The 144,179-nt window shown below is 44.9% G+C and overlaps 2 protein-coding genes across 13 annotated transcripts; both read right to left on the reverse strand.

The window, feature by feature from the left end:
• Positions 1-461: 461 nt before the first annotated feature.
• LOC141059895 (ectonucleoside triphosphate diphosphohydrolase 8-like) lies at positions 462-38,627 on the reverse strand. 8 transcript variants are annotated; one of them, XM_073556091.1, is made up of 12 exons: positions 38,610-38,627; positions 34,615-34,905; positions 34,107-34,244; positions 30,345-30,462; positions 12,456-12,606; positions 9,549-9,708; positions 9,237-9,467; positions 5,894-6,151; positions 5,695-5,805; positions 2,304-2,465; positions 1,928-2,065; positions 462-1,029 (listed from the first exon to the last, which is right to left on the reverse strand). In XM_073556091.1, the coding sequence occupies exons 3-12, from the start codon at positions 34,230-34,232 to the stop codon at positions 814-816; spliced, it is 1,671 nt and encodes a 556-aa protein (XP_073412192.1). In that variant the 5' UTR covers positions 34,233-34,244; positions 34,615-34,905; positions 38,610-38,627; the 3' UTR covers positions 462-813. The 8 variants fall into 8 exon arrangements, with proteins under 8 accessions (XP_073412192.1, XP_073412190.1, XP_073412191.1 ...); XM_073556089.1 differs by having other exon boundaries at positions 2,304-2,489; XM_073556090.1 differs by lacking the exon at positions 38,610-38,627 and adding an exon at positions 38,562-38,579 and having other exon boundaries at positions 2,304-2,489.
• An 18,946-nt stretch (positions 38,628-57,573) lies between these two features.
• LOC141059897 (ectonucleoside triphosphate diphosphohydrolase 8-like) lies at positions 57,574-114,986 on the reverse strand. Of its 5 annotated transcripts, none has more exons than XM_073556099.1 (10): positions 114,938-114,986; positions 89,241-89,367; positions 86,476-86,593; positions 85,040-85,190; positions 81,218-81,377; positions 80,643-80,873; positions 72,759-73,028; positions 65,991-66,101; positions 65,772-65,909; positions 57,574-59,627 (listed from the first exon to the last, which is right to left on the reverse strand). In XM_073556099.1, the coding sequence occupies exons 2-10, from the start codon at positions 89,364-89,366 to the stop codon at positions 59,448-59,450; spliced, it is 1,485 nt and encodes a 494-aa protein (XP_073412200.1). In that variant the 5' UTR covers position 89,367; positions 114,938-114,986; the 3' UTR covers positions 57,574-59,447. The 5 variants fall into 5 exon arrangements, with proteins under 5 accessions (XP_073412200.1, XP_073412199.1, XP_073412201.1 ...); XM_073556098.1 differs by lacking the exon at positions 114,938-114,986 and adding an exon at positions 95,606-95,741; XM_073556100.1 differs by lacking the exon at positions 114,938-114,986 and adding an exon at positions 95,592-95,719.
• Between the last annotated feature and the right edge of the window lie 29,193 nt (positions 114,987-144,179).

Below are 144,179 nucleotides of genomic sequence, written 5' to 3' on the forward strand. Positions count from 1 at the left end.
TTTAATATACTATAATTTCATTGTCTTTAATGCACATCTTTTTATGGGATCTTATGTCAGTAATGTGCTTGTCTTTATAAGAAAGTATTTATAAATCGTTGTATTATCTTGGTTAGCCACTAGGGAGAAACATTGCTCTTCATCTCCACAGATCACCCCTACACTGCTCAGATATTTTATAGTGGCGCTAAATGTTTGTTGTTTTTTTTGGTGTTTTTTAGTTTTATTTTTGAGCTTGGAAAGGGGATTATTTTTTTTTTTTTTTTTTTTCTCAATTTGTTTAAAACTTCTTTTAGTCCACTTAGGGGATCATTTGATCACTTATACTGCATAGTGCAATGGACTAGGCTTTATTGGAGGACTCATGTGATGATATTGGGGCCATTAGGGGTGGGGCACAATAACAAGGGCGCTATATAAATTATTCCTATTACATTGCCATATGGAATATAAACCATTCATTGTATTTAGAGTCCAGTTTTATTGCAGAACACCTGTCATAAAACACATATATACAGTATATACCTTCCATGTGATAAGTGCATTACATTTGTACTCTTGCCCAGGTCTTATAGCACTTGCTGGTGTCGTCTGAGCCTCTTGAATGCAGCACTGTATCCTTTACTATTGAGGCCTCAGGTGAAAGCTTGTATACAATGTATTGTAATATCCCTAATTGCACCATCTGTACACAGTACGAAGAACTGGACAACTATTTCCCATATAGCGTTTCCCTGTTTCCATATGAGGTCATATAAATTATTTATTGAACGTCTCTGGGGTCAGTAATGGTCACACCGGCCACATGCCATCTCAAGTCCACCAGGCCTGTTCTGCACACGCGTTCCGGCAGAAGCAATGTAGCGGAGCGGCCACCAGAGCCGCTGCCAGGCTCAGCACGATGAAGAAGATTGCTGCCACCCACATGTTGTATTCATGAGCCTTAAATAGAGAAGGTTCCTCCGAGGGGATCATATTGGTCAGGTTCAGCATGTATCCCAAAGTCCAGCCCACGTCTGCATTGCCAGCCTGAATGAACGAAAAACATAAAAGCCTGTATCAGACAAGACATTACGACTGGTCCTCTCTGGATCCCCCACACATGCACAAGGCAGTCCTGTTAGTGCTCAAGTAGGGGGTCTAGGCATAATATATACTGTATATTATGCATACATATATACTGTAATATGCAACACATAATACATATCACCAGTGAATAAACTGCATACACATTAAAAAAAAGTGTATGTACATCTACATATATACTGCTTATTCACTGCTGGTCTATGTTATTTCATTGCTGGTATAAATTTATATATACATACATGTAAATGGATTATTGAGGTCAAGTTATAGAAATACAATTTCAGATTTTATTTACTGACAATGGTGAAATGACCCATGGGCCCTAACAATTTGATTGCACAGGGCCCAGAAATTCCTGAACATGCATGCCAGGGTTGGACGAGTGTGTGTGTATGTGGTCTTACGAAGAAAAGTGGGATAAGCTGTTGCTAGATAGATGCAGCTTTTCCCTGACATTTGCCATCAGGAGAAGGACAAGCCCGCCTCACTCACATTGTGTGGTCGACTGGACCTTATGAAGTCAGCAGGTCCGGCTCATATTCATCCTAAGGGCTCATACTCACTTGCGAGAGACTCACATAATTCTCGTGCGAGTCTCTCGCATGAAAACCTGGCACTGCCGCCGGCACTCGGACCAGTGCGTGCGGCTACATAGAAATACATGTAGCCACATGCTCTGGTCTGAGTGGCGGCGGCTGTGCCAGGTTTCCATGCGAGAGACTCACACGAATCTCTCGCAAGTGAGTATGAGCCCTAATGGTTAGAATAGGTGCAGACACATAACAGGCTGGGGATACCTTATTGTAAGGCAGATATGGCTGTATACGGTCACAGTACATACCTGCTTAGCAAAATGAATGTTGTTCCATGTTTCACTGGTGAATTTGTACCCATTCAGGAGCAGCGTCAGGATATACATGGCGGAGCTGCAGTAATTCACCAGACGGCGCTGGTTTTCTAAAGGAAAGCTGCTGCTGAGCTACAGTCAGAGGATAGATAGGCGAATCAGGACATTCATGGTATCTACTGGTTAAGGCAAGTACTAACAATGGTAGATATGGAATAATAAAGCATAACTTAAAGGGAATCTGTCACCTATTTTTTCGACTATCAGCTGCTGGCACCGCCGTCGGGCTTATCTACAGCATTCTGTAATGCTGTAGATAAGCCCCCCATGTAACCTGAAAGAGAATAAAGACGTGTTAGATTATACTCACCCAGGGGCGGTCCGGGTCTGGTTTTGGTCCGATGGGTGTCACAGTCCAGTCCGGCGCCTCCCATCTTCTAGCAGTGATGTCCTCTTCTTTGCTTCCTGTCGTGGCTCTGGTGCACTGCTCTGCCCTGTTGAGGGCAGAGTAGAGTACTTGAGTGCGTAGGCGCTGGGAAAGGTCAGAGAGATCCGGCTCCCGCGACGGGAAGAAAAGAACAAGACGTCATCGTTAGAAGATGGGCGGCGCCGGACCGCGACACCCATCGGACCAAAACCGGACCCGGACCGCCCCTGGGCGAGTATAATCTAACTAGTTTTTATTATCTGTCAGGTTACATCGGGGGCTTATCTACAGCATTACAGAATGCTGTAGATAAGCCCCTGATGGCGGTGCTGGCAGCTGATAGTCGAAAAAATAGATGACAGTTTCCCTTTAATAAATCACACTCTAAAAAAGCCTCCTGGCTATGAAAAAACAAACACAATAATTGAAAGGCCAAAGTATGCTACAAAAGAACGTCAGTAATATAATAGGAAAACTGCTGCCACAAAGGAAGGAGCTTACAGTGTTACAGCATGAAAATGGTTGAGGATCATTAGTGGATAGAACCTGGACCCTGGATGAGATGGTTCCACTTTTCCTATGTACTATTGCTTAATATGTTTACTTTGCTTGTTTACCTACTATATTACTAAAGGTGTTTTTGTGGCATATTTTGACCTTATAATTGTCTTTGTTGTGTTTGTCTTTTCATGGAGGCATTTTTAGAGTGCACTTTATTAAGCTATGTTTTATTATTCCATATCTACTAACAGTATAAGCTACAATCAACAGGACGGCAGGTTACGATATAGAAAGGGAATGCAGACCTAGGACTAAAGACATTGTATCTAAGTGTGAGACTGTATTCTGAGCCATGTATGTAATCCTATCCTGTGTGATACTGCCTGCTGAGCTGTATATCTAATCCTATCCTGTGTGATACTGCCTGCTGAGCTGTGTATCTAATCCTATCCTGTGTGATACTGCCTGCTGAGCTGTGTATCTAATCCTATCCTGTGTGATACTGCCTGCTGAGCTGTGTATCTAATCCTATCCTGTGTGATACTGTCTGCTGAGCCGTGTATCTAATCCTATCCTGTGTGATACTGTCTGCTGAGCTGTGTATCTAATCCTATCCTGTGTGATACTGCCTGCTGAGCTGTGTATCTAATCCTATCCTGTGTGATACTGTCTGCTGAGCTGTGTATCTAATCCTATCCTGTGTGATACTGAGTGCTGAGCTGTGTATCTAATCCTATCCTGTGTGATACTGCCTGCTGAGCTGTGTATCTAATCCTATCCTGTGTGATACTGACTGCTGAGCTGTGTATCTAATCCTATCCTGTGTGATACTGACTGCTGAGCTGTGTATCTAATCCTATCCTGTGTGATACTGACTGCTGAGCCGTGTATCTAATCCTATCCTGTGTGATACTGTCTGCTGAGCTGTGTATCTAATCCAATCCTGTGTGATACTGTCTGCTGAGCCGTGTATCTAATCCAATCCTGTGTGATACTGTCTGCTGAGCTGTATATCTAATCCTATCCTGTGTGATACTGTCTGCTGAGCTGTGTATCTAAACCAATCCTGTGTGATACTGTCTGCTGAGCCGTGTATCTAATCCAATCCTGTGTGATACTGTCTGCTGAGCCGTGTATCTAATCCAATCCTGTGTGATACTGTCTGCTGAGCCGTGTATCTAATCCTATCCTGTGTGATACTGTATTCTGAGCCGTGTATCTAATCCTATCCTGTGTGATACTGTCTGCTGAGCTGTGTATCTAATCCTATCCTGTGTGATACTCACTGCTGAGCCATGTATCAAATCCTATCCTGTGTGATACTGACTGCTGAGCTGTGTATCTAATCCCATCTTGTGTGATACTGACTGCTGAGCCGTGTATCTAATCCTATCCTGTGTGATACTGACTGCTGAGCCGTTTATCTAGTCCCATCCTGTGTGATACTGTCTGCTGAGCTGTGCATCTAATCCCATCTTGTGTGATACTGACTGCTGAGCCGTGTATCTAATCCTATCCTGTGTGATACTGAATGCTGAGCCGTGTATCTAGTCCCATCCTGTGTGATACTGTCTGCTGAGCTGTGTATCTAATCCTATCCTGTGTGATACTGCCTGCTGAGCTGTGTATCTAATCCTATCCTGTGTGATACTGCCTGCTGAGCTGTGTATCTAATCCTATCCTGTGTGATACTGCCTGCTGAGCTGTGTATCTAATCCTATCCTGTGTGATACTGCCTGCTGAGCTGTGTATCTAATCCTATCCTGTGTGATACTGTCTGCTGAGCCGTGTATCTAATCCTATCCTGTGTGATACTGTCTGCTGAGCTGTGTATCTAATCCTATCCTGTGTGATACTGCCTGCTGAGCTGTGTATCTAATCCTATCCTGTGTGATACTGAGTGCTGAGCTGTGTATCTAATCCTATCCTGTGTGATACTGCCTGCTGAGCTGTGTATCTAATCCTATCCTGTGTGATACTGACTGCTGAGCTGTGTATCTAATCCTATCCTGTGTGATACTGTCTGCTGAGCCGTGTATCTAATCCTATCCTGTGTGATACTGTCTGCTGAGCTGTGTATCTAATCCAATCCTGTGTGATACTGTCTGCTGAGCCGTGTATCTAGTATCTAATCCAATCCTGTGTGATACTGTCTGCTGAGCTGTATATCTAATCCTATCCTGTGTGATACTGTCTGCTGAGCTGTGTATCTAAACCAATCCTGTGTGATACTGTCTGCTGAGCCGTGTATCTAATCCAATCCTGTGTGATACTGTCTGCTGAGCCGTGTATCTAATCCAATCCTGTGTGATACTGTCTGCTGAGCCGTGTATCTAATCCTATCCTGTGTGATACTGTATTCTGAGCCGTGTATCTAATCCTATCCTGTGTGATACTGTCTGCTGAGCTGTGTATCTAATCCTATCCTGTGTGATACTGACTGCTGAGCCGTGTATCTAGTCCCATCCTGTGTGATACTGTCTGCTGAGCTGTGTATCTATTCCTATCCTCTGTGATACTGTCTGCTGAGCTTTGTATCTAATACTATCCTTAGTGATACTGTCTCCTGAGCCATGTATCTAATCCCATCCTGTGTGATACTGTCTGCTGAGCTTTGTATCTTATACTATCCTTAGTGATACTGTCTCCTGAGCCATGTATCTAATCCTATCCTGTGTGATACTGACTGCTGAGCCGTGTATCTAATCCCATCCTGTGTGATACCGTCTGCTGAGCTTTGTATCTAATACTATCCTTAGTGATACTGTCTCCTGAGCTGTGTATCTAATCCTATCCTGTGTGATATTGTCAGAGGAGCTCTGTTCCTCCATACCTCGGTCCATTCCCGGGAGCAGTATCCCCAGATGGAGCTGTTGGTTTCGCTCAGGGATTGTCCACATGTCAGATTGAGGAAGTTGAATGTGTAGTAAAAGGCGGAGAATGCCTGCAATGAGAGGGCATAGCGGCATTAGACCCACGGTTTCTGCGGATCATGTGACTTTCATATAATGTCCTGTATCACATATACTCACGTAGAACTCGCCATACACTGGCGGCTGGTAGATGCCATTAAAGGAGCAGGAGCTATTACCGCAGACTGAAAAATTGAAGATCTGTGAGACTGACAGCAGGCACTGGTACGAGTCCCCGGTTCCCACCACGGTGACATTAACCTCTTCATTGCCTGAGGGTGTCGTGACGCAGGGACTATCATAGACTGAGGACAGAGAGACGGTGGTGGTGTAACCTCGTGGATAACACGGATGCTGGACATTCCCTGAGCCGCGAGTCTAACGAGAACACAGAGGAATTTGCTGTCTATCAATATTAACGATTTCAGATATCTATGTGTGTATGCTTTTAACCCCTCTAAGTACACAGCATTTTTTCCCCGCAATGTAACCATGGCAGGCTCAGCAACCTTTATTAATCCAAGTACTTGGCAAGGTTTCATTTTTTGCACTGTTTTTCCTCCCCTCAAGCCAGGAGCCATAACTTTCTTGTTCTTCTATTGTCACGGCCATACGAGGGTTCTTTTATTTGCAGAACGACTCGTATTTTTCCGTCACACTTCATTTACCGATAATGTAAAATATATATATATATATATATATATATATATATATATATATATATATATATATATATATATATATATAGTAGATGTAATGTGAAACAAGGGAAACATTCCAAGTGAAATGGTGTCAAAACCCCACAATTACACAGTTGGTTTTCGGGTTTCTTTTTTATGGCACTCAATGCTAAAAATAACCTTGCAATCGGATTCTCCACACCAGTAAGATTACGGTGATGCCAAACTTCTAAGGTTTTCTTTTCATATTTTATAGGTTAAAAAAAAAATAATTCAGAACTATGTAAAAAAAAAAAAAAAAAGTTTGGTTTGTGTGGCCATTTTCTGTGACCCTTATTCATTTTATTTTTTTTATTTTGTTGCTGGAGCTGTGCGAGGGCTTATTTTTTGCACAGCGAGCTGTATTAATTTATTCATATCACTTGGAGGCTAAGGGTATGTGCACACTTCGCGGTTTCTGCTGCGTTTCCGCAGCGTTTTTGGCTCTGCAGAAACGCAGCAGATTCTGCTGCGTTGTACAGTACCTTTATTTCCTATGGAAATAAAAAAAAGCTGTGCACATGCTGCGTTTTTTTCCGCGCGGCTTTGCTGCGGTTTACAATCCGCAGCATGTCAATTGTTTGGTGCAGAAATGCTGCAGTTTTACACCTCATCCATTATGAGGTGTAAAACCGCAGGGCAAAACCGCAGAAAAAACGCAGATAAACCACAGAAAAACCGCAGCACTTTGTCCTGCGGATTTCCTGCGGTTTTCTCTACAAAATCCGCAGAGACAAAAAACTATGTGTGCACATACCCTAATACAATGTTTTGATCGTTTTTTTATTGATTTTTTTTAGAGCGTTTAATGAAAAAAAGGCAATTCTGACATGGGAATTCCTTTTCTATTTACAGCGTTTAGTGCATGAGTTAAATAGTTTTTTAAACAGAAAAAGGTGTTGATTTCAACTTTTCTGACCTTTTTTTTTAAAAACACTAACTTTATTTTTTAGTCCCCTTAAGCGACTTGAACATGCGATTGTTTGATTGCTTGTTCTATATACTCCTGAGCTTGGCTTCATAGGAGCACCACTAGGTGGCGACAGGGGTTTTCAGTTTTTAACGATGACCGTTTAAGGGTATGTGCACACGTTGCAGTGTCGTGCGCGGAATCTGTACAATTTGCAGGTCAAAATGCTTGCGTTTTACCTGCGGATTTAGTGCGGATTTCGCCTGCGTTTTTACACCTGCGGATTCGTATAATGGAATTAGTGTAAAAACGCTGCGGAATCCGCACAAAGAATTCCACAGCATGTGCACAGCGGTTTTTGTTTTCCATAGGATAACATGGTACTGTACAGCCCATGGAAAACTGCTGCGGATCTGCAGGGCCAAATCCGCTGCGGATCCACAGACGAATCCGCAACGTGCACATACCCTAAATGCTGTTTTTTGTGATTGACAGCAGCATTTAATTTGGTACTAGTTCGGGTTGATGCCGCTGGCTGTATAACACTGGTGGCACGTGCCCAGTATAAAGCAGTCTCAGCTCCTGAGCATGCTTCATGCATCTGACATATGACATACCAGTCCATTTTATTTCGGGAAAGGGGTTAAGCTTGGTAATTGACACAGTCTATTTATATTTTAGTATGTCACTATAATGTCCAAAAAAGACACATCACTTCAGAATATATAACTCAAACCCCTACTTAGAATAAAGAGGGGGGATGAAGAGATCCATAATTAAAATTATATAAATTTTATTAAATATGAAATAAAAACAAAACAATAGTTGTCCGCAGTATAGGAGACCAATTAACCTTATGTTCCGGAGTTGGTAACCACATCCTCTCACCCCGACGCGCGTTTTGCCACTGGCTTCTTCCTGGGGGCGTCCTATACTGCGGACACTGTTTTGTTAGTTTTTTGAGCATTTTCTTATACAGGGTCTGCTACCATGCGGTAACCATCTGGGAAGATTAGTATTATTCAGCAACACCATTATACTTACCTTGATATTTGGGTTAGACATCAGTGTGTAACCATCTTGGCTGATTAATATCATTCAGTGACACTGTTATACTTACCTCAGTATTTGGGATTATCAGTTGGTTCATAACCTGAGTGTTATGTATGCTCAGCAGTATAGATGCTATTCACCCCTTTTTTGGCCTACTTTCACTTAGATTATTTTTTAATAATTTATACCATTAATCTTTGTGAATCCTTTCGTTCATATTGGGCTATATTTGTTCTTATTATATTTAATCATCATTCTTGTACTTAATACAATGTTGAAAAATACCAGTAAGTCCAATTAGATATGGAAACTATCTAATCAGCTGGTATTTATTTATAAGATTTGTATTTTGGTCCTTATTTTGGAGTTGGAACAGTCCTTTTATGTGAGGCATTCTGCTTTTTATTACTTGTTTTGTATTAAATTTCATATTTAATAACATTTATATAATTGTAATTATGGATCTCTTCATCCTCCCTCTTTATTCTAAGTAGGAGTTTGAGTTACGGTATATATTTATATTTTAGGCATGGCCAGGTTATCTTTAAGCTGTAGACAAACATCCAACCACTTAGATGCGATGGTCACTATTGATTGCAGTATCTAAAAGGTTTAACGGCCAGGATCAGAGTTATCGTCACTGCATTTCAGACTCAAATTGTATTAGGTGTTTTGTAGGGACACATTGTATTTTAGCCATTTTTTTAGGGTTGGGGATGGGAGGATTGTATACCTGAATAAATGGAACAACTTTCATCTGCATGAACTTTGGAAATGTTACCTCAATGAGGTGCACCAGCAGCTTCTTCAGCGCCTGGTCTTGGCCATAGCAGAGATAGCTATGAGTGTAGATGGTGTAGTCATAGCCATAGAGTTTGAAGATCATCTCTGTGCTTTTGTCTTCAATTGTCCCTGAAGGTTGGAAAGTCATTTGGGTGGAGGCACCTCCTAGATCCATGGCCCCGACCATCTGAGCTTGTTTGGGTCGGAACCAGCTCTGTATATAGGAATACTGCTCCAAGGGAAAAAGGAGCAGGTCAAGAAATGTTTTCAGGAGAGACTTGAGGAATGAGGAATGGATTTCACTACTGACCTGTATGAAGGTGCCCAGAAGGTAGTTGACAGTGACCCAGCCTAGCGAGCCTTCCTCTTTGCCATCTAATATTCGAGCTCCCTGAAAGTTCACCGGATACTCACGGAGAGTTTTGGAAACTTCGTGAAAGATTTGCTGAGTTTTAGTCTCATTCTGCAACCTATGAACATAATTAGATTATTGCAGTCAATTGAAAGGGAAAATTTTAACTTTTCTATAGTAAATATTTAATCATGGCTATTATAAGCAATATAGTATCTCTTAAAGGAACACTGCCTAATCAATAATTTCTCAGCTACTCAGAGGTTTCTATCAATGATGAGATGGGCAGAGTGATTTGACCTCTGGTTTGCAATAATTAAACACTTTAGAAATTGATTTCTGACTTGTCTTTCGGTACAAGATAATCTATTTTTTGCTTACAATGCTTGAAAACAGAAAAAAAGGGGTCAAGTGGAGTCACTGTAACAATACCAAGGTCAATATCTTACCAAGGCTATCGCTTCATGCAAAAGTGAAGTATGGTGTGTAGGGATCAAAAGAGGCACATTGATTATTCCATTAGTGAAATCATCAAGTCATGTAGGTAATCAGCTGCAGTGTCATTGTTTTATGTCCAAGACGTTGTTACATTTCTAATTATATCTTTATAGCAGACAGGGCTTATTAAATTCTGACAGAGAGCTCCAAATCTTTTGCATTCACAGTTTTGTTTTTTTCCCACTTTCAGCCACCACTAGGGGGTGCTCTCTGTATACAGATAAAGCATTGAGGCCAATTATAACACAATGTGTAGTGAGCTCCCACTGGTGGTAGCTGCAGGAAGCCAGAGTTTTTGTTACCTGTCCTGGCTCCAGCTCCATTTTGCGCCACTTCCCTCTCCTGTACTGACTTACTCTGCTCTTGTGACTTCTCGTGTCACCCCTTTATGTTGATAAAGTATTCAGGCATTAGGACACACTGCAACCACACGTGTTCACAATTAACTGACATTTCTCAAACCCAGATCTGCTATCACGTGCCCCGGCTAAATTTATCCTAAGTATGCCACTTAACCAACACTTAGCTCTACTGTCCTAAGGTGCTGTTTGCACATTTGACTCTGCCACATCCAAGTGCTTCACTGCCGTCTCAGCTCTACGATCCTAAGGTACTACCTGCATATTAGGTTCTGCTACATCTAGGGGGCCCATCTGCCATCCTTAAGTGCTAAACACACATTTGGCCTCGCTACATTAAGGTACTTGTCTGCAGACTCAGGTGAGCTATTGATGCTGTCTGCATAATTTGCTCTGCTGAATCCAGGTGCCTGTCTGCAGTCTCTGCTACTGTTCTAAGGTGCTAACCACACATTTGGCTCTGCTGTAGTCAGTCTGTAGTCTTAGCTAAGCTCTTCCAAGGTGATGTCTGCACATTCAGCTCTGTTACGTTCAGGTGCCTGTTTTGTTTCTGGGTGCTGACTATGGTTTTGGTTCAGTTATATTAATATGTTAGTCTGCCATTCCAAGTTGCTGTATGCACACTTAGGCTAGTTTCACACTAGCGGTTTTTTGTGCTGCGCCTCGTGCGCATAGCAAACGCATGCAAAAAACACATCATGTGTTTTGCATGCGTTTGCTGTTTAGTTGTGCATGCGATTTAACCAGTTTGTCACCATATTAAACCAAAAAGCGCATGCGATTTTAAGCGCATGCGTGCGCATGTCCTAGCGCACGTGTGCGTTCCCATAGACTCTAATGCTGGTTTTTTGCACATTCCGTGCGCTAACGTCCGCATGCGTTTTTTTGAGACAGGTCGGACGGACCAAAAATGCAACAGATTGCGTCCGGCGCGCCTAGACACACACTACAAAAAAAGCATGCGCACGAAAACGCACACAAACGCATGCATGCGCTAGACCATGCGCACCCATGTTAAAGATAGCACGAGGCACAGCACTAAAAAACGCAAGGTGTGAAACCAGCCTTAGATCTGCTGCATCATGTTATTAGTCTCGGTCTACATGTTTCAGCTGTTGTAAGGTGCTGTCTGCAAACTCGGTTCTTCTATAAAAAGGTGAATGTTTCTTAGGGCTCATACTCACATGCGAGAAACTCGGACGAGTCTCGCACATCAATACCCGGCACTGCCGCCGACACTAGGATCGGAGCGTGCGGTTGCATGTATTTCTATGCAGCTGAACACTCCGGTCCCGAGTGCCGGCGGCAGTGCCGGATATTGACGTGCGAGACTCGTCCGAGTTTCTCGCATGTGAGTATGAGTCCTTACTCTACTGCTACACGTGCCGTCCTGCAGATCCAACTCCACTGCTGCTTGCTGTCCCATGTAGTCTCAGGTCTATCTAACTCCACTGCTTCATCACTTTCAGTCCGTGCTGCTCACCTTGACCTATATTTTAGGGAACGTTTTTATTAGTCACTTTCATATGTTAAAAGAGTTGCCTGGTGAAGAGAAGTTAATCACTTACCTGTAAAGTAATAACATAGATTTAAAAAAAGCTTCCCATTTTACCAGAGATATATTGTCAAATTTCTAAGCACAGAAGAGACCTGAGTGGAGCTTGTGACCCTCATTTTGGGGTCCAGGAAATCTGCACCCATAAATGCAGCAGGACTCGGGTTATAGATCGGGTAGTTGTGTATGTAAATGAGCCGGTGGCGCCCACTTGTGGACTGTGATAAGGACGCCTCTCAATGCTGTTGGCACAATTACTCACACAATTCATGTACTATTTGATTAGTATGATTGGTAAATGGTGATGTCAGGGGATAACGGTGATAAGATATAATCCGTTTATTATAACAATTCATGTTTATTAGTGCATTTAAAGTGACACTCCGCTGTAACCCTGTAATATAACGTTAGTATTAGGCCATAATGTGTTTTATGCAACATTTAATACTTTACTTGAGAAGCCTCATCCCGGCTGTCGCTCCCAATAATGTTGTGGTCTCTCTGTGCTGCTTGGAGGGAATGATTTTCAGAACTTCATCCATACAGGGTTTCAGGATCTCCCCAGCCTGGGAGGGATTATCAGCGTAAGAAGAAAGTCCTGACCCTAAGGATGTAATAACACAGCATATATAAAACATATAGGTTGTCTGCAGTGGTAGGATGCCAGAACTGTTCATTAGTGGACATTCACTTTAAATTACTGTACAATAGACAAGTTTAAATACTTGGGAATAAGTGTCAGCACCAAGCCTAAAGAATATGGAACACTAAAGGCCCCTTTACATTTAGCGATGCACCAGCGATCCCAACAACGATACGACCCGGTCAGGATCGCTGGTGCATCGCTAAATGGTCACTAGTGAGCTGCCACACAGGCAGATCTCACAGCGATGTAGCGACACAGCAGCGGTCGTTACTTACCTTTCTGACGCGGCGATCCTGACTTCCTCCCGCCCGCGTCCACGCGTCGCTCGTCGGCGCCAGCAGGAAGCGCCCGACGAGAAATGGAGCTGCACGATCTCGCGCGATCAGCGACAGACAGCGGGGGAGCCGGTCAGAGGGAAGTATCACACATAGCAATATCGGTAGCGATATCGCTGCTGCATCACAAAATCGGTAACGCTTTAGCGATATCGCTATGTGTAAAGGTTAACGTAGACCCTTTGTTAGATAAATTTAGAACTAAGATTAAGGCGTTAGTGTATAAAGTGTGGGACAGAGGAAAGAAATGGATGGGTGATTAGGGATGCACTAAATGCAGACCGCTATGGCATAATCCCACTGGGCAAAGCGTCAAAGCTAAAGACCTTCTCTGATTGGGAGCAAAAGGATCTGGTTGATAGAACAATTATTTAAATACCCTGTCCTTCAAAGCTTCTACAGCTCCAAGTGGAATTCAATTTACCACGTAACACTTTTCACAAATATCTACTAATCCAACATTAAGTCTGCTCAGTCAGGTCAGATGGTCCTCAGTATACATCATCCCCTAATAGATACTATTCCTTCTACAGGCCATACACAGGGTTTAAGCTCTACCATATATTCCGTAAATGCCTGTCGTCACCCCAACTGGATAATCTCCCAACAAATGTTGGCCCTATATCGGTGGAGTAATGGAGAGAGTATAAAAACTGTTCCCACGTTATCTCCCTGTGAGGCCCAAAGGCCCTCACCTATATGTTAATCAGAGTGCACAAAACTCCAAGCTTTCTACACAAGACAGGATATCGCTATGATGCAAAATGCCCTAGGTGTGGGATGGATGAAGCACATCTGATGCCTATGATGTGGGAATGTAGACAGATAGGCCCACTTTGGAATGAGGTCATCTCCTTGACAGAAAGGGTGTACGGATTAACAGATCTACGTATATGTATATTGGGATTATTTGAAGATGGATCTTGACTTGCCCCTTATCCATAGGTATCTCTCGTATTCTATATCAAGCACGTGAACTTTTTGCGTTTCAATGGTTAGACACACACCCTCCATGTATGGAAGAGCTACTACGATGTAAAAATAATATAATCTGGCTGGAAAGCGAGTTCATCATAAATGTAATTCACAAATTTGGAAAGATATGGAGTCCTTGGTCGGATCCCCTTTCTTCCTCCTTCTCCCCCTTCTACGAATTTTATACTCTGTTATTCTATAACTGCTCTGAAAATGAAAATGGTTCTCTCTGTTGATGGTGGGATTCGGGTTTAGGGTGGGTTAGGGAAATGAAGTTGAGATACTTTGTCTATGTATTATACTATGGCATTATTATGTCATTTATGTTATTTGAAAGATGGACAATTTGTATTTGGAGTTTTTCAATGAAAATGATTAAAAATGATTACTGTACAATAACAGAGCATAGCAATAACAGGTCCCACGGAGAGAGGGGACCCCATACTGCTGGTCCGAGCTGTCAATCTTTGGAAAGTGGGAAGGGGCAGAGGAGAGGTGAATTCCTGTTCAACAAGATGAGACTACCCCTTTGAAAAGCCCTTGAACAGTAGATGAAGGGATAGCCAAATCCACCAATTTTAGCACGAGTGGCCATCTTTTGTGTGAAGGGTATCCTGACCTTTCCCTGCTGGCATATGGTAAGGAAAAGAAAGATCGGGCACATGGAATTCAACATATCCGATCCTTTGTTCTTCTGCCCACATTAGAGATCTTATCTTCCCTGAAAGGGCATTTTCAATATATCTGATCCTTCACACCACAATATAATTTGTAGGGGGAGAGTCGGAAGGTGCCCATGTGGGTGGCCCTCCCAGGGCTGTGGGGTACTCGGTACCGGGACGGTCTCTCAGAGGGAGGTGTGACAGCAGCGGTGACCCGGTCCGTGGCCCTGGGCGCCCATGTAAAAGATTTGAGTGGTGGAATAAAGCTTGAGTGATTCGTGACGCCACCTGTGGTGTTCGGCAATGAAGATGTTAAGCCGACGCTGCAGACAGATCCTCTGGGACAGATGGTGGGGTGCAGCAGTGATGTTATAGCCCTCCACAGGTAGGGCTGTTGGTCCCAGGGCAGTGTAGATAAAGAGGATAGGTGTTGAGGAAGAGGGTGCAGTGTCTGGCACAGAGATGTAGCAGTGCTGAAGAAGTTGCAGGAAGAAGGCAAGGACACAACAAAGTGTAGTTTCTTTACCTTTACTATGTAAGTGCAGTCCAGGGTCCAGATTACAGATGGCACAGGAGCTGATTAGCCTGGAAGCAACTTAGGGATCTCTCTGTCAGATGGGTTGTGTAGTCTCCTCTCTATCGCTTACTTGAGGTATATGCAGTACTGTGTTACACTGACGTTCCTCCTTTCCTTTTGGATCTACCTCGTATGGCAGACAGCTGTAGCCTTCTATCTCCTTTGGCTCACACGTGGCTGTTGTGCCTCCGAGTCTTAGATGGGAATAGAGCATTTACAGCTTCCTATTCCTCTGGTTTCTGTTGCAGGACCGTCAGTCTCCATACAACCTTGTAGACCAGGCTCCAGATCATGCGCTCCAGCTGGGAATGAGCCTCAACTCTCTGCTTAATCCCCCAGCTCCTCTCCCCATGTCCACACACTTCGCCCTCCTCACAGAACTGACCATTTTCCCTTCCTGGCCCCCAGAGAGAAGCTCTTCCCCTTAGTATTGGCTCAGAGCTCCCTCTGCTGGCCTGGAGTGGGAACTGTGTTGTATGTAGAGATTAACTGTCAGAGAGACCCTTCATTGCTTCCAGGCATGACATCACACCCCCTAGGAGGAAGGTAATGCCATTGTGGCGACCATACTCCTGGGAGCGCCACATTCCCCCCTAGTGCAATTCAGTACTCCCGGACTGATAAAAAAAAACATATGAACAGATAAACAAATGAACAATTATAAATGTACAAGATTTAGAAAAAATGAAAAATACAAAACCAAAAGCTCCAAAAATAGTCATGTGACGATTAGTCCATGCGTCAATGTCCATGGTCCATTCCTGGGCAAATGGTGAACTATGTACAAAAGAAGTTTTTGACCACAACTAGTCCTGTGGCCCAATTGTCCATCAAAACAAACTGGAAAATTCAAAAAGGGGATTTCTTACAGAGTCTCTGTAGGTACAAAATTTAAAACGTTACATATATTCATGTACAGGTTAACATTTACATTATTTGCATAACTTATTTAGATGCGAAACCCGAGCGGTGGTATGCCTTGGGTACTACGGACAGACCTACATAGCTCTGGTGTGGGTAAACTGGGTAATAGCCATCTACGGACTCAGACTCACCATGGGTATGACAGATTCACCACTAGCAGCACGAGGATTCTCTGGCTCCACTGCTGGTGTGGCATCTACTGCCTGAACTTCCTGATTTTCAGAGTTCTTTTGTGTCACTTCTGCTTGCACTACCAGTTGGGGAAAGGTCAAAACTGGCACCACTATGGCATTATTTACTCTAGTCCAATTTATAGGGAATTCTCCAAGTACAGTGCTGACCTTTTCTTCTTCTATGGGTGGGATGTTGTTTTGCTCTTCTATTCTTTCTTTTAACTGGTCAGGGCACAATTTCAAATGATCCCTTGATACTGCTGCTGAGGTTTCTCCCCCATCCTTACTGATAAGGCACACCTTGGTGTTATCGAAGTTTGATGGTAAGATGGTGTAGGGTTCAGCTTCCCATTGGTCATCTAATTTATGCATCCTCCTCTTCCTTTTAAGGACTTGTTCTCCTGGTGACAAGGGAACTGCAGGTGCATGATGATTGTAGTGCTTTTCTTGTTTTTGTCTTGCTTGAGCTAGACTCTTTTCTACACACTCTTTTACTCTTCTGTATTGCTGCTGCCGGTCTGTATCCCAGTCAGATCTGGTGATGTTACCTCAGGTGTAAGGACTCCCATATCCAAATCAATAGGCAGCTTACCAGGCCTTGCTCTCATTAGGTAGGCTGGAGTGCAGTTGGTGGAATTCACAGGAATGTGATTGTAGAGGTCTACCAGATCTGGCAACTTCTCTGGCCACAGATTCCTCTCTTCCAAAGGCAAGGTCTTCAGTAGATCGATCACCACCTGATTTATCTTTTCACACATGCCATTGGTCTGTGGATGGTACGGTGTTGTCCTGATCTTCTTGTAACCATACAAGTTACAGAATTACTGGAACACTTCCGCCTCAAAGGCTGGACCTTGATCTGTAAGCACTTGCTCGGGGTATCCGTGTGGTTGACAAAAGTGCTGTTGGAAGGCTCTGGCTGCTATCCTGGCTCTTTGATTTTTGACAGGCACAACTACCAAGAACCTTGAGTAGTGGTCAACAATCGTAAGAGCATAAATGTAGCCTGAACGGCTTGAGACCAGCTTCACATGGTCCAGGGCGACCAACTCAAGTGGCTGTTTGGTTATTACTGGCTGCAAAGGAGCTCGCTTGCTGTTAAGGTCCTTTCTGCGCATGTTGCATTGTCCACACTCCCGGCACCAATTTTCAATGGCTTTCCTCATACCAGCCCAGTAGAATCTCTCCCGGAGCAAGGCTTCCAACTTCTTCCATCCGAAGTGTCCGGCTCCATTATGGTATTCTTCCAAGACCATTGATGCTTCTCTCTTTGGTACTACCACCTGCCAGACCAGCTCATGAGTTCAGGCATTGATACTCCTCCGGCACAGCTTTCCTTCATAGATGAACAGCCGACCTCTTTCCTTTCACAACTGTTGGGTTTCTTCAGGAGCATCTGGATCTGGGCATGAGTCAGCTTGTGACAGTAGCTCCTTTACCAGGCGGACTGCGGGGTCACTATCCTGCGTTTCTGCCCAGTCATGATGATGCAATGGATTTAGGGTGGCCTCTTTCAAGCCAGACCGTCTGTTTCTCACTCCTTGGGCACGTTGGGCCACAATTGGCTGGTGGAAGGCAGGTAACTCGATTTCTTCAAGTGCCTCAGGGTCTTCTCCTGCATCTGGCAGATTAGGCATTCTGGACAGTGCATCAGCATTGGCGTTCTTGTGCCCCGCTCGGTACTTGATGGTGAATTCATAGTTAGACATCCGAGCCATCCATCGCTGCTCCAGTGCACCTAGTTTTGCAGTTTCCAAGTGAGTCAACGGGTTGTTGTCCGTGAAGGTGGTAAACTTGGCTGAAGCTAGGTAATGCTTGAATTGTTCAGTCACAGCCCAGACTATGGCGAGGAACTCCAGTTTGAAGGAACTGTAGTTGTCAGGGTTCCTTTCAGTGGGACGAAGCTTCCTGCTGGCGTAGGAGATCACTCTTTCCTTGCCATTCTGTACCTGTGACAGTACTGCTCCCTGTCCCACGTTGCTGGCATCAGTATACAACACAAAGGGTTGGTCACAATCTGGGTAGGCCAGAACTTCATCTCCTGTGAGAGCCATCTTCAGTCGAGTGAAGGACCTCTCCAGGTCCTCATTCCATTCAAATGTAGGACTCTGCTTTCTGGCCTTCTTGGGCTGACCCACCAGAAGATTTTGCATAGGAGTGGCTATCTCAGTGAAGCCTTTGATGAACTTTCGGTAGTAGCCTACCAGCCCGAGGAATTGACGTACTTCATGGAGGTTGCTGAGCTTCTGCCAGTCCCGGATGACTGTGATTTTGTCAGGATCCTGTGCCACACCTTCTGCACTCACTACATGACCGAGGTACTGAACCTTGGGCTTCAGGAGGTGGCATTTGGAAAGCTTCACCTTCAGGCCAAAGTTGGACAAGGCTTCAAACACCTCAGCCAGGTGCTTCAGATGGTCTTCATAAGTCTTGGAAAAAACAATGACATCATCAAGGTACAACAGGACTGCCTCGAAGTTCTTGTGTCCAAGACAACACTCCTGCAGTCGTTGGAATGTCCCAGGGGCGGTGCAGAGCCCGAATGGCATGTAGTTGAACTCACAGAGACCCATTGGGGTGGTAAGCACTGTTTTCTCCTTGTCTGCCTCTGCCACGGGAACCTGCCAATACTCACTAGTGAGATCTAAGGTGGAAAAATAGTTAGCAGTTTTAAGTGCAGCTAATGACTCCTCAATTCTGGCTAATGGGTAGGCATCCTTATGTGTAATGCTGTTAATTTTTCTGTAATCAACACACATTCTCATGGTACCATCTTTCTTTTTCAAAAAAACTATTGGGGCTGCCCAGGGGCTACAACTGTCTCTGATCACCCCAGCCTCCTTCATTTCCCGCAACATACTTTTGGCACATTGATATTGCATTGAGGGTATAGCCCGGTACCTTTCTTTAATGGGTGGATGATCTCCAGTGGAGATATGGTGTTGAACCCCTTTTGCCTTCCCAAAGTGTAGGGGGTGTTTACTGAATACCCGCTCATACTCCTGAGTCACTCTGTAAACCCCACTCTTTTGGTATGAAGGGGTGGAATCCGTTCCCACCTGCAGCTGCTGACACCACTCCTCCAGCTGCTTTACAGAGCCATTGTCCTCCACCTGGTCGGATGAGACCAAGGACTCTGCTGCCCGTATGGCGTTGTTGCTGACAGTAAGCAGCTTAGCAACTGTGGCATACCGAGGTACTATGGCCTCCTCCTCCCCACAATTCAAGAGGCGTGCAGGTACTCTCCCTTTGCGAACATCAACTACCCCTCTGGCTGTCAGGACAGTGGGCCAGCTGTCAGAATACACAGGTTCTACCAATGCCTGGTAATCTTTTCCTCTTAGGCCTAAGGCTGCCCGACACCAAATCAACATTTCACATCTGGGGGGTATTGCAATGGGGAAAGAATCACTCACTCTGACGCTGCCAATTTCTCCGCCAGAGAGTTCTACCTGCTGTCTTTGCATCAGGGCCTTGATCTCCTTCTGCAGGACTCGTTGTTCACTGGAACCAGCAGTTTCAACCACCTGTTGCAACAAGACAATAACCTCGGAAAGACAATTTTCAATCACATTGGTACCAAGAGTCATCATTGGGTTACATTCTCGTCGATCAATATCCACAACTATCAGACCTTGAGATTTTAACTCTACTCGACCCACTGTAACTATAATTTCTTTACATCCCACTTGCGGTAAAGACTGACCATTACTGGCAACTACTGTGAGTTCAACACTTGGGCCGCGAGTAAGTTCAGAATCAGCCCAATACCGCTTGTAAAGGTTATAGGGCATAGTTGTCAACTGGGAGCCAGTGTCCAGCAAAGCGTTCATGGGGATGCCGTCAATCACCACTGGGAGGACTGGTCTCCCTCCAACATACTTGGCTCGCCAGTTCTTTGGGCCTTGTGGTCCTACTCCTGGGGGTTGGCCCTCTCCCTGGAGGACACCTGCAGGGACTGCACGGTTTTAGCAAGTGCAGCCATACCCTTGGTCAACTCCTGGACCTGAAGACGCAGTTCTGCAGATGGATCTTTGTCCAGAGTCTGTGCATCAGCCTCCACAGGGATGGAAGGGAAAGATGTTGCTTCCTGGGGGTATGTAATAGCTGGGCGCCTAGGGGGCGCTGGACGGCTGACATTTGGTTCATGCAGCACCCGGATAGCCCTGTCTTTGAAATCAGCAAAGTCTAGGTCAGGGTTTTGTAGGGCTATGATGCTGTGCTCTGTGGGTACTGGATAGGAGTCCCTCAATTAATTGCTCCTTTAACAGTCCGTCTCCATCTTTCACACTGTCTGGATCAATCTGCTTGACTTCCCGCAGCGCCTCCTGCAGGTTAAGAGCATAGTCCTGTATACTGTCCTGCGCTTTCTGCTTACACCCAAAGAATCTCATCTTGATTTCAGCGGCAGTGCGGGTGTCAAAGGTGCTTCTTAGCTTAGACAGGATCTTTTTAACAGTCTCTTTATCAGTGTCCTGCCAGGCTTTTACTTCCCTCTGTGCTGCACCTGTTAGCTGCCCAATAAGGATGTTCTCTTTCTGGCTTTCAGACAGAGGATACACTTTAACCCCTTCACCCCCAAGGGTGGTTTGCATGTTCATGACCGGGCCAATTTTTACAATTCTGACCACTGTACCTTTATGAGGTCATAACTCTGGAACACTTCCATTGATCCCAGTGATTCTGACATTGTTTTCTCGTGACATATTGTACTTCATGTTAGTGGTAAAATTTCATTCAAATAACTTGCGTTTATTTGTGAAAAAAATGGAAATTTGGCAAAAATTTTGAAAATTTCGCAATTTTCCAACTTTGAATTTTTATGCCCTTAAATCACAGAGATACGGCACACAAAAAACTTGATAAGTAACATTTCCAACATGTTTACTTTACATCAGCACAATTTTGGAACCAAAATTTTTTTTTGTTAGGAAGTTATAAGGGTTAAAAGTTGACCAGCGATTTCTCATTTTTACAACACCATTTTATTTTTAGGACCACATCACATTTGAAGCCACTTTGAGGGGTCTATATGATAGAAAATACCCAAAAGTGACACCATTCTAAAAACTGAACCCCTTAAGGTGCTCAAAACCACATTCAAGAAGTTTATTAACCCATTAGGTGCATCACAGGAATTTTTTTGAATATTTAAAAAGAAATGAACATCTAACTTTTTTTCACAAAAAAATTACTTCAGGTTCAATTTTTTTTATTTTACCAAGGGTAACAGGAGAAATTAGACTGCAAAAGTTATTGTGCAATTTGTCCTGAGTACGCTGATACCTGATTTGTGGGGGGGAACGACTGTTTCGGCGCATAGCAGAGCTCAGAATGGAAGGAGTGCCGTTTGACTTTTTCAATGCAAAATTGGCTGGAATTCAGATCGGACGCCATGTCACGTTTGGAGAGTCCCTGATGTACCTAAACAGTGGAAACCCCCTACAAGTGACCCCATTTTGGAAACTAGACCCCCCCAAGGAACTTATCTAGATATGTGGTGAGAACTTTGAACCCACAAGGGCTTTACAGAAGTTTATAACGTACAGCTGTTCAATTAAAAAATCATTTTTTCCACAAAAATGATCTTTTCACCCCAATTTTTATTTTCCCAAGTGTAACAGGACCCTAAAAGTTATTGAGCAATTTGTCCTGAGTACGCTGATACCCCACATGTGGGGGTAAACCACTATTTGGGCGCATGGCAGAGCTCGGAAGGGAAGCAATGCCATTTGACGTTTTTGGCTGGAATTGAGATCGGACACCATGTCGCGTTTGGAAGACCCCTGATGTACCAAAACAGTGGAAACCCCCCACAAATGACACCATTTTGGAAACTAGACCCCCTAAGGAACTTATCTAGATGTGTGGTGAGAACTTTGAACTCCCATGGGCTTCACAGAAGTGTATAACATACAGCCATACAATTAAAAAATCATATTTTTTCCACAAAAATGATCTTTTCACCCTCAATTCTTATTTTTCCAAGGGTAACAGGACCCTAAAAGTTATTGTGCAATTTGTCCTGAGTACGCTGATACCCCACATGTGGGGGTAAACCACTATTTGGGCGCATGGCAGAGCTCGGAAGGGAAGCAATGCCATTTGACGTTTTTGGCTGGAATTGAGATCGGACACCATGTCGCGTTTGGAAAACCCCTGATGTACCAAAACAGTGGAAACCCCCCACAAATGACACCATTTTGGAAACTAGACCCCCTAAGGAACTTATCTAGATGTGTGGTGAGAACTTTGAACCCCCATGGGCTTCACAGAAGTTTATAACATACAGCCATACAATTAAAAAATCATATTTTTTCCACAAAAATGATCTTTTCACCCTCAATTCTTATTTTTCCAAGGGTAACAGGACCCTAAAAGTTATTGTGCAATTTGTCCTGAGTACGCTGATACCCCACATGTGGGGGTAAACCACTATTTGGGCGCATGGCAGAGCTCGGAAGGGAAGCAGCGCCATTTGACGTTTTTGGCTGGAATTGAGATCGGACACCATGTCGCATTTGGAAAACCCCTGATGTACCAAAACAGTGGAAATCCCCCACAAATGACACCATTTTGGAAACTAGACCCCCTAAGGAACTTATCTAGATGTGTGGTGAGAACTTTGAACCCCCATGGGCTTCACAGAAGTTTATAACATAAAGCCATACAGTTAAAAAATCATATTTTTTCCACAAAAATGATCTTTTCACCCTCAATTCTTATTTTTCCAAGGGTAACAGGACCGTAAAAGTTATTGTGCAATTTGTTCTGAGTACGCTGATACCCCACATGTGGGGGAAACCACTATTTGGGCGCATGGCAGAGCTCGGAAGGGAAGCAGCGCCATTTGACGTTTTTGGCTGGAATTGAGATCGGACACCATGTCGCGTTTGGAAAACTCCTGATGTACCAAAACAGTGGAAACCCCCCACAAATGACACCATTTTGGAAACTAGACCCCCTAAGGAACTTATCTAGATGTGTGGTGAGCACTTTGACCCCCCCAGTGCTTCACAGAAGTTTATAACGCTCGGGCGTGAAAATAAATAATTCGTATTTTTTCCACAAACATGATCTTTTAGTCACCATTTTTTTATTTTCCCAAGGGTACCAGGAGAAATTGGACCCCAAAAGTTGTTGTCCAATTTGTCCTGAGTATGCTGATACCCCATATGTGGGAGAAAACTACTGTATGGGCACACGTCGGGGCTCGGAAGGGAAGTAGTGACGTTTTGGAATGCAGACTTTGATGGAATGGTCTGCGGGTGTCATGTTGCCTTTGGAGAGCCCCTAATGTACCTAAACAGTGGAAACCCCCCACAAATGACACCATTTTGTAAACTAGACCCACTAAGGAACTTATCTAGATGTGAGGTGAGCACTTTGAACCCCCAAGGTCTTCACAGAAGTTTATAATGCCAGGGCATGAAAATAAAAAAATCATATTTTTTCCAGAAACATGATCAATTAGTCCGCAATTTTTTCATTTTCCCAAGGGTAACAGGAGAAATTGGACCCCAAAAGTTGTTGTCCAATTTGGCCTGAGTACGCTGACACCCCATATGTGGGAGAAAACTACTGTATGGACACACGTCGGGGCTCGGAAGGGAAGCAGTGACGTTTTGGAATGCAGACTTTGATGGAATGGTCTGCGGGTGTCATGTGCGTTTGGAGAGCCCCTGATGTACCTAAACTATTGAAACTCCCCACAAGTGACCCCATTTTGGACACTAGACCCCCCACGGAACTTATCTAGATGTGTGGTGAGCACCTTGAACCCCCAAGTGCTTCACAGAAGTTTATAACACTCGGACGTGAAAATAAAAAAATAATTTTTTTCCACAAAAATGATATTTTTGCCCCCAATTTTTTATTTTCCTAAGGGTAACAGGAGAAATTGGACCCCAAAAATTGTTTTGCAATTTGTCCTGAGTAGGCTGATACCCTACATGTGGGGGTAAAACACTGTTTGGGCGCATGGCAGAGCTTGGAAGGGAAGGAGCACCATTTGACTTTTTCAACTCAGAATTGGCTGGAATTGAGATCAGACGCCATGTTGCATTTGGAGAGCCCCTGATGTGCCCAAACAGTGGAAACCCCCAATTATAACTCCAACCCTAACCCCAACACACCCCTAACCCTAATCTGAGCCCTAAACCTAGCCCTAGCCCTAACCCTAGCCCTAACCCTAGCCCTAACCCTAGCCCTAACCCTAGCCCTAACCCTAAGGCTGTGTGCACACGCTGCGGATTTTGCTGCGGTTCCGCAGCAGTTTTGGCTGCTGCGGACCCCAGTACCATGATTCCCTATGGGAATCAAAAACCGCAGTGCAGACGGTGCGGAATTTTCCGCGCGGATTATCTGCGGTTTTCAATCCGCAGAAAGAATTGACATGTCAATTCTTTCTGCGGATTCTCCTGCGGTTTGCCATCTCCTCTATTGAGGAGATGAAAAACCGCAGGACAAAACCGCAGAGCAATCTGCAGGTAAAACCGCAGGTCTTTTGACCTGCGGTTTCACCTGCGGATTTTACAAAATCCGCGCGGATGAATCCGCACCTAATCCGCAGCGTGTGCACACAGCCTTACCCTAACGGGAAAATGGAGATAAATACTTTTTTTTAGTTTTATTATTTTTCCCTAACTAAGGGGGTGATAACGGGGGGTTGATTTACTATTTATGGCGGTTTTTATTTTTAGCGGCTGTCACACGCTAAAAGACGCTTTTTATTGTAAAAATAGTTTTTGCATCACCACATTTTGAGAGCTATAATTTTTCCGTATTTTGACCCACTGAGTCATGTGAGGTCTTATTTTTTGCGGGACGAGTTGACGTTTTTATTGGTACCATTTTCGGGCACGTGACATTTTTTGATCGCTTTTTATTCCTATTTTTGGGACGCAGAATGAACAAAAACCAGCGTTTCATGAATTTCTTTTGGGGGGGTGCGTTTACACCGTTCCGCGTGCGGTAAAATTGATAAGGCGGTTTTATTCTTCGGGTCAGTACGGTTACAGCGATACCTCATTTAGGTCGTTTTTTTATGTTTTTGTCGGTTTTATGCAATGAAAACTATTTTATATAAAAAATAATTATTTTTGCATCGCTTTATTCTGTGAGCTATAACTTTTTTATTTTTTCGCTGATGATGCTGTGTGGTGGCTCGTTTTTTGCGGGACAAGATGACGTTTTCAGCGGTACCATGGATATTTATATGCGTCTTTTTGATCGCGCGTTATTACACTTTTTGTTTGGCTGTATGATAATAAATCATTATTTTTTGCTTCGTTTTTTATTTTTATTTTTTAAGGGGTTCTCTAAAAGGGTTAACTAATGGGACAGTTTTATAGGGCGGGTCATTACGGACGCGGCGATACCTAATATGTGTACTTTTATTGGTTTTTTTTTTTATTATTTTCAAAAAATGAATTTATTGGGGAATATTTTTTTTTTTTTTTACTAATTTATTTGGCGATTTTTTTTAATTTATTTTTACATTTTTTTTTAATTTTTTTTTTACTTTATTACATAGTCCCAGGTGGGACATCACTGTCCTGTGACAGATCGCTGATCTGTCACATCACAGATCACTGTGACAGATCAGCAATCTGTCACAGGCATTGAAGCAGACTTCCTCTTGCCTGCGCTTTGCAGGCACTGAGGAAGCCAGCTTCCTCAGGTCCCCGAAGGCCCCCGTCGCCATCTTGGATTCGGGGGCCTGGAGGATAGGAGCCCCCCGCAGCAGCGCTGCACATTGCGCTGCCGTGGGGGGCTCAGGGAAGCACGGAGGGAGCCCCCTCCCTGCCGATGCTTCCCTTTAACTCCCGGTACACCGCGATCATGTTTGATCGCGGTGTGCAAGGGGTTAACGTGTCGGGGGCGGTCCGTGACACGTAGTGCCGGGTGTCAGCTGTGATAATCAGCTGACACCCGGCCGCGATCAGCGGCGCTCACCACGTGGGCGCCGCTGATCGCGGTAGACGTACTATCCCGTCCACGGTCATACGGGCCCGGGTACCGTGGACGGGATAGTACGTCGGATGTCAGGAAGGGGTTAAACAAACTGCACAGTCTCTCTTTGAAGTCACTCAGGGTATGTGACTCTCCTGAATACTGCGGTAGCCAGGCCGCTCCCGGTATGTAAGGCATAGACAGCGGCATTATGGGGACCGCTGCGGTAGGTGCTATTGGAGCCGTAGCCGCGTTGGGCCCTGCATCTTGCGGCGCTGAGGGGTTGGCGGGGGAGTCCGCTGCTGCATCGGCGCGTGCCTCCAACATTCTCTTCCCCCCCCTAGTTAACGTTAGCCAGGCCCCAGGGGTTGAGCAGGCTTACCGGCTGCAGGCCTCAGCTCCTCACTTCCCGCGCGGCACTTCACTTCTTCGCGCTCTTCGGCAGTCTCCACTCACGACAACCCGCCTCTTTGGTTTCCCGCGTGCGCCAAGCAGCGGGGTAATGGCGGTACTTTCACAAACAGTCTATAGCACACAACACAGTCTCTGGTACACAGGACCCGGGGACACCGGGCTCCGTAAATCCTGTTCGTGACGCCAAAATGGGTCGGCCTCCCAGGGCTCTGGGGTACTCGGTACCGGGCCGGTCTCTCAGAGAGAGGTGTCACAGCAGCGTTGACCCGGTCCGTGGCCCTGGGCGCCCTTGTAAAAGGGGTTGAGTGGTGGAATAAAGTTTGAGTGATTCGTGACACCACCTGTGGTGTTCGGCAATGAAGATGTTAAGCCGACGCTGCAGACAGATCCTCTGGGACAGAGGGTGGGGTGCAGCAGTGATGTTATAGCCCTCCACAGGTAGGGCTGATGGTCCCAGGGCAGTGTAGATAAAGAGGATAGGTGTTGAGGAAGAGGGTGCAGTGTCTGGCACAGAGATGTAGCAGTGCTGAAGAAGTTGCAGGAAGAAGGCAAGGACACAACAAAGTGTAGTTTCTTTACCTTTACTTTGTAAGTGCAGTCCAGGGTCCAGATTACAGATGGCACAGGAGCTGGAAGCAACTTAGGGATCTCTCTGTCAGATGGGTTGTGTAGTCTCCTCTCTATCGCTTACTTGAGGTACATGCAGTACTGTGTTACACTGACGTTCCTCCTTCTTCTTTCCTTTTGGATCTACCTCGTATGGCAGACAACTGTAGCCTTCTATCTCCTTTGGCTCACACATGGCTGTTGTGCCTCCGAGTCTTAGATGGGAATAGAGCATTTACAGCTTCCTATTCCTCTGGTTTCTGTTGCAGGACCATCAGTCTCCATACAACCTTGGAGACCAGGCTCCAGATCATGCGCTCCAGCTGGGAATCAGCCTCAACTCTCTGCTCAATCCCCCAGCTCCTCTCCCCAAGTTCACACACTTTGCCCTCCTCACAGAACTGACCATTTTCCCCTCCTGGCCCCCAGAGAGAAGCTCTTCCCCTTAGTATTTGTTCAGAGCTCCCTCTGCTGGCCTGGAGTGGGAACTGTGTTGTATGTAGAGATTAACTGTCAGAGAGACCCTTCATTGCTTCCAGGCATGACATCACACTCCCTAGGAGGAAGGTAATGCCATTGTGGTGACCATACTCCTGGGGGCGCCACACATGTAAGTCAGGTGGTCCTGATCTAATGTGTACGGCCACCTTCAGACGCCCATAGACAGTGCAGCTGGACTGGGGTCACTCACTGGAGTAAATAGCAGGTAAGTATATGGGCACAAGACCACTCAGGACGCCTACTTTACTAATGTAATGGCTCCTTTACGACTCCACCATGAGGTAGAGGAATTCCCTGGATGGCACAGAAGTGAATGTCAGGCATGGATTGCCCTGTCAATATTTGACTTTCCGAGACCTTTACACGTTATTGATTAATGACCTGAACTTGGCTTCATCACCAGAGGAGCACAATAGACGCCAGACACTTTCCTACCATAGGGAAGTTGTGTCTGACAGACCTCCACTGGAGTGAGGGCTTCTCGTAGCCCCTGATAACCATGTCACACTATTTACTACATCAGAATCATAGAGTATTTGGCGTCATAATACGTCTAATGTCAGTAAGAGCGTCCTGGTGATACACAATGTCATGACGGCACAGCACCTAGAGACGCTCCTGCAATGTCCCGATAGACTTCAGTACGAGTCACCGACAGCGGCAGGGACGCAGGGGTCTACAGTCATGGCACACAAACGTCTAATCAGCTAATAACTGAGCCTATTTCACATTGTAACCTGTGTAAGATCAGTGTTCTGCACTAGCATATCTTACCATATGTGATACTGACTGCTCAGCCTTGTATCTAGTCCTATCCTGTGTGATATTGTCTGCTGAGCTTTGTATCTAATCCTATCCTGTGTGATTCTGTCTGCTGAGCCGTGTATCTAATCCTATCCTGTGTGATACTGTCTGCTGAGCCGTGTATCTAATCCTATCCTGTGTGATACTGTCTGCTGAGCCGTGTATCTAATCCTATCCTGTGTGATACTGTCTGATGAGCCGTGTATCTAATCCTATCCTGTGTGATACTGAATGCTGAGCCATGTATCTAATCCTATCCTGTGTGATACTGTCTGCTGAGCCGTGTATCTAATCCTATCCTGTGTGATACTGACAGCTGAGCTGTGTATCTAATCCTATCCTGCGTGATACTGTCTGCTGAGCTGTGTAGCTAATCCTATCCTGTGTGATACTGACTGCTGAGCTGTGTATCTAATTCTATCCTGTGTTATACATTCTGCTGAGCCGTGTATCTAATCCTATCCTGTGTGATACTGACTGCTGAGCCGTGTATCTAATCCTATCCTGTGTGATACTGTGTGCTGAGCCGTGTATCTAATCCTATCCTGTGTGATACTGTGTGCTGAGCTGTGTATCTAATCCTATCCTGTGTGACACTGACTGCCGAGCCATGTATCTAATCCTATCCTGTGTGATACTGCCTGCTGAGCTGTGTATCTAATCCTATCCTGTGTGATACTGACTGCTGAGCTGTGTATCTAATCCCATCCTGTGTGATACTGGCTGCTGAGCCGTGTATCTAATCCCATCCTGTGTGATACTGACTGCTGAGCCGTGTATCTAATCCTATGAGTTGAGTTGTCGGCAATTTGTAGAGAATTAGAAGATGTGAAGTGATAATGCCACTGATGTTAAATATGATTGATAACGAGTGCACAACTCAGAGTGATGAAGAACAAGTGTAAATTAACATATTTTTTACTACAATTTGCATCACTTACAGCTACTGTTGTTTTTTTTTTTATTTTTAAATGGCCAAGTAAGACCAACCAGATTCAGGAGAACAGCAGGATTTACACCAGGTAAAAAAAGTTACCCATTTATAGCAACTGACCCCAAGGTCGGGGTACCCGGTAACTTTGGTCGCTACACCTGTTGTCTGACCAAAGTTTGCTAGGTGTCGCTGATATATTGCAATGCAATACAAGTGAATGGGGTCGTGTTGTGACCCTGAAAATACCCCGAGGGGCAAGTTGCAAGAAATCAAACCACGTTGTATTTTATGCGACTTCCTAGTTGCATTACCCCTGGTGGTCGCAATCTGACTCCATTCATTTGTATTCTGCTGCGATACATAGCAGACCTTGGTAACGCGATAGCTGTTGTGGCCAAAGTTGCAGTGTGGTCCAAGTAACATGGACGTGGCACAGTTCTGCTTTGTATCGTGCTTGCATACACCCCAAAGGGTTATTTAGTGTAAATACCGCTGTTCTCCTCCATCCGGCGTAGTTTTCCTTTTGTTCCTGCTCCTCTCCATTCCTGAGATACAGGCCTTTCTTACCTTTATATAAATCTAAACTTGTTAGGCAAGTGGGCGTGATCCTGGTGGACACGCCCACAGAGAAGTGGTGAAGACAATGCCCATTTGACTAATAAGACTAGGCTTTTCTATACAAGGAAGAAAAGGTCATATCTTAGAAATGGAGATGCACAAAAAGAAAAGTAAAACATTGTCAGATTCAGGGGAATGGCGCCATTTACACCAGGTAACACATATGACATATTAATGGTATTCTGTACCACCTGGTGTTGTACAATAGGAAAACTGTACCGTGAACCTCGCACATGTGGATCTGAGAAACTATCCCGGTGTCATTCTCCTTGTGCGCCGGCCACTGGTATAAGTAGAGCGAAGTATGAGATGATCCAGCATCAAACACCAAGCCGTACTGCAAGACAGGACGCACAAAATATACCGTCATACAGTAACACATATACACCACAGAGAAGAGGCCTCACCATATTATAGAAGTAACACTAATAAGTATTGACTGGGGGCAATATAAGAACATAACGCCGGCGGTAACTCACAGCGCAATATCGAAGTGACACAGTAGAAGATGCACATTGCTATAAAATGACCGTAAAAACAAATGGGTGGCAATGTGGTCGGTTACAGCAATCTCTCTCTATTTCCTCATCCATCATACATACACGAGAAGTGATGACTTGGAGGAGCCGCTTTTACGACTGTGACCTCATAAACTTTTTGTGTTTGTTTATACCCTGAAACGACAGGGCGTGTAACGCCTGCGAGCTGTGTATATCCTGCTCTATATAATATGTGCAAATAACCAGAAAGGGCGTGTGCCTGACATCCAATAACGAGGCATTAATTAACATCTGACCTAATTAAAGGGAACCTGTCAGCAGGATTGTGCACAGTAACCTACAGACAGTGTCAGGCTGGCGCCCCATGCTCAGTATTTGGCGAGTTTTTTACCCCAAAACCAAGAGTGGGTGAAAAATGCAGAAGGGGCACAAATGTTTCTATTATGCTTTTCCTCTGACCGTTCCATTCCACTCCTGGTTTTACTGGGGCAAAAAACTCACCAAATACTCAGTGTATGCACATGGCCTAACCAGTATAACGGCGCCCGCCTGACACTGTGTGTAGGTTGCTGTGTACACTCCTCCTGATGGGTTCCCTATAAGACTCCATCCACAAGTGTTACAGAGGATTTAGGACTGGCAGATGTGTGTATGTTAAAAAAAAAATACTGAGCTAAATGAAGGTCAAGCTTACGCAGGTTGATCGTAGTTCAGCTGATTGGCGGCTGTTTAATAGGTTGTTTGGACACGCTGACCGCACTTTTATATGCACAGGATGATCGTTAAAACAATTGTTCTTTGCCCGTAGACTAGCTTTGTTATTGGCAGTACATCACATGTTTACCCAGGCGAATGTGCTGCCAAGAACGAGCTTGCTTAATTAAAGGGATTGTCCAGTGAAAATAATTTATGACCTATCTACAAGATAGGTGATCGCTTATTGATGGGAGGGGATACGGCTCTTTTATCCCCATAAGATGGAGTGGCAGTGAGCATGCCTAACCGCCGCTCCAATCATTCCTCAGAGGGCTGCACTCAGCTTTTTCTGCTACCCACATAGAGAATGAATGGTGAGGCGGATGTTTGATCTTTTAAACATTGTTTTTTTCTATTTCAGTTTTTGAAAATCCCCTGGTGATAAAAAAAAAAGTGCCTGATGTGTCAGATGAAAGAGTTAAATTGACTCCAAAATGTATTGGTTCAATAAAATTTCTTTTTTTTACTGTTCTCTGTCACCGGATACTGGCAGCTCCCCCCCTAAAAAAAAATGCATTTTTAATCTTATCCTTCCACCAAACGAAAGAGCCTGTCACTTCTGTGATGCAGCTCCTGATGGAAAACGCTCCAAACTAGATGCTGTCCAATCAGGAGGCTGTAAAAAAAAAAGCTTCAGAAAAAAAAGTATATGTACTCATGGATTTTTTAAACATTTTTTAAGGTGACTTGAAAAGTTGTGTTTTCTAGTGGAAACCACCTAAAGAAATGCTCCCCTTCTTTGGGGAGTTTTTAGAGGATTTTTTTTGCTTCCTCAAGCCGTTTTTGGAACTGTTTTATTTCTGAAGTGTCTTTTTTTAAATTCAGCTTTATGATTGGGCAGCGCTTAGTTTGTAGCATTTTTCCATTAGGAGCTGATTTACAAAAGTGGCATTCGCTTTCTTTTTTAACCAGGCGTTTTTCAAAACCCGAAACCGAAAAAAACTAATTTTCGTAGAAACTTAAAGGTTACACTTTATGCCAATAAGAGGCAGAGACTGGAGTCAGACGGCTGCAGGAAAGATGCAATAATTGAAAGAAGGAAGTCTCTACCAGTCCCACAAGGTTGTAAATAAAGCTGTAACTCTTGTGGCGTAGATAGAAACTGGATGTGTCACAATGCAGGAATTCCTTTAATCGCACGGAATAAGAAAGTGATCCCTCGTGGACATGACATTAAATCTCAAAATAGGAATACATTTTTTTTCTGACTGTTCTATCTCTGCCTCATTAACACTTATACTGTGCTCTACGCTGAGCACTTGCATTAGGGTTTCCACTCAAGGCCCCCAAATAGCCAGATAAACTGATCTTTTGTGTCCACCAGGGAAAAGAGAGGCCAAACTGAGTCCAAAGTATCTCCCAATGAACTTGGGTCTGTCTGAATTGTGTATTTCAGAAGTATTATAGGAATACCTAGATAGCAGTGCTCAGTGTAGAGCACAGGATAAGTGTGAATCCAGCCTTATTACATCAAGATAGTTGGCTTACTGTTCATTGCATTAGCTAAGCCAGCTGTCTTCAACCATGACAAAAAAGGGGGCCAGCTGATTGCTCTGTTAATTAGCTGAGGCTGTTCTCAGTCAAGATTGATGGGAGCTGGCTTAGCTAATAACATGTGCACCCAGCCAGCCCCCTCCACACACAGATCTAATGATGTATTTGACACAGGAAACACGCTTCTGTAACAAGCGCAGTGCTGGAAGCGGAGCTAGTAGGAATCGGGACTAGCAGTGAGATGGAGGTTTGCTTATACTTTATGAAATTATACATAATTATACATTTTAATCTATACAGTACTATGCAAAATGTTTAGGCCGGAACAGTGTGGAAAAAATGTTTGAAAGTAATAGGCTTTCAGTAATAGAAGTGTTAATAGTTTATTATCAACAAAATACAAGGTGAATGAAGGAAAGAGAAATGTAAATCCCATCAATATCAGGTGACCGCCTGTCTCCTCCATGACTTCTTCTCATCACTTGAACACAGTTTGGAGGAAACTTGGCAGGAGGTTGTTCCAAACACCTTGGAAGACTGACCCCAGATCTTCTATGTGGCTTGTGCAGATCATTCCGTGTCTTCATGTGACCCCCATATAGCCTGAAGGATGTGACATCAGGGCTGGGGGGCCTGATAATCACCCCCAAGACTTCTCTTTCTGTGGTCAGTTCTCCATGATGTTTTTGACAATCTCCCTGCGGAGCCCCTTCAAAAACTTAACCTTTGTAACTTTTTATAACAAAAAGTATTCGTTTGAGAAAACCAAATAAAAATTAATTGAAGAAAAGCAGTGTGTGCTGTAGAAAGGAGAAGTGATGAAGGTGACGGGCGGTCACCAAATACTGATGGGATTTATATTTGTTTTGTTCATTCTTTTTGCATTAAACTATTAATACTTCAAAGCTTCTTACTCAGCAGCATTTATTCCACACATGCCTAAACCTTTCACAGTAATATGTCTATATTTATTTGTTTTAAAGTGGACTGTCTCTTTATAGAGCATTTCCAGCACAAGTTCCTCTTTTGTCCGTTGAGTTACTTACTATAAAATCTGTAAGTTATATCTCTCTCGGCGGAGAAAAAGGTGACAACCAGTATGGCCACCATTACAGCAGTGTAGGGATCCTGCCTAATCAATGATCGATCCCTTATTCCAATATCACAATTCTGGAAGAACGGTCAGTGGCGGGAGTACAGCTGCCAACTATGGTAGATGGTGGGATCTTACCTTGTTAGGTGACGGCTGATATATGTTTCTGGTACCTACTACGCTGAGTATAAGAGCAATGATCCCAGACACAATGGAGATGCAGATCAGACATCCTACCGCCAGACCCTTGCGGTTTCTGCACATGACGGCATCGACCTGCAGAACACCAGACGTAGGCTCAGAGTCTGAAGGGTTAAGGACAACGGCGCAAGTACAAAATATATCCAACATGACAAAGTAACAAGGGCAGTAAGAATATTACAGAAGAAAGCATATGGAAAGGCCGCCCGCCATCTGGAGCTCACAATGGGTGACTTTGGGATCAGGCAGTGCCAATAGCTAGGCAGGAGGTGGTTTTAGTGGTTTCCCCTCTTACGAAACATATCCGAAAAGGGCACGTGACAAAAAGCACAATATCAGGAGCACAGGTGACAGTGACAACAAGAACTCTTCTGGGAACATAGAGGTTTTGGGTTGGAGAAGCCATGGTATAATGCCAAGTGTGGTGAGCAGAGAGGCAACGTACCTGTTCTTGGTAGTGGCAGTCCGGAGAGATCTCCCGTCCTCTCCTCTTCTCTTGGGTCAATGTGCAATGTTTGTAGTGTCACTGTGTGTTTGATGCAGCAGGTTCACAACCCCTCCCTCCCAGCAGGTATCCAATCACCTGGGCAGGACTGGTGCCAACGTCTTCTAGTCTGGCACAAGGTTTCAATACACTGACTTGCCAAAAGAAGCTAGGCACAATTATAGTCCCATTGCAAATTCTCCATGTGCTGCATTTAGTAATTTACTTCTCGGAATGTTGACTTTACAGTATCTGAACAAAAAGAGGAGAAAGTATCACGTAGGACAGGATTAGATAGACATGGATCAGCAGACAGTATCATACAGGATGGGATTAGATACACGGCTCAGCAGACAGTGTCATACAGGATAGGATTAGATACACAGCTCAGCAGTCAGTATCACACAGGATAGGATTAGATACACAGCTCAGCAGACCGTATCACACAGGATAGGATTAGATACACAGCTCAGCAGACAGTATCACACAGGATAGGATTAGATACACAGCTCAGCAGTCAGTATCACACAGGATAGGATTAGATACACGGCTCAGCAGGCAGTATCACACAGGATAGGATTAGATACACGGCTCAGCAGGCAGTATCACACAGGATAGGATTAGATACACAGCTCAGCAGACAGTATCACACAGGATAGGATTAGATACACAGCTCAGCAGACAGTATGACACAGGATAGGATTAGATACACGGCTCAGCAGTCAGTATCACACAGGATAGGATTAGATACACGGCTCAGCAGACAGTATGACACAGGATAGGATTAGATACACAGCTCAGCAGTCAGTATCACACAGGATAGGATTAGATACACGGCTCAGCAGGCAGTATCACACAGGATAGGATTAGATACACAGCTCAGCAGACAGTATCATACAGGATAGGATTAGATACACAGCTCAGCAGACAGTATGACACAGGATAGGATTAGATACACGGCTCAGCAGTCAGTATCACACAGGATAGGATTAGATACACGGCTCAGCAGACAGTATGACACAGGATAGGATTAGATACACAGCTCAGCAGTCAGTATCACACAGGATAGGATTAGATACACGGCTCAGCAGGCAGTATCATACAGGATAGGATTAGATACACAGCTCAGCAGTCAGTATCACACAGGGTAGGATTAGATACACAGCTCAGCAGTCAGTATCATACAGGATGGGATTAGATACACAGCTCAGCAGTCAGTATCACAAAGGATAGGATTAGATAGACATGGATCAGCAGACAGTATCATACAGGATGGGATTAGATACACGGCTCAGCAGACAGTGTCATACAGGATAGTATTAGATACACAGCTCAGCAGTCAGTATCACACAGGATAGGATTAGATACACGGCTCAGCAGACAGTATCACACAGGATAGTATTAGATACACGGCTCAGCAGTCAGTATCACACAGGATAGGATTAGATACACGGCTCAGCAGACAGTATCACACAGGATAGGATTAGATACACGGCTCAGCAGACAATATCACACAGGATAGGATTAGATACACGGCTCAGCAGTCAGTATCACACAGGATAGGATTAGATACACGGCTCAGCAGTCAGTATCACACAGGATAGGATTAGATACACGGCTCAGCAGTCAGTATGACACAGGATAGGATTAGATACACGGCTCAGCAGTCAGTATGACACAGGATAGGATTAGATACACGGCTCAGCAGTCAGTATGACACAGGATAGGATTAGATACACGGCTCAGCAGGCAGTATCATACAGGATAGGATTAGATACACAGCTCAGCAGTCAGTATCACACAGGGTAGGATTAGATACACGGCTCAGCAGTCAGTATCATACAGGATGGGATTAGATACACAGCTCAGCAGTCAGTATCACACAGGATAGGATTAGATACACGGCTCCGCAGTCAGTATCACACAGGATAGGATTAGATACACGGCTCAGCACACAGTATCATACAGGATGGGATTAGATACACAGCTCAGCAGTCAGTATCACACAGGATAGGATTAGATACACGGCTCAGCAGTCAGTATCACACAGGATAGGATTAGATACACAGCTCAGCAGTCAGTATCACACAGGATGGGATTAGATACACGGCTCAGCAGTCAGTATCACACAGGATAGGATTAGATACATAGCTCAGCAGTCAGTATCACACAGGGTAGGATTAGATACACAGCTCAGCAGACAGTATCACACAGGATAGGATTAGATACACGGCTCAGCAGACAGTATCACATAAGACAGAATTAGATACACAGCTCAGCAGACAGTATCACACAGGATAGGATTAGATACACGGCTCAGCAGTCAGTATCACACAGGATAGGATTAGATACACGGCTCAGCAGACAGTATCACATAGGATAGGATTAGATACATAGCTCTACAGACAGTATCACATAGGATAGGATTAGACTCACTGCTCAACAGACAGTATCACACAGTAAATTTACATGCACATACGTTTTTTCGTCAGTCAGCTAAAAGTAAATGAACCTCATGGATTCACCCAATGAATCCGGTACAAGGGACAATTGTGAATTTGCAAAATTTAATTCTGTCATTTTACTGTTTTTACTGTTACTCATCTATATTTAGTATTCAACTGCTTGTCTTCGCACAGTCAACAATATTAGGGTGCTCCCTGCATACAGACCCATACAGCTCTCATTGCACTCAATGAGGAATCTATTTGCTCCTTAACGCCGCCTAGTGGTGGGAGTTTCATACCAGACCCAGCTCTGCTCCAAACCCTATGAATATTTATTACGTTATTACCATTACCAAGTTGTTGCCGGAGAACAAGCTGATATTTACAGTTGTAGCTGAATGATGGTAATGTAATATTTGTCACTATATGTGACTATTTTGTTACATTTTGTATATTCAAAACATGTCAAACAGAGGAAAATGGACTACTAGTATTAGAGATCTGTCCACCACCTCGTCTCTGGTTCACCAGGACACATTCTGCTTTCTTAAACTGAAGGCGTTCAGTGCTCATTCACACTGCTCCCTTTCTGTACTGTGCAGAAGAGGAGATACCGGATCTGAAACGCCCCTTGCGGTCCTTATAGTACTGTAGGTTCTGCCTCTATTATAAAATCACATTTGACTACAGGATAGTAAGCCTCTAAAGGCCCTGTACACATTAGATGGCCGCGTCTCCCACTTGTTCGGCTGAGTGATTTTGTGGCTAAATATCATATGGACGCATTGGTCAATAAATCCGCTCAGCCATTATCATGACCACAGAGACTTGCACATCCGGTGATTATTGGCCATGTCACCACTTCCTTTCAGCCAGCATTGGTCACTTGGGAACCTATCATCAGTCAACCCAACGCCAAATACAGATCCCCCAGGGCCGGACTGTTAAGGGCTGGCGGAACACACCAAATAATAAGATGGTGTTTAGGTGCGTTCGCAGCCCGGGGTCCACCGTGCAGAGGTGTTAACTGCTGCTCGGTAATGGCGGACGCGATATGGCGGTGAAATAACGGCACACACGGGGTTAACCTCACCCAAGGTGTACCGAGGCGAACTCTTATGACTTAGAGCCGCACTACCGCAAATAATAGATGCCGTAGCCTGTTTTCGCTCACAGAGCTCGGCAGAGTAAGCGCTAGCGTAACGTCACAGAACTCAGCCCTTAGACAGCAGGACTGAAGTCCCTCTAGACCGCTAGCGCCCGGCACCGCGACTGCGATACCAACAGGGATCAAATAAATGGCGTGTGCAAGTGTGCAGACGGCCGGTATGCACTGTGGCCTACAGGCTAGCCACTAGCAGGCGCTGACTCAGTCTCTAAACCCTAACAACAGACGTATCAAAGGGTAGGGGTTTCATAATGAGACAGACACCAGATACATGCATCCATCATCATACACACCAAACTATTTGAGTCTATCTTAGCGCATGGCCGAGCGGCCATGCGAACCTTTTATAGCCGCAGGCGTCCGTGATCCTCCTTGCTTCTCGGATGGGCCAATCCGAACACGAGCAGGACCTGAGCACATGACCTTTGATCTCTAATGGGAGATCACTCCACAGGCATGCTCAGTGGCCCGACATGAGGACTTAGTCCCTGGAGGATCTTGCTGCTGAGCAGCATGCATTGCCAAAGCTGAACCAGGGGTGGCAGCAGCAAGCAAACCCACGGAGCTGGTCTGGACAGAGCGCCGGGACCGACGAGTTTGCTGAGCAAGGTCCTCTGCGGCTGGAGAGGAATGGGAGACCGTCGGAGGCAAGGCTCGGGATTCCCGCTGTGCAGCGCCGGAAATCCGACGCCTAACACGGACTGGCCATCTAGCAATTCTGGCAAATGCCAGAAGGGCCTATCTGGTTGTGAGCCACCTTGTCTGCTGTGTTGTTACCAGAATCAGTGTTCTCAAGACACTTATACTATTAAGAGTTGTGATGGAACACAAAGTCGCTGACTCCGTCCCTTACCCCAGCAGTCCACTGGTATCATTAGAAGTATTTGTCTTGTAGTAAATCTTCCTCTCCTCCAACCAGGGTAATATTAGTAGTAATATATCCCATCTGGTGCTTGGGGTCAGTGACAGCATAGTCCGTACCTGAGATCCCCACTCACAATCTGTGACACTACCCCCTTCATGCCATGTGAGATGGCAGAGGGGCCATTGACCCCTCTTGTGTACCACAGTTCAGGTGTGACTGCACCCTCTGGAGCCAGACCCCTACAATTAGGTTTGTTGTCTCAATAGCGGGATCCGAGTGTATTTAGGGTATTTGAAATGAGCTGCCTGGAGATATCGTACATAGGAAAAAATAAATTTTGCCTGGCAAGGCTGGTGTCACCATGGTGTTCCTGTGTCTGGTAATGGGTTAAGTATCTTCATTTCTCTCTCTCCCGGTACACACAGCACAGACAATGGCAGAATTGTCACAGCCTTATTATGGTGCAAACAAAATCACTGTATCTCCCATTACATTTCACCCACTTCATCTGCAGAAACTTTATTCCTCTGGGTACTGACTCATCTGAGGAAGTCCTGCACAAATGTCGATTTTCTGGCACACGGAGGTTATTTTTAAAGGGACCATTTTTCATTTTTGTGTTTTCATTTCAAGACTTTGTAGAAAAAAAAAATTGTTTTGTGTTGCCATTTTTTTGAGACCCTTTTTTATTTTTTCATTCATATAGCTGTATGCTTGTTTTTCATTTGGTGATCTGGAGTTTTTATCGGTACTGTTATGGAGTATATACAACGTTTTGATGGCTTTTTATTGTAATGTTTTGAAAGGTATGGTAACAAGGAAAGAGCGGCCCCCTGGAGGTTCGGGTTCATATACCAGACCAAACTTTAGTCTAAGGTTTGGGTACTAGAACTGTACCCCAACTTCAACCCGAATCCCATTGAAATCAATGAGGACCTGAACTTTGGAGCTGGAAAATCTTTCTTTTCATACCCCCGAACTGTAAAACGGACTTCCACGAGAAGTTTGTGTTCAGAGTTCAGCACCTAGTGTCCAGTATGAACCCCGAACTTTACAGTTCTAGTTCGCTCATCTCTAATGGTAACCAAAAAATGGCAATTCTGATTTTGATTTGTTTTTTTGTTTTTTTTTTTTACTTTATAACGTTTACCTTGTGTGTTGATTATGGACATTTATTGCACAGCAATACTAAATACATTTATTTGTTTATTATTGAATTGGGAAAAGGTGGTGATTTAAGCTTTTATTATTTTTCAATCATTTCTAAAAACATTTTTTTTATTAATATCACTTTGTTTCTTATTAGGCCCTAGTCGCCAAAACGTGCATTCCCCGGGAACTGAACCTTTTAAATGCTGCCGTCAGTGATTAACAGAGCCAAAGTGATTAAATAGCAGCGATTAGAGCCCACTCCATACATCTGCACCCTGATGCTGATGTACATGTACAGTAGGGTGTGCAAAGGGGTTAAATATAAGCAACATAATGTTTTCTGGTAGCCTCTAATCCTCCTGCACCGCCCTGGTTTGGAGGAATCTGGTATTGTAGCTTCTGAATATCCTCAAATATCCATGACATATTCTGGCTCTAAAATCCAGATCACTAGAAGTAATTTGTGCCTTAATACAGTACTGCAGCATAGCCCTATTTCTACTACAGGCATGCAGGGGACTACTTCGCCACCTGCTGGCACTTTATGATTACTACAGTTATATTTTGCAAATTTAAAATTATATAATTAAAAGGGATGGGCTTGGCTGTTAGATTAAATGGTCAGTGTTGTTTAATCAGAAATTGTATCAATCGTTCAAGCAAATGTAAGAAAATTAGTCGTTATTTTAGAAAAAAATGCCTCTTTTTCCACATATCAGCCAAAAATTCCTAGACATTAATAATAATAAGTTTATATCTATAGCGCCGACATATTCCGCAGCACTTTACATTTTATAGGGGACTTGTACAGACAATAGACATTACAGCATAACAATAAACACATAGATCAAAACAGATACCAAGAGGAATGAGGGCTCTGCTCTCAAGCTTACAGTCTATGAGGAAAAGGGAAGACTCGAAAAGGAAGATGTTAGCAATTGCTTTAATTGTTCGGACCAGCCAAAGTGTAAGAATCGGGTGTTCATGTAATGTTGCATGAACCGGTTATCAGCCTAAGTATGTAACAATACAGACACAGAGGGCTATTAAATGCATAACGCATGTGAGAACATGATGCGGGTAACCTGGTTATGGTAAAAATTTTGAATGGGCAACACAGAGATAGCTAGGTTATAATGTGTTGAGGCGGTAGGCCAGTCTTAACAAATGCCTTTTTAAGGCACGCTTAAAACTGTGGGAATTGGGGATTAATCGTATTAACCTGTGTAGTGCATTCCAAAGAATTGACGCAGCACGTGAAAAGTCTTGGAGATGGGAGTGGGAGGTTCTGATTATTGAGGATGTTAACCTCAGGTCATCAGCAGAACGGATGGCACGGGTAGGGTGGTAGACTGAGACAGGGAAGGAGATGTAGGGTGGGGCTGAGCCATGGAGTGCTTTGTGGGTGAGGGTAATAAGTTTGTACTGGATTCTGGAGTGGATGGGTAACCAGCAGGGCCGGACTGGCCATTTGGCAATTCTGGCAAATGCCAGAAGGGTCTGTCTGGTCATGGGCTGCTTTGGCTGCTACCTTGTTAACAGAATTGGTGTTCTCAAGACACCCATACTGTTAAGAGTTGTGACGGAGCACAAAGTCAGCAAAAATCCATCACTTATCCCAGCAGGTCACGGGAATCATTAATAATATTGCTAATGTAGTAAATCTTGCTTTCCTTCATCAAAGGTAATATTAGTAGTATATTTCATGTGGTGCTTGGGGACGGGAATAACATGGACCTGTGTGATTTCAAATGCCAGGGCTAGATTTCAGTCCCAGTCCGTACCTAGTAACCAGTGTAAGGACTGGCACAAGGTAGAGGCATCCATCGCTGTAACGATTGGTGAGGAATATGATCCTGGCTGCAGCATTCAAGACAGATTGGAGATGGGAGAGTTTGGTAAGAGGTAGACCGATTAGTAGAGAGTTACAATAGTCCAGACGAGAATGAGTAAGAGAAACAGTTTTGCAGAGTCGAAAGTAAGAAAGGGTCGAATTCTGGAAATGTTTTTGTGGTGCAGATAACAAGAGCAAACCAGTGATCATATGTGGGGGGGGGGGTGAATGAAAGCCCGGAATCATGTATGACCCCAAGACATCGGGCATGTTGCTGGGGAGTAATGGTGGAACCACACATAGAAATGGCAATGTCGGGCATAGGTAGGTTAGTAGAGGGAGGAAACACAAGGAGTTCAGTTTTTGACAGGATCAGTTTCAGATAGAGGGAGGACATGATGTTAGGACAGCAGTAAGACAATCACTGGTGTTTTCTAAAAAGGCAGGTGTGATGTCAGCAGAAGTGTATAATTGGGTGTCATCAGCATAGAGATGGTACTGGAAACCAAATCTACTAATTGTTTGACCAATAGGAGCAGTATACAAAGATAAGAGAAGGGGGCCTAGAACCGATCCTTGAGGAACCCCAACAGTAAGGGGAAGATGAGAGGAGGAGGAGCCAGCAAAAGATACAGCGAAGGATCAGTCAGAGATATAGGAGGAGAACCAGGAGAGAACGGTGTCCTTGATGCCGATAGAGCGAAGCTAATGATCCACAGTGTCGAATGCTGCAGAGATCCAGGAGAATTAGCATGGAGTAGTGACCAGTAGATGTAGCTGTTAGTAGATCTTTAGAGACTTTGAGGGCAGTTTCAGTAGAGTATAAAGAGCGGAAACCGGATTGTAGCGGGTCGAGAAGAGAGTTTTCTGAGAGATAGCGGATAAGACGGAAGTGCACCAGGCATTCCAGAAGTTTAGAGATGAAGGGAAGATTAAATACAGGTCTATAGTTAGTGGCACAGTTTTGGTCAAGGGATGTTTTTTTAAGTAATGCATGTATGATGGCATGCTTCGGGTTATTGGATAATGATGTGATGAGGGTTTTAAGCATAAACTTATAATGGATGAAATCTTCGGGTAGATTGGATTTTCTCCACAGACGTTCAGCGCACCTGGAGCACCGCTGCAGGAAACGTGTTTGCAGCATATGCCACGGTTGTCGCTGTCTGTGCTTTGTTGTTCAATGTACTGTATAGGAGGAGCAGTTTCATCCAGGGTACTTTGCAGTGTTTCTGTCACGATCCATGCTGGATTGTGACAGATAAAAGCACATGTAACCTTTTTTTTTCCTTTAAGCTGTTTGCTTAAAGTTAGTTTTGCCCCCGGTGGCCATTAGGGTCATTACACAGTGGTGTCTTTAGTTCTAGTTTTGCCCCCGGTGGTGGCTAGTATTATTACACAGGAATCACTAGCAGGTGTGATGGCTCTGGCTCTTGCCTATAAAGGAGAGTCAGGTGGTCTCACTCACTGTTGGTGATATTGGGCATTTCCAACCATCCTTGGTGGAGGAAGGAGCTAGAGAAGAGTTCCTTGCAGCTCAGTCAGAGTCCTGGTGTGGAAGGAGCAACAGTGAGGAGTTCCTTGCAGCTCTGACAAAGCTTTGGTGAAGTAGCATCTATTCAGGAGGAAAGCTGCACTCAGGTGCTGGACTCTGTTGCTGGGAGCAATAGCAACAGAGCAGAGCTAAGTGGTTTTTCCCTGTTTGTAACTTTCCTAATGTGTGTTTTAGTGCAGTGGTGGGATTAGATTCTGCACCGTCCAATTCATTAGAAAGGTATAGGTGCAGGGCGAGCTAGGGTTTTTAGGTATCCTGCTCGTCGCCAGGTGCGGAACCTGCCTAGGGACCATCAGGAGTGTAGAGACACTGACTCAGGGGAGTGCAGGAGGTCTCCATGTCCCCGTTCCCTATTGCAGGGCCCTCCATTGTATCGGTTTCCCTGGTGTTTCCCTTATCTCTCTAAATTCGCCCTGCTGGAGGCGGTGTATCCAGGGTCACGGGTGTCATAGAAATTCGCCCTGCTGGAGGCGGAGTATCCAGTCACCCGTGACATCACAGTTTCATTGTAATGCTTTAGTGCAGAATCAGGACATGAGAGGGAGGAGATAGGGGCCAATGATGATTGCAAGTTCTTCATAAGTTTCTGAGTGTTAATGGCCTGTATGTTTCTATAAGTGTGGAAAGTAGGGGTGACTTGAGCGGGATGGCAGTTCCTGATACAAATTGAAAGAAGGTTATGGTCAGAGAGCGGAAGAGAGGAGTTTGTGAAATCATCCACTGAGCAAAGCCGATTGAAGACCAAGTCAACGGAGTTTCCGTCTTCATGCGTTGGAGAGTTAGTAAGCTTCGAAAGGCCAAAGGAAGAGGTTAGGAGGTTAGAGATAAAAGGTGAGTAGCAGATGGGGAGAGGGGAAAAGCAATGGAGATGTTGAAATCACCTATGATGAGGGTGGGGATGTCACAGGAGAGAAAATGTGGAAAGTGATCCAGGAACTGATGGCAGGGGCCGGGAGAATGATACACCACTGCTACTCGCATGGAGAAGGGGATGTAAAGTCTGACAGCATGGACCTCAAAAGAAGAAAAGACAAGTGAGGGTACTTGAGGGATAACCTGAAAGGTACATTTGGGTGATAGGAGCAGACCCGCGCCTCCACCTGCTCTGTTGTCCGATCTTGGGGTTTGAGAAAAGTGTAGTCCACCATATGAGAGAGCATCCGCAGCGGTGGTGTATGACTGCTGGATCCAGGTTTCAGTAAGAGCCAGAAGTTTGAGAATTAGAAAGGAAGAAGTCATGGATGAAGGAGAGTTTATTACATGCTGAGCTAGAATTCCAAAGGGGACAATTGAAAGAGACAGAATGCATGCAGGGAATATTAATAAGATTAGAGGGGTTTCTGAGTGTAGCAGTTGGGGGGGCTTGACCTGCCATAACATGGGGGGCTGGGGTTGGGAGCGATATCTCCTGCGACTAGGAGAAGAAGGATAGAAAGAGAGAAGATGGTTAAGTTATTTGTGAGAGCGTCTCTTGTGTTGGATGGTGGGCCTGAATGGATCTGTGCAGTTTAGCAATGTGAACAGAGCATGAGTGCTATACATAGGAGAGTAGAGGAGTGAGGGGCTGATATGGATGGATGGATGGAGTGTAAAGAGTTAATGCAAGGACGGTGGATGTAAGTGAATTCAGCAGCCAGGACATACATTATACAAATGCATATGGTAAATATTTGTGGTAGTCCAAAAGTACTGGGAATAGGTTTGTATGAATGTCTTACCTGTCTCCTGCCCTAACTGCCATGGTATAACTGCCAAGTACTTTGATGAAATGTAGATCGACTATATGTACATAAATGCTAACCACTGCAATTAATTGCGGCTCAATTTCTAATAATTAATTTGAAGGCCACTCCGACTTTTATGACTTTGCAGTAGAGATGAGCTGATTGCATTGCACAACCTCATTCCAGTTCATTGCTCTCTGGCCGTGAACAGGAGCTGTGCCAATTTCTAGAGCTTCCAGGTTCCTCAGCTCGATATTTGACTCATCCGCTTGACATGACATCATCTGTACAGCATACGGTGCACAGGTTGTGTCTCACCAGCCCACCTAATCATAATAAGAACCTGGGACACTGGAGGGTAAGGATGCTTTCACATTGAGTTCAGGCACCCGTTCGGTCGCCTGGTCGGGGCTTATGTTCGAACCAGGGGTGGATATATCGTTGGTGCAACCTGTGCAGCTGTCCATTTCCACTTCTAAAGCAGCTATTGAACTGCAAAGGGCCCATAGATCGTTCTTGCACAGAGGCCCTCATCGGTCTGTGTCCGCCACGGGTCCGAACACCCCTCTCCCCGTCACAAAACATTATTTAAAATGTTCGCTCTGTCGTGCATAATTTTTGGCCGTATACACCTAATGGAGGCGGACACTCATTCATAGTCTACTACATCTGAGTGTCCGCCTCCAGTAGGCATACACACTCGAAAATGATGCAGAAGAGAGCACACATTTGCTCTGCCGACACCATAATAGTCGATGGCCTGTCAGCGCATACACCCAAATCCCGTTTTGCGGGGCCTTTAGACATAAGCCCAACAGGGCCACCGAACGGGTACCTGTACACACTGTGAAAGCACCCTAAGGAAATTTGCACAGCTCCTGTCCACATACAGAGAGCACTGACCTAGACCTTGCTTACTTAAAGCAATCCACTCATCTCTATCTGGCAGCATCATGATGACTACTATGTAGGATCCTGCCCTCATTAAAGAGCAAATCTTTCATCTAACTTAGGGATCAACCTATAATCTGCCCTTAGATGTCAATGAACAGGGGAAGGAAGCTGCTACAAAGAGAGACCAAGGTTGAGAGGCACATCAGTGAGTGTTTTATCTCAACGCTGAGCTGCATTCATAGCTACATTGCGACGTACTACTGTATAACTTCCTACATGCTGCTGTTGCTTTTGAGAGTATGCTATATAACACAGGAGAGCAGTAATCCCTCATGTGTCAGTTTAGTGTATATGGGAGACGTCATAGCAGCAGTCTTCACCAACAAGCTAAGAGACAACTGAAGATGAGAGAGAGCCATATAATGAACAAAAATATTGTTATTCCTCATGGACACATACTCGAGAGATTATTCAGAAAAGTCACCTAAAATGACAGATAAGCGACAAGATTGGGTTTGCAGGTTGTGCAGCAATTAGCTGATCCATTGGAAAGTGAATGAGCTAAACTATACTATGCCTCGTTACCAACTGAAATGGGATTGTCCATTATAATGACTTTAAACTGAAGGTCTTCTACTAGAATACATTAACATTAAGGGAGACCCTGAGTAGGGAAGTCCTTCTATTGTGGACCAATAATTCAGGTGAAACAGAATTGTACATGTTAGAAACCCTCTTAAAGTGGTCTTACACCAGATTCCACAGTATAAACTGCATAATTTAATAACCCTCTTAGACCTGCTGAGTCTGGTGTACTCGCTTTCAAAATTTATGTCAGACTGGCTATATTCTGATTATTAAAATGAGCATTTTATGAGCACAGCTAAAGAAGCAGATAGCTTGTGAGTTCAAGTGTATTCAGTCTCTACCCAATCCAGCCTGACTGACAGCTGCAGCTTTTACTGAGCAGTGTGAGATGTCAGCAGCGGCAGAGAGGAGGGACTCTCTAAATGTAATTTTCACAGTAAGTACATCAGCCTATTCAGGTTTATGAGATGTTTGTAAGGTAAAATCTGATGATAAATTGTGAAGAAAATATTGGAAGAAATTCATGTTTTACTGCCATAAAAATGTTTCCTTCTCATTCCTGGGAAGGTCTGTGGACACGCAGATCTCTGCACTTGTGTAAAATGTTTACAAGTACTATAAAACAAAACTGAAAAGTTACACAACATATTACACTGAAGAGATCTTGCAGCATTTGACCTATGATCGAACAGCTGACTTCATGATGGAAATGCCAGGTCATTGGAGGGCTGACAAGAGCCAGATGACAACAAAACCAAAGGAAAGAAATACTACTCAATGCGGATATATTGAGAATAAAAGGACATTTTTATGTATTTGTGTCAAATTTAGAGGACATTTGCCATGCACAGTGTGGGAAGACTAAGTGCTACACGAGGGGAAGAATAAGGGGGAGCCCAAACACTAGGGAAGTGGGAAGAGGAGACCCCTAGGCAGATCTAGAATCACCCTATCTGCCTTAAACGTCCCTATATAGGTTCTGCACCTAACGCCGAACAGGAACCAAATCTGTTGTGAGTTTATTCTTTGGTTCACCAGTTGTGAGTTCTCCTTCCAGACTCCCTCTGGTGGTAACAGGAGGTAGTGAGGCTGATTTGATCGGTGGAGATATGCCACCTGAGAATGAGGATGACGATTGGACCTTTGGAGTCTCAGATTGGATTTAATTTTGCCAATTTGCTTTTTGTCCCTTACCAGTTTGGTCTCTTTTTGCTCTGTCTCAGAATATTTCAGAGTTCTGATATAGTGGGAGAAGTCTAGTGACTTCAGGGTTAATTTTGCTATCAGAAGTGTTGGACATTATTTTTGTAGGGTTTTTTGCAGGTTGCAGACAGTGTCTTTCCTTTCCTTTCTAGTTAGTTCGGGCCCCATCGTTTGCTCAGCCTATTTTCCTGCCTGTGTTTGTGCCTTCATCTTGTTTCACCGTCAATACATGTGTGGGGGCTGTCTATTCCTTTGGGGTCTGCTCTGGGGCAGTTAGTTTTCCCCTTTTCATGCTTCAGGCTTATTTAGTCCTCCGGCTGTGACGAAGCATCTAGGAACATCGTAGGTACGCTCCACGGCTGCTGCTAGTTGTGTGGTAGGATCAGGGATCTGCAATCTGCATAGTTACCAACCTAAAAACAACGAAAAACACCAAGAAAAAATGTCCAAATTTAATTTATTACCAATTAACACATATATGAATTAATAAATTGTGTATAAAAAATATGTATGTATATATGTATATAAAATATATATGGTAAGGGGGTCAATGCCAAAGGGCACAACCGGGGACCCAAATTTGCAGTAATAAAATTACATATAAAGACAAAAAATACATATATAAATAGGTACAATAAGTGAAAATGAATAATAACAATATATATATATATATATAAAAAGTGACCGTGCTAAGGTAAGTTAACTGAGCAAATATAAAATGCAAAAAGCAAAAAAATATATTTTTTATATATTATTAGTGCAACAGAACAATATATTAGGATGTTAAAATTAATGTGTATATATATATATATATATATATATATATAAAAAAATAATAAATAAATATATAAATATAAATAGTGACTCAAACATATAACAAGCTCTGTAATATTATACTCCCAATTAACGTGACACACTAAAATGCCCGCAAATAAAAAGTGAAAAAGGACAAATAATAAACGCTATGTGCAGTACCTTTATGCTGCAAGGGTCCCCGGGATGTGCCAACCTCTCTGGTTTTCTGTGACTTAGCTTGTTTTGCTTTTTTCTCCTCGGTGACCCATTCATAACAGAATCACCAGCCATACCGCAGATTCTAGGGTACTCAAAAGCAGGAAAAAGTTGTTAAAAGAAAAGTGTCAGAATTTTTTTTTTTTTTTATATTTTTTCCTCTTTTTCTCTGGGGCCGTAGGAGGATTTTTTTTTCTTTTTCCTAATGGAGATTAAGCAATTGTCTGATCGCTTGGAGCAGCTGGCTGCTGAAGTGCAGGGAATTTCCACCTACCTCATTCAGTCACATGTTGCTGAACCAAAGATCCCTACTCCTGATGTGTTTTCTGGGGATCGGTCTAAATTTCTGAATTTTAAGAATAATTGTAAATTATTTCTGGCCTTGAAGCCTAACTCATCGGGGAGCTCTGTGCAGCAGGTTAAAATTGTCATCTCCTTGCTGCGCGGCGATCCCCAGGATTGGGCTTTTTCTCTGACACCTGAAAATCCTATTCTGACTAATGTGGATGCATTTTTTCAAGCCTTGGGGTTGTTGTATGATGAACCTAATGCTGTTGATCAAGATGAGAGAACCCTGTTGGCATTAAACCAGGGTCAGGATTCTGCAGAGTTATACTGTAAAAAATTCCAAAAGTGGGCGATCCTTACTACATGGAATGATAGTCCACTGGCAGCTCTCTTTCGGAAGGGTTTATCAGAGACTGTAAAAGATGTTATGGTGGGATTTCCTGTTCCCTCTGGTCTGGATGATTCTATGTCATTAGCCATTCAAGTTGATCGGCGTTTACGTGAACGTAAAACTACACGGGAGGCGCTGCCACCTTTTGAACAAACGTCTGAACCTATGCAATGTGATGGGTTTTGTCTAGGGCGCAACTTCAGTAGTTTAGAAGGCGTAATAAGCTGTGTTTTTTCTGTGGAGACGTCTCTCATACTATTTCTGTCTGCCCAAAACGAGAGAAACGTTTTGCACATACATTTGCTGTGGGCAGTATACAACCTAAGTTTCTTTTGGCAATTACTCTGATCTGCTCCTTATCCACGTTTTCCCCAAAGGCTTTTGTGGATTCAGGAGCAGCGTTGAATCTGATGGATTTGGACTTTGCTAAACGTTGTGGTTTTTCCATGATGCCTCTGCGGACGCCTATTCCTTTGAGGGGTATTGATGCTACTCCTTTGGCGGAGAATAAACCTCAGTTTTGGGCCCAGGTGACAATGCGAGTTGCCCCAGGCCACCAAGAAAATTGTAAATTTTTGGTGCTGCATAATTTGCATGATACTATTGTTCTGGGTTTTCCTTGGTTGCAAACTCATAATCCAGTTTTGGATTGGAAATCTGGGTCTGTGGTGAGTTGGGGTTGTCAGTGTTTTCTTAGGGACGCTCCTGTTTTCTCCACCTTTCCTCAGTCTCATGATATTCCTGATTATCTAGCCGATTTTTCTGATGTATTTAGTGAGAGCAAGTCTGCGTCTTTGCCTCCTCATAGGAGTTATGACTGTGCAATTGAGTTGATGCCTGGGTGTAAATTTCCCAAGGGTCGGCTTTTCAACTTATCAGTACCCGAACATGATGCTATGCGATCCTATATTAAGGAGTCATTGGAGAAGGGTCATATTAGACCATCCTCGTCACCTTTAGGTGCTGGGTTTTTTTTTTGTGGCCAAGAAAGGTGGTTCATTAAGACCGTGTATTGATTATCGTTCCCTTAACAAGATGACGGTTAAATATCAGTACCCGTTACCTCTGATGTCTGGTTTATTCTCCAGAGTTAAGAGTGCCTGCTGGTTTACTAAGAGTGACCTCAGGGGGGGGGCGTATAATCTTATTCGCATCAAGCACGGGGATGAATGGAAGACGGCGTTTAATACTCCGGAGGGACATTTTTAGTACCTGGTGATGCCTTTTGGGCTCACTAATGCCCCTTCTGTCTTCCAGTCCTTTATGAATGATATTTTCCGTGAATTTGTGGATACGTTTTTGATCATCTATCTGGATGATATTTTGATCTTTTCTAGTGATTGGGATTCTCATGTGGAACACGTCCGGACTGTGTTCCGGATTTTGAGGGAGAATTCCCTGTTTGTTAAGGGATCGAAATGCCTCTTTGATGTACAGAGGATTTCATTTTTGGGATTTATCTTATCTCCATCGACTATTGAAATGGACCCGGCCAAGGTACAGGCCATTTATGATTGGGTTCAGCCTACTTCTTTGAAGGCCCTCCAGAAGTTTTTGGGTTTTGCTAATTTCTATCGTAAATTTATAGGTAATTTTTCTGGTATTGTCAAACCACTGACTGATCTGACCAAGAAGGGCGCTGATGTGCTGAATTGGTCTCCTGAGGCTATCTCAGCATTTCAGGAGCTTAAGCAGAGATTTACTTCAGCTCCAGTTTTACGGCAACCTGATGTCTCACTTCCATTTCAGGTGGAGGTAGATGCTTCTGAGATTGGTGCAGGAGCTGTTTTCTCCCAAAAAGACCCTGTGACTTCTAAGATGAATCCCTGTGCCTTCTTTTCTCGAAAGTTCTCCCCATCTGAACGCAACTATGACGTGGGGAATCGGGAATTGTTGGTATTGAAGTGGGCATTTGAGGAGTGGAGACATTGGTTGGAGGGAGCTAGACATCAAGTTGTGGTCCTCACCGATCACAAGAATTTGATTTATCTGGAGTCGGCCAAACGCTTGAATCCTAGACAGGCAAGATGGGCCTTGTTTTTCACGCGTTTTAATTTTGTGGTCTCTTTTCTTCCGGGCACTAAGAATGTTAAGGCAGATGCCCTTTCTAGGAGTTTATTTGCCGATTCTCTTAGAGTGATCGAGCCTACTACGATCCTAGGTGAGGGGGTAGTTCTTTCTGCCATTTCGCCTGATTTGAGACGGGCCCTGAAGGAATTTCAGGAGGATAAACCTGAACGTTGCCCTATGGGAAAATTGTATGTTCCTGACCAGTGGAGAAAGAGAGTGATGTCTGAAATTCATTGCTCCGCATTGGCTGGTCGTCCAGGTATTTTTGGTACCAGAGTTTGGTGAGTCGGTCCTTTTGGTGGCCTGCCTTATCTCGTGACGTCAGGAATTTTGTACAGTCCTGTGGGACTTGTTCTCGGTCTAAACCCTGTTCTCGTTCTAGTGGGTTGCTAATGCCCTTGACGGTGCCCAAGAGGCCATGGACCCATACAGTATCTCAATGGATTTTATTTCTGATCTTCCTGTCTCTCAGAGAATGACTGTTATCTGGGTGATTTGTGATAGATTTTCGAAGATGGTCCATCTTGTACCACTCCCAAAGTTGCCATCTTCCGCTGAGTTGGTGCCCTTGTTTTTACAACAGGTGGTTCGGTTACATGGGATTCCTGAGAACATTGTGTCCGACAGAGGAGTCCAGTTTGTTTCCAGATTCTGGAAAGCCTTTTGTTCCAAACTGAGAATTCAGTTATCCTTCACCTCCGCGTTTCATCCCCTGACCAATGGACAGACTGAGAGAACAAACCAGACCTTGGAGTCTTATTTGAGATGTTTTATATCTGCTGATCAGGATGATTGGGTCTCATTTTTGCCCTTGGCCGAATTTGCACTGAACAATAGAGCTAGTTCTGCCACTTTGATGTCACCCTTTTTCTGTAATTTTGGGTTTCATCCTCGATTATCTTCAGGACAAGTGGAATCTTCGTCCTGCCCAGGTGTGGACACTGTGGTTAAGAGAATGCAACAGATATGGGACCAAGTGGTGGATAAGTTGTCACTCTCTCAGGAAAAGGCCCAGCGATTTTCCAACCGGCATAGGACCATTGGTCCCCGGTTTAAAGTGGGTGATATGGTTTGGTTGTCGTCTAAGAATATTCCTATGAAGATTGCATCTCCTAAATTTAAGCCAAGATGTATTGGTCCTTATAAGATTTTGGAAATTCTTAATCCTGTTTCATTTCGATTGGGTCTTCCAGTTACGATCAAGATCCATAACGTATTTGACAAATCTCTGTTGAAGAGGTTTGTTGAGCCAGTGGTTCCTATGGCAGCACCTCCTGACCCTGTGTTGGTTGAAGGCAATATGGAATATGAGGTAGAGAAAATATTGGATTCTCGTATGGTTAGACGGAGACTCCAGTATTTGGTCAAATGGATGGGTTATGGTCAGGAGGATAATTCTTGGGTCTCTGCCTCCGATATTCATGCCAATAGATTGGTTCGTGCTTTTCACCGGGCCCATCCTGATCGGCCTGGTGGCGTGGATGAGGGTTCGGTGACCCCTCCTCAAGGGGGGGTACTGTTGTGAGTTCATTCTCTGGTTCACCAGTTGTGAGTTGTCCTTCCAGACTCCCTCTGGTGGTAACAGGAGGTAGTGAGGCTGATTTGATCGGTGGAGATCTGCCACCTGAGAATGAGGATGACGATTGGACCTTTGGAGTCTCAGATTGGATTTAAGACGGCCGACGCCCTATTCAGTTGCTAGTGATTCCTTCTGGCTTGTCAGCTCTTGGTTTTCAGCTCTGTTCTAGTCATCTAAAGCTAAGTTTTTCTGCTAATGTTCACACTTGATTTTGTTGGTCTATTCAGTTTTTTGTGTGGTCAGCCAGCCCCGGCTGGGGGCTGTGCTGAATTTCCACTCTTATTTATCAGTATTTTGCCAATTTGCTATTTGTCCCTTACTAGTTTGGTCTCTTTTTGCTCTGTCTCAGAATATTTCAGAGTGCTGATATAGTGGGAGAAGTCTAGTGACTTCAGGGTTAATTTTGCTATCAGAAGTGTTGGACATTATTTTTGTAAGGTTTTTTGCAGGTTGCAGACAGTGTCTTTCCTTTCCTTTCTAATTAGTTTGGGCCCCATCGTTTGCTCAGCCTATTTTCCTGCCTGTGTTTGTGCCTTCATCTTGTTTCACCGTCAATGCATGTGTGGGGGCTGTCTATTCCTTTGGGGTCTGCTCTGGGGCAGTTAGTTTTCCCCTTTTCATGCTTCAGGCTTATTTAGTCCTCCAGTTGTGATGAAGCGTCTAAGAACATCGTAGGTACGCTCCACGGCTGCTGCTAGTTGTGTGGTAGGATCAGGGATCTGCAATCTGCATAGTTACCAACCTCTCTGGTTTTCTGTGAGTTAGCTTGTTTTGCTTTTTTCTCCTCGGTGACCCACTCATAACACTAATCCTTGCTTAACCCTAGCGATAGGCTCTGGTTAGTGAGAGGATGTGGTGCTCTAGTCGGTCTCCACTACAACTAAAGACAGAGTATAGATGAACAAAGGGAACACTTATCTTGAGCAAACTCAGAGCGGTAATAACAGACGTCCTTCAACAGCACCAGAAAGGAAGCTTTCCAACTGCCGTAGCTCCAAGCCTTCACAAGGGAGAAATGTGAATATCACCGGCGATTCCCACAAGCAGGCTGGGAGTCTATAAACACGCAGGTCCAGGTGTGTCAATTAGAGCTGGAGGGAGGTTGCCACTGAGTCCAAGAGTCAGAAGGATTAAGAAGGCTTCTGCAGCCAGATGCAGAGCGACTGTCTGCAGCACATCTGACACACCCGTGACAACATGACTCCCTATCGCCATCTTTTACTAGCAGTGTGAAATGAGGGTATAGGTGGACTGTAATGATGTTTAATGGGATAATTGACAGGAAATGCATGAAACATCCTGTCCTCAGTCTCTTTACCTTGAGTCACAAATCTCCAGTGATAAGATGTGAACTTTAGGTGTTTATTCTTCTATAAAATGTGCAGAACAGAATCTATCTAATATATAAAGCTCAAAGTGTGTATGTATGTATGTGTGTATGTATGTGTGTGTGTATGTCCGTGATAGGCATCCGCACCGTCGCAGCTACAGCCACAAAATTTGGCACAGTCGCACGTCTGGACCCCGAGAGCATCGTAAGCTATGTTGTGAGGCGAAATTTTAACCCCACGCGTTCCAATTCACCAAACAAATTTGCGCCCATCTACATCCTGGGGAAAAAGTGTGTGGGCACGGGACTATGGGATGGCGAATATGTATGATGGGTATATGGGCACTGGACTATGGGATGGAGGATATGTATGACGGGTATATGGCACGGGACTGTGGGATGGAGGATGTGTGATGGATATATGGGCACTGGACTATGGGATGGCGGATATGTATGAAGCGTATATGGGCATTGGACTATGAGATGAAGGATGTGTGATGGGTATATGGGCACTCGACTATGGGATGGCGAATATGTATGATGGATATATGGGCACGGGACTATGGGATGGAGGATATGTATGAAGGATATATGGGCCTTGGACTATGAGATGAAGGATGTGTGATGGGTATATGGGCACTCGACTGGGATGGCGAATATGTATGATGGGCATATGGGCATGGGACTATGGGATGGAGAATATGTATGATGGGTATATGGGCACTGGACTATGGGATGGAGGATGTGTGATGGGTATATGGGCACTGGACTGTGGGATGGAGGATATGTATGACGGGTATATGGGCACGGGCCTATGGGATGGTGGATATGTATGACGGGTATATGGGCACGGGACTATGGGATAGAGGATGTGTGATGGGTATATGGGCAGTGGACTATGGGATGGAGGATGTGTGATGGGTATATGGGCACTGGACTATGGGATGGAGGATATGTATGATGGGTATATGGGCACGGGACTATGGGATGGAGGATGTGTGATGGGTATATGGGCACGGGACTATGGGATGGAGGATATGTATGATGGGTATATGGGCACGGGCCTATGGGATGGACGATATGTATGATGGGTATATGGGCATTGGACTATGAGATGAAAGATGTGTGATGGGTATATGGGCACTCGACTATGGATGGCGAATATGTATGATGGGTATATGGGCATTGGACTATGGGATGGAGAATATTTATGATGGGTATTTTGGCATGGGACTGAGGATGTGTGATGGGTATATGGGCACTCGACTATGGGATGGAGGATCTGTATGATGGATATATGGGCACGGGCCTATAGGATCGTGGATATGTATGATGGGTATATGGGCACGGGACTATGGGATGGAGGATAATTATAATTTGTTATAACTAACCACAGTTAGTTACTATGCCTGGGCAGCGCCGGGCTCTTCAGCTAGCATATATATAAAACTGAATGTATGTATGTGTGTTTCACCAACCAATCACAAAGCATCTTTCATTTCACCAGAGCTGTTCAAAAGAAGCTGAGCTGTGATTGGTTGCTATGACCAACAGTTTTCCTTGCAACCAATCACTAAGCATCTCTCATTTCACCAGAGCTGGTTAAAAGAAGCTGAGCTGTGATTGGTTGCTATGAGCAAGTTTTCCCACTTGACAACACCTCAGCAGACAATGACATGGTGGGAGAAATCTAGCATCCCTGGGAACATACGCTCCCAGCCATTGTCTGCCCCCAAAAAGGAGCAGAGAGCACATGACAGAAATGAATCCCCCCTCCCGTGCCCATATACACATCACACATCCTCCATCCTATAGGCACATCTTCCCTCTTAAAGGGATCATTGGTAAGGAAGTCAGAGCAAATCCATCCAGGGCTTTGGTTTTGACCCCAGGCATCTCTTAAAGGGATCCCTGGTATGGAAGTTAGGACCGTTCTAATCAGCTCTGTGGCTCTAACCCCAGGGTCTCTTAAAGGGATCATTGGTATGGAAGTTAGGGCAAATCCACTCTGCGCTTTGGTACTGACCCCAGGCCTCTCTTAAAGGGATCTCCGGTATGGAAGTTAGGGTAAATCCCTCAGTGCTCCGATTCTCACCCCAGGCTTCGATTAAAGGGATCATTGGTATGCAAGTCAGGGCAATTCCACTCAGCGCTCTGGTTCTGACCTAAGGCCCCTCTTAAAGGGATCATTGGTATGGAAGTGAGGACCGTTCCACTCAGCACTCTGTTTCTGACACCGGATGATGTGGGATATTAGTGGCAGTTGTTCGGGGGCTCTGGCTGACAGGATGATGTGGGATATTAGGGGTAGTAGTCCGGTAGCTCTGGCTGACGGGGTGATGTGGGATATTATAGTGAATGTGGCTATGCGGCGTGGGCGGGGCTCTATGCTCAGCTTTATATATATATATATATATATATATAGATATAATCATTATAATTTGTTATAACTAACTGTAGTTAGTTACTATGCCCAGGCAGCACCAGGCTCTTCAGCTAGTATATTTGTAGGGATCTGATTCTTGTCAACCATGCCAATCATCTGTTTGCAAGCGGCTGTGGTACTCCTGTGGGCGTTATGTCCGTTCATTGTTTATGTTGGTCTGGGACTGTAATGAAGAGCCCTACCATAAAAAAGCTAATAAGTGGAGATTGCGTAGAATCGCCCAGATCTAAAATTGATGATCTATCCTAAATTTCTGAATTATTCCCGTTTTCACACTGCTAATCTATGGACACGGTTCTGTCTGTTCATTGTAGCTGCCAGAAAGCGCAGTCTGTTCCATATAAAAGAGTTGTAGAGGCAGTGATGCAAATAGAAAACAGTGAAAATGTATTTATTGCCACCTGATTCATTGTAAACATCTGCTGTCACTGGCGAGGATCAGTCGTCTTGTACATTCAAGTAATGTGATCAATTTGTAAAACTAGCTAAAAAAAACCATAAAAGTTACATGTAATCTAGTGATGTAAAGCACAAAGCTAAAACTGAAACAATCTGCATTTCTGTGACAAGTAAAATAAGCAAAAAAGTCAGTGAGGAGAAACTCGCAATGTCATTTGTTAACAGGGTACCCATTAAAGTCATCCTCCTGTGGCCTCTATGGGCGGGGTAATTCTGCTCCAACATGATGACCCTGGGCTGGGAGTAGAGCTCTGTTCAGACCTCATTTTCTTGTTACATTTTGGGTATGTGTCTGGAAAAACCTTTGGTGCATATGCCAAATGCATCCATAGACTCAAAAAAATGTCCTTTTGACATATGCCAACCCAGCATAACTTTTTTTTTTTTTTTTTTAGCAGTATAGGAAAGCGTAGTCTCCTGTGCCTTCCTATACAGAGAATTGCCCTTCATAGTCAAAGATAAAGAGGTTTTCCAGTTTCAAAAAACCTCTGTCCGTCAGTGGCAGTTTGTCTTCAGTCATCCTCCCCAGTGATGAGTCTGTGCTGCTACCCTTGAGAGCGCTGCAGCCAATCGATGAGTTCAGCGGCTCATTCCATCGTCTCAGGCTGAGCTCAGTAATTGGCTGCATTGTGTCATCAGCACTGCAGACAATAGCAGATGCTGGGAGCAATAACAGATGCTAGGAGCAGTAGCGGAGACTCAGCGCTGGGGAGGGTGAGTAAAGCACAGTTTTCATTTAAAAAAAAATAACCTTGAAAATTAAATAAATTCTGCTAATTTACAGCGACCACTAGAGGGAGCTTAGGAGCTTACTGCAAAACAGTATGCAGTGAGTGTCTAAAGATCCTCTTTGCGGTGATTGCAATAAAATACTTTAATACTTTTTTAAAGCTATCCAGGGGAAATGAATAATTTAAAAAAAAAAATAAATAGTGTCCTTGTTAAAATATTATCTCAGGATGACTTTTTCTGTGAATTTGGTTTTGTGGTGGCATGCAAATAAAGGGGTACATGTACGATATAAGCAGCTTTAAGGTTCTATGAAAGGGTGCATCCAGTTCTGAGTGATGAAATTCCCCCTCTCCATGTCCTCTTGAGCAGAACTGACCCAGGTACCACAATTTTAGAAAACAAGGAAACTGCTGTTCCTCCACTAAATGGAATGGCAAGGATGTACAAGCACCATGTCCTCCTGGACCAGAACTGAGGGTCGTCCAGTGGCTCTGAAGATCCCAATTCTCTATATATGACCTGCTAATCTTTCCTGTCACTATTTGTTTCCTTCATCACAGTTGTATATATTTTCATATCAACTTCCATCTCTGTTTTTCATTTATTTCCAGTTTGGTGGAGTCTGTTTAAGCTCCAAGATGATGATTCAGGAACTTAAAGGCTTTGTCCTTGGAAAGATGACAGTTCATGTCATCTTCTGATCCAAGAATCAGTCCTCAAGAGCCAGATGTCCTGACATTGAGAACTGCTTGGGGCCATCCAGCTCAGGTTATGTAAGTTTCTTCTCCATATTGTTTCAATGGATTCATGGGGAGTAAACGAAATTCGGATGGTTATATCTGTACTGACGATGAGGAGTAGATTGTAAAGAGATTTTGCAGCCAACTTTGGTTTCTATAGACAGAGTATATAACTCGGCTACATCCGGCTTGCTTCCAATATCGGTGATTTAAAGTCCATTGGATTTTGACTTCAGCATAACTAAATATATGAGTCTATGATATGGTGTGCATCTCAGTTCATCCTTCACGTTCCACTAATTATATGGAAGATCTCCACTATTGAAAATATAAGAACAGCATGATCAACACAAGAGCCAGACTGAAGACGATGAAGAACACAGCCGCCACCCAGACATCGTATGTCTGTACTCTCATGGTGGACGGGGCCTCAGACGGGATCATGTTGGTCAGGTTCAGCATGTAGCCTAACGTCCAACCAATGTCTGTGTTCGCAGCCTATAAAAGTGGAAAGTTAGACATGAGTGACAGCAGAAAACTTGTCAGGTTAAGAATATTTTAGGACCCATGGTCCCTGTACACTGTCATATTTCTGCCCAGAAATTAGCACCGATTTACCATATACACAGTCACTTGCATGGGCAGAGATATTGGTGCAATCTGTGTAAACCAGATGCCTAAGATAAGGGGCCACTACCACCTTCAAGGTGGACTGCAAAGGCCCCATATATTGTTCTTGCACAGGGGCCTCTCCTGCCTGTGTCCACTCCTGGTCACAGGGGCTGATACACCCTGTATGGACAGAATGATCATTTGCACGATTGTTCTGTCCCCATACAGCATGCAGGGGGCCAGAAGCACATCCCCTGTTTACAAGGAACAATGTAATGCCCACAACAATGATTTTTTTTGCCAGCATTTTGTTTGTTGCTGATCTGTGGTATGTTACATGGGATAATGATTCTGAATTAAAGTTCTTTAATAGATCTTTAGGAAATTTGGCTGCAGCAAAGTAAATAGAGACCACCAGCATCGGCACTGGATATAGCAGGTTAGATATTTCAGCACGTTTTCTGCTTATACACACATTTTGTAGTTCCAGAAAAACAGCCGTAGACTATTCTGTAAAACCATATATACCATATTTTTCGGACTATAAGACACACTTTTTTCCTCCAAAAATGTGGAGTAAAATGGGGCGTCTTATAGTCTGGATGTACAGGTTCTGGCTATGGTGGGGAGGTGGGGGAGCGGCAGCGGCGGAGCTGCAGGTCACAGAGCAGGAGCCGGCTAACTCCTGTGCCCGCTGCTAAAGAGAAATGAATATTCACTGCATTCCATGCCCATGGGCATGGAGGGCAATGAATATTCATTTCTCTTTAGCATACTGGTATAATTAGCCCACATCCCAGTCCTGGTATGATTGGCCCCGTTCTTATCCTGGTATGATTGGCCTCCATCTTGATATGCATGACCCCATCAGAAAACATTAAAAAAAACAAACCATAAGGCTAAGTTTACACGTAGCGGAACTCTCGCGGAAATTACCGTGAGAGTACCGGAATTCCATTCCGCGGGAAAATCACATTTTAAATTCCCGCGATTTTCCCGCGGAAAAACTAGCATTTTGCAAGCGTAATTAGCTTGCAAAAGGCTAGCGTTTTCCAAGCGATCCGTAGCATCTCTTGGAGAACTGATTGACTGTGGTTGGTCACACTCGTCAAACATAGTGTTTGACAAGTGTGGCCAACTTTTTACTACTGAGGCTGCCTATGCAACATCAGTAGTAAAAGATAAAATGTAAAAAATAATAAAAAAAAATAAAAAAATGGTGTTATTCTTACCTTCCGGCGTCCCGCGCAGCCTTCCCGCCTCTCCACGATCCCGTTCCCAGTAATCCTTTGTGAAAATGCCACGATGACGTCCGTTCTCGCGGGATCGCGACGTCTCACGGTAATTCGCGATGACGTCGTGCGAATGACCGCGAGACTTTGCGATCCCGCGAGAACGGACGCCATCGCTGGCATTTTCGCAAAGGATTACTGGGAACGAGAGCATGGAGAGAGGCGGGAAGGCTGCGCGGGACGTTGGAAGGTAAGAATAACACCATTTTTTATTTTAAATTCTATTTTTTACAGGGATATGGTACCCAAAGCCCGGAGGACAGTCTCCTCTCCTCAGGACATTGGGTACCATCCGCAATTGTTCTGCTTACTTTTCGCATGGTGTGCACAGCCACATGCGGGAAGTAAGCGGAACAATGCATTCCTATGGGTGCAGGATCGCCGCGATTCCGCAAAATTAATGAGCATGCTGCGTTTTTTACCGCAAAGCGATTCCGCCGCGGTAAACACCGCAGCATTAGCACAGCATTGCGAAATCCCATAGGAGTGCATGGGATGCTTATTTTTCGCATTTTCGCGGCAAAATCACGCGGTTAAAACTGCCGCGGAAACGCGAAAAAAACGCCAGGTGTGAACTCAGCCTTACACTTACCTTCCCGGCGCTCCCTTGCAGCGTCCTGCTCCGTTGCCAGCAGCTGCTGAATGCTTGTAAGCAGCGCATGACAGGGACGTTATGCGCTGCTTGCAAGCTAAAGGGCAGCTGCGAGAATACTCACTGCTCTGCGTGACTGTGCTGGGACTGTGTGCGCGCAGAGCTGTGAATATTCATTGCTTTTCAGTAGCGTGCATAATGTCAGCCGGAGCCTTCCTGCAGCTGCTGGGGGTCATGTGTGCTGCTACTTAAGAGAAATGAATATTCACCTCTCTCCATGCCCATGAGAGTGGAATGCGGTGAATATTCATTCCCTTTAGCAGCAGCACACGTGACCACCGGCAGCTGCAGGAAAGCTCCGGCTGACACTGTGCGCGCTACTGAAGAGCAATGAACATTCACAGCTCTGCGCGCACACAGTCCTGGCATGCAGAACAGTGAGTAGTTGCCCTTCAGCTTGAAAGCAGCGCATGACGTCCTGCCATGCATTGCTTACAAGCATAAAGCAGCTTCTGGCATCAGAACAAGATGCTGTGAGGGAGCGCTGGGAAGGTAAGTGTAATGTTTTTTTTTTTGTAATCTTTTCTGATGGGGCCATGCATAACAGGACTGGGATGGGGGGTATGCATACCAGGATAGGGATGGTGCCATGAATACAAGGATAGGGATGGGGCCATGCATACAAGGATAGGGATGGGGCCATGCATACAAGGATAGGGATGAGGAGCCATGCATACAGGGACGAGATGGGGACCCTGCATACCAGGATAGGGATGTAGACCCTGCATACCAGGATAGGTATGGGGCCCTGCATACTAGGAGGAGATGTCAACCCTGCATACCAGGATAGGGATGGTGCCCTGCATACCAGGATAGGGATGGGGCCCTGCATACCAGGATAGTGATGGGGCCCTGCATACCAGGATAGGGATGAGGGTGATCATTCCTGCTAGGATGAGGGGGACCATGCCTACCAGGATAGGGATGAGGGAGCCATGCATACCAGGATAGGGATGAGGGAGCCATGCATACCAGGATAGGGATGAGTGAGCCATGCATACCAGGATATGGATGAGTGAGCCATGCGTACCAGGGTAGGGATGAGTGGGGCCATGTGTATCAGGATGGGGATGAGGGGACCATATTTACCAGGATAGGAGATATTGAGTACAGAATTGACCACATTTTTTGCTTGAAATTTTTTTCCTAATTTCTTCCTCTAAAACCTAGGTGCGTCTTATGGTCCAGTGTGTCTTATAGTCCGAAAAATACGGCATATTACCTTCTCAATTAATAATAATAATAAATTTTATTTCTATAGCGCCGACATATTCCGCAGCACTTTACATTTCAGAGGGGACTTGTACAGACAATAGACATTACAGCATAACAGTAATCACATAGATCATAACAGATACCAAGAGGAATGAGGGCCTTGCTCGCAAGCTTACAATCGATGAGGAAAAAAAGGGAGACACGAAAGGTGGGTCGTAACAGTTGCCCTGATTGTATGGACCAGCCATAATGTTAAGTGTGTAACAGTACAGATGCAGAGGGTTAATGGATGCATAAAGCATGTGGGAACATGATGCGGGGAACCTGGTTATGGTAAAAACTTTTGGCTGTGCCACATAGGGATAGATTAGGTTAATGTGTTGAGGCGGTAGGCAAGTCTGAATAAATGAGTTTTCAAGGTACGCTTAAAATTGTGGGGATTGGGGACTAATCGTATTGACCTGGGAAGTGCATTCCAAAGAATTGGCGCAGCACGTGTATAGTCTTGGAGACGGGAGTGGGAGGTTCTGATTAATGAGGATGCTAACCTCAGGTCATCAGCAGAACGGAGGGTGTGGGTAGGATGGTATACTGAAACAAGGGAGGAGATGTAGGGTGGTGCTGAGCCATGAAGAGCTTTGTCGGTGAGGGTAATAAGTTTGTACTGGATTCTGGAGTGGATGGGTAGCCAGTGTAATGACTGGCACAAGGTAGAGGCATCGGTGTAACGATTGGCGAGGAATATGATCCTGGCAGCAACATTCAAGACAGATTGGAGGGGGGAGAGTTTGGTAAGAGGGAGGAGGCAAACCGATTAGAAGAGAGTTACAATAGTCGAGACGAGAATGAATAAGAGAAACAGTAAGAGTTTTTGCGGAGTCAAAAGTAAGAAAAGGTCGAATTCTAGAAATGTTTTTGAGGTGCAGATAACAAGAGCGAGCCAGTGATCGTATTTGGGGGACAAAGGAAAGCTCGGAGTCAAGCATGACCCCAAGACAGCGGGCATGTTGCTGTGGAGTACTAGAGGAACCACATACGGAAATGGCAATGTCGGGTATAGGTACATTAGTAGCAGGAGGAAACACAAGGAGTTCAGTCTTTGACAGGTTCAGGTTCAGATATAGTGAGGACTATCGCTGGTGTTTTCTAGAAAGGCAGGCGTGATGTCAGGAGAAGAAGCATATAATTGGGTGTCATCAGCATAGAGATGGTACTGGAAACCAAATCTACTGATTGTTTGACCAATAGGGGCAGTGTACAAAGAGAAGAGGAGGGGGCCTAGGACTGATCCTTGAGGAACCCCAACAGTAAGGGGAAGATGAGAGGAGGAGGAGCCAGCAAAAGATACAGTAAAGGAGCAGTCAGAGAGATAGGAGGAGAACCAGGAGAGAACGGTGTCCTTGAGGCCAATGGAACGGAGCATAGTGAGGAGGAGCTGATGAGCCACAGTGTCGAATGCTGCAGAGAGATCCAAGAGAATTAGCATGGAGTAATGACCATTTGATTTAGCTGTTAGTAGATCATTAGAGACTCTAGTGAGGGCAGTCTCAGTAGAGTGTAAAGAGCGGAAACCGGATTGGAGAGGGTCGAGAAGAGAGTTATCAAAGAGATAGCGGATAAGACAGGAGTGGACCAGGTGTTCCAGGAGTTTAGAGATGAAGGTAAGATTAGAGACAGGTCTATAGTTAGCGGCACAGTTTTGGTCGAGGGATGGTTTTTTAAGTAGTGGATGTATGACGGCATGCTTAAATGAGGAGGGAAAGATACCAGAAGAGAGAGAGAGGTTAAATATTTTAGTTAGGTGAGGGGTGACAGCATGGGAAAGGGGCTGGAGTAGATGTGACGGAAATGGGTCACTGGTGCAAGTGGTTGGGCGAGAAGATGCAAGGAACCTGCTTACTTCTTCTTCTGTGACTGGTTCAAAATTAGAGAGTGAGCTAGATGCAGTGAGGGAGGGAGGACAGTGCATGGTATGAGGTGATTGGGAGATAATTTCCTGTCGGATCTGGTCAATTTTTTCTTTGAAGTAATTGGCCAGATCATCAGCTCGGAGCTCCGTGGTAGGGGCCTGTACTCTTGGGTTGAGTAGAGAATGAAAAGTGTCAAAGAGACGTTTAGGGTTATTGGACAGTGAGGTGATGAGAGTGTTGAAATAGGTTTGTTTTGAGAGGTGAAGGGCAGTGTTGTATGTTCGAAGCATAAACTTATAATGGATGAAATATTCGGGTAGGTTGGATTTTCTCCACAGACGCTCGGCGTATCTGGAGCACCGCTGCAGGAAACGTGTTTGCAGGGCGTATCTGGAGCACCGCTGCAGGAAACGTGTTTGCAGGGAGTGCCAGGGTTGTCGCCGTCTGTGTTGTGGTGTTCTATGTATAGGAGGTGCAAATTCATCCAGGGCACTTTGAAGTGTTTCATTGTAATGCGTCAATGCAGAATCAGGACATGAGGGAGGAGATAGGGGCCAATGAAGACTGCAAGTTCTTCATAAGTTTCTGGGTGTTAATGGCCTGTATGTTTCAATAAATATGGACAGTGGGGGTGACCTGAGCAGCCTGGCAGTTCTTGATAGAGAATTGAAGAAGGTTGTGGTCAGAAAGCGGGAGTGGGGAGTTTGCAAAATTATCCACTGCACAAAGCCGAGAGATGACCAAGTTGAGGGAGTTTCCGTCTTCATGCATTGGAGAATTGGTAAGCTGCAAAAGGCTTGGACCCAGAACCCAGTGCTGTAAACCAGTGAGCCACCATACGGCCCTAACTGCACTTCAAATGTCCCACCACTTTCTCCAACACAGTCATGTGGAATGAAGATCACCGAAAATATTCTGCTTATGTATTAAAAACGCTTCTTGGCACCAGATCTGCGCTCACCTGTTTCATGAAGCTGATGGATGTCCAGGACTCCTCTTTGAATTTGTAAGCCTCCAGCAGCAGAGACAGGATATAGTTGGCATTAGCACAATAATCTCGAAGACGATCTTTTTTTTCCTTCGGGAAAGACGACTGAAGCTGTGAAGAAAGAAAAGCAATATGATGAAGAGGTGGGATACTTTTTTTATGTGTCGTGTCTCTATCGTAGGCTCACTTTACCTCGCTCCAGTCTCGGGCACAGTAAGCCTCCACCGTACTCCTAACTGTAGATAAACTCTGTCCTGATGTTAGGTTGAGAAAGTCGAAAGTGTAGAAGAAAGCGGAGAAAGCCTGGTCAGAGGGAAATGCAATCACATGCCAATTAAAGAGAATCATTATTACATGTTGAAGTAAGCACATCACCTTGTAGGGTAACATGCTCTGAGAAGAAGCATACTTGTAGTTTCAAAATCCCTGCTGCTGTTTAAGAAATGATCTATTAAATTAGGTGCTTGGTGCACCATGGGTGTTCCAGAGCACCTTCCTTCAGTTAATTTGGCCATTCAACGCCTCTCCATTTCATTGATTGACAGTGCTGCCCTACATGTAATGCGGCAGATGCGCAGTTACCCCCAGAATAGGCACAGAACAGCTTTTCTTCTGGAGATAGATAATAACAATATAACAGAGAGTTGGCCATAGGCACAGGCATGGGCATTCAGTTTAGTGGATGGAATACAACTGTGTATGACATATCAATTGCTCAGCCCTGTCACTGTGAAGAATACATCATTAAAAGACATTTATTGTCTTTTAATACACACGTGGTCAAAATTGCTGGTACCCCTTGTTTAATGACAGAAAAAGAGAAAAAGTCTATAGGCCATGTACACAGGGATCACCAAAAACAATAATCAATACTTTATTAGGTGAAAAACCCACAATGGTCACAGAAATAACTTGAATCTGACAAAAGTAATAATAAATAATAAATCTATGAAAATGAACAAATGAAAGTCAGACATTGCTTTTCAACCATGCTACCACAGAACTTAAAAAAAAAATAAAACTCATGAAATAGGTCTGGAGAGAAATGATGGTACCCCTGAAAATAATGTGACAAAAGTGACATGTTAAATCAAGGTGTGTCCACTAATTAGCATCTGTAGTGCTGACGAAAACTATGTCAGAGAGTGGACCCTCTGGATCGCGGATCCGGAGCCCCCGGGTCGAGCACGCCAGGTGAAGACCGACCCCTATACAGGGACCGTTTGGGGCAGGACCACAGAGGACGGAGGCGCGACAGCCGGAACCAAGAGGGACGGCTCCACGAACAAAAGGCCTGGGGAAGCAGCGGACAGATATACTAGCAGGGACAGGTGGCTCAGGGAAGGACTCAATACGGAATGGCAAGAGGAGGAATCAAGGCGAACTGGAGACAGGGGACGGCACATGGAATGGAAGAAAAGGAGAGCCTGGACAGACTGGGGAGAGCGGGGAGGACGACACAGAGGAAGGCAGGAAGGGTAGGCAGAGATAGGACTAACTACAGACAAACTGTAGGGGCCAGATTGCTACACAATCATCAGGCGTCCTCCTAACAGCGAGGACGCCTGAAATATACCAGCCCCCGGAAGTGCGTGCACCAGGCCAGCCCCTCAGCGCCGCCCACAGCTGGAGAGAGAGGACGGGAGGGGGCGAGCGCGTGACAGAGAGCGGAAGCCAGGAGCCGCCGTGAGGGAGCGTGGACGACGGGCGCGAGGCCGGACGGGAGCGCGCAGGTAGGGAAACGCTGCGGTGCGCGCTGCTCTAGAAGGGACATCGGCGGGCATAGCCGCCGACGTCACAGTACCCCTCTCCTTACGTCCCCCCTTACTGAGATTGGCAAAAAACTTTTTCAGAATCCGGGGAGCATTGACATTCTCCCGGGGTTCCCAGGACCGTTCCTCGGGACCAAAACCCACCCAATCGATAAGAAAAAGGGTCTTACCCCGGACTCTTTTCATAGCCAGGATGTCTTTGACCTCGAAGACGTTGTCCGAGATAACAGGTGAAGGAGGGACGATGGAAACTGGTTGGAACCGATTCAGGACTACGGGTTTCAAGAGCGAGACATGGAAAGCGTTGGGAACCCGGAGCGAAGCAGGCAACCTCAGTTTGTAAGCCACTTCATTAATGCGTCCAATTACTTCAAACGGCCCAATGTACCGAGGACTCAGCTTATAAGAGGGAACTCTCAGACGGATATGTCGAGTTGAAAGCCAGACTTTGTCACCTGGATGGTACGGAGGCACGTCCTTCCGTCTTTTGTCTGCATGCTTCTTTATTCGGTTGTTGGCACCCTTGAGCGCGTCCCTGGTCTCTCTCCAAATCTGCGAGAATTCTTTAGCAAGAGAATCGGCTGCGGGTACTCCTGTAGACGTGGAGAAAGGTAACGGAATACCTGGGTTTTGACCGGTTACCACAAAAAAAGGTGACTTGGTGGTAGATTCGCTGGGATGATTGTTGTGCGAGAATTCAGCCCAAGGTAAGAGCGCGACCCAATTGTCCTGATGGGCGTTGGCGAAATGACGTAGGTAGGTGGTTAACACCTGATTAATTCGCTCCACTTGCCCGTTGGTCTGAGGATGGTATGCGGAGGAGAAGTCGAGAGATGTACCCATAAGCCGGCAGAGAGCCCTCCAGAAGCGGGAGGTGAAGTGGACCCCCCGATCAGACAGAATCCGCTGAGGAAGACCATGCAGCCTGAAGACCTGGTGGATGAAGATCTCGGCCAACTTCGGAGCGGATGGTAGTCCCGGTAAGGGAATGAAGTGGGCCATTTTGGAAAAACGATCTGCTACGACTAAGATGGTGGTACATCCGTCTGAGCGGGGTAAATCAGTTACAAAATCCATGGCGATCTGCTGCCAGGGGACCTCAGGAACTGGCAATGGGTGAAGAAGACCGGCGGGCAAGGTCCTAGCCACCTTGTTCTGGGCACAGATTGTGCACGAGGCAACATAGTCCATCACATCCTGGCGAAGCGTGGGCCACCAGTAATACCGAGACAGCAGTAGGAGAGTCTTTTTAGTCCCAACGTGCCCTGCAATTTTGGAGGAATGCCCCCAGCCCAACACCTCCGTACGTCTGTTTCGAGGGACGAAAGTCTTACCGGGCGGAGGAATAGCAAAATTCACAGGGGCCACGGTGATCATTTTGGTAGGCTCGATAATATGGGATGGGACTTCATCCTTCTCCGATGACTGTAATGACCTGGAAAGGGCATCGGCCTTGATGTTCCTATTACCAGGACGAAAATGAAGTTGGAAGTCAAAGCGGGAGAAGTACAGGGCCCATCTGGCCTGCCGGGCATTGAGTCTTTGGGCAGACTGCAGGTAAGCCAGGTTCTTGTGGTCAGTGAGGATGGTGAAGGGATGTACAGCCCCCTCGAGTAAATACCGCCATTCAGCCAAGGCCATCTTAATGGCCAGTAATTCTCGGTCTCCAATGGAGTAGTTGCACTCCGCAGGTGAGAAGACTTTAGAAAAGAAGCCGCAAGGAACCAACCGTCCGGATGAAGCCTGCTGGGACAGGACTGCTCCAGCTCCAGTGGAGGAGGCATCCACTTCCAGGACGAAGGGCCTGCTGGTCACAGGCCGATGCAAAATGGGTGCTGACGCAAAGGAACGTTTCAGGGCTTGGAAAGCGTTTTCAGCTTCAGGGGACCAGCTGTTGGGCTTCATTCCCTTGCGGGTCAAGGCCGTGATGGGTTTGGTAACCGTAGAAAAGTGAGGCACAAACTGACGGTAATAATTTGCGAACCCAAGAAACCGCTGGATGGCCTTAATCCCCACTGGATGGGGCCACTTGAGTACCGCACTGAGTTTTTCGGGATCCATCTTTAGGCCGGAATCGGTGACGACATATCCCAAGAAGGGCAGTGACGACTGCTCAAAAAGGCATTTCTCAATCTTGGCGTAGAGTTGGTTCTCTCGAAGGCGGTGCAAGACCAAGCGTACGCTTTTGCGATGGGAGGACAAGTCGGGCGAGAAAACGAGAATGTCGTCAAGATAGATGACCACACAGGAATAGAGTAGATCCCGGAATACCTCGTTGATAAATTCTTGAAATACAGCGGGAGCGTTGCAGAGGCCGAAGGGCATAACCAGGTATTCATAATGCCCGTCACGGGTATTGAAGGCCGTTTTCCACTCATCCCCTGCACGGATCCGGACCAAATTGTAGGCTCCCCGCAGATCCAACTTCGTGAAGATCCGGGCTCCTCTCAGACGGTCAAAGAGCTCAGGAATCAACAGAAGGGGGTAACGATTTTTAACGGTGATATTGTTTAGACCCCGGTAATCAATGCAAGGCCGCAGTGATCCGTCTTTCTTCCGGACGAAGAAGAAACCTGCGCCCGCAGGAGAGGAGGATTTCCGGATAAACCCCTTGGACAGATTTTCTTGGATATATTCCGTCATGGCAGAGGTTTCGGCAGGAGAAAGAGGGTAAGTTCTACCTCTGGGAGGAACCGCTCCAGGAATCAGGTCGATGGGGCAGTCATAGGACCGGTGCGGAGGCAGGGAATCCGCCTCCTTTTTGCAGAAAACATCAGCGTAGGCGTGGTATGGAGCAGGAAGGCCGGGGAGGTCCGTTGGCCTAAGCTGAGGATGAGAACGAACCAGGGTACGTAAACAGCTAGCATGGCAGGGGTGCCCCCAGCGTAGGATCTCTCCGGAGCGCCAGTCGATGACTGGCTCATGCCGCCTAAGCCAAGGAAGTCCTAAGACAATGGCATGGGATAATTGAGGCAGGACATAGAAGGCAATCTTCTCAGAATGAAGTGCGCCAATTTGTAGCTTTACTTCAATGGTAACCGTGGTGATGAGCCCAGGAAGAGGTTTGCCATCGACGGAGGTGATTGCTCGAGGGTTACTTAAGACGACCACGGGAATCTGGAGTTTGTCAACCTCCTCCTGGCGGATGAAGTTGCCTGCTGCTCCCGAGTCCACATACGCCTCCACAGAGCCACGCCCCCGACCTGTAATAAGCAGAGCTGAAAGAGTAAGTGGGAGAGAGGGGGTCAGATCACCTAGGGGGCCCTCTCCTACCTGGCCTAGGCGGATGAGTTTCCCGGTCTCTCAGGACAAGTGCGTACGAAGTGATTGGCCCCTCCACAATATAGACAGAGTCCCTTAGTCATCCTCTCCTTACGCCGTTGTTCGGACAGCTTGATGCGATCCACCTGCATAGGCTCGGGGACAGTGTTACTAGGAAGGGCAACGGTGCGCGGAATGGGAGCTTGGTATAACCTAAAGGACCTCCTCTCCCTGGCTGACTCTCTAGCGCGTTCCTGAAAACGCAGGTCAATACGGGTAGCCAGGGAGATGAGATCCTCCAGGGTGGTAGGGAGGTCACGCCCGGCCAACTCGTCTTTGATTTTACAAGAAAGGCCTCTCCAAAAAGCTCCAACCAGGGCTTCGTTATTCCACCCCAGCTCCGAGGACAAGGTCCGGAAACGGATGGCGTATTGCCCTACAGTAAGGGACCCCTGGCAGAGGTTAAAAAGGGCCTCTGTAGAGGAAGCAAGGCGTCCGGGTTCATCAAAAACCTTACGGAATGTTTCCAAAAAACTCTGGATGTTAGTCACCACCGGGTCATCCCTCTCCCACAACGGATTCACCCAAGCCAGCGCCTCCCCCTCTAGATGGGAGATTATAAAGGCCACCTTAGCACGGTCCGTGGGGTATTGTTGGGGTAGAAGATCAAAGTGCAATCTGCACTGATTTAAAAATCCCCTACACAATTTTGGGTCCCCACAGTACCTAGGCGGCTTACCAAGACGGGGAGGAGGGAAAGAGACAGCGTCCCGGGATTGGTTAGAAGCGGCCGCAGAGGACTGCAAAGAAAGCAGCCGATCATCCACGGACGCCATATACCCCAAAATGTGAGATTGCGCATCGCGCTGCTGTGCGAGCTCCTGCTGGAGACTGACTAAGAGAGGTGCATGCGCTGGGTCAGCGGTTTGCAAGGCGGAGAGCCGGGTGTCCATGGACTTCATGAATGACATGATACGGGTCTGATTTTCCCTTAGGAAAAGCAGTTCCTTTTGAGTGGCCGCCGCGGCACCGGCGGGGTCCATGGCCTGATGATACTGTAGTGCTGACGAAAACTATGTCAGAGAGTGGACCCTCTGGATCGCGGATCCGGAGCCCCCGGGTCGAGCACGCCAGGTGAAGACCGACCCCTATACAGGGACCGTTTGGGGCAGGACCACAGAGGACGGAGGCGCGACAGCCGGAACCAAGAGGGACGGCTCCACGAACAAAAGGCCTGGGGAAGCAGCGGACAGATATACTAGCAGGGACAGGTGGCTCAGGGAAGGACTCAATACGGAATGGCAAGAGGAGGAATCAAGGCGAACTGGAGACAGGGGACGGCACATGGAATGGAAGAAAAGGAGAGCCTGGACAGACTGGGGAGAGCGGGGAGGACGACACAGAGGAAGGCAGGAAGGGTAGGCAGAGATAGGACTAACTACAGACGAACTGTAGGGGCCAGATTGCTACACAATCATCAGGCGTCCTCCTAACAGCGAGGACGCCTGAAATATACCAGCCCCCGGAAGTGCGTGCACCAGGCCAGCCCCTCAGCGCCGCCCACAGCTGGAGAGAGAGGACGGGAGGGGGCGAGCGCGTGACAGAGAGCGGAAGCCAGGAGCCGCCGTGAGGGAGCGTGGACGACGGGCGCGAGGCCGGACGGGAGCGCGCAGGTAGGGAAACGCTGCGGTGCGCGCTGCTCTAGAAGGGACATCGGCGGGCATAGCCGCCGACGTCACAGCATCACAGGTGTCTACAATCTTGTAATCAGTGAGTGGCCTTTATAGAGGGCTACAGATACTCACTGTGCTGTCTGGTGACATGGTGTGTATCACACTCAACATGCACCAGACCATTGTGGGTTTTTCTGTCATTAAACGAGGGGTACCAACAATTTTGACTAATTGTAAACTGCAGAATTACTTACGAAAAAGTTTCCCACGACCGGTGGCTGGTGGATTCCATCAAATGAGCAGGATGGATTACCAGCACAAGAATCAAAATCATAGATGGTTTTGAGAATTTCATAGCACTCGTTAGCATCGCTGGTACCAGTAATATTGAATCTTTGCGTTAGCGGAGTGGATGGGGCCGACTTCACCGTGCATGGACTGTTATACAGAGAGTGCAGGCTGAGGGTCTCCTGATAGCCCTTTGGATAGCAAGGGATGTTCACAGAATTGGCTAGGTCCTTTCCCTGGAAAAATAAAGCATTTAACATTTTATAATTTAATATCTATCATCTCTCATTTATCTATCGCTTTCTAATGGCCCATTTAGGGTATGTGCACTATCGCTAATACACATATGCCGAGCCTGTTCACACTCACAGCGCTCGGGGAGATGAACGCTTGGTATATGGTCACAGAACTCTGGCCCCAGGACATAGGACCAGCGTCCCTCTAGACCTACCGAGCGTGTGGCGTCGCAGCTGCGAACGCTGATAACTGAAGGTGACTGCCACGGAGCGACAGTGCTAGGCGTGGTACGATGGTGCCCAATGGCAGGCGACACCATCGGACGCTAGTGCTGGGAAGTGACGAGCACTTGTGGCCTATGGCTAGCCACTGACTGGCGCTGACTCTGAAACTAGTTCCCTAACCACATATGTAATATCCAAGGGAGGGGAATCTTAATGAGTCATTCACCAGGTACATGCATCCGTCATCATCCACACATATAGCAACAAGAGTCCATACTAGCGCATGGCCGAGTGGCCATGCAGACCTTTTATAGCTGTGCCCTTCCGGGACCTTCCTGATCCTCCAGATGGACCAATCGGAACAGGAGAAGGACCTGAGCATGTGACTCCTGATCCCCAATGGGAGATCGTCTCATGAGCATGCTCAGTGGACCGAAGGAAGGACTTAGCCTCTGGAGTTTTTTGCTGCTGGCCAGGCTGCATTGCCATAAGTGAACCAGAGGTAGCAGCAGCAACTGAACCCACAATGCTGGTGTGGGCTGAACGCCGGGATCGTGGAGTCTGCTGAGCAGGCTCCACTGCGGCCGGGGAGGAATGCGAGACCGAGGGTGGCAAGGCTCGGGATTCTCACTGTGCAGCGCCGGAAACGCGACGCCTAACATAAGATTTTATAAATCTCCTTCACTTTTCTTATACTCTAAAACTCAGCATTTTTTTTCACGATAAAAGATGCACGGCAAAACTTGTACAATCAACAGGCAACGCTGGCTGACCAGCCTGACCAAAGAACTGAGACTGGCTTCCAGGGTTCCTGAGTGGAGATGGAAGAGATCCTGTTCTGCCGAGCACTTTTTCGCATACAAGCCATCTGTTAGGAACGGCGGAACGCACTAAATAAAAAATAATAATAAAGTGCGTTCGCCGCTCGGGGTCCACCGTGCAGTAGGTGATATAACCGCTGCTAGGTGGTGGCAGGAGCAATATGGCGGAAATGCGCACAGGGTTAAACTTCACCCAGGTGCGCAGAGCAATCTCAGTTAATCCACAGAGATACCAAATAAGTACAAACACAAAAGATTGAGCCTGTTGAGGTCACAGTACTCGGTAAAAATGCACACACGGTATCAGGTCACAGGAGTAGCCCAAGATGGCGGCACTACGTCCGTCTAGACCTACCGTGTGTGGAGCGTCGCAACTGCGAACGCAAAGGGGCTGCTATTGCAGCGCGGTGTGGACACTGCCGCTAAACGACAAGGCTAAGGCGCAAGCGCAATGTCAGACGCTAGCAGCTGTGGATGTTGCAGCAGAGGAGCGCTGGCGCTGATTCTGACTCAGTCCCTAACCACATACGTAATATCAGAGGGAAGGGGTTTTATAATGAGTCATTCACCAGAATCATACATCCGTCCTCATACACACAGCAGCAAGTAAGTCTATACTTACATGGCTGTTCCGCCATGCGCGCCTTTTATAGCAGCCGGGACCTTCCGCAAGCTTCCAGATCTCTGAGATGGACCAATGAGATCTGGAGCGGGACCTGAGCACATGACTCTCGATCTCCAATGGGAGATCGTCCCATGAGAATGCTCAGTCGGAGGACAGAAGGACTTAGCCTCAGGAGAGATTTGCTGTAAGGCAATCTCCTCTGCAATCTCCTCTGCAGCAGATAAACAGCAGGAGACTGCAGAATGTGAGGGTCTGGATCCCTGCGGAGTAAATGCAGAAATCCGATGCCTAACACCATCCATCACCAGCTTCAAGTCCACGCTCATTGCCGCAAAACAAACTTACTTCTCATTTCTCATATCCTCCCTGAGTTACAACCCTAAACAGCTTTTCTCCACTTTCAATTCTCAACTCCGTCCCCCGGCAGCTCCTCCTTCTCCTCTCATTTCTGCTGAAGACTTTGCCTCTTTCTTTAAGCAGAAGATCGATAACATCAGAGAAAGCTTTGGCCCGCAGCCCCCAATACCTCTCCTCTTAACTGCCCAACCCTGTTCTTCCAAAACTTGCTTCTCCACCATGACAGAAGATCTGCTCTCCACCCTTCTGTTAAGATCACATCTCACCACTTGCATGCTTGAGCCGCTCCCGTCCCACCTCATCCCTAACCTCGCCACAGTCTTCATCCCAACCCTAACACATCTCTTCAACTTTTCACTTACAAATGGTGTCTTCTGCTCATTCTTCAAACATGCCAAAATCACACCCATCCTCAAAAAGCCTCCCTCGATCCATCCTTTGTGTCTAGCTATCGCCTGATATCACTTCTCCCTTATGCCTCAAAACTACTGGAAAAGCATGTCCATCCTCAACTGTCCTCCCACCTGTCCTCCTGCTCCCTCTTTGACCGGTTACAATCTGGTTTCCGACTGCATCACTGACCTGAAACTGCCCTAACTAAAGTCACCAATGACCTAACTGCCAAGAGCAAGCAACATTACTCTGTCCTCCTTCTCCTGGACCTGTCTTCTGCTTTTGACACTGTGGATCATTCCTTCTTGTTATAGATTCTCTCATCTCTTGGCATCACAGATTTGGCCCTATCCTGGATCTCGTCATATCTAACAGACCTGACATTCAGTGTCTCCCTCTCCCACACAACCTCCTCACCTCGCTCCCTGTCAGTCGGTGTTCCCCAAGGCTCAGTTCTAGGACCCCTACTCTTCTCCATCTACTCCTTCGGTCTGGGACAGCTCATAGAATCCCACGTTTTGCAGTATCATCTCTACGCCGATGACACGCAGATCTACCTATCTGGACCTAACATCACCTCCTTACTGACCAAAATCTCACAATGTCTGTCTGCTATTTCATCTTTCTTTTCTGCTCACTTTCTAAAACTGAACATGGACAAAACAGAATTCATCATCTTTCCCCCATCTCACTCTACCCCTCCATCAGACCTATCCATCAATGTCAATGGCTGCTCACTTTCCCCAGTCCCGCATGCTCGGTGCTTCGGGGTGATCACCAAACCGCTGCACAACCAGCTCTACCCTCGCCTACTGTATCCTCACCCATCCCGTTGTAGATTGTGAGCCCTCGCGGGCAGGGTCCTCTCTCATCTTGTACCAGTCGTGACTTGTATTGTTTAAGATTACTGTACTTGTATGTATTATGTATACCCCTCCTCACATGTAAAGCGCCATGGAATAAATGGCGCTATAATAATAAATAATAATAATAATCATCCTCAACTCTGCCCTCTCTTTCAAGCCACATATCCAAGCCCCTGCCTCCTCCTGCCGACTTCAACTCAAAAATATTTCCCGGATCCGTACATTCCTTGACCAAGAAACTGCAAAAATGCTACTCTGGCCTCCCCTCTAGCACGCTTGCACCACTCCAATCAATCCTAAACTCTGCTGCTCAACTAATCCACCTGTATCCCCGTTATTCCCCAGCCTCTCCTCTCTGCCAAGCCCTTCACTGGCTTCCTGTTTGTTAGGCGTCGGGTTCCTGCAGCTGCACAGCAGGAATCCAGAGCCTTGCATTCAGCGGTCTCCCATTCTCCACCGACCGCTCAGGAGCCTGCACAGCAATCCCGGCGTTCCAGACGCTCTGCTCGGACCAGCTATGTGGGTCTGGCTGTTGCTGCCACCTCTGGGCCAGCAATAGCAGCGCAGGCCGCTCAACAGCAAGCTACTTCAGAGGCTAAGTCCTCAAGCCGTGCTACTGGGCATGCTCACAAGACGATCTCCCATTGGACATCGGGAGTCACATACTCAGGTCCTTCTCGTGATCTGATTGGTCCATCTCAGTGATCTGGAAGCTTCCGGAATGATGACAGATGCATGAACCTGCGAATGACTCATTAAGACTCCCCCTCCCTCTGATATTACGTGTGTGGATAGGGACTTAGTCATAGAGTCAGCACCAGTCAGTGGCACGCTACAGGCCACAGTGCATATCATCACCTAACTAGCGTCCGACAGTGCGCCCCTCCTGGGCACTGTCGCATAGCGGCTGTGTCAGTCGCCACGCTGCAGTCTGCAGCACCTGTGGGCGTCCGCAGTAGCATTTCTCTGAGACCTGTGAGTCCAACAGGCTCAGTACTTATGTTTAAGTCTTAGGCATCTCTGTGAAGTTAACAGAGTACGCCCAGTGCACACTGGGTGACGTTTAACCCGTGTGCGATATACCGCCATATTGTGCGTCTGACATTATATAGTAGCAGTTTAACACCTCTGCACGGTGGACCCCGGGCGGCGAATGCACTTTCTATTATTTTATATTTAGTGCGTTCCGCCATCCCTAACACTGTTGTCCAGAGGCTCCAGTTCAAAACCCTATGACATACAAAGCCATCCACAACTTGTCTCCTCCAAACATCTGTGACGTGGTCTCCCGATACTTACCTACATGCAACCTTCGATCCTCTCAAGATTTCCTACTCTACTTCCCCCTTATCTCTTCTCCCCACAACCGCATACAAGACTTCTCCCATGTTTTCCTCATATTCTGGAACTCTCTACCCATCTCAAAACATCAGACTCTCGCCTACCATGGAAACCTTCAAAAAGAACCTGAAGACCCACCTCTTCCTACAAGCCTACAACCTGCAGTGATCCTCAATCTACTGAACCGCCGATGCCCACTTCGCAGGGCAGGGACTAAAGAAGGAGGCAGGAGCTGGGGGCTGGGCCCACCTGAGGATTCTCCGGTGTCCCGGTGCCTCAGTCCGACCCTGATTGCGGTGTACATATAAATACTAGGCATGTTACCTGAATATAAATGGTCAAAAAAGTTACTGGAGCTGCATCCCTCCACCCCGACATGTGTTTTGCTGTTGCTTCATTTGGTTCTTGATCCATTCTTTTGTGTGCATACTCTGCTCATGTTTGATGTTATAAAGGGAGGATAGGCTCTATTGGTAATGAGAAGTGGCATGTTTGGACCCAGTATTTTTGCTGGACGTATCTGCTCAATACCATGCAATTTCGTCGGTGTCTACTCTCCATTTTTTAAACTTATTGATCTGTGATGTGTTTCAACTTTTGATTCTTTATTTTTTTGACAATGTGCATCTATTGAAACCATATGTATTTTGTGTATATTTAGTAATCTGGAGTTGGGTTCCCTCTTGGCTGAAGCACCATTTATAACTTATTATAAATTATTCTGTATCCTATTTTTTAAGTAAATTATTACAATGAAAGTTTTTTTTTTTTACCACTTTCTTTTTGTTGAAACACTTCTTGGTCCTCAAAATTCCAACATTATAGAGGTAAGTATGTTCTAGTTTTGGTGGAGTGTTACCCCCTTCTGAGAAAGGCATTGGTTCTTTTTTGGACTTTTATGTTTATCTTTCTTGATAAATATAATACAGTGGGGAAAAAAAGTATTTAGTCAGCCACCAATTGTGCAAGTTCTCCCACTTAAAAAGATGAGCTAGGCCTGTAATTGACATCATAGGTAGATCACAACTATGAGAGTCAAAATGAGTAAACAAATCCTTGTCTGATTTTGCAAATTATGGTGAAAAATAAGTATTTGGTCACCTAAAAACATGCAAGATTTCTGGCACTCACAGACCTGTAACTTCTTCTTTAAGTGGCTCCTCTGTCCTCCACTCATTACCTGTAGTAATGGCACCTGTTTGAACTTGTTATCAGTATAAAAGACACCTGTACACAACCTCATACAGTCACACTCCAAACTTCTGAGGAGGAACTGCCGAAGCGCGCGTTAAGGGGCTCCATTTTTGCAGGTTGGAACTCTGGTAAATATGCCTGTCTGTATGCCTATACCGAGCATTGCTTAGAAGTCTGCTTGGTAAACCATATTTGTTTCATTGCCTCTGGTCTGTCTGCTAACAGATGGTTTGGAATCATGTTATTATAGCCTTATTTCTAATATCCAAGCCGTCCGGTGTGCACCACACACCTGGGACAGTCTCCAGCATCACGTACATGTATTAAGCACTCAGCACTTTGTTTATTGCATATTAACCATCACTTTCTTGAATGTTCATTATGATGTATATTGCATTTTGTTAGTGTGATTAGGACTGTGGCATATATGTCCATCATCAATATTAGGTATTTACTAGTTTACAGGCTCTATATGTATAAACCCCTATAAATGGAATGATTCTTAATATAACCTCTGCACAGAGTATTTTTCATTTTCTATTTGTTTGTGTTATGTTCTTTTTCAAAATAATTGTTAAATAAAAATCAATATTTTTAGACACTATTTTGCATTTGGAGGATCCTTTTTTACGTTATCGGTTCTTAGTCTTTCACGGTCCTCTGTGTTACTATTTAGGGCACAATAGGCTTATATTTTGGAAAAACTCCTTTGTCTACTTTCATCCTTAATATTTTGAAACATTTTACTTATGGTAAAGTTTATTTGTCCAATTACTTTTGAGGCCCTGAAATGGTACTTTGCAGAAAAATGGTTGCAGTTCCGAAATGTTTCAAGATATTTTTGTTCAACTCCTTTAATTAACCCTTTAGTGACCACCAATATGACATAAAACTAACCTGCGATATAAGAGAATAGCATATCCCGACGTGTGACAATCCAGTAGCTGTACACTTGTAAGGTCTATCACAATGATCAAAATGAACCAATAGGTAAAATTTCCTATTGTTGATGGCCGGCAGATCTCGGAGGGTGCACTGCGCATGTGTACCAGGGGATGCAAGAGGGTCCAGGAACACCGGGGTATGGGGAGGCTCAAGGGACCCCATTTCGCTCTCCTCTCACAGGAGAGAGAAATTAAATGGGAAATCTGACTTTTTTTTTTGCGGTCGTCATTATTCTGTGAATAATGATGATCGCAACACTAGGGTTGGTAAAAACCGACCCGAATCATGTTCTCCTGGGTCTCGGCTAACCCCCCGGTAGCCGAGACCCCGGAGAATTTCCAATGCTGGGGGGCTGCTATACACTTATTTATCAGCGCCATTAAAAAGCAGCGCTGAGGTATAATTACCCTTAACTGCTGCCATTAAAAGGCGCATCAGCGGTCGTTAAGCGGCTAAAGAGATAATCATTCAAAGTTTGAAAATTGTTAATTTTTTTAAAATTTGTCAAATTTCTGATACTTTTCTAAATAAACACTAAACATATCAACCTAAATATACCATTATCATAAAGTATAATGTGTCACGAAAAAAAAATCTCAATCACTGGGATATGCTGAAGCATTCCAGAGTTACTACTAAATAAAGTAGCACGTCAGATTTAAAAAATTTGGCCCAGTCAAAAGGTGTTAAACCTGAAAGTCTCCACTTCAATTGCATCTTAATTGTTTCATTTTAAATAAAAAATAGTGGCCTGCAGAGCTGAAATCACAAAGATTCGGTGATTGTTCAAATATTTCTGGCCCTAACTACCCGCAGATATTTATTGTTATGGGTTTCCTTTGCTCACATTTGTTGCCTGCACCATCATCTTCTTCAGTGCCTGGTTTTGCCCGTAGCACAGGAAGCTGTGCGTGTAGATACTGTAAGGGAAGCCATATAGTTTGAACTCTGCTTTTTCCTTTGCCTCTTCGACTTTCACCTTTGGGATGAAGCTGATCTGTGTTGAAGCACCACCAAGATCCAGAGCACCGTATATTTTGGAAGTGATCGGTCTTATCCAATGTCCACTGAAAGAATACTGTGGAGAAATAATGGCACATAATACTATACTGTAATAAGAAAACAATGATGCGTACAGAAACAGAGCCGCAATAACAGAGAAATTATTTCACAAAAACACATCTTTTCATAGTCATAGAAAATTAGACTCAAGGATGGCGAGATCGGTAGGAACTACTAGAAAAATATCTTATCAATTGTCATCTCCCTACATTCACCTAAGGGAGAATCCTGTTGGGAATCTGAATGTCAATGTCCTCAGTGCAAAATATGTAAGAGCCACCTTCCCATCTGTCCATATGGCAGGTAAACCGTATGCAACAAGCTATTAATTTGTTAATGCACAAAAAAAATGAAACTTACTTTCATGAAGGACTCCAAGAGATAGTTAATAGTGATCCAACCATAAGAGCCTTCTTCTTGTCCGGTGATGATCCGAGCACCACGAAAATCAATGGGGTAGCGGCTTATGGTCTTAGACACCTCGGCAAGCACCTTATCTGATGCAGCCTTGTTCTCCAGACTAGAGAGATAGAAATGGTCATGTCATTGTCTGCGTGGCATGTACTGGATGTGCACATATCCGGAAAAGACAACCTCAAATGGTAAATGTATGACGCTTTTAGTTGGTTACTGTATATTGGTACTTAGTTGAGCAGGCTATGTCGGCATAGTGTGGCTCTGCTACTTGGTATATCATTTGTACAGCATATACTGGTGACAGTAACACTTAGTATTGATATCTAGGCAGCTTATTGTAAGAAACTGATAATTACACCAACCTGTGGTACTAGTCTGGATACCATTGTTGAGGAGAGCCATAAGATCAAATACTTAATTAACCTCACATAAGAGATTGAGAGAAACGACCCATAAAGTGTATTATTTCACCTTACATGAGCTTGCTCAGATCAAAGTGTAACACTAAAGATGACTGCCATTTTCTGTTTCACCCACACCATGCTCTGGTATCCAAGATGACGCCCACCCTGATGCCCTCATGGATCCGCCCATGATAACGCCCACTCTGATGACCTAATGGATCCGCCCACGATGACGCCCACCCTGATGACCTCATGGACCAACCCAGCCTGATGACTTCATGGATCCGCCCATGGACTAGCTCATTGCCCAACCCACTAGCCAATGGAATACATCTGATCACTCCCATTTTAGAGCTAACCAAGCCCCCTTTCAGAGGTTATATAAATCTATGTTCAGATTAAATAAAGGTCTTGGAGCTGAGCCATAGATTGATTAAGGAGAAGTTGCATCCGACTGTGTGTCTGATGTTATTTCTTTAGTGCACGCACTTGATCAATATCCATTAGGCCAGGAATATGCAACTAGTGAACATTTCTTATTGTTCAACCTAACACCATATAATGAACGGCTGACTCTAATTTTTGCCAGTCATAGTAAGAGTTTCCTTTTCTGTGGCAAAGACTTAAGGGCCTTTTACATTTAGCGATGCACCAGCGATCCGACCAGCGATATGACCTGGTCAGGATCGCTGGTGCATCGCTAAATGATCGCTAGTGAGCTTCCACACAGGAAGATCTCACAGAGATGCAGCAGCGACGCAGCGGACAATACTCACCTTTCACACCCAGCGATCCTGATGTCCTCCCGCCCGCGTCCAGCGTCGCTCGTCGTCATAGCAGGAAGCCCCAGCAGGAAGCTGATGACGAGAAATGGAGCCGCCCGATCTCGCGCGATCAGCGATGGACAGCGGGGGAGCCGGTCGGAGGTAAGTATCACACATAGCGATATCGCTAGCGATATCGCTATAACGTCACAAAATCAGTGACGTTTTAGCGATATTGCTAGCGATATCGCTATGTGTAAAACCCCCTTTAATTTGCTGCCCTAGACTTGTAGCTTAGTATAATTGCCAAGTCAGATAACCTTCTGCATATGCTGTCACACCGCCTGCAGCTATTTTTACAACAGCTTTATATAAATACTTTAGCAGTAAACTATTCAGTCAATTTTTAAGATAAAATGAATATAGGGAAGAAAAGAACAATGGATTAAAATAAAATATTCCTTGTGCCCTGCCCTGTGCATCCAGACATACAGCTTCCCAAGGAATATTTCTATCCAAAGATTAGGCATAAAAACCGCGATTACTTCCACTCGTCTACAAGCAGCATTTCTATTCATGGCCTGGGGCATGCAGGGTAGGAGATGCACATTTTACCGTATTTGGTCAGCTGTCCATAGAACTATCTGTGATAGATTCTGAAAATATAATCGGGAACGAAAGCTGAAAGATCACCTACTGTATGACTCTCAGGATGTATAGACACCACTAACAATCTGGGTCCAAATATAACACTGACCATCAGGATATATAGATAATTCTCTCCACAAGGATCAGACTACACCATCGACCAGCATTGTCTATGTACACCGATGACCATCAGGGTCTATAGATACCACTCTCCACGAGGATCTGACTATACCAATGATCTTGAAGGCCTGAATATACCACTAACCACAAGCATCACATTATAACTCTGCCCATCATCAGGATATCTAGATACTATTGACCACCAGTATCAGGCTATATCATTAACCTTCTAAATGTACCACTGACCACCATGATCTGACTATACCACTGACCATCAGGATCCGCATATATACCGCTGACTATCAGGGTCTGTAGATCCCTCTTTCCACCAGGATCATACTACAGTACACCACTGACTATTGATATCTATATACACCACACTGACTATATAGACCACAGACTATCAGTGTCTATAGATAACACTCACCACCAAGATTTGACTATACCACTAAGCATTTGAATATACCACTGATCATCAGGGTCTTAGGGTCCCGTTACATTTAGTGATGCATCGGCGATCCCGACAACGATACGACCTAGTAGGGATCACTGGTGCATCGCTAAATGGTTGATAGTGAGCTGCCAAACAGGCAGATCTCACCAGCGACGCAGCAGCGATAAGCGATCCGTCGGTGGTCGCTCTTACCTGTCACACTGCAGCGATGATGACGACTTCCGCCTGTGTCCATGCATCGCTAGTCGGCGCCAGCGGGACGCCAAAGAGGAAAAAATGGCCCAGGACATTCGAGCGCGATCAGCGATAGCCAGCGGGGGGGCCGGTTGCAGGTAAGTGTCACGTGTAGCAAGATCGCTAGCGATATCGCTGTTTGGTCACAAAATCAGTGACGCTTTAGCGACATCGCTAGCGATCTCCCTATGTGTAAGAGGCCCTTTAAAATGCTGTTGACCAATAATGTAGCCGTACCTACAGATAATGCTCGTTATAGGGGTACAGCCTTAGCAGACATAGCAATTCCAGTGTGGGTGGGAGGTTAATGGTGGTGTAGCGTGTTAGGGTGTGAATGTGGGGGGGGGGGGGGTGAGGCAAACCACCCCCCACATGAGGACAGTGCCCCTTCCTGTAGGGAATAAATAATATACTGTCTTTCTACTGAAATTAGATGGCGGATCTCTGTTTTTTTTTTTTTTTATTTGCCTTGGGTAGACGGAGCTGAGCCCATGTAAGGTAAATTATTCTATTATTACAATGCATAAGTCTAAGTATAAACTTTATATGACTAATTAAAGGCAGAAAGACCTGACATAATGAGAAGAAACCTAAAGGCTAGAACAAGCCATACATTGTTTGCTGCAGTACTCCTCAGGTATGACATCCCATAAACTACACAGCATTATTACACTCTCACCCTGGTAAACAAGTCACAAAGGGGTTAAACAGATTTCCTGTAATCTGGCACCACTGTGTAACTTGTATTCCCACAGACTTTAAGTCTATCCCTGGTCCCAGAGAGGTGCATAGGGAATTGGGCCAGCCTCGCTGTTGGCCTCCGTCCAAATGAGTATTTTAGTTTCTACTATTTAATTAAAAATCTCTGAAAGATTGTGTACAGGGGAAGAAGTTCTGCTCTTACTCACTATACGACTGGAGGGCTGATAGATGTAGTAAAGTGGGATTTACAACAATGCAAAATGTATTTTGATGTTCTTCTATTGAGCGATATAGAAAAATGAATCATTTCCTCTCACTGGCATCGGGCCATATGGGGAATCGGAAGTGACAACCACAAAACTGTGCTTAGAGGTACTGTCGGCGCTTTATTAGCCCCAGGACAAGCATTCAGAAAAAATAAATAATAAGACCCCCTTACTCGAGCAGTCTCATCCCAGCTGTGGCTCCAAGATAAGTAGGGGTCGCTTTCTGCTTTTCTGCAGGTATAATGGACATTGCTTCATCCAGGCAGTGAACCAGGGACTTACCAGCACCAGGAGGGTCACTGGCATAACTGGAGATACCAGGACCTGCAACACAATACATTAAAATACATTATCATACTCTCACCCAGTGTCATATTGTTACTAGGCTTGAATATATCATCAAACTACATTTAGGACCCCACTTGGTGCCCACCATTGAGTCAATGGGCATCAGCAATCACCCAGAGTAGGGATCAGCTATTAACATGACTAAAATAGACTGCCCCTGGAAACACTTCTCTACTACTAAAGGGCGTTTTAAAGGGAATTTTCCATACAACCTAATTCCGTTAAATGAAAAAATTAGAAACATATGAAGAACACACCAGGCAGATGGAAGGTTGAATGTAGAGAGCTGGTCGTATGGAGTTTATTACATCAGTCAATGGGCGGAAGTCTACTCATTTTATTACTAGACTGCAGAGAATTGTCTCTAGGAAATCCAGATGTGTATATGGGGCAGAATCAGAGTGGAGGAGATCAGGGAGTGATGAGAATAATGATGACCCAGCGACTTACATAGAGCAGATGGACAAGACTCAGATCCTGGAATGTAGTCAAAGATGCATGAGACGAAAACTAGAGGCATGAGCTGATGTATTGTGGAAAGGTTTAAAGATAATATATATATTTAGTATAATTCTATTTATGAGAAAATTCTATTTTTAACATGTCTAAGGAGAACACAAGGAATTTCTGAGAATCTAATACTACTGCTGCTTCTTAGTCTACACCATTCCTTAATTAGCCAAGCCAGGGATGGATTTGCCATAATTATTAGTTTTCTCTATACATTCATTGCCTGGATGGGACTCTCAGCAGGAGGGACAGGGATTGGGGATCACATATTTTAGTGATTGGTGTAGGTACCTCATCATCGAACTATGGCAATGCCATAAATGTCTGGTCGCTAAATCTCAGGTCAGCAGCTTATCACATTACAGCATTATAATACGAGCTGCTAACATACACGCATAGGAACATACACGTCTCTGAGGGTCTCAGCTCTGGATATATGTGATTTAAAGTAGTGACCAATGGGAAAAGGTACTATTTAGCAAGACACTAGATTACAAACTGATGCACTGTAGCAAACAATAATAGAGTATTGCCTGGATATCACTGGATCCTCTTGTCAGCTCAGGACAGGACTAGCCATGAGCTGATTTGTAGCTAGTCCTGTTCTGACAGCAAATGAATATCATTAAACCCCCTTTTACCTATCTACTGGAGCAGACAGATCTCTGATGCTACAACTCCCTTAGGATTCAATCCTAGATATTAACAAACATGTAAAACTTTTACATTACTTAAAATCCATCATACGCACCATCCACATCGCACACATGAGTCTGGCTCACAATCCCAGTGTCGTTCTCCTTGTCTGTAGGCCATTGATAGATGAAAAGCGATGTGTGGGACGAACCGGCATCAAACACCATCCCATACTGCAAAGGACACAAGCGATATGTACAGTGTACTATCGGCACCACTGAAGGCAATCAATCAATATTATAGTGATGGGTGGTGATAACACGTGTGATGCTGGATTATCAGAATATCACTGTATTCACAACCTTTTTAGGCCAGGGCTACGTGATTCCAGCGACTGTTTAATCTCTGGGAGGTGCTATACCCCATGTGCAATTTGCAATTCTGCAGAAACCCACTTATAAAACTTTATAAATATTAGTTCTTGTGCTATGTCCTCAAAAGCACAGGACTTTCTGAGAGCTAGGTAAGCTCCCACGGCCTGGAGACACCTTACTACATACAGTCCATTTACACAGGCAAAAACTTAATCATAGTTGTAAACCAAAGGAACTTCCTCAACTTTATTACAGGATTCTTTTTTTTTGTGGTTATTTATATTGTTTGAACTTTGATATTGACTGTCCTGACACATCTGCAATTATGTCGTATATCAAGTGACTCTATACCACATGCCCAAGCTATAATACTGGAAGGGTACTTTCAGACATTTAAAGGGCATGTCCACAATAAGACATTAGTTATCCTATACTAAATCTCGTTTACAGTTTGTATAGTACTCCAGAGCTTCGTTTATAATTCTGCTAGTTATTGGAAACACTCAGAAAGTTTGTTATCAGACGCACCCATAATTCTTATAACATCAGGTTACCGTAAAGTATAAAGAAGAGCACAAGACACAAAGTCACTAGAAAAAGCTGTGTACAGACATCCCGTCAGTAGGGAATACTGAGAGATTTCAGAATTGCAGAATCTGGAGGATAATACAGATGTTTTCTGTATAATTACTACGGCTTCATAATACAGCCTTACTATAGGGTCTGGAAAACAATAGGGGATCCATATGTTAAAGGCTGAACTTCCCTTGACAGCCCTTTCCACTTATGGTGGCCTTCTATGGATAATAGGCCCCCTTCCTACTATTTTAAACTCTTTACAACTTTGGCTTTCTGTCTGCTTTTCACTTACATTGTAAATGTCATTGTCACCTCTGTTGAATCTGTATCACAATCTGATGTTTCCTCCATGTCTGTGTCACTTCAGTGGCGGAAAGCTACTTGACTTCTTAGGCTACATAAGTTCTGCTGTTTTACCAGCTTACGCATCAAGAAACCTTCATTTATTACAAAGTCACCACGCTACCGAGCCTGTGTGCAAACCCAATGCCCCTGCAATTTGAAATGCTGAGCAAAAAGGATCCCTACTCCAACCATATGGAGGACCTGCTCGTTAGTAAAAGATTTTTGGAATTGGCTTCTTGACACGAAAGATAAAATGTTTGACAAACGGCTCTATATCTCTTGTGAATTTAATTCTAGTCAATGTTCAATTTATTATGCTGGATTTACATTGTCTGATTAGGGTGCTTTCAAGCTGTGTTTTAGCACACATTCGTTGGTCCTGTAACGGCTTGCGTTTTATCCACCAGCAAATTGGGTTTCGGGCGTAAGCTCTGACGGACAATAGACTATAATGATGCCGACAGAGTGTGTCCGGTTGCCCGCCTCCAGTAGGCGTTTGCGCCAGAAAAATGATACATGACATAGTGTACTCTGTCGGCACCATTATAGTCTATGGTCCTGTCAGCAGAAACGCCTAAATCCCGTCTTGCGTTGGATCGGACATAAACCCTGACAGGACCAATGAACAGGTGCCAAAACGCAGTTTGAAAGCAACAAAACCTTTCAAAAGCACATTCATAGTACACCAATCTCAATATTTCCCTTACAAGGGTTCAAAGATGATAGTACAAAAGAAAAGAAAAGGGCATACGGAAGAATAATGCCAGATTTAGACTACCTGCTAGCTGCACACAGGATCACACAGCGGTAGGTGCTCCCTATGCATAGGAGAGAGATTTGGGTGCACACACACACTGACATTGAGCGTGTTCTCATTTACCTCTACTGTCTCCATCGGCTTCCCACTGCTTTGTGATCCTGTGCAGTGAGTGGCCACTACATACAGGAGAGGGGGATGACAACCCGGACCCTGCAGTGTCAGTCTGCGAAGGGCTATGTATTTTTATCACCATAAAGGATGAGAATAGTAATTGAGGGGGCAGAATTTTGCACCAAGTACTTGGCCGTGGCAAGGATGCACTGAATCCCCCTCATTTACATATGTAATTAAACGCTCTTTAGAATCTAGAAATATATTAAAAACTACAGTATCAGCATGATTTTTAAATGAAAGTAGTTCAATTTGTTACTAAGTTAAACAAATAGCTGATCAGTGGCCATTTAATGCCATAAGTCGAGTGATCTAAAATTGGCATTGCTCTTGCTTTCTCTGCTAGGTTTCTTCTGGATACCTTCTCCCTTTTTTTCGCCTTCTTTTGTACTATTTCACAGGGAATGCAGAGATTGGCACACTGCATTCTGAAGTTATTGTTGACCATTTTCTCCTCAAATAATGAATAATACTTTTGAAGCTAAAATGTGCATTTTATGAGTCCAGCTAGAACTATTGCTGGACTCATAAAACGTTCATTTTATGAGCTACGATTTTATGAGTAACCAGAGGCTGTTCTGGAGTCACGGCAGAAAAAAACAGTTTGAATGGGTTTATTGAATCGCTGTATAATTCTCAACGGGTAAATACCTTAGTTCCAGGGGGAGCAGGGACCTCACCACTTCTTACCAAGGACAAAATAAGGGCAATTATTACAGATACGACCAATACAGCCAAAAGCACCAGGATGCCGATCTGCTTGGCGTCTAATCCCATCCTGCACGAGATAAAGGTAGGAGATTATATATATTCATTATAAGGGCTAAAACCATAAACCCCAGGGGGTCCCAGAGTAAAGGGTGATTTGACTAATAAAGCAATTCATAACATCTCTTAAGGGGGTTTTGCACATAGCGATATCGCTAGCAATATCGCTATAACGTCACCGATTTTGTGATGCTATGTATATCGCTATGTGTGATACTTACCTCCGACCGGCTCCCCCGCTGTCTGTCACTGATCACGCGAGATCGGCCGGCTCCATTTCTCGTCGGGCGCTTCTTACTGGGCTTCCTGTGGCGCCGACGAGCGACGTATGGAGGCGGGCGGGAGGACGTCGTCAGGATCGCCGCATCTGAAAGGTAAGTATCGTCCACTGTATCGCTACTGCATCGCTGTGAGATCTGCCTGTTTGGCAGCTCACCAGCGATCATTTAGCGATGCACCAACGATCCTGACCGAGAAGTATCATGGTCGGGATCTCTGGTGCATCGCTAAATGTAAAAGGGCCTTTAAGGTTTGCTGTGAATTAAATCAGAAACGATTGCACTTAAGGGCCTGTCACACTTAGCGATATCGCTAGCAATATTGCTATAACGTCACTGGTTTTTGTAACGACCCCCGACCGCTGCTATTTCACTGGTGAGATCTGCCTGTGTGGCAGCTCACTAGCGACCACTTAGCGATGCACCAGCGATCCTGACCGCGTTATATCGCTGGTCAGGATCGCTGGTGCATCGCTAAGTGTGACAGCACCTTTAGTATAGGGATCCTCTGTGCAATTAGTGCATTTCTGTAATGCTTCCCATTCCTTGCGCTGTCTGTGAAGCATTCGGCTATGTGCACACGCTGCGGATTCTGCTGCGGATCCGCAGCGGTTTTGGCTCTGCGGGTTGGCAGCAGATTCTGCTGCGTTGTACAGTACCTTTATTTCCTATGGAAAAAAACCCCGCAGTGTACATGCTGCAGATTTTTCCCCGCGGATTTGCTGTGGGTTACAATCCGCAGCATGTCAATTCTTTGTGCGGTTTCCGCTGCGGTTTCACACCTCATCATTATGAGGTGTGAAACCTCAGGGCAAAACCGCAGGCTAATCCGCAGATAAACCGCAGGACTTTTGTCCTGCGGATTTACCTGCGGATTTTTCGACAAAATCCGCACAACCTAAAAACTACATGGGCACATAGCCTTAGACCTGGGTGCATTCACTAGCTGGAGTTTTTATCCAAGACATTTTAATCATCCATCCATGAAACTCGAGCTGTTTACAATATCTGCGATAACGTCTGACCCGCTCCCAAATACCTCACTCACGTTATGTTTTCATATGGGGATCATTCATCAAAGTGAATTTTACATCTACTATGACTACTGGACAAGATGGGAAACCTCAGGACAAGATGGGAAACCTCAAGTCACATTACATCAATGTAACAATGTCCCCTGTTTATACTGACTGCTCAGATGTTTATTGATATCACCCCCAATTTTTAGGGCCCCCATACACATTAGAGTAGTATGGGCTAAACCAGCTGATATCAACAGGTTCGACCCACGGTTTAATGTGTATAGGGGCACCGCCGACTGATGCCTGTTGATCATGCATGTCTAATGTAGGACTGCTGATTGCATTATTCTCCCAAAGATAAGCCGCCATGTCAGCGGCTTTCACATAGAGAACACAGGAGCACTTGGCCGTGCGTGGGCTCCACTGTATGGGAGAGTCAGCTGAGATGGCCATCAGCCAAACAATCGATTAGAAGCTTCCTTCAGCTGAGGGCCATCTAACGTGAATAGCCAGCATTAGTTTCCATCTGGGATGGACAATTGCCAGTGACCTAAAACTGGGTTTGATACTTCTTACGGTATGTGCACATGTTGCGGATTCGTCTGCAGAATCCGCAGGTCAAAATGCTTGCATTTTAACTGCGGATTTACTGAGGATTTCCTGCGGATTTCTAGAGGATTTAGTGCGGATTTCGCCTGCGTTTTACACCTGAGGATTCCTATAATGGAATAGGTGTAAAAATGCTGCGGAATCCTCATAAAGAATTGACATGCTACGGAAAACCGCTGCGCTTCCGCGAGGATTTTTCCGCAGCATGTGCACAGCGGTTTTTGTTTTCCATAGGATAACATGGTACTGTACACTGCATGGAAAACTGCGGATCCACAGGGCCAAATCCGCTGCTGATCTGCAGATGAATCCGCAACATGTGCACATACCCATAAAGGGTTTATTTTCTTTGTATAGTTCCCTTTCCTTAGAAGGGTTCTCTTCAATAAATCAAGTCAGTCATATAAGAGCTCCAATATCAGCTGAGATGTCCCTACTTGATTTTTGATGAGCTCAGAGGGCTGGAGATGAGGCAGAAACACTAATTTCTGTGATAAAACAGGCAGGGAAGTGTATTACCTAAATAGTAGCAGCCGTGAGCCCCTACTGTTTTGTATGTACACTCATCATAACTGACTTATGCTTCCCCCACCTGGCCTTGAGTTGTAGTATGTGCTGACTATGAACTGGAGCAGTTCTGAAAGGACACAGCCATTACACAGTACACAGCAGGGACACATTTATAAAATTACCATAGCACAGGAATATTTTTTGAATGCATCCAATTGTGAAACATATTATTCCAAGATCTATTGATTAAAATGTACTTTGTTTGTGAGACAACTGCTTTAAGGATATGACTGTACACTCACCACCATATTTGGGCAACAGTCATACCTGCCTGCAGGGGCTGATAAGTGCACAAGTGTGGAGTAAACCTAAAGATGGAGTCACACATAGCGACTTACCAGCGATCCCGACAACGATATCAACGTGTCAGGATCGCTGGTAAGTCGCTATGTGATCGCTGGTGAGCTGTCAAACAGCTTCACCAGCGATCAACACAGCGATGCCGAGCGCCCGGCATCGCTGTGTTCGTTAGCGCTGATGCCATATCCCTGTAAAAAAATAGAATTAAAATAAAAAATATTGTTATTCTCACCTTCCGACGTCCCGCGCAGCCATCCCACCTCTCTCCACGCTCCGGTCCCAGTGATCCTTTGCGAGAATGACCGCGAGAATGTCACGGTCTTGCGGCAGCGCGACGTCTCGCGGTCATTCGTGCAAAGGATCACTGGGACCGGAGCGTGGAGAGAGGTGGGATGGCTGCGCGGGACGTCGGAAGGTGAGAATAACAATATTTTTAATTTTTTTTATTATTTTTTCCAGCTGATTGCTGGTCTCCCGCCTGTCACACGCAGCGATGCGTGCTGGCCAGCGAGAGACCAGCGATGAAAAATATGTCCAGAGGTTTCTTGCAGCGATCAGCGATACCGGCAGGGGGGCCGGTCGCTGATTGCTGTCACACACAGCTATCTCGCTGGTGAGATCGCTGTTGCGTCACAAAAGTTGTGACTCAGCAGCGATCTCGCTAGCGAGATTGCTATGTGTGACTCCCGCTTAAGGTATTACCAGCACCAGGATATTGGGTAAGATCTTGGTGTATAATTAATTAGTTAATCTTGCCCATGATATTCCATGACAATAGCTGTTTGACCCAGAAACCCCACAGCAGTATTTGCAGCGGCCGTACAGCTGATTCTTAAATTTTGCAAGCAACTGTGCAATTTTCTAACTTACGGTACTTGGTTAAGATCTCTGCTTACTGGAATTAGAGAAACTCTTTATTACTTTCTGCCAGAGGCTGAAAATCTGTCCTGGTCATCAGATGATCAGCTCCACACCTCATAATAATATACAGTGAGCCGTGAACTTGTGCGATCGTCACATAGCTAGCACAGATTTACGATTTCCTATGCACTGACCGCAAGCAGCGGTCAAGAAAAATCATAAGGAATATGCAGGGTATGTGACAAAATTGAGCAACTTTACATAACAGATTGAACCTGGAAAAGTAAAATGAGCCTTTCCACATTTAGTATCCTGATTCTTAGCATATTGCAAAGAAGTAACAGAAGGAAGTGAGATTAACGCTGCGTAATTCAGAAATAAGCCATGGAAATACCAGATTCAGTACACCCACCCAGCAAAGACAGCATTTGCAAGTGAGATAAAAGTACTAGGAAAATTTTGCAAACAGCTGCTGTCGGGGGACAAAAACCTTAATGGCTTCTAGGAAGGAGGCAGATGCAGGGATTTGTATCAGTTCTTAAGATGCTTCAGTAAATAAGTATTGTGTGTGGACCTCCCTGGACAAGCTCTCTCCTCCGAGTGTCAGTGCTCTGTGCTCCGATCACATGCGAGAATTGGAGCACTGGTACGGAGGAGACGGAGAAAGTAATTTCCCCATCTCCTCCATTGCTGGCGTCTGCGGAAATTGCACTGCACTCGGGTGATATCTGAGTGCACTGCGATGTTTCACACGCACCCAAAGGCTTTTATGGGTGCGTGCAATCCAACTCTTGGATGCAATCTCGGCATGCGGCAGATGTGAGCTGCACCACAGAGAAACATTGGGTTGAGTGCAATCCAATTTTTTATTGGATTCCACTTGTCCGATTTCATTGCACGTGAGAGCGAGCACTTAAGATGCACAGAAGTTGCACACGTCAGTGTCTCCGATATGTATGGTGACAGTTTTCTCACGTACTGGAGACACTGACTCTTGTAGACCCATTCAAATGAATGGGTCTATGTACGTGTCAGCGTGTTTTCACGGACCATGTGCAAAACACACTGACATGTGTTTTTTTGAGCAACAGCACAGATCACACGGTACCGGAAATATCAGGACGTGTGAAACCGGCCATAAACACAGCAGTTTTTTTTGTTGTTTGTTACCATGGAGACACACAGTCTGCTTAGAAGCTGTGAACTCAAATATAAAACAATTTTCATGGCGTCCTCTCAATCCATTTTTCTTTTTAGATTTAAAAAAAAAAAAGAAAAGCAAACTTGCAATTGACTATTAAACGTGTTGCCTATGATTAGAAAGGCAAGACTGATTTATTCCTCAAAACAGTGCCACACCTGTTCACAGGTTATATGTGATATTGCAGCTTAACCCATTACATCAATGAAGCTGATCTGACGAGACACAACACATGGATAACCCCTTCAAGAGCTCATAATCATCTGCGTAAATAAAATCGATCCGATGTTGATCCAGAAAAACAGGACGAGTGTCATGCGAGTATAATGCGATTTTTCTCACATGGTCACATCGTATGACCACTGTATGACATGCGTAATCAATGCATTTTTTTCTCTGCAACCACTATTCTACAATCATTTACAGTGTTCTATGCTACAGAATGATAATGTATCTGTAAAAATTGGACAGCATGTGGATGGTCTGTGTGCCATCCGTTTTTTTTCTCGCCCCCATTGACTTGCATTGGTGAATCTCATCCGATATACGCGGCCACTCGCAGCATGCTGCCGTTTTTTTTCTGATCCAGATTCCAGCTGAGAAAAAAAATTGCAGGTCATCACTAACTTGAATAACATTGGTCAGCGTGCAATCCAATTTTTTTATTGGATTGCGCCCGTCCGGTTTAAACGCAGATGAGTATGAGCACTAAAGCCTCTTTCACACTTCCATTTTTTGTAGTCAGTTAAAACCCGCCAAAATGGCGGAAAGCGGATCCGTTTGTAACTGATGCAAACGGATGCCACTGGACCGTTGTTTTGAGGGATCCGTTCAATGCAGAATTTTAAAGGAACCGCAGTCCGAGAGAGAGAGAGAGACAGGCATGCCGGCGGACGCAAACATTTTGGCGGATCCGCAAAAAAACGGATCCAACGGATGGCCATCCGTCAAGATCCGCCGGTAATGCAACTCAATGGGGAAAAAAAGGATCCGCCAAAAAAAAATGGTGGATCCGTTTTTTTTCAAAAACTGGCGGATTTTGACTGATGGTCAAAAACGGAAGTGTGAAAGAGGCCTAAGTCTTATAAACCATGTCCGCATTCCGATACTTGTAGCTGTAAAATGTATCCATGTATATGTCGTAATCAATCCACTGAAATCTCTGAGATTCCAGGGCAGGTATTTCTCCTACACGTGGTGAATTTGCACGTGCCTGGGAGCACCTCATATTGTGACCTATTTACAAGTCTGTGTTGTTTGGTTGGGACGAATGGAGGTGTTACCATGTAGCTGGAAAAAGATTAATCAATTTTATATAGAAAAAAATGCCTCCTGACTGCTGCAATAATAAACAATACAAAATACACATCCTGCTATACAATGATATAAGCACCATGCTGGTATTACCTAGGCATCATCTCTATATAACTCTATATGTGCAGCTGGTATAACCTGGGCATCTCTAGTATATAATGATATACCGTGGCTTGAGAAAGTATTCACCCCACCACCCACACCCACACCCACCTCCCCTTGGGATTTTTTGTGTTTTGCTACATCACAACCTGGAATTTCACTGTTTCTTCTTTTTATGTTTTTTTGAGGGTTTGCATCAGTTCATGCCTGTAACTGTGACAATTTGGTTTTCTTCTTATTGTCAAGCAAACCACAAAGAGAGCAAAAGAAAATAAATGAAAACTTCACTGTGCATAACTATTTCCCCTTCCCTCCCCCCAGCTAACGTCAGTACTTTGTAGAGCCTCCTTTTGTGTCAATTACAGCCGCAGTTCTTTTTGGATGAGTCTCTATGAGCTTTCCACATTTTGCCACTCGGATTTTTGTCCATTCATCAAGGCAAAACTGTTCCATCTCCTTCAAATTAGATCGTTTCCTCTGGTGAACAGCAATCTTTAAGGCCACATGCACACATTCAGTATTTGGTGAGTTTTCTACCCCAGTATTTGTAAGCCAAACCCAGGAATGGAACGGAGAGGGGAAAAGCATAATAGAAACATTTGTGCCCCTTCTGCATTTATCACCCACTCCGGGTTTTGGCTTACAAATACTGGGGTAACAGAGTGTCACTGCATATTAATTCCTTTTACCAAAATTTCAAAATTACATCTCAAAGAGCTTTGCTGTCTCTTGATTTGGAACTAGTTGATCCGTCTGTTAAATTCGTTATCATTCATATTTTTCTAGTAACTAAGAATTTAATTGCTTTTTGGTGGAAAAAACCCGACCCACCATTATTTTCTGAAGTTCTAGATAGGATCCATCAGCACAGCTCTATAGAAAAGAAATTTGCATTTGTAAATGACGGAATAAGCAGATACTCCAACAAATGGAAGGTATGGAATACTAAATTTTGCAATGCTTAATTCTATTTGGTGTGGTTTGAATTTGCTAGCTTGACTTAAATATATACATTGTGCACGCGGTTACGAAAACTTAATCTTGTATATTCATGTACTAGTAAGGTATGGTCAAATTAGACTTGAGTTCTCTATTTTTTATCCCCTTATCCCCTTAACCCTTTGCCTTCCCTTATTATTCCCTTTTTTTCCCTTTACTTCCCTCCCCTTTCCCATCCTGTTATTTTACTAAAAATCTAATTGTTTGAAAACAAATACTGGGGTAAAAAATTCACCAAATACTGAATGTGTGCATGTGGCCAAAGTCTGATCACAGATTCTCAATTGGATTAAGGTCTGGGCTTTGACTAGGCCATTCCAGAAGATTTAAACGTTTCCCCTTAAGCCACTCTAGTGTTGCTGTATCAGTATTCATTTGGCCATTGTCTTGTTGGAGGGTGAACCTCTATCCCAGTCTCAAATCACTGACAGACTGAAACAGGTTTTGCTCAAGAATATCCCTGTATTTTGCACCATTCATCCTCCCCTCAACTCGGACCATTTTCCTTGTCCCTGCTCCAGGAAAACATCCCCACAGCATGATGCTGCCACCACTTTTCACTGTGGGGATGGTGTTCTTTGGGTGATGAACTGTGTTGGTTTGGCGCCAGACATAAAGTTAACCTTTGTAGCCAAAAAGTTCAATTTTGGTCTCATCTGACCAAAGCACCTTTCTCCAAACATTTGATGAGTCTCACACATGTCTTTTGGCAAGCTCAAAACATGCCTTACATTTTTTGTGTGTAAGTAAAGGGGTTTTCTGCCCACTCTTGCACATAGGCCACCTTTATGGAGTGTATGGCTTATTGTGGTCATATCAACAGATACTCCAGTTTTTCCTTGGGAACTCTGCAGTTCCTTCAGGGTTACCTTTGGTCTCTGTGCTGCCTCTCTGATTAATGCCCACCTTGCCCGGGCTGAGAGTTTTGGTGGTCAGCACTCTCTTGACTGGTTTAATGGTAATGGATATGATGGTGCTCCGGGGGATCAGAGATTGGGATTTTTTTTGTAACCCAACCCTGACTTGTATTTCTCAACAACTCTGTCCTTGACTTATTTTGAGATCTCCTAGGTCTTCATGGTGTTAGTGCTTAATAGTGTTGCAGCCTCTGTGGCCTTTCAGAAAAGGTAAAGTGCATATACTGACAGACATGTGACACTTAGATTGCACACAGGTGGATGACCTTGGGTATCTTCTGTATATAATTATACACGTACAGTTGGTATACATAAACCTGAGCGTCTCCTGTATATAATTATATATATATAAAGCTGGTATAACCTGGGCATCTCCTTCATTTAATTATATATGTACAGCAGGTATAACCTGGGTATATTGTATACATAATTATACATGCACAGCTGTTATAACTTGGGTATCTTTTGTATATAATTATGTACAGCTGGCATAACATGGGCATTGCCTGTATATAATTATACATGTACAGTTGGTTTCAGCTGGTATAACCTGAGTATCTTCTGAATATAATTATATGTGTACAGCTTGTATAAGTCATACATCCTACTGTATATAGTGATATGTAGCATGCTGGTATAACCAGGGTATCTTGTGTACAGCTAGTATAAGTTATATATCTTCTTGTATCTGGTGATATGGAGCATGCTGGTGCAAGCTAGGTATCTTCTGTACAGTTGATATAAGTTATATATCTTCTTGTATCTCGTGATATAGAGCATGCTGGTATAACCTGGGTATCTTCTGAACAGCTGGTATATTATAAATCTTCCTGTATCTAGTGATATGGAGCATGCTGGTATAACCTATGTATCTTCTGTACAGGTAGTATAAGTTATATATCTTCTTGTATCTAGTGATATGGAGCATGCTGGTATAACCTGGGTATCTTCTGTACAGCTGGTATGTTATATATTTTCTTGTATCTAGTGATATGGAGCATGTTGTTATAACCTGGGTATCTTCTGTACAGCTGGTATAAGTTATAAATCTTCTTGTATCTAGTGATATGGAGCATGCTGGTATAACCTGGGTGTCTTCTGTACAGCTAGTGTGAGTTATAAATCTTCTTGTATCTAGTGATATGGAGCATGCTGGTATAACCTGGGTATCTTCTGTACAGCTGGCATAAGTTATAAATCTTCTTGTATCTAGTGATATGGAGCATGCTGGTATAACCTGGGTATCTTCTGTACAGCTAGTGTGAGTTATTAATCTTCTTGTATCTAGTGATATGGAGCATGCTGGTATAACCTGGGTATCTTCTGTACAGCTAGTATAAGTTATAAATCTTCTTCTATCTAGTGATATGGAGCATGTTGGTATAACCTGGGTATCTTCTGTACAGCTGGTATGTTATAAATCTTCTTGGATCTAGTGATATGGAGCATGCTGGTATAACCTGGGTATCTTCTGTACAGCTAGTATAAGTTATAAATCTTCTTGTATCTGGTGATATGGAGCATGCTGGTATAACCTGGGTATCTTCTGTACAGCTAGTATAAGTTATAAATCTTCTTGTATCTGGTGATATGGAGCATGCTGGTATAACCTGGGCATCTTCTGTACAGCTAGTATAAGTTATAAATCTTCTTGTATCTGGTGATATGGAGCATGCTGGTATAACCTGGGTATCTTCTGTACAGCTGGTATAAGTTATAAATCTTCTTGTATCTGGTGATATGGAGCATGCTGATATAACCTGGGCATCTTCTGTACAGCTGGTGTAAGTTATAAATCTTCTTGTATCTAGTGATATGGAGCATGCTGGTATAACCTGGGTATCTTCTGTACAGCTGGTATAAGTTATAAATCTTCTTGTATCAGGTGATATGGAGCATGGTGGTATAATCTGGGTATCTTCTGTACAGCTGGTATAAGTTATTAATCTTCTTGTATCTGGTGATATGGAGCATGCTGGTATAACCTTGGTATTTTCTGTACAGCTAGTATAAGTTATAAATCTTCTTGTATCTGGTGATATGAAGCATGCTGGTATAACCTGGGTATCTTCTGTACAGCTGGTATGTTATAAATCTTCTTGTATCTGGTGATATGGAGCATGCTGGTATAACCTGGGTATCTTCTGTACAGCTGGTATGTTATAAATCTTCTTGTATCTAGTGATATGGAGCATGCTGGTATAACCTGGGTATCTTCTGTACAGCTAGTATAAGTTATAAATCTTCTTCTATCTAGTGATATGGAGCATGCTGGTATAACCTGGGTATCTTCTGTACAGCTGGTATGTTATAAGTCTTCTTGTATCTAGTGATATGGAGCATGGTGGTATAACCTGGGAATCTTCTGTACAGCTAGTATAAGTAATAAATCTTCTTGTATCTAGTTATATGGAGCATGTTGGTATAACCTGGGTATCTTCTGTACAGCTGGTATGTTATATATTTTCTTGTATCTAGTGATATGGAGCATGTTGGTATAACCTGGGCATCTTCTGTACAGCTGGTATAAGTTATAAATCTTCTTGGATCTAGTGATATGGAGCATGCTGGTATAACCTGGGTATCTTCTGTACAGCTAGTATAAGTTATAAATCTTCTTGTATCTGGTGATATGGAGCATGCTGGTATAACCTGGGCATCTTCTGTACAGCTAGTATAAGTTATAAATCTTCTTGTATCTGGTGATATGGAGCATGCTGGTATAACCTGGGTATCTTCTGTACAGCTGGTATAAGTTATAAATCTTCTTGTATCTGGTGATATGGAGCATGCTGATATAACCTGGGCATCTTCTGTACAGCTGGTATAAGTTATAAATCTTCTTGTATCTAGTGATATGGAGCATGCTGGTATAACCTGGGTATCTTCTGTACAGCTGGTATAAGTTATAAATCTTCTTGTATCTGGTGATATGGAGCATGCTGGTATAACCTTGGTATTTTCTGTACAGCTAGTATAAGTTATAAATCTTCTTGTATCTGGTGATATGGAGCATGCTGGTATAACCTGGGTATCTTCTGTACAGCTGGTATGTTATAAATCTTCTTGTATCTGGTGATATGGAGCACGCTGGCATAACCTGGGAATCTTCTGTACAGCTGGTATAAGTTATAAATCTTCTTGTATCTAGTGATATGGAGCATGCTGGTATAACCTGGGTATCTTCTGTATAGCTGGTATAAGTTACAGTGGGGAAAAAAAGTATTTAGTCAGTCAGCAATAGTGCAAGTTCCACCACTTAAAAAGATGAGAGGCATCTGTAATTTACATCATAGGTAGACCTCAACTATGGGAGACAAACTGAGAAAAAAAAATCCAGAAAATCACATTGTCTGTTTTTTTTTCATTTTATTTGCATATTATGGTGGAAAATAAGTATTTGGTCAGAAACAAAACTTCATCTCAATACTTTGTGATATATCCTTTGTTGGCAATGACAGAGGTCAAACGTTTTCTGTAAGTCTTCACAAGGTTGCCACACACTGTTGTTGGTATGTTGGCCCATTCCTCCATGCAGATCTCCTCTAGAGCAGTGATGTTTTTGGCTTTTCGCTTGGCAACACGGACTTTCAACTCCCTCCAAAGGTTTTCTATAGGGTTGAGATCTGGAGACTAGCTAGGCCACTCCAGGACCTTGAAATGCTTCTTACGAAGCCACTCCTTCGTTGCCCTGGCGGTGTGCTTTGGATCATTGTCATGTTGAAAGACCCAGCCACGTTTCATCTTCAATGCCCTTGCTGATGGAAGGAGGTTTGCACTCAAAATCTCACGATACATGGCCCCATTCATTCTTTCATGTACCCGGATCAGTCGTCCTGGCCCCTTTGCAGAGAAACAGCCCCAAAGCATGATGTTTCCACCACCATGCTTTACAGTAGGTATGGTGTTTGATGGATGCAACTCAGTATTCTTTTTCCTCCAAACACGACAAGTTGTGTTTCTACCAAACAGTTCCAGTTTGGTTTCATCAGACCATAGGACATTCTCCCCAAACTCCTCTGGATCATCCAAATGCTCTCTAGCAAACTTCAGACGGGCCCGGACATGTACAGGCTTAAGCAGTGGGACACGTCTGGCACTGCAGGATCTGAGTCCATGGTGGCGTAGTGTGTTACTTATGGTAGGCCTTGTTACATTGGTCCCAGCTCTCTGCAGTTCATTCACTAGGTCCCCCCGCGTGGTTCTGGGATTTTTGCTCACCGTTCTTGTGATCATTCTGACCCCACGGGGTGGGATTTTGCGTGGAGCACCAGATCGAGGGAGATTATCAGTGGTCTTGTATGTCTTCCATTTTCTAATTATTGCTCCGACAGTTGATTTCTTCACTCCAAGCTGGTTGGCTATTGCAGATTCAGTCTTCCCAGCCTGGTGCAGGGCTACAATTTTGTTTCTGGTGTCCTTTGACAGCTCTTTGGTCTTCATCATAGTGGAGTTTGGAGTCAGACTATTTGAGGGTGTGCACAGGTGTCTTTTTATACTGATAACAAGTTTAAACAGGTGCCATTACTACAGGTAATGAGTGGAGGAAAGAGGAGACTCTTAAAGAAGAAGTTACAGGTCTGTGAGAGCCAGAATTCTTGATTGCTTGTTTCTGACCAAATACTTATTTTCCACCATAATATGCAAATAAAATGAAAAAAAAACAGACAATGTGATTTTCTGGATTTTTTTTCTCAGTTTGTCTCCCATAGTTGAGGTCTACCTATGATGTAAATTACAGACGCCTCTCATCTTTTTAAGTGGTGATATGAAGCATGCTGGTATAACCTGGGTATCTTCTGTATAGCTGGTATGTTATAAATCTTCTTGTATCTGGTGATATGGAGCATGCTGGTATAACCTGGGTATCTTCTGTACAGCTGGTATAAGTTATAAATCTTCTTGTATCTGGTGATATGGAGCATGGTATAACCTGGGTATCTTCTGTACAGCTGGTATAAGTTATAAATCTTCTTGTATCTGGTGATATGGAGCATGCTGGTATAACCTGTGTATCTTCTGTACAGCTGGTATAAGTTATAAATCTTCTTGTATCTGGTGATATGGAGCATGTTGGTATAACCTGGGTATCTTCTGTATAGTTGGTATGTTATAAATCTTCTTGTATCTAGTGATATGGAGCATGCTGGTATAACCTGGGTATCTTCTGTACAGCTGGTATGTTATATATTTTCTTGTATCTAGTGATATGGAGCATGTTGTTATAACCTGGGTATCTTCTGTACAGCTGGTATAAGTTATAAATCTTCTTGTATCTAGTGATATGGAGCATGCTGGTATAACCTGGGTGTCTTCTGTACAGCTAGTGTGAGTTATAAATCTTCTTGTATCTAGTGATATGGAGCATGCTGGTATAACCTGGGTATCTTCTGTACAGCTGGCATAAGTTATAAATCTTCTTGTATCTAGTGATATGGAGCATGCTGGTATAACCTGGGTATCTTCTGTACAGCTAGTGTGAGTTATTAATCTTCTTGTATCTAGTGATATGGAGCATGCTGGTATAACCTGGGTATCTTCTGTACAGCTGGTATGTTATAAATCTTCTTGTATCTAGTGATATGGAGCATGCTGGTATAACCTGGGTATCTTCTGTACAGCTAGTATAAGTTATAAATCTTCTTCTATCTAGTGATATGGAGCATGTTGGTATAACCTGGGTATCTTCTGTACAGCTGGTATGTTATAAATCTTCTTGGATCTAGTGATATGGAGCATGCTGGTATAACCTGGGTATCTTCTGTACAGCTAGTATAAGTTATAAATCTTCTTGTATCTGGTGATATGGAGCATGCTGGTATAACCTGGGTATCTTCTGTACAGCTAGTATAAGTTATAAATCTTCTTGTATCTGGTGATATGGAGCATGCTGGTATAACCTGGGCATCTTCTGTACAGCTAGTATAAGTTATAAATCTTCTTGTATCTGGTGATATGGAGCATGCTGGTATAACCTGGGTATCTTCTGTACAGCTAGTATAAGTTATAAATCTTCTTGTATCTGGTGATATGGAGCATGCTGGTATAACCTGGGCATCTTCTGTACAGCTAGTATAAGTTATAAATCTTCTTGTATCTGGTGATATGGAGCATGCTGGTATAACCTGGGTATCTTCTGTACAGCTGGTATAAGTTATAAATCTTCTTGTATCTAGTGATATGGAGCATGCTGGTATAACCTGGGTATCTTCTGTACAGCTAGTATAAGTTATAAATCTTCTTGTATCTGGTGATATGGAGCATGCTGGTATAACCTGGGCATCTTCTGTACAGCTAGTATAAGTTATAAATCTTCTTGTATCTGGTGATATGGAGCATGCTGGTATAACCTGGGTATCTTCTGTACAGCTGGTATAAGTTATAAATCTTCTTGTATCTGGTGATATGGAGCATGCTGATATAACCTGGGCATCTTCTGTACAGCTGGTATAAGTTATAAATCTTCTTGTATCTAGTGATATGGAGCATGCTGGTATAACCTGGGTATCTTCTGTACAGCTGGTATAAGTTATAAATCTTCTTGTATCAGGTGATATGGAGCATGGTGGTATAATCTGGGTATCTTCTGTACAGCTGGTATAAGTTATAAATCTTCTTGTATCTGGTGATATGGAGCATGCTGGTATAACCTTGGTATTTTCTGTACAGCTAGTATAAGTTATAAATCTTCTTGTATCTGGTGATATGGAGCATGCTGGTATAACCTGGGTATCTTCTGTACAGCTGGTATAAGTTATAAATCTTCTTGTATCTGGTGATATGGAGCATGCTGATATAACCTGGGCATCTTCTGTACAGCTGGTATAAGTTATAAATCTTCTTGTATCTAGTGATATGGAGCATGCTGGTATAACCTGGGTATCTTCTGTACAGCTGGTATAAGTTATAAATCTTCTTGTATCTGGTGATATGGAGCATGCTGGTATAACCTTGGTATTTTCTGTACAGCTAGTATAAGTTATAAATCTTCTTGTATCTGGTGATATGGAGCATGCTGGTATAACCTGGGTATCTTCTGTACAGCTGGTATAAGTTATAAATCTTCTTTTATCTGGCGATATGGAGCATGGTGGTATAACCTGGGTATCTTCTGTACAGCTAGTATAAGTTATAAATCTTCTTGTATCTAGTGATATGGAGCATGCTGGTATAACTTGGGTATCTTCTGTACAGCTGGTATAAGTTATAAATCTTCTTGTATCTGGCGATATGGAGCATGGTGGTATAACCTGGGTATCTTCTGTACAGCTGGTATAAGTTATTAATCTTCTTGTATCTGGTGATATGGAGCATGCTGGTATAACCTTGGTATTTTCTGTACAGCTAGTATAAGTTATAAATCTTCTTGTATCTGGTGATATGAAGCATGCTGGTATAACCTGGGTATCTTCTGTACAGCTGGTATGTTATAAATCTTCTTGTATCTGGTGATATGGAGCACGCTGGCATAACCTGGGAATCTTCTGTACAGCTGGTATAAGTTATAAATCTTCTTGTATCTAGTGATATGGAGCATGCTGGTATAACCTGGGTATCTTCTGTATAGCTGGTATAAGTTACAGTGGGGAAAAAAAGTATTTAGTCAGTCAGCAATAGTGCAAGTTCCACCACTTAAAAAGATGAGAGGCATCTGTAATTTACATCATAGGTAGACCTCAACTATGGGAGACAAACTGAGAAAAAAAAATCCAGAAAATCACATTGTCTGTTTTTTTTTCATTTTATTTGCATATTATGGTGGAAAATAAGTATTTGGTCAGAAACAAAACTTCATCTCAATACTTTGTGATATATCCTTTGTTGGCAATGACAGAGGTCAAACGTTTTCTGTAAGTCTTCACAAGGTTGCCACACACTGTTGTTGGTATGTTGGCCCATTCCTCCATGCAGATCTCCTCTAGAGCAGTGATGTTTTTGGCTTTTCGCTTGGCAACACGGACTTTCAACTCCCTCCAAAGGTTTTCTATAGGGTTGAGATCTGGAGACTAGCTAGGCCACTCCAGGACCTTGAAATGCTTCTTACGAAGCCACTCCTTCGTTGCCCTGGCGGTGTGCTTTGGATCATTGTCATGTTGAAAGACCCAGCCACGTTTCATCTTCAATGCCCTTGCTGATGGAAGGAGGTTTGCACTCAAAATCTCACGATACATGGCCCCATTCATTCTTTCATGTACCCGGATCAGTCGTCCTGGCCCCTTTGCAGAGAAACAGCCCCAAAGCATGATGTTTCCACCACCATGCTTTACAGTAGGTATGGTGTTTGATGGATGCAACTCAGTATTCTTTTTCCTCCAAACACGACAAGTTGTGTTTCTACCAAACAGTTCCAGTTTGGTTTCATCAGACCATAGGACATTCTCCCCAAACTCCTCTGGATCATCCAAATGCTCTCTAGCAAACTTCAGACGGGCCCGGACATGTACAGGCTTAAGCAGTGGGACACGTCTGGCACTGCAGGATCTGAGTCCATGGTGGCGTAGTGTGTTACTTATGGTAGGCCTTGTTACATTGGTCCCAGCTCTCTGCAGTTCATTCACTAGGTCCCCCCGCGTGGTTCTGGGATTTTTGCTCACCGTTCTTGTGATCATTCTGACCCCACGGGGTGGGATTTTGCGTGGAGCACCAGATCGAGGGAGATTATCAGTGGTCTTGTATGTCTTCCATTTTCTAATTATTGCTCCGACAGTTGATTTCTTCACTCCAAGCTGGTTGGCTATTGCAGATTCAGTCTTCCCAGCCTGGTGCAGGGCTACAATTTTGTTTCTGGTGTCCTTTGACAGCTCTTTGGTCTTCATCATAGTGGAGTTTGGAGTCAGACTATTTGAGGGTGTGCACAGGTGTCTTTTTATACTGATAACAAGTTTAAACAGGTGCCATTACTACAGGTAATGAGTGGAGGAAAGAGGAGACTCTTAAAGAAGAAGTTACAGGTCTGTGAGAGCCAGAATTCTTGATTGCTTGTTTCTGACCAAATACTTATTTTCCACCATAATATGCAAATAAAATGAAAAAAAAACAGACAATGTGATTTTCTGGATTTTTTTTCTCAGTTTGTCTCCCATAGTTGAGGTCTACCTATGATGTAAATTACAGACGCCTCTCATCTTTTTAAGTGGTGATATGAAGCATGCTGGTATAACCTGGGTATCTTCTGTATAGCTGGTATGTTATAAATCTTCTTGTATCTGGTGATATGGAGCATGCTGGTATAACCTGGGTATCTTCTGTACAGCTGGTATAAGTTATAAATCTTCTTGTATCTGGTGATATGGAGCATGGTATAACCTGGGTATCTTCTGTACAGCTGGTATAAGTTATAAATCTTCTTGTATCTGGTGATATGGAGCATGCTGGTATAACCTGTGTATCTTCTGTACAGCTGGTATAAGTTATAAATCTTCTTGTATCTGGTGATATGGAGCATGTTGGTATAACCTGGGTATCTTCTGTATAGTTGGTATGTTATAAATCTTCTTGTATCTAGTGATATGGAGCATGCTGGTATAACCTGGGTATCTTCTGTACAGCTGGTATGTTATATATTTTCTTGTATCTAGTGATATGGAGCATGTTGTTATAACCTGGGTATCTTCTGTACAGCTGGTATAAGTTATAAATCTTCTTGTATCTAGTGATATGGAGCATGCTGGTATAACCTGGGTGTCTTCTGTACAGCTAGTGTGAGTTATAAATCTTCTTGTATCTAGTGATATGGAGCATGCTGGTATAACCTGGGTATCTTCTGTACAGCTGGCATAAGTTATAAATATTCTTGTATCTAGTGATATGGAGCATGCTGGTATAACCTGGGTATCTTCTGTACAGCTAGTGTGAGTTATTAATCTTCTTGTATCTAGTGATATGGAGCATGCTGGTATAACCTGGGTATCTTCTGTACAGCTGGTATGTTATAAATCTTCTTGTATCTAGTGATATGGAGCATGCTGGTATAACCTGGGTATCTTCTGTACAGCTAGTATAAGTTATAAATCTTCTTCTATCTAGTGATATGGAGCATGTTGGTATAACCTGGGTATCTTCTGTACAGCTGGTATGTTATAAATCTTCTTGGATCTAGTGATATGGAGCATGCTGGTATAACCTGGGTATCTTCTGTACAGCTAGTATAAGTTATAAATCTTCTTGTATCTGGTGATATGGAGCATGCTGGTATAACCTGGGTATCTTCTGTACAGCTAGTATAAGTTATAAATCTTCTTGTATCTGGTGATATGGAGCATGCTGGTATAACCTGGGCATCTTCTGTACAGCTAGTATAAGTTATAAATCTTCTTGTATCTGGTGATATGGAGCATGCTGGTATAACCTGGGTATCTTCTGTACAGCTAGTATAAGTTATAAATCTTCTTGTATCTGGTGATATGGAGCATGCTGGTATAACCTGGGCATCTTCTGTACAGCTAGTATAAGTTATAAATCTTCTTGTATCTGGTGATATGGAGCATGCTGGTATAACCTGGGTATCTTCTGTACAGCTGGTATAAGTTATAAATCTTCTTGTATCTGGTGATATGGAGCATGCTGATATAACCTGGGCATCTTCTGTACAGCTGGTATAAGTTATAAATCTTCTTGTATCTAGTGATATGGAGCATGCTGGTATAACCTGGGTATCTTCTGTACAGCTGGTATAAGTTATAAATCTTCTTGTATCAGGTGATATGGAGCATGGTGGTATAATCTGGGTATCTTCTGTACAGCTGGTATAAGTTATAAATCTTCTTGTATCTGGTGATATGGAGCATGCTGGTATAACCTTGGTATTTTCTGTACAGCTAGTATAAGTTATAAATCTTCTTGTATCTGGTGATATGGAGCATGCTGGTATAACCTGGGTATCTTCTGTACAGCTGGTATAAGTTATAAATCTTCTTTTATCTGGCGATATGGAGCATGGTGGTATAACCTGGGTATCTTCTGTACAGCTAGTATAAGTTATAAATCTTCTTGTATCTAGTGATATGGAGCATGCTGGTATAACCTGGGTATCTTCTGTACAGCTGGTATAAGTTATAAATCTTCTTGTATCTGGCGATATGGAGCATGGTGGTATAACCTGGGTATCTTCTGTACAGCTGGTATAAGTTATTAATCTTCTTGTATCTGGTGATATGGAGCATGCTGGTATAACCTGTGTATCTTCTGTACAGCTGGTATAAGTTATAAATCTTCTTGTATCTGGTGATATGGAGCATGTTGGTATAACCTGGGTATCTTCTGTATAGTTGGTATGTTATAAATCTTCTTGTATCTAGTGATATGGAGCATGCTGGTATAACCTGGGTATCTTCTGTACAGCTGGTATGTTATATATTTTCTTGTATCTAGTGATATGGAGCATGTTGTTATAACCTGGGTATCTTCTGTACAGCTGGTATAAGTTATAAATCTTCTTGTATCTAGTGATATGGAGCATGCTGGTATAACCTGGGTGTCTTCTGTACAGCTAGTGTGAGTTATAAATCTTCTTGTATCTAGTGATATGGAGCATGCTGGTATAACCTGGGTATCTTCTGTACAGCTGGCATAAGTTATAAATCTTCTTGTATCTAGTGATATGGAGCATGCTGGTATAACCTGGGTATCTTCTGTACAGCTAGTGTGAGTTATTAATCTTCTTGTATCTAGTGATATGGAGCATGCTGGTATAACCTGGGTATCTTCTGTACAGCTGGTATGTTATAAATCTTCTTGTATCTAGTGATATGGAGCATGCTGGTATAACCTGGGTATCTTCTGTACAGCTAGTATAAGTTATAAATCTTCTTCTATCTAGTGATATGGAGCATGTTGGTATAACCTGGGTATCTTCTGTACAGCTGGTATGTTATAAATCTTCTTGGATCTAGTGATATGGAGCATGCTGGTATAACCTGGGTATCTTCTGTACAGCTAGTATAAGTTATAAATCTTCTTGTATCTGGTGATATGGAGCATGCTGGTATAACCTGGGTATCTTCTGTACAGCTAGTATAAGTTATAAATCTTCTTGTATCTGGTGATATGGAGCATGCTGGTATAACCTGGGCATCTTCTGTACAGCTAGTATAAGTTATAAATCTTCTTGTATCTGGTGATATGGAGCATGCTGGTATAACCTGGGTATCTTCTGTACAGCTAGTATAAGTTATAAATCTTCTTGTATCTGGTGATATGGAGCATGCTGGTATAACCTGGGCATCTTCTGTACAGCTAGTATAAGTTATAAATCTTCTTGTATCTGGTGATATGGAGCATGCTGGTATAACCTGGGTATCTTCTGTACAGCTGGTATAAGTTATAAATCTTCTTGTATCTGGTGATATGGAGCATGCTGATATAACCTGGGCATCTTCTGTACAGCTGGTATAAGTTATAAATCTTCTTGTATCTAGTGATATGGAGCATGCTGGTATAACCTGGGTATCTTCTGTACAGCTGGTATAAGTTATAAATCTTCTTGTATCAGGTGATATGGAGCATGGTGGTTTAATCTGGGTATCTTCTGTACAGCTGGTATAAGTTATAAATCTTCTTGTATCTGGTGATATGGAGCATGCTGGTATAACCTTGGTATTTTCTGTACAGCTCGTATAAGTTATAAATCTTCTTGTATCTGGTGATATGGAGCATGCTGGTATAACCTGGGTATCTTCTGTACAGCTGGTATAAGTTATAAATCTTCTTTTATCTGGCGATATGGAGCATGGTGGTATAACCTGGGTATCTTCTGTACAGCTAGTATAAGTTATAAATCTTCTTGTATCTAGTGATATGGAGCATGCTGGTATAACCTGGGTATCTTCTGTACAGCTGGTATAAGTTATAAATCTTCTTGTATCTGGCGATATGGAGCATGGTGGTATAACCTGGGTATCTTCTGTACAGCTGGTATAAGTTATTAATCTTCTTGTATCTGGTGATATGGAGCATGCTGGTATAACCTTGGTATTTTCTGTACAGCTAGTATAAGTTATAAATCTTCTTGTATCTGGTGATATGAAGCATGCTGGTATAACCTGGGTATCTTCTGTACAGCTGGTATGTTATAAATCTTCTTGTATCTAGTGATATGGAGCATGCTGGTATAACCTGGGTATCTTCTGTATAGCTGGTATAAGTTACAGTGGGGAAAAAAAGTATTTAGTCAGTCAGCAATAGTGCAAGTTCCACCACTTAAAAAGATGAGAGGCATCTGTAATTTACATCATAGGTAGACCTCAACTATGGGAGACAAACTGAGAAAAAAAAATCCAGAAAATCACATTGTCTGTTTTTTTTTCATTTTATTTGCATATTATGGTGGAAAATAAGTATTTGGTCAGAAACAAAACTTCATCTCAATACTTTGTGATATATCCTTTGTTGGCAATGACAGAGGTCAAACATTTACTGTAAGTCTTCACAAGGTTGCCACACACTGTTGTTGGTATGTTGGCCCATTCCTCCATGCAGATCTCCTCTAGAGCAGTGATGTTTTTGGCTTTTCGCTTGGCAACACGGACTTTCAACTCCCTCCAAAGGTTTTCTATAGGGTTGAGATCTGGAGACTGGCTAGGCCACTCCAGGACCTTGAAATGCTTCTTACGAAGCCACTCCTTCGTTGCCCTGGCGGTGTGCTTTGGATCATTGTCATGTTGAAAGACCCAGCCACGTTTCATCTTCAATGCCCTTGCTGATGGAAGGAGGTTTGCACTCAAAATCTCACGATACATGGCCCCATTCATTCTTTCATGTACCCGGATCAGTCGTCCTGGCCCCTTTGCAGAGAAACAGCCCCAAAGCATGATGTTTCCACCACCATGCTTTACAGTAGGTATGGTGTTTGATGGATGCAACTCAGTATTCTTTTTCCTCCAAACACGACAAGTTGTGTTTCTACCAAACAGTTCCAGTTTGGTTTCATCAGACCATAGGACATTCTCCCCAAACTCCTCTGGATCATCCAAATGCTCTCTAGCAAACTTCAGACGGGCCCGGACATGTACAGGCTTAAGCAGTGGGACACGTCTGGCACTGCAGGATCTGAGTCCATGGTGGCGTAGTGTGTTACTTATGGTAGGCCTTGTTACATTGGTCCCAGCTCTCTGCAGTTCATTCACTAGGTCCCCCCGCGTGGTTCTGGGATTTTTGCTCACCGTTCTTGTGTTCATTCTGACCCCACGGGGTGGGATTTTGCGTGGAGCACCAGATCGAGGGAGATTATCAGTGGTCTTGTATGTCTTCCATTTTCTAATTATTGCTCCGACAGTTGATTTCTTCACTCCAAGCTGGTTGGCTATTGCAGATTCAGTCTTCCCAGCCTGGTGCAGGGCTACAATTTTGTTTCTGGTGTCCTTTGACAGCTCTTTGGTCTTCACCATAGTGGAGTTTGGAGTCAGACTATTTGAGGGTGTGCACAGGTGTCTTTTTATACTGATAACAAGTTTAAACAGGTGCCATTACTACAGGTAATGAGTGGAGGAAAGAGGAGACTCTTAAAGAAGAAGTTACAGGTCTGTGAGAGCCAGAAATCTTGATTGCTTGTTTCTGACCAAATACTTATTTTCCACCATAATATGCAAATAAAATGAAAAAAAAACAGACAATGTGATTTTCTGGATTTTTTTTTCTCAGTTTGTCTCCCATAGTTGAGGTCTACCTATGATGTAAATTACAGACGCCTCTCATCTTTTTAAGTGGTGATATGAAGCATGCTGGTATAACCTGGGTATCTTCTGTATAGCTGGTATGTTATAAATCTTCTTGTATCTGGTGATATGGAGCATGCTGGTATAACCTGGGTATCTTCTGTACAGCTGGTATAAGTTATAAATCTTCTTGTATCTGGTGATATGGAGCATGGTATAACCTGGGTATCTTCTGTACAGCTGGTATAAGTTATAAATCTTCTTGTATCTGGTGATATGGAGCATGCTGGTATAACCTGTGTATCTTCTGTACAGCTGGTATAAGTTATAAATCTTCTTGTATCTGGTGATATGGAGCATGGTATAACCTGGGTATCTTCTGTACAGCTGGTATAAGTTATAAATCTTCTTGTATCTGGTGATATGGAGCATGTTGGTATAACCTGGGTATCTTCTGTATAGTTGGTATGTTATAAATCTTCTTGTATCTAGTGATATGGAGCATGCTGGCATAACCTGGGTATCTTCTGTACAGCTGGTATGTTATAAATCTTCTTGTATCTGGTGATATGGAGCATGCTGGTATAACCTGGGTATCTTCTGTACAGCTAGTATAAGTTATAAATCTTCTTGTATCTGGTGATATGGAGCATGCTGGTATAACCTGGGTATCTTCTGTACAGCTAGTATAAGTTATAAATCTTCTTGTATCTGGGGATATGGAGCATGCTGGTATAACCTTGGTATTTTCTGTACAGCTAGTATAAGTTATAAATCTTCTTGTATCTGGTGATATGAAGCATGCTGGTATAACCTGGGTTTCTACTGTATAGCTGGTATGTTATAAATCTTCTTGTATCTGGTGATATGGAGCATGCTGGTATAACCTGGGTTTCTTCTGTATAGCTGGTATGTTATAAATCTTCTTGTATCTGGTGATATGGAGCATGCTGGTATAACCTGGGTATCTTCTGTACAGCTGGTATGTTATAAATCTTCTTGTATCTGGTGATATGGAGCATGCTGGTATAACCTGGGTATCTTCTGTACAGCTGGTATGTTATAAATCTTCTTGTATCTGGTGATATGAAGCATGCTGGTATAACCTGGGTATCTTCTGTATAGCTGGTATGTTATAAATCTTCTTGTATCTGGTGATATGGAGCATGCTGGTATAACCTGGGTATCTTCTGTACAGCTAGTATAAGTTATAAAACCTTCTTGTATCTGGTGATATGGAGCATGGTGGTATAACCTGGGTATCTTCTGTACAGCTGGTATGTTATAAATCTTCTTGTATCTGGTGATATGGAGCATGCTGGTATAACCTGGGTATCTTCTGTACAGCTAGTATAAGTTATAAAACCTTCTTGTATCTGGTGATATGGAGCATGGTGGTATAACCTGGGTATCTTCTGTACAGCTGGTATGTTATAAATCTTCTTGTATCTGGTGATATGGAGCATGCTGGTATAACCTGGGTATCTTCTGTACAGCTAGTATAAGTTATAAAACCTTCTTGTATCTGGTGATATGGAGCATGGTGGTATAACCTGGGTATCTTCTGTACAGCTGGTATGTTATAAATCTTCTTGTATCTGGTGATATGGAGCATGCTGGTATAACCTGGGTATCTTCTGTACAGCTAGTATAAGTTATAAAACCTTCTTGTATCTGGTGATATGGAGCATGGTGGTATAATATTTACTAATACACAGACTATCATGTACACAGCTCTGCCATGGCCACTTCCACATGGTTAACACAGGGCTGCAGTCTTGTATAACAGGACTTTTCCATGGGAATCCAAGCACCTGTAACCTTCACTAACACAATATTTACACAATGAAACATTGTATCTCCTAAAGCTCATATCCATCACATAAACGTAAGAATCCTTTAAGTTAAACTTAATTTTTAACTAGACTGAGGTAAGCACATCCTCTGGGACTCCCTATGATTGTGTAGGACAACAAACAGAACTTCTTCATATTACATATGGATTTTTGTGTAGTGAATCTAAGGCTGGGGTTACACTTGCATGTGCAAAGCGAGAAACTCGCTCATCAATACCCGGCTCTGCTGCCGGCACTCAGGATGAGTGTGCGGCTGCATGTATTTCTATGCATCCGCACACTCAGGTCCGAGTGCCAGGTATTGATGTGAGAGACTCACTCGAGTTTCTTGCATTTCACACGCAAGTGTGAACCCGGCCTAACAGAAAACCTTTCAGCAGTATGGGGTGGTTTCCCACAAAATGTAAAATCCAATAACAATAATAGTAAGATAATAGATGTTATGGTATAAAAGCTTATTTGTCCCTCAAAACATGATCCACCAGGTTTCGAAGTTGAAATCCAGCCCATTGTTATATCTTTATGGAGTTTTTGTTTTTTTCCCTATTGTGAGTTTCCTACCAGCCTCGACACATTGATAACCCTTAGACTTAATGTGAAACATTACAGCTCACATGGGAAATTAGACTGTAAGCTCTGCTGGCACAGGAACCCATGGGATGACTCTTTTAGTGAAGCAGTGTAGCATATATTGATGCCTTATTAAGAAAGTAATGAAATGCAGCTTCATTGGTAAAGTTTCAGGTCCCTAAAACAATATTATTATTATTGAGGAGGTAGGTAAATAATATTGCACCCATATTACTTCCCCTTTGCTACATTACTGAGAAAATAAGCTATAATCAGAAGAATAAATCTGAGATCAAACAAGGAGTGTTTGTAGATCTCATTACCACATACCTGGAGCCTGGAACAGACCCAGAGTCGCTCCTTCCTGAGATGCTGAGGAGGCTAGAAGACAAGTGAGAGGCTGGTTCTCCAAATCCCAATTTAAATTCTCCACTTCCCCTCCCACTCTGCGCAGTGAAAGTTTAGCCATACCTAGTGCTGTTCAGTCATTACAAGTGAGATTTTACTTAGGTAAAGACGGTTAACTCCTTTCTTCCCTGCTAAACTTTAGCCTATCAAAAACACAGGTTGCAAAAGGGTGAGAGGCCCCAGCCTGTGCTATCTCCCACAGGCAGATACTGCAAGGAAGAGTTTTACTAGCAATTCTTATTTTGATATTTGTCATAAGGAGTGTAATTCCTCTATTATTTATCTCTGTTGCATATACAGCAACACCATTTTCAGCAGCATTTTACATTGATGTGATCACTAACTTTCTCTAGTGGGCCCCACAGCAATCCAATTTTCAGTGGTAGTGGAGAACATGGAGTAAACCCACACAAGCAGGGAGCGAACAAGTGTAGGAGGAGGAGTCCCCACTGTGTAGCCGGGCCGAAACCAAGGGGACTGTCACCAAGGTTCCTAGGGGGACTGTTTCCGGGGGACATAATTAGGGGACGGATCAGAGAGAGCTCTAGAAGGGATGGGGGTGGAGCAAGTATAAAAGGGGCTGAGGACGCCAGCAGGGGGCACTCGACCGAGCAGGAGAGAAGGAGCAGGAAGGCTAGAGGGTGCCAGAGAGCCAGAGCAAGAGCAAGAAGAGAGCAGCGACTGGAGAGAGACTCAGCACAGACAGGAGGGAGACCGCACCGAGCAGTCCAGCAGAGAGACACCGACCGCCCGACCGTGCTCCTCGTAGTCGCCACCGCCCAACTCCAGCTCGTGGCTGCAGCCTGCCCGCTGCTGCCCGCGGCCGCCGCTCCACTCCAGCCCGCAGCTGCTGCCTGCCCGCTGCCACCCGCAGCCGCCACCGACAGAATACAGCCCGCGGCTGCTGCCTGCCCACTGCCGCCCGCGGTCGCCACCGCCCAACTCCGGCCCGCGGCTGCGGCCTGCCCACTGCCGTCCACGGCTCGGCTCCGGCCCGCGGCTGTGGCTTGTTCACCGCCACCCACGGCCATCCCTGCCCGTCCCCAGCTTGTGGCTGCGGCCTACACCCCCCGGTCCCCGGGTAACGCTGTCCCGCTTCTGCCAGGAGGCTTAACGCAGAGGAACTCTTCAGGGGCCTGCTGTGCCCTCGCTTCGCCTGGGTGTAGGAATGCCCAAAGTCTCCACCAGATCCTCATCGGCTGGGCCCAGCGGCTGAATCACCGAAGCAGCACCGATCACCACTCTGCCGGACATCAGAGATGATAAGTGACACGTTGTAGTTAATACCTGTAGTCGGCCATACCACGGCCCTATAGTGACCGGTCTTGACCGGGTAGTCGTGTTCGTGTTACCAGTGTATTCTTGTTTTGATCCTTGCGAGGATAACTGTTGCTAGCTTGTTGATTGCTCAAGATAGCACCTATAGGTATACGTATATATAAAAGTTACATCATAAGTTTATCCTGTCTCCCGTCTCGTCACTGCATCCCGCGTACCTGCGATTACTACATTAGCAAAGTCTATGCACATGTTGACCCTGTTCAGAATCAAACTAGTACAAGGGGTGTAACTCTAGTGGGGGCAGTCACACTGGGCGCTGGAGAACAGTTTGGACCAAAAGTTCTCTTTAGCCCATATGAGAAGAGCAACAGTATTAAAATCCTGTGGTAATTAGGGCCCCTGTTGGAGATTTTGCATTGGGGCACATAAGCTTCAGATTATGCCCTGCTAACCACTAAGCCCCTATGTTGCCCATGATTGGATACCCCTGTCAGTAAGATGTACATCAATGGCAGCCATCAACTTTTAAGATGGCCATGTACATAGTTGCAGACACTTAAGTTCCGGTGTCTGCAAAACATTAGCTCTAGCTCTCCCATCTCCCCCATACACATGAACTCTTGGTTTGGCTTTCTTGTGTTTTGTGACAGTGCTGATAGGGGCTCATCTCACCTGAAAACAAAATGATCAGTTGTTGAAATTGCAACACCCTGATTCTTCTCTCCCTCTTTTATTATCTGTCAGGAAACAGTCGGGAGCATGGCGTACACTTAGATAGTTTGTCAGTCCTGTAGAAATGGTAAGGTTCAGACTGTTTTCATCCAACATGGAAGATGGAGCCTTAAAGGGAATGTGTTATGAACAGGTCACCGAGGAGGATGGCAGGAATAGGCTAGGCCACCAGGAAACCAGAAAGGTTGGTAACTTAGCAGATTGCAGACCCCTAATACTAACAACACAACTAACAGTAGCCGTGGAGCGTACTTATGATGCCCTAGACGCCTTGACACAGCCGGAGAACTAACTAGGCCTAAAGCAAGAAAGGTGAAATCTAAACTGCCCCGGAGTAGAACCCCAAAGAAATAGATAGCCCCTAAACATATATTGTCGGTGAGACAAGATGAAACACAAACGCAGGCAGAAAATAAACTGAGCAAATGATGAGGCCCGAACTGACTAGATAGGATAGGAAAGGAAAGACACTGTCTGCAAACACGCAAAAACCCTAAAAAAAATCCAACACGTCTGATGTACAAAAAAACATTGAGGTCTCACGACCTCGCCCCCACTATATCAGCATTCTGGTATGAACTGGCAGCAAAGCAAAAGAGACTAATATAACAGGGGACTGATCAAACTGACACAAGCTGTAACATATGGAGCGAGGTCCAGCACTGCCCCAAGCAGGGAGCACGCTGAACCCTCGCAACAAGCAGAAAGAGGCAAAACCAGATCAGATGAAAAGGATTAGCAAATGAACAACTTAACTGAAAAATGCAGAATCAGGCAGGAGACATCAGACCTCAGAATGCACAGGAAGAACTAATCACCAGCAGGGATTGAAGTAAGCCTGCTGACTTAAATACTCCAATCAGAAACCCCAGATCTCCAATCATCATCACCATCAGGTGGCTGACCTCTGTCAATTCCGCCATCTCCACTACCCACAGTAACCACCAGAGGGAGCCCTGACTCAGAAGTAAGAGAATTCACAACAGGAATGTGTCAATAGGATCAACCTTCCAGAGCCTTCTATATGGTCATATAGGTCATAGGAAGCTGAATAAAATGATACCTTGATATCTGCTATCCAATGTCTTACTGTATTATAGAGAAATCCACATTTTTCTTAATATGTAAATGAACTGTTAAGATCTATGGGTCAGACATAGATCTCCCCAAAAACCAAGGTATCATTTTAATCAACTTTCTATGACCTGCATGGCCAAATAGACAGCTTAGGAGGGTTGATCTTACTGACATATTCTTTTATGACATCATACAGATAATGGAGCTGTACACTTAGAGACTGTACGTCTAGAGGCAAATGGAGTCCCTGCAGTTCTCTACTGGGTGCTGTAAGCACTTTGTGTCGCTGCACGGGACTTGTATAAAGCACCACTTCCATAATACTCTATCCAACAGAGCATGCCGGCTGAATACATCTCTGACTCTGAACACAAAATAAGATTTATCTTATTCAAAGTGTGCTATGTGGATTATTGCAATCTATTTCTATTTATCAGCAATTTTTGACTGGGGAGAGGTTTACAGTAGTGCTCCCCACCCTGCCATGAATACTACTTCTTGTTACTTATCACCAGTGCTAAGAGCCTCCAGAAATGCTGACATCCATATGTGACTGATATCAGCTCCTCTTATAATCTTACTGCACAATTATAAGTTAACGGCCTTTTTACAGTTGCGATTATACATACATTTCAGCTCCCTCAAGTAATCCCTTTATTGTAAAATGGCAAAGCCTCCATCCGTATAACAAGGGGTATGTTGTCTGTGTAGGATATTTGGAACCATTCCAGAGGTACATTTATAATCTTGCCCCATCTGGACTCCTAACTTGTTTTATTATGCTCTTTACCCCATGTCCCTATTAGAAGCTTGTGTTTATTTAATGTCATTAATCCAGACGGGATTAAATTTACTGGGATACAATGAATTTTAGAGATGGGAGACAGAAAGTTCTAAAAGATTTCAATTAATTCAATGGGAATGTCAGGGACAACCCAAGTTCAGGTTATGGAATTCTGAGCTGCAACTTCTCCTTGCTAAGCTGTCAGATCGCTCCCCGAGGCTCCAAATATTCCACTGTAAGGGGTATACGGGGACCGTGTAATATCCCGCTCCTATCTTTAGTGTAAACATTCTTTGTGCTTATACTTGTATAAATGTACATATACTTGTTCTGCTATATATATTATTGAATTGACATAGGGAAAGTGCAGTACCCAAACTTAGCCACAAGATGGGGTACATTGTAGTTCTAGGTATAGCACTGTACATAGTATGGTAGGAGTTTAGCAAAGGAGTTCCATATAGTAAATAGTTAATGTAGGAAGGTTCAGCTGCATCTAAGAGAGGGAGAACTTCCTCAAAAGAGTCAGACGGCCACGGTGCCCAAACCGCCTGCACAGGCTTAAGTGCCCAGAATTATTTATGTGCAGCTTTGTAGGACCTTGCCGTACCCCACTGCTGCGTGACGAACAAATTGAAGCCGTTGTCGGATGGATGGCAGCTAACGCATCGACTTCAATGACTTCCACATCCTCTCAGGGCCAGAGCACTGAAGAGCAACCATCTGTCTCTTCACCACCTACCAAATTGCCCAGGCAGTCAGAGAGCCCTGTACAGGAGCCATTACAGTCTCTACTTCTGTTCTCTGAATCTGTTGGCTTGGAAAGAGGGGGCCAGCCAAGCAGCATTCAAGAATGTGAAGAAGAGGGAGTATGCAGTGATGTGCAACTGCTTTGTCCCTCTAAATCTGAGGAGGCGGGTGGGCCAGTGCATATGGTCAGCACACCTCAGTATGCATCAGATGATGATGAGACTCAGGTGCCACTTTCTGGTGCGTACGGTGCTGGCGAGACTACCCAGGAGAAGCAGGTGTTTGAAGAGGGGAGTGTAGATGATGAGGTCCTTGACCCATCATGGCGTGAGGAGCAGGAAGGTGGTGGGAGCAGCTCTGAGGAAGAGATTCCCCGAACGGCCAAAACAGGAGGGAGAGGGAGGGGGCAGACTTGGTTGCCTGTAGCCTCCACTTCGGCACCCGTTAGGAGCATTCCTCTTCCAAAAGCCAAAACGGGCGCTCCCAAGACTTGCAGTGCGTGGTCCTTTTTTGACACCGTTGCAGATGACATTTGCTTTGTCAAATGCAAGCTGCGTCATCAGAAAGTCAAAAGAGGTAAAAGTGTCAGCAACCTGAATACCACAAATATGTGGAAACATGTGCGGACCAAGCATGTGGTGGAGTTACAAAGACACACTGAAGACGTAGGTCAACCTACAGCACCACCTACCACATCTTCAGCTCGTGTTGTAGCCTCTTCCTCAAGCTCACACACAGCTGGTTCGGCTTCCTAACAGGATCGCCATGGAAGAACCTCTGGCACTGTTGTCCAGAGACCCAGTGACATTCCACCCACAGCACCACGTTCCCGTTCATCCTCACACTCCCAGGCCACTCTACAGCCATCGGTAGCACAGGCATGGGAGAAAAGGCGGCCATACTCGGCAAACCATCCCCGAGCACAGGCTCTGAATGCTGGCATTGCAAAGTTACTTGCCCTTGAAATGCTCTCATTCAGGCTGGTGGAGACTGACACCTTCTGGAAATTCATGGCATTGGCAGTTCCACATGACACCGTCCCCAGCCGCTTTTATTTCAGCAGGCAAGCCGTCCCTGCCCTGCAAAAGCATGTGGAGGCAAAAATTAAACATGCGCTTCTAAACGCCGTCAGTAGCAAGGTCCACCTGACCACCGATGCGTGGACCAGTACCCATGGACAGGGACGATACCTTTCCCTCACTGCCCATTGGGTCAATGTTGTGGAGCCGGGTACAGATCTTGAGAGTGGCGCTGTACGTGATCTGCCAACTCCAAGGATTGCAGGAATCCAGTCTGTACACATTGACTCCTCCTCATACTCCAGTTCCTCAGAATCAGCGCTGCAAAAGCCTGTTACGACCGATATGAGCACAGCCGTGGCCAAACGTCAACAGGCCGTACTGAAATTAATTTCTTTGGGGAATCAAAGCCACACAGTGCAGGAGCTCTGGAATGCCATCAAGCAGGAAAGCGACGTGTGGCTTGTGCCAGCGAATCTCCAGCCAGGCTTGGTAGTGTGTGACAATGGCCGAAATCTGGTGGCAGCTCTGGGCCTAGGCAACCTCACTCACATCCCATGTCTGGCACATGTGCTCAACTTGGTCGTGCAGAGCTTTCTGAGGGACTATCCGGATCTTGATGCACTGCTGCACAAGGTCCGCATAGAGTGCGCTCACTTGCGGCGTTCCAGCACGGCAAGATTGCGCGTCTGAATGAAAAGGGACTGTATGGTAGGAGACCCAGGAAGACCCCACTTCTTACCCCGAGACATAAAAAAGCCAGGCTGGAGTTTGCCAAAACTTACCTGAAAAAGCCTAAAACATTTTGGAAGAATGTTCTCTGGTCAGATGAGACAAAAGTAGAGCTTTTTGGGCAAAGGCATCAAGATAGAGTTTGCAGGAGAAAAAAAGAGGCATTCAAAGAAAAGAACACGGTCCCTACAGTCAAACATGGCGGAGGTTTCCTGATGTTTTGGGGTTGCTTTGCTGCCTCTGGCACTGGACTGCTTGACCGTGTGCATGGCATTATGAAGTCTGAAGACTACCAACAAATTTTTCAGCATAATGTAGGGCCCAGTGTGAGAAAGCTGGGTCTCCCTCAGCAGGACAATGACCCAAAACACACTTCAAAAAGCACTAGAAAATGGTTTGAGAGAAAGCACTGGAGACTTCTAAGGTGACCAGCAATGAGTCCAGACCTGAATCCCATAGAACACCTGTGGAGAGATCTAAAAATGGCAGTTTGGAGAAGGCACCCTTCAAATATCAGGGACCTGGAGCAGTTTGCCAAAGAAGAATGGTCTAAAATTCCAGCAGAGCATTGTAAGAAACTCATTGCTGGTTACCGGAAGCGGTTGGTCGCAGTTATTTTGGCTAAAGGTTGTGCAACCAAGTATTAGGCTGAGGGTGCCAATACTTTTGTCTTGCCCATTTTTGGAGTTTTGTGTGAAATGATCAATGTTTTGCTTTTTGCTTCATTCTCTTTTGTGTTTTTTCATTTAAGACAAATTAAATGAAGATAATAATACCAAAGAATTTGTGTTTGCAATCATTTTCAGGAAGAAACTGAGTATTATCTGACAGAATTGCAGGGGTGTCAATACTTTTGGCCACAACTGTATGTGACCTACCCACCAGGCGGAATTCAACGTTACATATGTTGGAGCGGTTGTGTGAGCAGCAGGCAGCAGTAATGGAGTACCAGCTGCATCAGGCGCAAACACGTCGCACTGTGCATCGGTCACACTTCAGCACCACTGAGTGGGCCTCTTTGAAGGACATCTGTCACGTTTTGCGTGCCTTCGATGATTCCACGCGGATGGCGAGTGCAGATGATGCACTAGTCAGCATGACTGTCCCCCTTATCTGCCTGCTTCAAAAAACACTGCAAGCACTAAGGGAGGAGGTTTTGGAAGAGGTGGAGGATGAGGAGTCACAAATTCCATCTGCTTCTGGACAGTCTGCGCTACGTGGTTCCTCACCAAGGCCTAGGCAGGGGACACTTTGTGAGGAAGATGAGGAGGAGTCAATGGAGGAGGAAGACATCTCTCCAGAGGAGGGAGGTACACAATGCTCTAGTCAGTATGTACAGCGAGGGTGAGGTGATGCAGAGCAGGCAGAGATGACGCCTCAAGCAGGGGACAGCGTTTCTTGGGCAGTTGGGAGTCTGCAGCACATGGTTGATTTCATGCTGCAGTGTCTGAGAAACGACCACCGCATCACCCACATTCTCAACACGCCTACTAATAGTAGTGGGAATGTGGACAGAGCAGGAGACATTGCCGGACACACATCAGGGGATCAGCTGACGTTACTGAACCCCACTAACACAGGAACAAGTGTTGATTGTGCAGACGCCACTTCTGTGCAGCAACTGGCGGTGTTGGAGGCCTGGGGAAATACTAGAGACAGAGTGGAGACAGAGGCCTAATTGGAGCACGTTTAAAATCAGTAGTAGTCTACAACACATATTAAACTCGATGAATTTAGGCCTCAGCCTGCTCCATGATTGATCCTGGGCTCCAACATTGCCAATTGTTGCTCGGAAGTGCTGTCCGCACAGAGAAAAACACTAGCTCCTGTGTTAGTGGGGTTCAGTACCGCCAGCTGCTCCCCTGCTGTGTGGACGGCAATATCTCCTGCTGCCTCCACATTCAAAATAGATCATATTTTCAACTTGCTCCAAGTAGGCCTCAGCCTGCTCCATGATTGATCCAGGGCTCCAACATCGCCAGTTGTTGCTCGGAAGTGCTGTCCGCACAGAGAAAAACACTAACTCCTGTGTTAGTGGGGTTCAGTACCGCCAGCTGCTCCCCTGCTGTGTGTACGGTAAAGTCTCCTGCTCCCTCCAAAATCACACTACATCAGCTTTTCAACTTGCTACAAGTAGGCCTCAGCCTACACCATGATTCACCCTGGCTTTCAACACAGCCAGTTGTTGCTCAGAAGTGCTGTGTACACAGAGAAAAACACATGCTCCAGTGTTAGTGGGGTGCAGTAACGCCAGCTGCTCCTCTGCTGTGTGTACGGCAAAGTCTCCTGCTCCCTCCACATTCAGACTACTACTGATTTTTAACTGTGCTCCAATTAGGCCTCTGGCTCCAGTGTCTCTAGTATTTACCCTGGCCTCCAACACCGCCAGTTGCTGCTCAAAAGTGCGGTCTGCACAATCAACACTTGTTCCTGTGTTACTGGTGCTCAGTAACGTCAGTTGATCCCCTGATGTGTGTCCGGCAATGTCTCCTGCTCTGTGCACATTCCCACTACTAGTAGTGGGAATGTGCACAGAGCAGAAGACATTGCCGGACACACATCAGGGGATCAACTGACATTACAGAACCCCAGTAACACAGGAACAAGTGTTGATTGTGCAGACCGCACTTTTGAGCAGCAACTGGCGGTGTTGGAGGCCAGGGTAAATACTAGAGACACTGGAGCCAGAGGCCTAATTGGAGCACGGTTAAAATCAGTAGTAGTCTACAACCGATATTAAACTTGATGAAATTAGGCTTCAGCCTACACCCTGATTGACCCTGGGCTCCAACATCGCCAGTTGCTGCTCAGAATTGTCTTTGGCACGGGTACTTCCTTCTGTCCATCCTGGTTCCAGCACACCTGCTGTATCCGGGGAGAGTCAAAGTCAATTTGCCACCAAAACGTTGTCCTGTCGTGTTGCGGTCGGGTTAGCCGAGTCTATGGTGCCTGCAGTTTAGGTGCTTCCTATGTGTTCTGCGGGTTCTGGTAATAAAGGCTGGTTTCGTAGTGCCAATAGGACAACCACCCCCTGTAGGACTGTGGGCTTTGGTAACTGCGGCTGGCTCGCGGCCTTGCAACTTTGTTTTTCATGGGTACCTTCTGCTACCCATCCGGGTTCCAGCACCGTCAGCTGGTTCTCGGTAGTTCCATTGACTCTTGTAGCTTCTGCTACCCATCTGGGTTCCAGCACCGTCAGCTGGTTCTCGGTAGTTCCATTGACTCTTGTAGCTTATGCTACCCATCCGGGTTCCAGCACCGTCAGCTGGTTCTCGGTAGTTCCATTGACTCTTGTAGCTTCTGCTACCCATCCGGGTTCCAGCACCGTCAGCTGGTTCTCGGCAGTGTCTTTGGCACGGCTACTCCCTCCTACCCAGCCTGGTACCAGCACGCCTGCTGTTTCCGGGTACTGTCAACGTCACTTTGCCACCAAAACGTTGTCCTGTCGTGTTGCGGTCGGGTTAGCCGAGTCTATGCTGCCTGCAGTTTAGGTGCTTCCTATGTGGGCTGCGGGTTCTGGTAATAAAGGCTGGTTCCGTAGTGCCAATAGGACAAGCACCCCCTGTAGGACTGTGGGTTTCGGTAACTGCGGCCGGCTTGTGGCCTTGCAACTTTCTTTTTCATGGGTACCTTCTGCTACCCATCCGGGTTCCAGTACCGTCAGCTCGTTCTCGGTAGTTCCATTGACTCTTGTATCTTCTGCTACCCATCCGGGTTCCAGTACCGTCAGCTGGTTCTCGGCAGTGTCTTTGGCTGAGGTGCCTCCTTCTCGGTATCCGAGTTCCAGCAACGTCTGCTGGTCCTTGGTAGTGCTTTCTAGCACAGGTACCTCCTGCTTAGTAACCGGGTTCCAGCACCGTCAGCTGGTCCTCGGTAGTGCCATTGGCTCTTGCAGCTTCTGCTACCCATCCGGGATCCAGCACCGTCAGCTGGTCCTCGCTAGTTCCACTTGCTCTTGTTCCTTCTGCTACCCATCCAGGTTCCAGTACCATCAACTGGTTCTCGGCAGTTCCTCAGCCTTCTTGTACCTTCTGCTACTTTTCCAAGTTCAAGCTTGTGGAAATGGTTTTTGGTTCTCACTCTGGATCTCCCTGACGACGACCCTGAAGACGACGACCCTGAAGACCACACCGAAGAAGACCAAAAAGATGACCCTGAAGAAGATGACCAAGAGGACAAAGAACATGAGGACAACCACCAAGATGCAGAACAACAAGAGACAAGAAGCAGAAGAACAAAAATCAGAAGAACCAAAAGCAGAAGAACATTAAGCATAAGACTAAAAATCAGAGCAGAAGATATTATCTAAATTATAAGCAGAATAAGACTAAGCAGTGTATGGGGGTGAGTCTGTTCCTCCTCGTGGTGCCCCTGGAAAATGCCTGCTGCTGCAGGCCAAACTGAACACGGACAAATCCTGTTGTAAATCTTTTGTGACAGGCAGAACGGAAGGTGTAATCTTCAAACTTTTATAGATAACAACTACAGGAATGCCTGTCACAAATAAGAATATGATGAAGAAGAAGAATAGGAAGAAGATGAAGTAGAATATGAAGAATAATAATCGTTGAATAAGAAGAATATGAAGAATGTAAAAAAACAGAATAATAGGAAGAAGGTGAAGAAGAAGATGAATAAGGTGAAGAAGAAGTTGATGAAAAAGATGCTGCTGCTGAGGATGATGAAGGAGAAAGTGTGGGAAAAGTAAAAAAGAAGGTGAAGAGCATGGAAGTAGTGAAACATACATATCGGACAAAATATAAAAAAGGTTATCAAAGTCAATATCTTTGTAACTCTAAACGTCTTTAAAAAAAAAATAAATTCCTGCCATTCCATTTGATTGGGCTAAAGCTCTATGCCTTTAATGTCTCCTACACCTTCAACAATACATTCTACATTATTCTTAGTTGTTTTTCTTCATGTAGAATTAACCTACAAGGAAAGGAAGGTTTTTTCCTAATTCCAATATTTCTGTCCCATTGACTTGAATGGGGCTTCCGGTATCGGAATCGGCGATACCCGATACTTTTTGGGTATTGGTCCGATCCAATCTGATATTTCACGATATCGGATGGTATCGCTCAACACTAGTCATTAACTTTGCAGGTAGCAAAAGGGTGTTGGCAATTGCAAAGAAAAAGCAATTAATGGGACAAAGTGCTGAAGCAGTGTGGCAGCCCCCCAATTCTCAGAATCAGTGGGGGTCTTAGCATCATGCCATCACGTTATAGGATGGCAACTGTCACATATCCAATCATGCAACCACCCATTTTTAGGGCTATGTAACAACTATAAACTTCTGCTAATGCTGCATGGCCTCAAAGGCTTGTGGAATAGACTGTGCTTATGGAAGAGTTTACACATTAACTCCATACTGCATTTTTTGCTTTCACTTTTACTCAATTCATTGCAAAATCTGAGGTTATCCTATTGCCACATATCTTGTGCAAGAAGAGAATGGGGAATATGTACTTAAGAGGATAAAAACTTTGATGGGAGTGCTTCTATATTGCAGTCATATTATATAGCACTGTGTACTTACAATTGCTCATTTTGCCTTTCAACCCAGCTAATTCTTCTCTTTTCTCTTCTCTGTGTAGTAATAGGAAGTCTCTTTTTCTCTGCATTTATCATCCCCCTCTTCAACTCCTGACCCAGCTGCTCTGCTCCTCCCCCCCTACCAGGGACTTTTGCAGTGACTCATGTCTCATGCAGGGAAAATTCATATCCTGTTTCTACATAGAAGTTAGAAGGATTCAGCTGGTCAGTTCTAATCGCGTGATGTTATAGACCTAAAGGAAAAGAGAAGAATTAGCTGGGCAGAAAGGCAAAATGAGCAATTGTAAGCACACAATGCTGTTATAATATGTAATATATTAAGAGGATAAACATTTTGATGGTTGGGCTTCTTTAATTGTGTTCTTTAATTCTTTAAATATAATTGCGCCCAATAACCTGATCTAATGGTACCTGTGCTGGTGATTGGAATGGTATACTGTATATTCAGCAGAGGTCCCCAGATCCTGAGGTCTCATATTGTTTATGCCATTCATGTTGTACAAGAATACTTCAGTAACGACACATATTAGTAGTGAAGCAGACGTTGTGTAATAGGATGTTTTATTAGGCACACGTTATACTGAAATCAATGCCAATTACTGCATAAGAGTAAATGCACCTGCCGTGAATCTCAGTGTCTTTTAGCATTGCCGAAATGCGATCAGAAGACCCAGAGGTACAGGGTGTTGGCCACAGGTATGATTTCCTGGTGAAAACAATATGTGCTTATCTGTTTGTGACGTGGTCAAGGCGGTCCCCTGTTTAGTTAGTAGAACTAGTTCCCTCTTTAGTGGACTAGACCTTGCTATATATAATACTACATGCGTGGTGACGTATTCATGGAAGCCATATGATAGTAATGAAAGTGTGGAATTAGGGCACTACACACAATGGTGCCTTCTGTAACTATTTATGACAGTTATTGCCCCTACTACTAGAAAGCCTACCAAACTGAACTAAGGGCGCAGCTACACACCTGAAATTACCTGTCGTCCTCCTCCGTAACACCTCTGCCATTCAGCTGACTACATAACCTAAATTTACGGGGAATTCCTGTTTTAAAGGGCTCACATCTTCTCGCCTCCTGTGACTACTTTAACAGTGAACAAACCTAAATATATTGTAAATGGCTCCTAGCTCAGTGATATCCAATCTCAAGCTGTTAGACATGATGGGAGTAGTAGCTGCTACAACTGGAGAGCATCAGGTTGGAGTCAACCACTATAACTGGTTTGTAAATTAAAGAGTAGCAGTTTTATTTTTTTTCTTCATAAATCAATAGTGCACATGAAAATAAGAAAATTTGTAATATATCTTATCAGAGAAAAATCTGGCTTTATCTCCTCCAGGACTGAACACTTATTCACAACATTTTCATTTCACATGTAAAATCTGTCATCAGTGAATGCAGACTTTCCCATTACTTAGATAGGAGATGACACTTGGTGCTCACAAAGTTTTATGGAGAACTGTAACTGTGGTTTCAGGACAACTTGTAGCAGCCTGTCTGTGACGGCCTATAGCTCCTCCTTCCTTCCCTCTGCATAGAACATTATAAGCACCAAATGTCTCCTCTGTAATGGGAAAGTTTGTACTCAGTGAACACAGATTTTATCCCTGAATTGAGAGAGGTTGTTCAGTCCAGAAGGAGAAAGAAGCAGTTTTCTCTGAGAAGATAAACTAGGTACAAAGCTGATTATTTTCACGCGCTCTCTTGATTTAGAATCTCAAAATTAAAATGACAGTTATTCTTTAAGTAATTATCTTGCAATGCCAAGTGTGAAAATCTATGCAGCACCATTCAGCGGGGGTCCTGGGCAATCAGTTAAGTGAACACGTGCTCTGTCTTTTTGGATACTAGGGTAGGTATAAATTCTTTGAAGTCTACGGTAGCAAAGAGAATAATTTTATAGTTCCTGGTAGTCTTGGGCAGTAAAGGGTTTCCATATTCAGGGTACCCTTGGAGAAATGGCAGCTGTGTGTGCTCGTCATCCCCCAAATAAAGCCCCTCGGAACATAAAAAATGATAAGAAGCACACTTACTCCTTAAGGGTCTCAGACAAAGTGTGAGTCTCCTGAGGAATCTGGACGTCTCTTCCACATAGTTCTGTTTATTTTTCTATAGGAAATCCCCTGAGTGAGCAGGGAGCGGCCGAGCAACCTGCCCACATCTACAGCACAAGAATGGTTATGACCTTGGCTTCCTTCACTACTAAAATCTATAATCTTCTTTTTGTGTATAACCAGCGAGTGTGACACTTCCTTACACACGCTCATAATATCTTCATATAAACTGTGCCCAAACTTGGTTGGTCCGGTGCCCTATGCTAAATAACCTGTTCAGGACTTGCCAATGCAAACAAGGGCTTTGTGGCGGGTATGAAATCCCCCAGCAACAGTAGGGGGAGTCCATTCTAATCCTTGCTATGGGACCTTCTCCCTTTACTCTTCTTTCAACTAAAAATATATCTTTAATACAAAACATTTTTTAATGTGTGCTTCACACCTAGTGGTAAATGTGGCATAGGAATCATGTAGAGTGGGTACACCACTCCATATTAGCTCCTTAAGTGTGGTTCTTAGATCTCCCATATCCAGATGCCCCGCAGGGTGATGAAGTAAGATAGCTGTCTAACAAATACTGGATGGACTAATCTGATTCCTGGCCTAGTGTGTATTTCTTTTGTATGAGGAGAGACCTCTGGCACCGGCTTACCTCCTGTGTTAGAAGATTGGGTATGTTGAAATCCAACATATCTGATCCTCCTATCCTCTATTTTGCTATATTTGGGATACCCCATAAATACAAAATGACTAGCTGAAGAGCTCAGCGTTCCCCGATCATAATAACTAACTGTGGTTAGTTATAACAAATTATATTGACTATATCTATCTATCTATCTATCTATCTATCTATCTATCTATATATATATATATATATATATATATATATATATATATATATATAAGCTGAGAGTGTGGCGCCCCTGAGGCTTCAGTCGCCACAGAGGCACTGCACCTTCTCCTAAGGTGTAGTGCCCCACCATCCAGGGAGGCTGGGAACTCCTTTCTGCATTCCAACACCTGCACCCCACACACAGGATAGTTCAGCAGGGACCCATCCATGCTTTATGCTGGAAAGGTCATAGGGTGCCTTTTGTGGTCCCTGGCTTCGTAACACAAGAGGTGCTGGGGAGGCGGGTGGAGTTAGGTATAAAAGAGAGGGAAGAGTGAAAGTGATTAGTTAGTTGGTTAGTGGAGAGAGAAGAGAGAAGATGGGTGTCTGAGGGACGTGCTGCAGCAGGTCCCAGTGATCTGGGCTGCTGGCACGAGAAAGACCAGAGAGAGAGACTGATAAGATTGATAACCTAACCTTCCATAAGAGAGAGAGAACAGATCGGAACGAAGGAGAAGAGAAGGACGTTGGGAAGTAGGTTGAGAAAGAGAGAGAACCCTTCCAGTCCAGAGAGCGCAAAGGCCGGGGCCCGGTCCCCGAGGTTGATTGGAACTTTATGTCCTAATATCCGACATCATCCCGTCAGCTAGAGTCACCGGAATACTGCCATTAATATCCCACATCATCCTGTCAGCCAGAGCCACCAAATTACTGCCACTAATATCCCACATCATCAGCCAGAGCCACCGGACTACTACCCCTAATGTCCCACATCATCCCATCAGCCTGAGCCACTGGAATACCACCACTAATATCCCACATCATCCCATCAACCAGAGCCAACGGACTACTACCACTAATATCCCACATTATCCCATCAGCCAGAGCCACAAGACTACTACCCCTAATATCCCACATCATCCCATCAGAGCCACTGGATTACTACCCCTAATATCCGACATCATCCCGTCAGAGCCAACATTGTCAGGTTCCTGCGTCGCTGCTCGGTCCTCTCCGCGGTCACCCGCCTGCTGCTCCGGTCGCCGCTGCGTCGCTGCTTCAGATGCAGTCAGCGGCGGTGGGTCAGCAAGGAGGTAGGCGGTCCGCACAGCGTTCCCGCCCTCCTGCGCATCTCCGGGAGCTTTCACCGGCGGCCGTCGATGGCTCTCGTTGGCACGCGGCCAGAAGGAAGTCCCCGTCCCCTTGCTTCCTGCCTGCCAGTCAGACGCACGAGGCTGCAGCGTCTCACTGGGGCAGCATGCAGCGGTCAGTCCCGGCGGTGTTAAACTCCCACAGCCCCGTCCTCCAGCCTCAGCAGGTGCCCACTGCGGCTGCAAGTATTGGGAGGCAGGTCGACCAGCAGTGCGCCGCGGTAATTAACCCCATCTGTCCCGGAGCTTTAGTTATGGGGAATAGGCAGAACAGTTCCTCTGCTGGGTCGGCAGAGGAGCTGGTTTCACCACAGCCTGGGGGTGTGCAGTTTTGTCCCAGGATGGGGGTCATATGCCCGTGCCCTCTACGCAGGGGCAGCCACAATCTTCAGGAGGCAACCAGCCCCTGCTGCCCCCGCCAGATAGTCATGCACCAGTCAATCCAGGGCTTGCATCACCCCACAGCCATACTCTGTAACCCAGAGTCAAGGGCATGTGGACCAAAATTTGGCTACTGCAGGACCTGCAATGAGCAGGGAGGTGTCAGTGGCCTCTTGCTCGGCAGAGAAGTCACATAAGAGGAGGCAGGACAGGCGTAGGCGCCGGAGATCCTCTTCCTCGTATTCTTCATCTCCCCATTCACGCCGCGGGCACCACGCTCCAGATCGGCGTTGGAAGAGATCTAGGCATGCAAGATGTAGGTCCTCATCCCATAGGGGTTACAAATTTCGGTCCTCGAGGCGTGGCTCTCCATTGTCATCTGCTTCGGTGTCAAGCGCATCTGAGAGCCCCGAGCAGTGTGTGCATCGTCCTCCTTCCGACCGCAGGGAGTCAAGGGCTCATTCAAGGACTTTCAGCCTGGTCGAGCCGAGCGCACCTCCTGAGGCTCCAAGTCACGGCATTAATTTACACACGGCTTATCCGGGAGCTGGAGTTCCTCCGATTATGGGAGTCCCTCCTCCGCCAGTGGATCTGGGTGAGTGTTCATTGGCTGGTATTAAGAATGTGGATAGCATTGCAATGATTTCTGCACTGAGGGCTTTGATCGGGCAATTGCCCTCTCCAGCTGGCGAGGCGAAGGAAGTTAGCAGGGTCGAGTCCTCGCTGGCGGGGGTTCACAAGGATGCCATGTTTTGTGGAGTTAGTGCGCTGGGTTCGCACGTAGATGAGGATACAAAGACTAAGATTTGGAACAATGATTACATTGATATTTGGGCGTTGAGTTCGGTAGATCAACACACGGTTGACAAAGAACGGAGGCTGGTTGAGAGGTTTTCAGAAAGGATTCGGCAAAAGGTGGCAAAAACAATGAATAACTGGTTGCAGGCTTTTGCTGTAATGGGTTGCATCATGGGGCAGAGGCACTCGGAGCGGTGCTCGGAGTTGTTTATATATCAAGATATGATTTACAATTCCTACAAGGCACATGGCGGTTCCGCCTGGTGGCGGTATGATGAGGAATTCCAGAGACGTTTGGCTCTTCACCTGGAAATAGGGTGGGGGGGGTCAAAGCAACGGAGGTCTGGTTGTGTCTCATGATGACGCAAAAACAATACCCCTTTCCAGCAGCAACTACTGGACAAGACTCAACAGGCCCGAATTCAGTGGTTGTGCGATGACCGCGTGCCTGTTGGTGCCTGTTGGTTGTTTAATGAGGGACACTGTCACTTCTACGGCCTCTGTAAATTCAAGCATGAATGCTCGGCATGTGGGGGATCCCACCCAGTGGCTAGGTGTCCTCGGCCTGCCGGAAAACTACCAGTTAAGCCGCAACAAACTGATCAGAAGGACACCGGTGAACGTGGTCACGATGGGACCATGGCTCGACCTGTATCCTAACAAGGAGGCAGCAGGTCAGCTGTGTTTTGGTTTTTCGTTTGTTTTTTTTATTCTGTTTAAATTGCAAAGCTCGCCTATCTTTCCATCCAATTTGAAATCTGCACATGAGCACCCAGAGGTTCTTCTTTAAAAAATTCAGAAGGAAGTGTCACTTGGGAGAATGGCCGTCCCCTTTTCTTGTCCGCCTTTTCAAAATGTCAGGATGTCACTGTTAGGTGTCGTCCCGAAAAAAGATCCGGGTTAGTTCCGGCTGATTCACCATTTATCACATCCAAAGGGGTTTTCCATCAACGATGGGATCTCGGCGGAGGATGCTTCGGTGTCTTATGCATCGTTTGATAGGGCGGTTGCTTTGGTTCGTGAGGCGGGTAAAGGGGCTTGGCTGGCAAAATCTGACATCGATTCGGCCTTCCACTTAATGCCAGTGCATCCCGATTGTTTTCATCTGTTGGGTTGCCAGGTGGAAGGGGAATACTATTATGACATGTGTCTCCCAATGGGATGTTCCATCTCCTGTTATTATTTTGAACTTTTCAGTTCTTTCCTGGAGTGGGCGGTGAGACGCGAATCAGGTAGCAGATCCATTACTCACTACTTGGATGACTTTTTTTGTTGGCCCTAATGACTCTGACTTATGTTCCAGGTTGCTGGGTACTGTGAGAATCATGTGGGAATAGTGGATGAGGGCAGGTATATCTCGCCCAGATTCCTTTCCTATGTGGCCTAGTCTGGTCAGTATCGCACCTGCTTGCTAATGAATAATGGGAGGTGGATATAAAAGGATGCCAGGTGGTTGTGTGAGTGTCTCAGCCTGGGAACACAGAGAGCCTGTCTGTGTGAGAGACACATGTGAGTGAGAGCAGTGCCCACTGCAACTGTGGTTTGGCTGGACGGGAGAAGCCCGCCAGTTGGTAGTTAGGTTGTCCATTGTTTAGTTAGTGCCGGACAGGCAAGGATTTGTTTTATGTTTTATTTCCTTTTGCATTGCTTTCACCGTTAATAAACCTGACCCAGGGTCAGTTACACCCGAATCCCAGCTCTGCGCCTGAGTTTCATGCTGAATGCACGTGACCTTTGACCCCAGCAAAGCCGATCCCGGAGGGTTTTATCACATTGTGGTGGAGAATGCGGGCAACACGTTGCAAGCATGAGCATGGAGGACGTGGTGAAAGCGCTGGTACAGTCCACCGCTGTCCAGCAAGAAGCTAATCGGGTGATGATGGCCCAGCTGAAGGAGTTGGTGGACATGACAGCTACCGATCGTTCGCTTCTCCAGCAGGTGGCGCAGCGCCTGGCAAGCTTACCTGAGGTTAACCTGGAAGCAGAGTCAAGAGTGATTCACGTGAGTCGGTACTGGCAGAAGATGACGACCGAAGATGACGTCGAGGCATACCTGACCACGTTTGAACGGACGGCGGTGCGAGAAAAATGGCCGAAGGCACGATGGGCCGGCCTGATTGCCCCGTTTATTTCCGGTGAGGCCCAAAAGGCGTATTATGACTTGGAACCTGAAGCTGCGCAGGACTTTGACAAATTGAAAGCCGAGATCTTGGCCCAGCTGGGAGTGACGACCGCTGTCCGTGCACAGAGAGTGCATCAATGGACTTATCAGCCGGATAAACCACCGCGGTCACAGATGTTCGACCTGATCCACGTGACGAAGAAGTGGCTACAACCCGAGGTGCTGACAGCGCCAGAGATAATCCAGAGAGTCGTCATGGACAAGTACCTGAGAGCTCTACCTCCAGCCCTGAGGAAGTGGGTAAGCCATGGAAATCCTACGACGGCAGATCAACTGGTGGATCTGGTTGAACGTTACTCCGTGGCGGAAGGACTCCGAGACGACGCTACCCCACCTCGTTCTTCATCGTCTCCACGTGGAACCGGTAAGACTGTTCCAGGGAGTAGGGGAGATGGAAAAATCCATAAGACAGTGGGGGAGGAAAACGGGACTGCCCGCACTGCGAGGCCAAGAGTAATGAACTATGGTCTAAGCAAGGGGCCCGTTAGGTGTTTCCGCTGCCAAGAGATGGGACATATTGCTGCGAACTGTCCGGTCACTACTGAACCCATGCAGTGCGACGTCACAGACTCTAAAAACCGCATGTCTATGGTTGCACGGGTAGTGAGTGTGAATGCCGGTCAAAAGGATGTGGAAAAACACTTGTGTGATTTAACTGTTGATGGCAAAAATGTGGTGGCATTGTTAGACTTGGGAAGTGTGGTGACTCTGGTGAAGGCCAGTCTGGTGCCAGCCCCGACTGGACCATCAGACAAATTCTCTGTAACGTGTGTGCATGGAGACACCTGTTCGTACCTCACCATGGTCATATGCATTACAACTTCCTATGGGTCTGTGCAACATAAAGTGGGACTCGTCCCGGCGTTATTGCATGATGTTATCCTGGGCCGGGATTTTCCCCACTTCTGGCAATTGTGGGAGAATCAGTTGATGCCTTTGGGTAGTAGTGTACATGATTCTTCTCCCAGGGCGCGTGTGGGTCCCGAACCCCGGGAAGAGGTCTCCCCGGAAGACTCGGGGGAAGAGTCTGCGGGAAATTACCTGCAGTTCCCGTTTTCAGTCATGGCGGGTGATACGGAGGAGACCGGGGAAGAGGAGGAGGCTGACAGCCGTCCACCTCCCCGTTTGCCGGATTTAGAAGTTCAGAAAGATGACTTCCAAAGCGAGCAAATAAAGGATCCTACCCTTTCTCAGGCTAGGACAAATGTAAAAGTGATAAATGGGGTACCCGTAGAACCTGGCTCTAGGCTGGCATATCCTTACATGGTTCTGGAGAATGATTTACTCTATCAGATAGAGAAAAAGGGGGAAGATACGGTGCAACTATTAGTCGTGCCAAAACCCTACCGGCGGCAGGTGCTGGACCTGGCCCACGGACATGTGATGGGAGGTCACCTGGGAGTCCAGAAAACCACTGAAAGGATATTACACTGTTTTGTTTGGCCGGGCATGCATCACGATATCTGTGTATATTGTGAGTCTTGTCCTGACTGCCAAGCCTCTGCACCTAAGCCCCGGTTCTGTAGCCCTTTGGTACCCCTACCTATTATTGAAGTCCCGTTTGAGAGGATTGGGATGGATTTAGTTGGGCCCCTTCCACGGTCTGCATGTGGACACCAACATATCCTGGTCATCTTGGATTATGCCACTCGTTACCCGGAGGCCATCCCTTTGCGTAACACGGCCACCAAGACGATTGCCAAGGAACTGGTGCATGTGTCTAGTCGGGTCGGTATACCAAAACAGATACTCACCGACCAGGGGACCCCCTTTATGTCCAGGGTAATGAAGGAGCTCTGCCGATTGTTACAAATCGAACCGTTACGCACATCCGTGTATCACCCTCAAACAGACGGGTTGGTCGAACGGTTCAATAAAACTCTGAAGCAGATGCTGAGAAAGGTGATAGACAAGGATGGGAAGAACTGGGACTATTTACTTCCGTATTTGCTTTTTGCCATCAGGGAAGTACCCCAGTCTTCCACGGGATTCTCGCCTTTCGAGTTATTGTACGCCCGACGTCCTCGCGGACTGTTAGACGTTGCAAAAGAAACCTGGGAGGGTCAGGTCACTCCGTTTAAAACAGTGATAGATCACGTCACACAAATGCAGGACCGTATTATGGCTGTTATGCCTATCGTCAAAGAACACATGATGCAGGCTCAAGGAGCCCAAAAAAGAATCTATGATAGGGGCGCCAAGATTCGTACGTTTGCACCTGGAGATAGGGTGTTGATCCTGGTTCCCACCGTGGACAGTAAGTTCCTGGCAAAGTGGCAGGGCCCCTTTGAGATTAAGGAAAGAGTTGGTGAAGTAAACTACAAAGTATAAGGCAGGCAGGTAAACGGAAACCTGAACAGATTTATCATGTAAATCTGATAAAACCCTGGAAAGATCGGTCTGCCTTGTCAGCGGAGCTGGCCCGTCCCGTCTGCTCGCATACCGTACCGGAGGTACGGGTTGCAGAGACTCTCTCGGAGCGGCAAAAGACTGAGGTCAGGCAGTTTCTACTTCACAACCAAAAGTTTTTCTCAGAAAAACCCGGGCAGACTACGCTAATGAAACATGACATCGTAACAGAACCTGGTGTCACAGTTCACGTAAAGCCCTACCGAATCCCGGAAGCGCGCCGTGAAGCTGTTTCCCGAGAAGTGAAGGCAATGTTAGAGTTAGGTGTCATTGAGGAATCGCACAGTGCTTGGTCCAGCCCGATTGTGCTAATTCCTAAACCGGACGGCACCATCCGGTTCTGCAATGACTTCAGGAAACTGAATGCGGTCTCAAAATTTGATGCCTACCCTATGCCCCGGGTCGACGAGTTAATAGATCGGTTAGGTAAAGCCCGATATATTACGACCCTAGACCTAACAAAGGGGTATTGGCAGATCCCTCTGGCGGAGGCTGCCAGAGAAAAGACGGCATTTGCTACGCCGGAAGGTCTATTTCAGTATGTGTATATGCCGTTTGGACTACACGGAGCACCGGCGACCTTCCAGAGACTGATGGATCGAGTCCTGAGGCCACATAGGCAGTACGCTTCGACCTATTTGAATGACATTGTCATTTACAGCTTGGACTGGGAGACTCATCTCCAGAAAGTACAAGCTGTGATTGACGACCTGTGGGAGGCAGGTCTAACCGCGAACCCCAAGAAATGTCACATCGGGCTAGAAGAAGCCCGGTATTTGGGGTATGTAATTGGGAGGGGTGTTGTCAAACCCCAGGTTGAAAAGATTCTGGCGGTTCAGGACTGGCCACAACCTGTCAACAAGAAGCAGGTGCAAGCCTTCCTGGGGATCGCCGGTTATTATCGCCGGTTCATACCCAATTTTGCAGTCATTGCTACCCCCCTGACGGATCTTACAAAAGGGAAAGACTCCGTCATGATTAAATGGAGTTTAGCGGCTGAAGAAGCCTTCCATAGCCTAAAACGGGCACTTTGACTCCGGACTTCCGCAGTGAGTTTGTGGTACTAACGGATGCCTCTGATACCGGTATCGGGGCCGTACTTTCACAAGTGAGGGACGGAGTGGAACACCCAGTCCTCTATCTCAGCAGGAAGATGAATAAACACGAGCAAAGGTATGCAGTCGTAGAAAAAGAGTGCCTCGCCATTAAGTGGGCTCTAGAGGCCCTCAAATATTACCTGGTGGGCCGAAAGTTCAGGCTGATCACTGACCATGCCCCTCTCAAGTGGATGCACTTGAACAAGGAACGGAATAGCCGGGTAACCCGGTGGTTCCTTGCCCTGCAGGCCTACACTTTTACGGTGGAGCACCGCCCAGGGGTACAGATGGGAAATGCCGATGCCCTGTCCCGAGTGCACTGTTTGGCGGGTGTCATTGCTCGACCGGAGTGGTCTGAGCAGAAGGGGGGGATATGTGAGAATCATGTGGGAATAGTGGATGAGGGCAGGTATATCTCGCCCAGATTCCTTTCCTATGTGGCCTAGTCTGGTCAGTATCGCACCTGCTTGCTAATGAATAATGGGAGGTGGATATAAAAGGATGCCAGGTGGTTGTGTGAGTGTCTCAGCCTGGGAACACAGAGAGCCTGTCTGTGTGAGAGACACACGTGAGTGAGAGCAGTGCCCACTGCAACTGTGGTTTGGCTGGACGGGAGAAGTCCGCCAGTTGGTAGTTAGGTTGTCCATTGTTTAGTTAGTGCCGGACAGGCAAGGATTTGTTTTATGTTTTATTTCCTTTTGCATTGCTTTCACCGTTAATAAACCTGACCCAGGGTCAGTTACACCCGAATCCCAGCTCTGCGCCTGAGTTTCATGCTGAACGCACGTGACCTTTGACCCCAGCAAAGCCGATCCCGGATGGTTTTATCACAGTACGTTCAAGTTGCTTACGCAAAAATTTGGCGTGCCTTTGTGGGGTGAAAAGACCATTGGTCCGGTACAGGTTTTGTCTTTCCTGGGTATTGAAATAGATACGATTGCGATGGTCTACCGTTTACCTAGTGAGAAGATTCAGAAGATGATTTCTTTGATTGAGGGTTTCATGTCGGTGCGGAAGATTATGCTTGTTCAGATGCAATCTTTGTTGGGATTGCTGGTTTTTGCTAGTAGAGTTGGCAGGGTTTTTTCACGTTAGTTATCGTTGGCTACAAAAGGCATGTCGAGTCCGAATCACAGGCTACGGATCATGAAGGTCATGAAGTGTGATCTGGAGGTGCGGTTATCCTTTTTGCGATCATTTAACGGGCACACTTGCTTCATGTTACCTCATCGCACGGCTCAGGATTTGGAGTTGTTTACGTCTGGTAGCGCTGCATCGGGCTTTGTTGCAGTTTTTGGTTATCGGTGGTGCCGAGATTCATGACCGGAGTCGTGGTTCCTACCGGTTTGTGTCATGACAGAGATTTGTGCGAGGTATTCCCGATTGTTGGTCGAACTTTGGGGTTCATTTTTGTGCAACCATGAAATTCATTTACAAACAACCACTTTGAGCGTTTCATGTTGTATCAATAACATGTCGTCCAAATCCTTGCCAGTGTTGAGTCTGCTCCGGAGGTTGCTGTGTTTGAAGTTCAATATTTTGCTCCGGGCTCAACTTGTGCATGTGCTTGATACTCCAATATCTAACCCTTTGATTCATTCTGATTGGCAGGTTTTCCAAGTTACTTTTCCCAATGTCCTTCTGGAGGGTTCCCTGTTATGAGTTCATTTTCCCCTTCACCATTGAGGTCTGATGAACTCCCTCTTCTGGTGAAGGAAGGTAGTGAGGCTGATTCCAAGCACCTGAGCTGGGAGAGGATGACTGGGTGACGGGGATCTCTGACTGGATATAAGGCAGCCGACGCCCTTCTGCCTCGCTGGTGATTTCTCTGTGGAATTCTAGGAGACCAGTCTGATTCCTGCTCCTCAAAAGCTAAGTTTTCTGCTTTGCCTTTTTGCATTTGTGTTTTGGTGTTAGTTTGCCTTGCTTTTCTGGATTCTGCCATTCCCTGCTGGGGTGAGCTGAATTCCTTTTTGTCGGTTTGCTCTGTCTTCAGAAAATACCTGAGTACTGACATAGTCTTTTTGAAGCCTAGCGTCTTCAGGGCCTTTTTCCCTGTCAGTCTGTTAGCTCTTATTTTGATAGGGTTTTTTGAGGATTGCAGACAGCAGCCTTCCTATCCTGTCCTATTTAGTTAGCTTGGGCCCCATCATTTGCTCAGTCTATCTTTCTATCTGTGTTAGTGTTTTTTCTTCTTGCTTCACCGTCATTATATGTTGGGGGCTGCCTATTGCTTTGGGGTCTGCTCTGGGGCAGTTTAGATTTCCCTTTCTGTCTTTTGGCTAGGCAGTTCTCCGGCTGTGATCGAGGGGTCTAGGGCATCGTAGGAACCCCCCACAGCTACTGCTAGTTGTTGTTGATAGGTTCAGGGGTCTGCAATCCGATAGCTTCCAACTTTTCTGGTTTTCTGGACTTAGCTAGCATTTCTGTTTTTGCCTCCTATGGTGACTCATTCATAACAGAATCACCAGCCTTACGCAGATCCTAGGGTACTCAATAGCAGAAAGAATTTAAAAAAAAAAAGTGTGTATATTTCTTCCTCTATATCTCTGAGGCCATAGGGAGAATTTTTTTGTCTCTCAATGGAGATAAAGCAATTGTCTGATCGTGTGGAGCAGCTCGCTGCGGAAGTGCGGGGAATTTCCGCCTACCTTGCTCATTCACATGCTGCTGAACCAAAGATCCCTACTCCTGATGTGTTTTTTGGGGATCGGTCTAAATTTTTGAATTTAAAAAATAATTGTAAATTATTTTTTGCCTTGAAGCCTAACTCGTCAGGGAGCTCCGCACAGCAGGTTAAAATTGTCATCTCTTTACTGCGTGGCGATCCCCAGGATTGGGCGTTTTCTTTGAAACCTGATGATCCTAGTCTGACTAATGTGAACGCATTTTTTCAAGCCTTGGGGTTGTTGTATGACGAACCTAATGCTATCGATCAGGGTGAAAAGACCCTGTTGGCATTGAGCCAGGGTCGAGATTCTGCAGAATTGTACTGTCAAAAATTCCGAAAGTGGGCGGTCCTTACTGCCTGGAATGATAATGCCTTGGCAGCTCTCTTTCGGAAGGGTTTGTCAGAAGCCGTAAAAGATACTATGGTGGGATTTCCTGTTCCCTCTGGTCTGAACGATTCTATGCCCACTTTCGGAATTTTTGACAGTACAATTCTGCAGAATCTCGACCCTGGCTCAATGCCAACAGGGTCTTTTCAGCCTGATCGATAGCATTAGGTTCGTCATACATTCTGGTTGATCGGCGTTTGCGTTAACGCAGGACTGCACGAGAGATGTGGCCACCTGTTGAACAAGTGTCTGAACCTATGCAATGTGATAGAGTTTTGTTCAGGGAGCAACGTCAGGAGTTCAGAAAGCGTAATAAGCTGTGTTTTTTTTTTTGGAGATGCCTCTCATATTATTTCTGTCTGTCCTAAACGAGAGAAACGTTTTGCACACACGTTTTCTGTGGGTGGTGTTCAACCTAAGTTTCTTCTGGCAATTACTCTGATCTGCTCCCTGTCCACATTTTCCGCCAAGGCTTTTGTGGATTCGGGAGCAGCCCTGAACCTAATGGACTTGGATTTTGCTAAACGTTATGGATTTCCTATGACACCTCTGCGGACGCCTATCCCTTTGAGGGGGATTGATGCTACTCCTTTGGCGAAAAATAAACCTCAGTTTTGGACCCAGGTGGTAATGCGGGTCGCCCCAAACCATCAAGAAAATTGCAGATTTTTGGTGTTGCATAATTTGCATGATACCATTGTTCTGGGGTTTCCCTGGTTGCAAATTCATAATCCAGTTTTGGACAAGAAATCTGTGTCTGTGGTGAGTTGGGGTTGTCGGTTTGCCCTTAGTGAGGCTCCGGTTTTTTCCACCTCTCCTCAGTCGCATGATGTTCCTGACTATTTGGCGGACTTTTATGATGTATTTAGTGAGAATGAGTCTGCGTCTTTGCCTCCTCATAGGAGTTATGACTGTGCAATTGAACTGAGCCCGGGGTGTAAATTTCCCAAGGGTCGGCTCTTCAATTTATCTGTACCCGAGCACGAGGCTATGCGATCCTATATTAAGGAGGCGTTGGAGAAGGGTCATATTAGACCATCCTCTTCACCATTAGGTGCTGGGTTTTTTTTCGTGGCTAAAAAGAATGGTTCATTAAGGCCTTGTATTGATTATCGTGCCCTCAACAAAATTACTATTAAATATCAGTATCCGTTACCCCTGATTTCGGATCTATTCTCCAGAGTTAGAGGTGCTTGCTGGTTTACCAAGCTTGACCTCAGGGGGGCGTATAATCTTATCCGCATTAAGCAGGGGGATGAATGGAAGACGGCGTTTAATACTCCAGAGGGACATTTTGAGTACCTGGTGATGCCTTTTGGGCTCACTAATGCCCCTTCTGTCTTCCAATGCTTCATGAACGACATTTTTCGAAACTTTGTGGATAAATTTTTGATTATCTATCTGGATGATATTTTGATCTTCTCCAAGGATTGGGATTCTCATGTGGAACATGTTCGGACGGTGTTCCGGATCTTGAGGGAGAATTCCCTGTATGTCAAAGGATCGAAATGCCTTTTTGGGGTACAGAGGATTTCATTTTTGGGATTTATTTTGTCTCCGTCAACTATTGAAATGGATCCGGCCAAGGTACAGGCCATTTATGATTGGGTTCAGCCCACTTCTTTGAAGGCCCTTCAGAAGTTTTTGGGTTTTGCTAATTTTTATCGGAAATTTATAGCAAAATTTTCTAGTATTGCCAAGCCATTGACTGATCTGACTAAGGGGTGCTGATGTGTTGAATTGGTCTCCGGAGGCTGTTTCTTCCTTTCAGGAGCTGAAGCGAAGATTCACTTCTGCCCCGGTTTTGCGGCAACCTGATGTCTCACTCCCGTTCCAGGTAGAGGTGGACTCTTCTGAGATTGGTGCAGGAGCTGTTTTGTCCCAAAAGGATCCTGTAACATCTAAAATGAATCCCTGTGCTTTCTTTTCCCGAAAGTTCTCCCCATCTGAACGTAACTATGATGTGGGGAATCGGGAATTGTTGGCCATGAAATGGGCATTTGAGGAGTGGAGACATTGGTTGGAGGGAGCTAAACATCAAGTCGTGGTCCTCACTGACCACAAAAATTTGATTTACCTGGAGTCGGCCAAACGCTTGAACCCTAGACAGGCTAGATGGGCCTTGTTTTTTACACGTTTTGATTTTGTGGTCTCTTTTCTTCCTGGCACTAAGAATGTCAAGGCTGACGCTCTTTCTAGGAGCTTCTTTGCTGATTCTCCTGTGGTGACCAAGCCTGCTACCATCTTAGGTGAAGGGGTAGTTCTTTCTGCCATCTCACCCGATTTGAGACGTGCTCTGGAAGAGTTCCAGGAGGACAAACCTGAGCGTTGTCCCAGTGGAAAGTTGTATGTTCCTGACCAGTGGAAGAAGAGAGTGATGTCTGAAGTTCATTGCTCTGCATTGGCTGGTCATCCAGGTATTTTTGGTACTAGAGATCTGTTGAGTTGGTCTTTTTGGTGGCCCGCCTTGTCTCGTGATGTCAGGAATTTTGTGCAGTCCTGTGGGACTTGCTCCCGGTCTAAACCTTGTTCTCGCTCTAGTGGGTTGTTGATGCCTTTGCCGGTCCCCAGGAGGCCATGGACCCATATTTCAATGGATTTCATCTCTGATATGCCTGTCTCTGAGGATGACTGTTATTTGGGTGATTTGTGATAGGTTCTCTAAGATGGTTCATCTTGTACCACTCCCTAAGTTGCCATCTTCTTCTGAGTTGGTGCCCCTGTTTTTGCAACAGGTGGTTCGCTTGCACGGGATTCCTGAGAACATTGTATCTGACAGAGGAGTTCAGTTTGTGTCTAGATTTTGGAGGACGTTCTGTTCCAAGCTGGGAATTCAGTTGTCCTTCTCCTCTGCGTTTCACCCTCAGATCAATGGGCAGACGGAGAGAACAAACCAGACCTTGGAGTCGTATTTGAGATGTTTTATTTCCGCTGATCAGGATGATTGGGTTTCATTTTTGCCCTTGGCCGAATTTGCTTTAAATAATAGAGCTAGTTCTGCCACTTTGATGTCACCTTTTTTTTGTAACTTTGGGTTTCATCCTCGATTTTCTTCAGAGCAGGTGGAGCCTTCTGCCTGCCCAGGTGTTGACACTGTGGTGGAGAGAATGCACCAGATCTGGGACCAAGTGGTGGATAAGTTATCTCTCTCCCAGGAAAAGGCCCAGCGGTTTTCCAACCGACATAGGACCGTTGGTCCCCAGTTTAAGGTGGGTGATATGGTTTGGTTATCATCAAAAAATATCGCTATGAAGGTA

The sequence above is a fragment of the Dendrobates tinctorius genome, unplaced genomic scaffold, assembly GCF_039654945.1.
Source record: "Dendrobates tinctorius isolate UK_male_01 unplaced genomic scaffold, ASM3965494v1 ptg000231l, whole genome shotgun sequence".
NCBI classification, from domain to species: domain Eukaryota; kingdom Metazoa; phylum Chordata; class Amphibia; order Anura; family Dendrobatidae; genus Dendrobates; species Dendrobates tinctorius.

Excerpts from the sequence above, each read along its gene's own strand:
- LOC141059897 (XM_073556098.1), bottom strand. Across the intron at positions 65,910-65,990 it reads GTGCCCGAGACTGGAGCGAG|CTTCAGTCGTCTTTCCCGAA; the intron begins GTAAAGTGAGCC and ends CTTTCTTCACAG. Across the intron at positions 59,628-65,771 it reads CCATCAGCTTCATGAAACAG|GCTGCGAACACAGACATTGG; the intron begins GTGAGCGCAGAT and ends CCACTTTTATAG.
- LOC141059895 (XM_073556089.1), bottom strand. The coding sequence starts at position 34,232 with ATGTGCAGAAACCGCAAGGGTCTGGCGGTAGGATGTCTGATCTGCATC. Across the intron at positions 30,463-34,106 it reads ATCAGCCGTCACCTAACAAG|TACGGCTTGGTGTTTGATGC; the intron begins GTAAGATCCCAC and ends CCTGTCTTGCAG. Across the intron at positions 9,468-9,548 it reads TTCTGGGCACCTTCATACAG|TATTCCTATATACAGAGCTG; the intron begins GTCAGTAGTGAA and ends CCCTTGGAGCAG.